Here is a 144,179-nt window from a genome sequence, read left to right as displayed (position 1 = left end):
TGTTTCTTACGTGAAAGAATGATTTTGATGCTCCATATAGATTTAGAGTTACAAAACGTTGTTTGAGGGCAAGTCAAGGCAGTTTTGCTTCGCCTCACTCAGTTACAGTGTATTACAAGTCATATATCTTCAATAATTTATATTTATCTCTGAATTAAGAAGACCTGCAGATTCCCCCATCTCTTCTGAACAAAACGGTGTCAGATCGACCATTCTAGCCCCTACGGTTAGGAAATTATGGCCATTTGTTCGAGGGGAATCCTGAATGTGAGAAATACACTGAAGAAAACTCACACCTCTCTCTGTGTCTGTGTGTGTAAGGGCTGATTACAGCAGGTGCAGCTAATTTAACTGACCTAGATATACCAAGCCCAGACTCTTAACAGCTCCTGTTCACTTTGCGCTCTGTGTATGTGTGTGTGTCTCAATATTTCTCTCATGTTAAAGTATTACTCCTCCATAATAGTATTTCTGCTAAATCAAAGTACTTCTACTACATCTTAGTACTTCTGCTCAATCATAGTATTTCTGCTAAATCATAGTATTTTTGCCAAGTCATGGTATTTGTGCCAAATCATGGTTTTGGGGCCAAATCAGAATATTTCTGATATATTATAGTATTACTACTAGGTGGAAGTATTTCTGTTATGTTATAGTATATATACTGAATATAGTATATCTGTCAAATCATAGTATTTATCCCAAATCATAGTATTTATGCCAAATTACAGTATTTCTGCCAAAAGGCAGAAATAGTACCTTTTAGCAGAAATTTCTGCCAAAAAATAGTATTTATGTTAAAACATAGTATTTCTGCTAAATCATAGTATTTGTACTGAAACATAGTATTTCTGCCCAATCATAGTATTTGTACCCAATCATAGTATTTCTGCCATATCATAGTATTTGTGCCAAATTATGGGATTTTGCAAAAACATGGTACTTGTGCCAAATTATAGTATTTGTGCCCAATTAATATTTCGGTTATGTTATAGTATTACTACTATGTCGTAGAATTTCTGTTATGTTATAGTATATCTGCTGAATAAGGTATATGTGCCAAAACATAGTATTTATACCAAATCATAGTATTGTGCAAATAGTATTTCCATTGTATTGCAAAACATAGACTGTCTGCAACATAACAGTATATCTGTTATGTTATAGTATTACTACTAAGTCACAGTATTTCTGCCAATTCGTAGTATTTGTACTAAATCATACTACTCGTGCCAAATCATAGTATTTGTTGCAAATCATAGTATTCAAACCAAAATATAGTATTTGTACCAAAGCATTGTATTTGTATGAAGTACCGTATTTCTGCCAAATCATAGAATTACTGCAATTTCATAGTATTTTGAGGAATCCCTTTTGTGATAGTATTACTTCTAAGTCATAGTATTTCTGCTTTGTCATAGTATTTGTACTAAAACGTAGTATTTCTGCCAAATCATAGTATTACTGCTATCTCATAGTATTTGAGTGAAATTACAGTGTTTCTGCAAAAACATTGTATTTCTGCTAAATCATAGTATTTCTGTTATCTTAGAGTACTTGTACTCAATTATAGTATTTGAGCCAAAGTTTAGTATTTCTGCCAAATCATATTTATGTGAATTTGTACACTGTAATATCGCTGTATTACGTAGTGGCTAAGTAGGAGGCTGACTGTTACTAAGTGCATCAGTGTACATAGGTCATCTCTTGTGTTGGAGTGCCCTCTTGTGACGCCTTTTGGGTAGTGCCTTAGTAAATGTGAACACTGCAAGAAGTGGTATCAGACTGGTTTGTAGTGGAGGAATTTGTTGCCATTTCTTTAATCTTTAATCGTATTCTGTTGTAATGTATACCCTGTTCTTAATCATAGAAACCACACCATATCACCCCTCCACATCCTCCTACTGTATGCCATATCTCCCTGTAACATCCATCTGACTGCCAATAAACTCCACCTGTGGTAATCTAATCCCTGGATGACAGCCTCTCCTTCTGACCGAGGATAGCTACTATTGCAGCACCACCCAGCATTAAACTGACGTACACCATTCTGTACAGTGCTAATCATAGTGTTTGTGCCAAACAATAGCATTCACCCAAATAATAGTATTTCTGCTATGTTATATTATTACTGCTCATAGTATTTCTGCCAATCATGGTATTTGTTCCAAAGCATAGTGTTTCTTCCAAAGCATAGTTTTTCTTCCAAATCATAGTATAACTGCAAAATACAAGTTTTTGAGCCAAAACATATTTTTTGTGCTAAACATAGTATTTGTGCCAAATCATAGTGCAGTCAAACTACACCAAGGTCCGCTGATTCACCCAGTACAAGAATTATGCTGATAGCCCTCCTAGTTTTGAGTTACACGACGTTTTGTAACTCCAAAAAACGGCGCTTTTCGCCTCTCACCGCGATCTATTTCTGATTGCTGATCTCTTTGTTTTTCAGCCACCGCCCCCTTCCAGTGGCGCAATCAGTGATGACAGGGCTCTGCAGCTCAAAGGTCGTGGTTCAATCCCCCTTGGTCGACATTTCTTTTTCACTACAAATTTATACACTATCACAGACCTGTAATTTATATTGCTATTTTTTTCACTACAAATGAGTAGTGCAAAAACATACTATGTCTGCAACATCACAGTATATCTGTTATGTTATAGTATTACTACTAAATCACAGTATTTCTGCCAATCCACGGAGGCTGACTGTTACTAAGTGCATCAGTGTACATAGGTCATCTGTTGTGTTGGAGTGCCCTCTTGTGGCGCCTTTTGGGTAGTGCTTAGTAAACGTGAACACTGCAAAGAAGTGGTATCAGACTGGTTTTGTAGTGGAGGACTTTGTTGCCAGTTTCTTTTCATCTTCATTCATGTTGTAATGTAGTAGTACCACAATATGGCAGAAACACTATGTTTTGGCACAAATACTTTGATTTGGTATACTTTAGCTTCTTCAACCCTTTTCAGCAAAATTTTCATTTTTTTCACACCCCTTTTCAGCACAAGTTTCTGCTTCTTTGCCTCTTTTCTGCAGAAATTCTGCTGATTCACCTCTTTTCTGCAAAATTTTCAGCCTTTTCACCTCTTATCAGCACAATTCTCAGCAGCTTCTGCTCATTTCAGCAGAATTGTCCGTCTCTCCACGTCTTCTTTGTAAGAATGACTTTGGCTCAGGGAAATGAATAGCCACCAGGAGGGCCAGGTTCGAATCCTGCTCAGTGGGGCATTTTTTTTTTTCACCACCATACAACTTTTGCAACTTTTCATCGTTTTTAGCTTTTCATAGTATCATAGTATTTCCACAAAATATTTGTATTTCTGCTACTTATATTATTACTGCTCATAGTATTTCTGCCAAATTTGGTATTTGCTCCAAAGCACAGTATTTCTGCCAAATCACAATATAACTGCAAAATAAAGGTTTTTGAGACAAATCATAGGTTTGTGCTAAATCCTAGTAATTCTGCTCATAGAATTTCTGCTATGCTGAGGTGCTTTCTGCTAGATTATAGTTTTCTGCTAAATCAAAGTATTTCATGTAAATCATACCAAGTCCCAGTGTTTCTGCCAAATCATAAATCATAAATAATGTGCGTGTTGGGGAACAGCTAGTCCTCTCCCATCATGCCTTGGGACATGTGCTGCTGTTTAGATGTTCTTGTTTCATTGTTTATGGTTACGTTACTTTTAACTGTTGTCTGAATGTTGTGTTTATACTATGGTACAAAGTCACTGACAGTTATTGTTTTATAGGAAGGAAGAATGCAGTACCATAAGTGAGTTCTGTTATGCTGTTATTGACCCTTGAAGACATTGTAGAACAAGCAAGTGTTTAATAAAAAGCTTCTCCTACCAGCTTGGGGTGAATTACAAGCTCAAGCTTTCCCTGTGTGCTTATTTGCAAGACTTGTATGTGCCATAATAATTTAATAAGCAAAGTTAAGATGAAAGCTTGTTCCAATTCATCTTCAGACAGTGCTGCCAGTCACGGTTGGAGCAGTTTTACTGTCATCTTACTGTTGAGCCATAAATTACGTTTGTTTTCCAACTCTTAAAATGAAGCCGTTTTTTCTTTGTCATATCTCCGCGACGGAGGTACAAAGAGCTATGAAAATCGCAGTCAAAGTTCAGCAAAGTCTGCTGATTTACCCAGTACAAGAATTGTGCTTCTATCCCACCTAGTTTTTGAGTTACACGACGTTTGTAACTCCGAAAATCGGCGTTTACGCCTCTCACCGCGATCTAATCTGACTGCTCAAGTCTCTGTGTTTTAGGCACCCGCCCCTTTGTGACCAACCTCATTTGGCTCAGAGGGTGAGAAGCTACTGTGAGACCCGGTGGCAGAGGTTCAAGTCCTACCTGTGACAGTTGCTACACATCATACCCACTTGCATGCACTCTGCTTTCTTGACACTCTTCAGTGTACCCTTACACATAAAGCCATCTCCATCAAACGCGTCTACACCTCTTTTTTAGCAGATAATTCTGCTTTTTCGCTTGTTTTCAGCAACTGCTGATGCTGATAGCCCTCCTAGTTTTGAGTTACACGACGTTTTGTAACTCCAAAAAACGGCGCTTTTCGCCTCTCACCGCGATCTATTTCTGATTGCTGATCTCTTTGTTTTTCAGCACCTGCCCTCTTGCCAGGTGGCGCAATCAGTAATGACACGGCTCTGCAGCTCAAAGGTCGTGGGTTCAATCCCACCTTGGTCAACATTTTTTTTCACTACAATTTATACACTATCACAGACCTGTAATTTATATTGCTATTTTTTTTCACTACAATGAGTAGTGCAAAAACATACTATGTCTGCAACATCACAGTTATATCTGTTATGTTATAGTATTACTACTAATCACAGTATTTCTGCCAATTCAAGGAGGCTGACTGTTACTAAGTGCATCAGTGTACATAGGTCATCTGTTGTGTTGGAGTGCCCTCTTGTGGCGCCTTTTGGGTAGGCCTTAGTAAACGTGAACACTGCAAAGAAGTGGTATCAGACTGGTTTGTAGTGGAGGAATTTGTTGCCAGTTCTTTCATCTTTAATCCGTATTCATGTTGTAATGTGTAGTACCACAATATGGCAGAAAACTATGTTTTGGCACAATACTTTGATTTGGTATACTTTAGCTTCTTCACCCTTTTCAGCAAAATTTTCATTTTTCACCCCTTTTCAGCACAAATTCCAGCTTTTTTGGCTGTTTTCAGAAAAAAAAACTCTTTTCAGCAGAAACTCTGCTGATTCATCTCTTTTCAGCGCAAGTTTCTGCTTCTTTGCCTCTTTTCTGCAGAAATTCTGCTGATCCACCTCTTTTCTGCAAACTTTCAGCCTTTTCACCTGTTATCAGCACAATTCTCAGCAGCTTCTGCTCATTTCAGCAGAATTGTCCGTCTCTCCACAACAACTTTTTGCAACTTTTCAGCTTTTTCAGCTTTTCAGCAGACAGCTTCAGCGTCAAGGCATCCACACAGCATTTTCGCAGGAAATGCAAATTTTTCTAGTTCTTTTGTGTGGATGCCCTAAAGGGCTTCCACACTATTGAGTTCCTGTTTCTCTTTATTCTTTATTATTCTAGTGCTTCCGTACGTTTTTCGCCGTGGATCTACTCCTTCAGTTTTCAGCCGATTTTCTCAGTTCAAACTCTAAACTGTTCTGCTCTTTCTGCTAATGATGGCTATGACTTTTGGTGTTTATTACTGTTATACTTTTTAAAATTACACTTTTTTCCTTTAATTTGTCCCATTGAAATGAATGGGAAACTTCCACAATTCTACTAAAACTTGCTTGTCTTTGAAACTTAACTACTTTGTCATACTTTCACCTAGAAACTCCATTCAAACTTTAAAATGTTCTCAGATTATTGGGCTATTCCTGTCTGATTCAGCTTTTCAGATCTTCTACCGTTTTAATCTTATCTCTCTTTAAGTTTTCAGTTGCAAAATTGTGATTTTTCAGAAAATACATGCGTTGCTATGGTTGCTATGCAATTAAGTCAGAGTGAGTGCTGGTCCGTTCTGAATTTTCTCTTCACGTCTGAACAACTTCTTGCTACTCGCTCAATTTCCACTCAACCCCACAAATTATACATCAAAACGTAGGTATTTTTGCTGGCTTTCAGACAATGTTACTATCTTATTGTGAGATTTACCGTTTTTTCGCAATTTGCCTCGAAGTGACACATGGTCTGGTTACTCCCCATTCAAAGTCTATGGGAGGTTTTGAAATTCAGAGCTGAAATTCTGTAACGGGAGGCATTTTCAAACCGCCATATCTCCTTAACAAAGCAAAGTTAGGACATGAGGCTTGTGCCAATATATCTTCAGACACTCCTGACACTCACAGTGGAAGCAGTTTTTACATTCATCTTACCGTTGAGCAATAAATTACGTTTGTTTGAGGGTGGAAATCTGTCCTCCTCTCAGTTTCACACTCTGAAAATGAAGCCGTTTCTTCTCTCGTCATATCTCCGCGACGGAGGTAGAAAGAGCTATGAAAATCGCTGTCAAAATACACCAAAGTCCGCTGATTCACCCAGTACAAGAATTATGCTGCTAGCCCTCCTAGTTTTTGAGTTACACGACGTTTTGTAACTCCAAAAAACGGCGCTTTTCGCCGCTCACCGCGATCTATTTCTGACTGGTCATGTCTATCTTTTTGAGCCGACCGCTCCCTTCCCAGGTGGCGCAATCAGTAATGACACGGCTCTGCAGCTCAAAGGTCATGGGTTCAATCCCACCTTGTTCAACTTTGTTTTTTTTTCACTACACATTTATACACTATCCAAGACATGTGATTTATATTGATCATTTATTACAATTCTGCAAAGTTTTATGATTTTAGCAGCTTTTCTAATATGGACCGAAATACATACAAGTACACAGCCTAATGAAGCAGACAGAGGCAGTAGCTCTGATTGGTGAATTTGAGCAGAACCAGGTTGTTCTGCCTCTTTTCAGCAGAAATTCTGCTCATTCACCTCTTTTCAGCACAATGTTCTGCTTCTTTCTGTCTTTTCTGCAGAATACTGCTCGTTCTTCACCCCTTTTCAGCAGAATTGTGAGTTTTTTCACCCCTTTTCAGCACAAATCCCATCTTTTCAGGTGTTTTCAGCAGAAAGCTCTTTTCAGCAGAAATTCTGCTGATTCACCTCTTTTCAGTGGCATCTTTCTTTCCCTCTTTTCAGCTGAAATTCTGCTGATCACCTCTTTTCTGCAAAATCTTCAGCCTTTTCTCCTCTTATAAGCAAATTTCTCAGCAGCTTCTGCTCATTTTAGCAGAATTGTCTGTCTCTCCACCTCTTCTTTTTGAGAGTGACTTTGGCTCAGTGAGATGACTAGCTTCTTTGAGACTAGGAGGGCTAGGTTCGAATCCTGCTCATGGCAACATTTTCTTTTTTTTTTTACACAAAGTACACACCCTGATGAAGCAGACAGAGGCAATACCTCTGATTGGTGGACTGAAATTGAGCAGAACCAGGTTGTTCTGCCTCTTTTCAGTAGAAAGTTTAGCGTTTTCACCTCTTATCAGCACAAATCTGCTGTTTCACCTCTACTGCAAATTTTCAGCCTTTTCACCTCTTATCAGCACAATTCTTAGCAGCTTCTGCTAATTTCAGCATAATTGTGAGTCTGTCCAACTTTTCTTTGTGAGAATGAGTTTGGCTCAGTCAGATGAGTAGATGCCTTGAGTTCAGGAGGGCCAGGTTCGAATCCTGCTCGGAGTGACATCTTCTTTTTCACCACCGTGCAACTTTTCATCTTTTTCAGCTTTTCAGCTTTCAGCAGACAGCTTCAGCGTTAAGGCATCCACACAGCATTTTCGCAGGAAATGCAAATTTTTCTAGTTATTATTATTTTCCTTTTTCCGCCTGAAATTTTGCAGCGAAACTCGTCCCACAGTTTTGAGACAAGCTTCATATATGTTACCTCATTTGTGCGGCTGGATCTGGAATGGTGTGCTATGACCTTTGGTGTTTATGACTTTATAGTTTTGTAAATATTAATATTTTAGTGAAAACTTTCCCGCGCTTCTCTGCCGAACAGTTTTGACAATAGGGTTACATATGTTAGATCATTTTGTGCGGCTGGAGATGGACTAGTATGGTATGACTTTTGGTGTTTATGACTTTTATAGTTTTTTAAATATTTGATTTTAGTTCAAATTTGGGCCAATTTCTAGGGTCCTGAGAAAGATTCTACTTTTGGCCCCATAGAAACAGACTTCATTTGTGGTGTGTTGGCTCTCTCTAGTGGTATACCGGGAGTAGTACAGCCGAAAAGGTGTATGCTTGGGCGAAAACTCCATATCCCACAATTCATAGCACGCCTCTACAGAGTAAACAATGGCGTCCACCACTTCGTTTTATATGTCTTTTATTAGTGTTTCTAGGTCACAAAATCAACTTTTAAGCTATTTCAGGCGAGAATGTAGGTGTGTAAACTTCAAATATCTGCTCGTTTTATCAAGACATCCCATATTAGCAACAGTGCTCTGACGACGTCGGTCCTGCCTGACAGCTAGCCGGCTACCTAGCTAGCTGCCACACTTGGCTGAAAATGGACAACGAGGGGACTCTCTCTCTCTCGTTTCACCTCCCGGTCTCTCGCAAATGCTCGCACAGACTCGGAGTTACAGCTGGATGTGGAAAAAATAACTGAGTTGTTTGGTGGTGCTATAACGCGGAGCTACAACCGAGGGCAGCTATCCACCGGTGTATGACAGAAAGGACATGCGGAGCTCAATCGTGGATCAGGGAAACCGAAGGCAGGAGCGTGAGGTGAACTGAATTTCAGGTAAGAAGTTATAAACTGCACTCTGTTTGGGTCAGATATAAACCGAGTTTAGGTGTAGTTTATTTTCGTTGTGCTGACCTTTTACAATCGTGCTGCGTGCTAGCTAGCATGACAGGAGTTTCTATACAGCTGTGTGCGCGCTAAGTTACTGACGTTGAACTTTATTTTATTCATAAGGGTTAGTTCGTAGAGTTGCCGTACAAACGGAATCGTCTCACATTCAGAGAAATTATTGTGATTTATTCTGTCCTTAGGAAGCCTCCCCTGTCATTCTCTCGCCTGTTGAAACTTCAATCATGAAACTGATCAATGATAGGCTTTTCGCTCTTATTTGTTTATCACGGTAAACAACAGCAGCACGTTTAAGCTTGATCAGCTGTTGTTAGAATTCATTTGCTTTTAATTTCTAGTATCAGCTGATGTTTGATGGAGCCACAGCTGTAAAAACGGCTGGTCCAAACCAGGAGATGTCCTTACTGAATCATCAGAGCTGAACAGGTGATGGAGAAACAGGTTTACCCTTTAGGTGACATGAATGAGTTGAAGGGAAGTTATGAACTGTTTCTGAGAGACAAATAAACACCAAGCTCCTTTTTTTGTGTAGCTGACAGCTGGTAACTGTGCAGGGGCGGATCTAGCAAAGCTTTTGCCAGGGGGCCAGGTAGGGCATTAACAGAGAAAGGTGGACACAAAGATATACTTTTCTTTCTTACTCTCATATAAATATTTTGCTTTTATTAAATAGTTATCTGAATCTTACAACCAAAGTTTGTATAATAATACACAAGATTGGCTGTAGACCATTGTTCATCATTCAGAACACTGTGTAAAAATAACAAAAAACAAAAAGTGAATGCAAAAGTGCATAAATATTTATTTACGTGTTTGATGTGTGTGGCGGGCGTGGTCTGCAGTGCGCTGCAGGGGAGGTGGACCCACCTGAGGGCATCGGCAATCACGCCTCTCGGGCGTAGTCTGTGCTCTCTCGGCTGTTTTTTGGGTGTGTGTTGGGCTGTGAGTTGAAAAGCTACAGCTGGCTGGGTGGGTACACCAACCATGTGTGAAAAGTGGTCCATAACGTAATGGTTCAAAGCGTGTTCATGCAAACATTGTCGGGGTCTGCCGTGATACTACGGGACTTCTGCTCATGAACCTGTGTGCACAGCGTCTTCAAATCGGGGCTGTAAAAAGTCACCTCATCTTTACCCAAAACTGTAAGCTGTCATCTGTGAGGCGCGAGCGGTGTTTGTTTTTACCATAATTCATGGTGGAGAATGGCTGCTCTTCTGAGTTTTGCTGTCTGTAGCCGTATGAATGGCAAACTACACTGATTAGCAGCGGCATAGGCACACTTAAATTTCTTCTGAATTTTCGCTTTCTAGTTGTTATTAGAGTTCCATGTTTCTGTTTACTGGTCTGGTCTGACTGGTCTGACTGGTGACTGGTCTGTCTCTCAGTGTCAGGTTCGCGTCTTGGTGTAGTGTTCTTGTTTCCTGTTTTATTGTGAAGGTCTGCGTCTCATGTGAGTGTGTTCAGTTTTACCCCTGTCTCGTCTTGTTGATTATTCCCAGCTGTGTTCCCCACCTGTGTGTAATCTCCCTGTGTTTCTGTGTGTATTTAAGTCGCGTCTTCTGTGTTTGTAGTTGCTGGTCCGTTTGTGTATCCACCCTGCTCCTTCTGTGTGTTATCCCTGCTGTCTACCGTCATCCACCTCTGCTCGCCTTCTTTCATGTTCGTGTTCTGGTTCCTCCTCCGTAGTTTAGTTGTTTCCAGTATAGTTTAGTTTGTCTCCGTTTGCCATGTTTTCCCTGTGCTGTGTATTTCAATAAACCACCTTCTCACCTTTACAAAGTGCCTGCATTTGGATTCTACTTCATTATCTCCACACGGCTCTTCTCACTCGCCGTGACAGTACGGACCAGCCAGATATGGATCCAGCGGCATTCAGCCCACCCAGGGAGCTTCAGGAGGCCGTGGTCAACTCTGCTTCTAAACTAATCAACCAGTGGTTGGAGCATGAGGGAGAAGCGCCTCTTTACGCTGTGGAAGCCAACCTACAACACCTTATTTCTGGTTATCCCTGGCTTTTGGACTCTCTGCACCCGCTCGTTCAGAATTTCGTTCTCCACGAGCTTCACCTACACCCCCCGCCTCTACCGCTTGCTTGCTCGCTTCAACGGAGGACGTGTTGTCCGAACCGCCGGACGAGGATTACCCGGCCCGTCGGAGCCATCTCCAAAAAAGAAGCGACGTTCGCGCCATCGGCGGGGCACCCCACAGCCGGCTGTCAGGACATATAAACAACCGGCAGTGGTGAGTGAGAGGGACACTGTTTCTGCTTTGTCGGATACAAGGGCTATTTATTCTGGGGCTATTTTTTGCATTTCCACCTTAGATACTAGTGTTTTTTCTGTTTCATCTATGGCTAAAGCTTCAAAGACTGTGTTTCTTGAGCCCATGTCCTGTGTTAATGACTGTGTCCACTCTGCTGCTGCCAAGCCTGGAATTACTGAGCCTGGCATTATGAATTCAGAGAATGAAAACATTTGGGACTCTTTTTCATCTGCACTGGTCTTTTCAGGGGAAGCTGTAAACCTCACTGAAACAGTTCTTCCTGATCATGTTCTCACATCCACACTTTCACCACAGTTTAACGTTGGGTCTGCAATTCAGTTAGCTTTTCAGTCAGCAGGCCAGCTGCCCTCAGTTCAGTCAGCAGGCCAGCTGCCCTCAGTTCTGTTGGCCTCTCCACCACCTATTACGCCTTCACTACAGTCGTCTCCGCTACCTGTAGGTCAATCTGTAGCCGCTCCGCTGCCTATAGCTCAGCTGCCACTTGTTCATCTGTCTGCTCACTCACCCATTCAGCCACCATCCTCACTGTCTCATTCTAAGCAGAGAACACACTTCACCACAACATCTGCTGGTTCTCTTAAGCTGGCCACCTCAGAGACAGTTACTCCCTCTAGGGCCTCCCCAGAGGCTGGGTGTCACTCACCAGCCAACTCTGGACCCCTAGAGGCCAAGACGCCAGCGCCAGCAGCTCCCCCGGAGAACTCACCAGAACAGTCTCGGCTCTCAGCACCCCCTGAGAGTTCAAGTGAGTTCACCCATCTGCCTCCGTCCTCTGAGTGCATTGGGGAACACTTTCAGCCCTCTGAGGACTGCATCCCACTGTTACTGCCTGAGTGTAGCCACTGTGCTGCTCAGTCCCAGCGAGTGTCCACACTGACAGAGGTCTGCGTACCTGCTGCTTCAGTGTCTGTCTCAGCTGGAGGGCCCGAGGAGCCCACCCAGCACCACACCTCGTTAGCTGAGGGTCCTGGAGGACCCAGACAGCACGTCCTCCCGTCTGCTGGCGGTCCAGGGAGGTCTGTTCAGCCGTCACCTGCTGAATCATCCCCTGCGACATCTACATCACCGCCTGCATCATCTCCTGCAACATCATCTCCTGCAGCATCCATATCACCGCCCGCAGCCGTCCCGCTGCTGTCAGGTTCCGCCTCTGTGTCTTCATCCACACCTGGTCCAGCTTCAGCTCCGCCTTCAGCTCCACCTTCACCTGGTCCAGCTTCTGCTCCGCCTTCGCCTGGCCCTGGCCCTGCTCCGCCTTTGCCTGGCCCTGCCTCGCCTGGCCCTGCGGTTGCCACACCGTCATGGGACCCAGCTCGTCCTGTTCTGCCTTCACTGTTGCCGTGTGCACGGTCGGCCTCCAGACCTGTTTTTCCCGTCGCCACCGTTGCCATGTGCACGGTCGGCCCCTGACCTGTTTTGGCTCCTGTGTTGACGGCGTCCGGGTCAACCCCCTGAACTGTTCGTGGACTCTTGTTGTGCTCTAGTTTCGTTTTGTTTTTGATGTGCTTTCCTGCGTTTTTGGACTCCTGTGCTCCTTGTTCTTTGTTTGTTTTCCCACAAAATGTGGGAGCCCGAATTTGTGTCTACTTCTTACAATCCGGCAACAAATAAATTGCACTGCGAACAAAGTATATCAACAAAGAAAACATTTTCGTTTCATAATTTCTTCGTTATATTCCCTTACAAAGCTAGCTTTCACGCTTCGAGGTTTTCCTTTGTTCTTCTACTAAGTGAACACTGTGATATGTCTGACCTTCAGTCCGAAGCTGAAACTCAGACCAGTCATAAAAGAAAGCACAAGTAAAACTTTTTTAATTCTCAAACATATCTTTGATTGTTAAGAATTTATAATCTTGTCTTTTATACATATCTGTGGTGCTTGCATACTGCAATATAACCACATAATATAGTCCAAAAAGTGTAAGTTTGTAAACTTTTTAAAAATGCAAAGCCATGTACACTTGTGCACTTCAAAAATTCCTTGTATACTGCACCTTCTTGCACATCTCCGTTTCCTGTGTGTGTTGTTATAAATCAAACTTTAACTTTAGGAAAAAATATGCCAAAAGAACATTTGTAATTACTTATGAACTTTTTCTACTTATTTCTTTAGACCAAATCCCCTGTACACATATAGTGACTCAGAGGATGAGCAGCCCACAAAAAAACGGTTTCCCCAGGCACCTCGAGTGAAAATACCAGGTAATAAAATAATGTCTAGTGTCTGTGTACATATCTGTGTGTGACACATGGAAACTTTTTGGACAAGTTGTCTGTATTCTTAAATACTTTATATCTTTTTTAGAAAAAATATCTTTTTCTAAACAACCCTCACCACTCCGCAGTCTTCCCCCCAGCCCACTGACAGCAGGCATCATAATGCCCCTCCCAGCTTCCGGCACCTTTCGCCACTCCGGCAGAACACTCCAAACGACACAGCTTTGCAATCTCCCCAGCATGCAGAGTCTGATGTTGAGGCCTTCCCTATAGATGGTATGCTTTTAAAATTGTTTTAAAGCTGAATCACAATGTCATTGTGCACTTATCTTCAAAACACCAGTTTATACTCCTGAATGTCATCTTGTTGTGATTTGTTTTTCTGTAGATTCCAGAGACTCTGTGAGGCCACTATTACAAGGCAAGTTCGAACATCTTGGAATTTCAGATTTTACATGGTATAAATGGTAAATGACCTATATTTGTACAGCGCTTTACACATTCAGTCATCCACCCATTCACACACACATTCACGCACTGGTGATGGCAAGCTACATATACAAATATCATATATATGTGACAGGCAAAAACTAGCAAACACTTTTAGCAGTTAAAACAACTAATACTTGAATGCAGAATGTTATCACTTATGGATATATTAGTTTTTTAATCTTTCTGGAATTGTTCTTTGAAACAGATGCGACCTCACAAAAGATGTTAACTATGCTGTCAGACCTGACGAGATCTCTGTTTTTTTTTTGTTTTTTTTTTGCCTGTCCCATTTGGTTCTTAAGCCGTCAGAATTGTTGTCTGAAGACCAACAAGGATACCAAATGGATTTATTTTGCCAAATGGATCATCATGGCATTGCCGTATTGGTCCATTTGATCAAACTTTGTTGTTGTTATTATTTATTTTATTTTCAGTTGTTACAGATGGGACAGACATGACTGGGGGATAGGAAAGGGAGAAAGAAAGAGAGGAAGGAAAAGAAAAACAGAAGGGAAAAGGGACAGTGAGAAAGGGCACTTATAAAGACAAAGAGAATGAGAAAAAAAAAAAAAAATCTCCTGGATCACCTGTTGAGAGAAAAAGAAGAGAAGACAAGCAAAAAAACCCAAACAAAAACAAAGCAACATACTAAACACAACACCATCACGTTAATCTAGCTGAGTGTGAACAGCAGTAAATACTAAATATTGAAAGTTGTTGTGCAGCACGCAGGACAGACAGCGCACAATGTGCTTTGAAGTAGCAGCTAAGAAAGGTGTAGTTTATGTCTACGAACAGTGAACACCCGTGTGCACACCTGTGTGGATCAACGCGCTTGTATACAAAAGGTTTCCCCATGTAACGGTCTGCTAGAGGGTGTGGAGGCCCATAGCCCCGTCCCCCAGGGCATGAAGCAGGCATGGAGGAGATCCAGGCTCCAGACAACCAGAGGACCCAGAGTGCGAGAGCCCAAGGAGTACCACCGGAGGGGCATCCGTGCCACCTTCCTGGGAAGGGCTGAGGAGATCCCCAGACGAGGGGGTCACCCTGTAGCCACGGAGCAGAAGCCAGAGGGGGCTGCACCGGCGTGCCCGCCGGCTCTGCCGGCAGCCAGCTGTGCCAGAGTGAACCGAGTTGCAGGCCCCGAGGCCGGAGGCCCGAGGGCCCCCTTTGCCCCGGCAGAGGCCTGACCGAGCGACAGGCATCGGGCCCCCCCCCTGACGAGATCTCTTAACGAACTCCGTGAGGAGGTCAGAGCCATCCGCAATACCAGCTCCAATGAATCGGTAGATGCTGGGGTACTCCCTTTGGATTTGCCCTTGCACAACATTGAGGAGCTAAACAATGCAGAGGCAGCTCTTCAATCGCAAGAGGCAAATAAGGCAATGGTAAGTATATAAAGCTTATGTACACTTTGTAACTATAAAGTGTAATAGCTGTCAGATGTGATTTAAATGCATAACAATGGCATACACACAAGCACTTGCATACACATTTAAGACATGAGACACGCTAATTCCATCTCTTAAAATGTGTCTATAGGTGAGACGCTTTGCCTTGATTGGAGGGACCACACTGGAGGTCCAAGTCCGCCGTGTAATGGCTTATGCCATCACAAACGAGCTGGCCTCGGTACTAAACTGGGCAGCGAAAAAAACAAAGGACCAGACGAAGCAAAAAAGGGCATTTAAAGATACTGCGCTGTGCAGATGCATATTTGGTAAGTTTTACCGTTTATTGTAGTCTTATGAGCCTAAAGTGAACAATAAAGGGATCGATTGATCTGCTGGGTGTGTTTCACATGTCTTATGTCCGGTTTTTGCTATATTACTTTGTCTTTTTTAATAACAAGACTTTCATGTCTGGTTAATCTGGAGATGGAGTCTTTGGTCTTTGGCTTGTTTAGTCCTCGGGTTGTAGTTTGTACAGCCCGAGGACCCCATGTTTATTTTGTTTTAAAGGATGCACGGCACACCATGCTAAGACCTATCACTTTTTCCGCTCATAGCTCTTTGGGAATCAAATGCGGCAGTTTGCAGATTTACGCCTGGTGACTTTCATGTTTATCAGCCTAGGAGTTTACATACTTTCTCCCTGCTGAAGACAGATGACAAGAGCGTGTGTGTGTGTGTGTGTGTGTGTGTGTGTGTGTGTGTCCCCTAGATGGCCTGACGCAGCAGTTAGGGGCAAACTCTATGTCAGAGTTTGTCTTTGCACAGGCAGTGCAGAAATGGCTCCGATACGCCCCAGACCGTTTGGGTGGCGCAGGACGCACATCATTCGTCCCCATCCCGGAGTAAAAACTACAAAGCTATGTTAAAATATAAATGTAAATAGAAAACTGTGTTTTAATAAAGTATTTAGCAAACGAAACATGTCTATTGACCTTTTTTTGTTTAGTTTTTTTTTTTCCCTGTTACATCACATGCAATGCTTTCTTATTTTAGGATATTAATATTGACATGTTACATTGTGAGACATTTGATTTTTATAAAGGGTGTCCAGTTTGAGGAATAAGTGCAATTATGTGTTTAGGTGGTTTAAGTATTGATGGAAACATGCAGTAGTTTAGTATTGGTTAAAATAACTATAAAGAAAGGTAGATTACCAGTCATGATTTAACTGTTGTTTTAATAAAGAACAACTGTGCGAAAGAGGTGGAAAATCAACACCATAGCTCAACAGTGTTTCAATATCAGAATCTGACATTGTTTCAATGTCAACAGTATTCGAAAATATAACGTCGAATCAATGTCAGGTTTCAACATTGATTCAACATCAAAACCTGACGTTGTTTCAACGTTAAAAATGGGTGCAAGAGTGACGTTGGGTCAACGTCACACTTCAACGTTGCTTCAATGACGTCGCCTGATATTGACTCAACATTGCTTCAATGTTTCCTTGCTATCTGGGTTATGGTACAGGAGTCCTGAAACCATCACAAATCGCCCCTGCGGGTCTGAAATAACAGTGGATGCATTAAATTGAGTTCTTTTATGGATTATATGGCTGTTCCACATGTTTTTGAGTTGAGGCTCGAGTGGAACGTTTTTCCTACCCATCCTTTCTTAAGTCTGATGTGATCTTTTACCAACACGTGGGTTTCCTGGAGAAATGCAATGTCACATTTTAGATACTTAAGATGATTAAATATCCTAGCTCTTTTGACAGGCCCATTCAAACCCTTCACATTCCAGCTAATGAATCGCACAGCAGCCGCCCCCACATCAATACCATTCACCATGTTTAACTAAGGCAATTACAACATAAGAGTAACCAGCAAAAAAGGTAAGCAATGAGCATATTTAAGTGCACGATTTGGAAAATTTCAACTCTTGTGTACATAAAGGTGAACAAACATTGCAAAGATCTGGTGGTGCCCCTTCCCTTACTCTTGTCCATAAACAAGGGTGAAAACAAAACTAGAACTAAACCTATACTTGTCACTCTCTCTGAGGCAAGCTGCAGGTTAAACACTATTACTAAAGTCTTCCAGGAACACATTTTTTAACACTTCTATACAGGAAGGCTCCCGGTTCCTATGATAGAATATAATTACAGAAGAAAAACAAAAAAAGAACAAAACAAAAAAAACACCGTTATGACTAAGCAGTACGAATGCTCTTAAACAGGTGCATACACATATATGAATAGAGTTCTTATACTCACAGTTGAAAGGCATCAACTTTAGAGTAAATAACTTAAGGAGATAACTCAGAATAATATTATTTAGGCCAGCAGGAACAACACTGAGTGTCTATACTTTGAGTCCGCAGAGCCGCAAGTTGACTTACATGTTGCCAAGCACAGAAGTATTTACGTTACTGGGTCACAAAGTTCAAACCGCGGGTCATTATCCTAATCCTTACCGGTCAACGAACTGCTGGGCTTCATCAGGTGAATCAAAGGTGAGCCTATCGTCTCCATGCATCACTCGCAGCCAGGCTGGGTATAGCAGGTGAAATCTGACGTTCTTCTGGTACAGCGCTTGCTTGACGCTGTTAAACGCGGCTCTCTTTTTGGCGAGCAAAACGCTGACATCCTGATAGATCCTAATAGTAGCACCTTGGTACTGGAGCTGATGGTTCCTGGCCCAGCGCAAAGCAGCTTCTTTCTGCTGGAATCTGGAGAAGCAGACCAGGAACGCGCGGGGGGATGATCTCCGGCTGGTTCTGGAAGTCGGGGTTCGGTGAGCTCTCTCCAGTTCAGGAGGTGCAGGGAAAGCTTCGGAACCCATCATTTCCATCAGGACATCTGAGATTAACTTTATGGGATCTTTACCATCTTCGCTGCCTTCAGGAATATTCAGTATACGGAGATTGGCTCTCCGTGAGCGGTTCTCCAGGTCGTCGCACCGATCTGCCAGCAACTGGTTCTGAGTCTGAAGCATCTTGATGGATGCCTCTGCTACTGTTAGCCGTTCAAAGTTATCCCCAGCAGTAGACTCCACGGAGGTAAGACGTTTCTGGAATGAGCTCAGCGTTGTTTGTAGCGAGTCCAGTGAGTTTTGAATCGGTCTGATGGCATCTCGAATCAGGCCGGAAACATCTTCCTTAAGGCTCTTTGTTTGGCAAATTCGGCAGATAGTTGGTCCATAGACACCATTACAGCTGTAGAGTTTTCGATCGATCGATTACTTGCGCAAGGGAGGCCTCATCTGTGTCCAGCACGAAAATGACCCCAAATCCGGCCTCCTCTCGCTGCCTTTTATTGAGAGACAGTTCACACAAAACACAGCAAAGCAACGCCCACATGGTTCTAAGGCATTGTATGTATATGTGTGAACCTTTATATGTAAGTAGGAATGTGTGTGTGTGTGTGTGTGTGTGTGTGTGTGTGTGTGTGTGTGAGACCTCCTGCTGACCAAAGGGTCGTAAAAGCAGGAAGCTTACAACACAAGAAACAGATCTTTCAGATAGGATGTATCTATAATAAAACCTCCCCCAACACAGAGTGCTTAGAGGTGCTCAGGATCAAAGGAATGGCTTTGATAATACTGCTTAAACTAAGACTGTACAAATTTAAGAAACACAATGGCAACATTCAACAATTAGACCTAACAGAGAGCTAAAGGAAGACAGCACTATTTTAGACTCGGCAATGCGGATGACACTTTGTGTCTCCTCAGTTTGTAAATAACCACTTCCTAAATGAAATCCTATATCCCCGTCTGCTCCAGTCTGCATGCCAAATATCCTTGGGCAAGATGCTAACCCATCCAGTATCCATCGCAGTATGAAGGTGTGAGGATGTTAGAGAGGAAGAGCACAGAGGAACGTGCTGGTGTGAATGGGTGAATGAGGCAAGTCGTGCAAAGTGCTTTAGGTGCTCAGCTAGTTAAAGTTCTGTATAAGAACCATTCACCCCATATGTGCACAACTAGCTATTGGTCCAACTAGTCAGCTGAAGCAAATTCTGCATGTTATTCATGTATGAGCTAAGCTGCTATACGCCCATCCTGCAGATGTCAGCAGCGTTCTCTCTATGTTGGAAGGAGGCGGCATGAAGACAGACGACAGTTTGGTAACCAGTGTGGTTTTTCTAGTACGTTGAGCTAGAGAGTGACTGGCTGTATGTAGATTTTGTCATAGTAAACTAACATATAACCACTTGACCAGTGCAAGGTTGAACCCTTCTGTTACAGGCATATGGGTATTAATGCTCACATTAGCCCCACTTGGTTAAACTAGTGTGATCTAGGATATGTCCACGGTTTTGCACAGCATATGATATGATCATAGAAGAATGACTCAAACCTCATGAGATTCTGTGAAATCTTGACTTTTGAGTTTTCGGTAACGTCCTGCTGCATTTAAAACATTTTAAAGTGTCTCCAAATTGCCAAAGATCTGTGAGTGCAGGTTTAAAACACACTATGTGGTCAAAGAGGCAGAGGTGTGTCTTTGGCCGTCATAGTTGATGTGCTTCACTGTCAGACACTACACACACCTCTTCACTTCCCTTTTAAGGACAAATCCTGATGGGTCGACTAACCCTGAGTCGATCACACGTCCATTTTGCATTCATGTGTGTGTGTGAGCTCCAGTGTGCTGCATTCATGCTGAGCTCTCTGGCATAGTTGCCATGGTGACTTTCTGACCAACCAATCAAAGTTTTGTCTGCAGAGTATTTCAGTGTTTTGTGCAAAAACACACATAACAAGTAACATGTTGCACCTACTGTATAAATGCTGCATAAACACACACACACACACACTGCACGTCTGCACAGAAGCGTTTAATAAAGCCCAAATCGCTCTCTCTTTCCCTCTCCTCTGTATCGAGTACCCACCCCCAGTCTATCTGCTCTCCTCTCCCTCATGGTATTACCATGGAAACTCAGCTGAGATTACAAGGTTGCACCAGCAGTGAGGAGGACAGAGACGGAGGGTGAGGAGCTACTGTAAAAGGAAGCAGGATGTAGTGTGAGATGGTTCGTTTTAAATGATTACCCAGCCATCGCCATCATCCTCACTTCCTTCTTTCATTGTGTGTGCGTGTGTGTATTCAGGTCACTGACAGTCTGACTTTCCTGCTGACTGCTCTGCCGCCTTTTTCTTCTTCATGTTCCCTAATGCTGTAACTCCACACACACTGGAGAATATCCTCAGTAAACATCCCATGCTCCCTGCTCCCACGCCACCCACCCACCCACACACACACAGTGATCAGGATATTAAATGTTCAAACTAGGCCTTATTATTGTCGCTCAATAAGCCGTTAACAGGCCGAAACACTCTTGTAAACGCTCTTTTATTCCCTTTCCTCTCCACACCACAACAACTGTGCCGCCTCATTTTGCCAGACAGTAATAACTATAACAAAACAGACTCACTTCATTATTTAACCAATAAGCAAGAAACCTGATATTTATGCAGAAATCAAGTGTTTAGAAGATTTGTGCAGCAATTTTTCTGGCTCACGTGTAGCCAGCTGCTGTTTCACAGAGTGGTAAAACTAGTTTGATCATTTAAATACTGGAAGAACAATGCTCGTTTTGTAGAATGGTATACATTATTATTATTACTAAACAACACAATGATGTATGCATATATATATATATATATATATATATATATATATATATATATATATATATATATATACACACACGTGTTTTCTTGCACGTGTTTTCTTTGCTGTAGTAGTAAAGCTGTTCAGTTTTAAAGAGGGACATGGCAAATGACAACAGGTTATTGTGAGGTGCACAAGATCAAGAGGATGAAGACGGATAACAGACGCATGAGTTAGTTTTCCGCATCACACTGAAACAGAATCCTTTTTTGGAAAACCATGCAGATGAAGGCTTTCCTTGAGATTAGTGATGGTAAATTTGATTCTTTTTACTGAATCGAGTTTTAATGAGTCACTCACCAATGTGAATCAGATTTTTTGAGTCATTTGAGTCACTGAGTCAGTTGACCAGAGAGTGCAAAAAATGTACATTTTCACTCAAACTTAATTTGTTTCTCTTTTCATGTATATCCTACTGCTAAGATGAGTGATTGTAAAAGAAAACAACTATTTTATAGAGCAAAAAAGAGCAAAAAAGATTTCTAAAGGGAACATTTATTTTGTTACATTTTTATTTTATTAGTATTTTCATTAAATTTGTCAAATATATATTTTCTCATCTAAATGTCCACTGAGCTGTGAGCCAGGGGGCGGTAATGCGCATTAACATTGGTTGCCAACCAAGAAGAAGAAGAAGCTGTGAGCCAGGAAGGGAGGGGGTGAGTGAGTGAGTGATTTGTTCGTGCTATGATTCAGCACAGGAGGGAGGAGGTGAGCGAGTCCTGAGTGATTCGTTCACACTATGGTTCAGCACAGGAGGGAGGGGGTTAGTGAGTCCTGAGTGATTCACTTACGCTACGATTCAGCACAGGAAAGCAGGGGGTGAGTAGCTCAAATGTGCTGTTAGCATGTTAGCAGAGCGATGCTACTGTGAACCGAGGAGCTATTGTCTTGATGTGAGCTTCTACTCAGGGTTTTTTCTTCCAGTTCAGAGCAGAAATGTTTTTGTTAAGATACTGGATGTTGTGTTTTTCTCCACAATTTTAATTATAAGCTAGATATATTTCTACTAATGAAATTAGTTTGCTAACAGCAACAGGGATGAGTCAGTGAGTCAGTTGGGCATGTGAATCATGATTCATGAGTCAGTAAAGTGATTCTCGAGTATTGAACGATTCGTTCATGATTCGCGCATCACTACTTGAGATTGGTTTAATGGAGTCGAAGGTAGTACTCCAAGATTCCTCACAGTGTTACTGGAACCCAGTTCTCTGCTCTGGGACTTGAACCCCTGGTAAGGTCATCCTGTTGAATATGTTGTTACACATTGTGTTTCTGAAAAGTGGGCAGCAACAATCGGCTCCTATAGATGCAGAATCAACAGGCCAGTAAAATGAAAGAAAGCCAAGCAGCGTGATATCAAAGCTTTATTTAGTTACAGAGACACCACTGCAGAACGTCATTATCAGCAAACTGCCAATGTTCCACTTTTTTACAAAGTCAGTTCATATCTGTTCATTCTGATACACTCCCCACTCATCGACTATCACTTAGGCCCTTGCCATGCAGAGACATTGACCTGCATTGCACACAGAGACAGTCCTATAGTCCAGATCAGAGCTTGTTTTCATTGTGTTGTTACAGTCACAGATGAGACAAGTGCAGTAATTATCTTTACATGGATCTCACATTTAGTCTCAGAGGCAAGTAATGGGAATGATTTGGTAATAAAACACACATGAACTGGCACTTAGCATTAACTAATGTGACACAACAAAGGAAATAAGACGTGAAAATAATACTAAAATTAAAAATGATGCCGATTATTCTTAGTAGCAGTGTTAATGTTGCTGTTGTGATTCTGAAACCTGAGCTTTGTCTTACCTTCTCTACATACTCTGACCTCATTATGTTTAATGTGAGCATCCAGACTCCAAACAGGAAACAACAAAAACACCAGCTTACCAACAATCACACCTTTAAAAAGATTGAACAAGTGGCAACTTTAAGTTGCCATTTTCCAGAAGAATACCGCACAACTATATTCAAGTTGGTCATCTTTACAGTGACAATGTCGTGTCAACTCAAGAATAGAAACTTTTTCTGATAAAAATCAGAATAGTTTAATTACATATGTGGCTCACGTAACATATGTGTTGTTGTTGTTTTATGTTTGTTTGTTTGTTTGTTTTGGCAATGCTGTAACCGTAAAAGAAAACAGAGCATGGAACATACCACCCAGCAAACATGCACACAATATACATACAGTACAATACCATATGCAGAGTACATGTAAGCATATCCACTGAATGTAGGACATGTCACCGTTTCTCTTTATGATATTAAATTCTATATCTGCTTTTTCCATCAGTCTTCTCGAAATGATGGTGCTAGCTGCAGAAAGATTTGTAGAAATGTGGATTTATTTGGTTGGTGCAGATGTCAGTGTACCCTACAGCTGTAGGAGTCACTCGAGTTTCAGGCTTTAACTTTTTTGCCTCTTATTGGCTTTAAGTGGGGTGACAAAGCAAACTGCCAAATTGTGAGTTATGAACTGAATATGCTGATTCGCATTGCTGATGCTGGAAGGCTGAGAAAAGTTAAATTGCTAACTGCGGCACTGGCCAATCAATTTGCAGTTTTCCAAATGGTCGACTGCAGCTGCTAGCCAATCTATGTTATAAAAATAACTGAAAAAGAGCAAGTGGGTAGTGATAGTGTAAGTAAGTAAGTAAGTAAACTTTATTTATTAAGCGCTTTTCGCAGATAGACAATCACAAAGCGTTGTACATAAATATTAAAATAAACAATAAAATCGATAGACAATGTACACAATATAAAAGATCAAATGTAAATAATGTAAAAAATATAAAATATGAAGAGATCAACAAAAGGCTTGTTTAAACAGAAAAGTTTTTAACTGTTTTTTAAAACAATCCACAGAGTCAAGCAAACGTAACTGTAGTGATAAACTGTTCCACAGCCTTGGTGCAACAGACTGAAAGGCTCTGTCCCCTTTTGTCTTCAGTCGTGTACGGGGAACAACTAAGAGACTCTGAGTCTGTGAGCGGAGATGACGAGCAGCAGTGTATTTTATAAGAAGCTTGGATAGATAATCTGGGGCCTGGCCATTTAGTGCTCTATATGTTAAAACAAGAATTTTAAAGCGAATTCTAAACTCTATTGGGAGCCAATGTAAAGAATATAAGATGGGAGTGATGTGAACACGTTTGGTAGAACGAGTTAATAGTCTGGCTGCTGCGTTTTGTATTGCCTGAAGGCGAGAGAGAGATGATTTATCCAAGCTAGTAAACAGGGAATTACAATAATCTAGGCGTGTACTTACTTGGCTCATCCCAACTGCTCATTGAAGCTTGGTTAGCTTGACTTACGAGAATGACAGGAGACCGGAACCACTACAGCCAACATCAAAGTTCAGGCAGGCCCACGTCTCCAGGCCGAGCTCAAAATATTTTGCAGTCTATGCTAAACTTTAGTGTTTTCACAGAGCTAAACCCAAACCTAACACTGTGGTTTGACATAGAAGATTTACTGATGAGCAAAACGATACAAATGTCTATGTACAGCAATAGAAACAGGAAATGAATGCTGTTGCCAGTCATTATATAGAGCTAGTATCTTTTATTTTCCAGTTATTATAAATCTGATAGAAAAAAACCCTAAAACTAAAACTATAACAAGAATCCATTAAGATAACTTTACAGCTTCAGTTTTGTTTTGGTATTGCTTATTTGGATCCTGCTGGGCTCGTGTAATGAACAGTAAAATAGCACTAAGTGGTCTAAACCTCGATAATAAGGGAACTCTGGAAACAGAGCATTACTTTCTCCCTATCCAAAAGAACTAACTACACAAAGTCCTTTTACATTTCTGTGAACACAGACTTTGATAGTCCACTTTATATAAGTTACAGGAATGATGATCCCTAGAAAGGTCAGCTATTTTCCTCTACTTTATAAAAAGCCTGGCTAACCACGACTTCACCGGGCTCGGAGTCTTGTGAAAAACATATTTTTCCAAATTTGGACTGATCCCTGCCTACCGGCTGGCGATTAGGACAAAGAAATCACCTTTCTGTTTGGGAAGAAGCCTGAACTAGTGTGTGACACTAGTGGAACCAGTATCTTGGAGAGGGGCTGGACTCTGTCCTAGTCTGGAATTGCCCTCGGTGAGAGGCAGTGGGCTGGGTGGGGATTTTGGTATCCCCTCAGCTTGCTTACCTGTGGATGAAAGGGTTTGGGTTGGGAAACAGATCTTGACTGTCATCTGCGCTGAACGACAGTTCAGAGTACCCCTCCTTCTTGGAGTCTCGGGGTGGGGCCCTTAAAGTGCTCCACCTAGAGACTGTTGTCCTACAGGGAGACTTTAATGCTCATGTAGGCAACAACACTGAGACCTGGAGCAGCGTGATTCGAACCCAAATGGCGTCCTGTTACTGGACTTCTGTGCAAACCACAGCATGTCCACAGTGAACACCATGTTTGAACATAAGGGTTCCATAAGTGTACGTGGCACAGGGACACTCTAGTATGCAGGTCGATGATCACTTTTTGTAATCGTATCATCAGACCTGTGGTCATATGTTCTGGACACATGGGTGAAGAGAGGGACTGAGCTGTCAACTGATCATCACCTAGTGGTGACTTGGATCAGATGGTGGGGGAGGGTTCTGGACAGACCTGCTGCACCTAAACATACGGTGAGGGTGTGAGTCGGAACACCTAGCAGAGGCCCCGGTCCACAAAATCCTCAGCTCCCATCGTTGGTAGAGCTTCAACAGCATTCCAGGGCACACTGGGGATTTTACTTCCTCCAAACCATCAACGTGTCTTTTAGACCCCATTCCTACAAAACTGCTCAAAGAAGTCCTGCCATTAATTAACTCTTCAATCTTAAATATGATCAACCTATCTCTAATAATCAGCTATGTACCACAGGCCTTCAAGCTGGCTGTAGTTAAACCTTTACTTAAAAAGCCATTTCTAGACCCAGCTGTCCTAGCTAATTATAGGCCAATCTCCAACCTTCCTTTCATATCAAACATCCTTGAAAGAGTAGTTGTCAAACAGCTAACAGATCATCTGCAGAGGAATGGCTTATCTGAAGAGTTTCAGTCAGGTTTCAGAGCTCATCACAGCACAGAAACAGCTTTAGTGAAGGTTACAAATGATCTTCTTATGGCCTCTGACAGTGGACTCATCTCTGTGCTTGTCCTGCTAGACCTCAGTGCAGCGTTCGATACTGTTGATCATAATATCCTATTAGAGCGATTAGAACATGCTGTAGGTATTACAGGTACTGCACTGCAGTGGTTTGTATCATATCTATCTAATAGACTCCAATTTGTACATGTAAATGGAGAGTCCTCTTCACACACTAAGGTCAGTTATGGTGTTCCACAGGGTTCAGTGCTAGGACCAATTCTGTTTACATTATACATGCTTCCCTTAGGCAGCATCATTAGAAGACATAGCATAAATTTTCACTGCTATGCAGATGACACGCAGCTCTATCTGTCCATGAAGCCAGGTAACACACACCAATTAGTTAAACTGCAGGAATGTCTTAAAGACATAAAGACCTGGATGGCCGCTAACTTTCTGCTTCTTAATTCAGATCAAACTGAGGTTATTGTACTCGGCCCTGAAAATCTTAGAAATATGGTATCTAAGCAGATTCTTACTCTGGATGGCATTACCTTGGTCACTATATGACATATGTGGCACACTCCTACGTTCAACTGGGGTGGGCTCTTCAAGCAGAAGTACTATTGATCAGCCTCTTGTACCCAGTTCCGCTTGACCTTTGACTTGCTTGTTTTACCTGAACCAATCATCTTTGGCATGTTTCATCTTTTTGTACAGTAGCAGCTACACATGTTGTTTTGGATTATTTTGATATTTGGTATCTTGTTAATTCAGATCAAACTGAGGTTATTTTACTCGGCCCTGAAAATCTTAGAAATATGGTATCTAACCAGATTCTTATTCTAGATGGCATTACCTTGGCCTCCAGTAACACTGTGAGGAACCTTGGAGTCATTTTTGACCAGGACATGTCCTTCAATGCACATATTAAACAAATATGTAAGACTGCTTTCTTCCATTTGTGCAACATCTCTAAAATTAGAAATATCCTGTCTCAGAGTGATGCTGAAAAACTAGTTGATGCATTTATTACTTCCAGGCTGGACTACTGTAATTCTTTATTATCAGGATGTCCTAAAAACTCCCTGAAAAGCCTTCAGCTAATCAAAATGCTGCAGCAAGAGTCCTGACAGGGACTAGAAAGAGAGAGCAGATTTCTCCTGTATTGGCTTCCCTTCATTGGCTTCCTGTTAAATCCAGAATTCAGAATCCTGCTCCTCACATACAAGGTCTTAAATAATCAGGCCCCATCTTATCTTAATGACCTTGTAGTACCATATCACCCTATTAGAGCACTTCGCTCTCACACTGCAGGCCTACTTGTTCCTAGAGTATTTAAAAGTAGAATGGGAGGCAGAGTCTTCAGTTTTCAGGCCCCTCTTCTGTTGAAACCTACAACTAACCCTAAACAAGTTGCCTGGAGCAACCTGGGATATGTGGTTAAAACTCTTTCTTTATTAAGATTTTTCAAGCAAATATTTGTAGCAACCACGAAACAATTTAGTAATACACACAACAAACTGTTGCCAGTTGTATCAGAATTTGATAAAACAAGCTCTTCATACAGCCAGAGACAATTTTGTTATATTTTTTGGGGACAGGTCATAAGATGGCCTGTTACCACAGTGTTAACATTTCTTTTTACTGTTAGGTGTCAATGGGGATTGAAGGATCACAAGATGAATTTAACTGCAACAACTGGTTTTGGGACTGACTTGTAACTCATGTTTTCAGCATCCTTAAACAAAAAAAATATATCAGATTTCCAACATGTGATAGTGTAAGACTCCTGTTTGTAGGTTATACTGACTCACAGGAGCGCACATGGTAGCAATCTGCCTCTGAAGTCTGACATCATTGGCCGTTTCCGGGTCCAAACTCAAACACTGTGGCATCACTGAGAGTTACAAACTGTCTAAATTCTATCATTTTTAATAAAATGATCACTGTGGCTGCTCTACCAGGTGTAACAATACAGTTTAACATCTAGGCATCCATGAAAAAGGATTTATGGATTAGCAGGCAGCTAGCTCACTAGCTTCCATGGAAAGATGATACACCACGTTTCGACTGAGGGATTTCTGAAACCCCCCCCCCAGCTCTGCTATTACTTCCAACATAAATGAAGACAGAAGACTAAACAACAGTGATGTTTGTAGGGTTACTGAAGTTGGGCTAGCTGGTATATAATGCTGGTGGCTAGCTACAGAGCTATGGATATGATAATATAAGTGCATTAGCACAGTGAAGCTGGAGGACAAACACCAACTTTTTTTCCCCTCAGTAAAAGTTACCGTGAGAGTCTCTGATGCGCAGAGACAAATGTAATCACATGACAGGAAAAAGATGCTGAAAACAGACCAAACTTCAGCCAGGAGACCATCTGAGATGATCCATCCCCAGCACTACTGCTGCATGGTTTGTATTACTTGCTATGAAAACGTCCTGATCCCCAGCTTCACGCACACATTCCAATCTTTGTTAGCCTACGAGTGATTCTTTTCTGAACTGTTCAAATATCTGGTGTCTGGCAAACTGTGAGCCGATGAGCTGTAGTTACATCACATGGTTTAAAAACTGCAGATGAATAAGCTAATAAAAACCGAGAGAGGCTGACAGTGATCACTGACTGATTTTAGGGTCTTGTTCAGATCAAATAGAACAAGATACAAAACATTACAACACGTTAAAACAACAATAGCCTTAATGATAATTAGCAACAAATTTTACAAGCAGATATAAAAAATTCACACACAACAATATAAAATATCTATACATTGTATCTATCAATAGAGATTGAATGAAAAAAAGAAATAACCCTACTATTATAAATATGACAGTTATTAAATAGTTTCAGTTATGGGTAATTTACATTGTATTAAAATGAACACAGTGAATGTGTTGTAACCAGCAGGCCATAAATCGTGTAACAACAGGCAGGTTAGCGTAAGAAGGTTAGCCGTGTAGCTGTTAGCTGAAAAAAACTCCAACCCTGGTGTCCTTAGCTAATAACTGTTACTAGTCCCAAACCAAAGACTGCTGTGCACTGAAAACTCTAGTTTGATAACACACTCCACACCATGGCACACAGAGGTAAGCTAAAATTAACACTGTAAGGTTGCAACTTTGAGATAAGTTGTGAGAAGCGCTTCAAATATTAGTGTCAGTGAACACGATTAGTACCAGGTCATGTGAAACCATGCCTATTGATTCATAGTACTGAGCCGTGTACCAACACTGTAGTGTATGCTGTAATTTGCACTGTGCACCTACCCAGAACATAAACTACACATTAAAGCAACACAGACCTGAAAAACCGGCTTTGGTCTGCTTGGCTGTAATATTCAGTGCAAACACAGCATATTTGAATAGCACATACCAGGACCCACTATGGCTCTGCAGAGATTTTATACTGTACTATAAATTAAGGCTGATGGTGGAAAAAAAGAAAAAAACCCTTGTTGTTATATGAAATTATTATTAGAACCAGAAATCTGTGCAGAGCATAAAGAGGAGCCTGGTAGCTGCTTCTGTGACAGTAATGATCAGGTGCAGTGACACTTGGCTTGTTCAGTTCTAATTCTTGGGCTCACCATGACACCATGTGCATGATTTGGAGGGGGATTATCCACATAATTACTATACTATTACATGTTATTTGAAACAATTCCATGTTGTTCCGAATTACACTCCAATCACATCTGAGCATAGATGCAGGTCGTTGTATGCTTCAGACTTTAAATCGAATCCCAGAGACTCAAAGTCACCCACCTTCATCAACTGACAAGATGTGCTTTTGAGTATCATCATCCAAACTCCTCCATTATCAAACTCTACATATTAACAATGATAAAATCAAGTAGAAGTGTTTAGAAATATTCACATTAGAAATATACAAATGCTTAAAAAACCAGATCAGAATCATTTATGACATCCAGTCATAAATTATGAACATTAATATGCAGAATGACTTCCCCGCCAGTGCTTAATAAAAATGAACTCCAAATTGTCCTTCAAGCACAAATCATATTCCCAAACCAGTTTCTCTGTTCCACAATCATCACAGCTTATTTTAGTCCATCAAAGCGACACACAAGTATAAAATGTTTAGAGTGCAGACATCCACTTTTTGGAGATTCAAAATGATTCTCCACCTACACGGCGGTGGAGAATCATGTCACATGTCACATTAAACTCTTGTCTTTCCAGGCCTGAACACAGGGATCAACACGTATGTAGTGATTTTCTTATACCAGTCACAGTATTCCTGTCAAACACAGCTGAACTGGAATCACCTGCAGAGCACGAACCACAAACATGTTGGAACAATTCTACACACATGTTGTGGTTATAGTTTCATACTTGTACATCCACTATTTTTTTTTTACTATTAGTACATCTGCATTCTCCCATTAACAGGACAACGTTACTTGTAAACTTGTGAAGCAGTAGAAAAAAAATGTGTACAGAAAACTAAAATGTTTTCTAAGCCTTACAAACTTCACCAAAACCTTCTGAGCTAAAAACACATGCATACACATCTACTGCTCATCAACTGCTGCTTACCCAGAAACTTAGTAAAATTCAACTGCAGAAATGAATTGCAGGGCTCAGTTAGTGGGAAATACCCACCAGATTAAATCTTTCATAGCAAAGAGACAAAACGAATACGAGAAGATCAAAGAACTGATAGTAACTGGATTTGTTGTAAAACAAAACTCCTTCTGCAGTCGAAGGCATTATCAGGAACAACTCTAACCCCAACTCTAGGGAATCAGAATATATTTGTGTTTTTACTGAAGTCTTGGCGATCCAGAGACAAGGACAATGATGTGTCCATCAGTCAGCATGCAGTCTTTTATAGCCTGATGGACGTTTCAGAGCTGTAGGAATCATTCACCATTGCGTCACTGTGTTCAGAAATATCTTTCACAAACACCATTTCACTTCTGATATTTAATTTCAATTGGCCAAAATAAGCATGCATTTGTTAACAGGTGTCTCTTTAATGTGATGACGCTAGAACCCTCCACAACTTACACACCATTTCAAATTTACACAACGTCTTTAGCTGGTCTCGAAAAAAAGAAAAACAAAAAAAAAAACAAACAGCTGAAAAGAATTCAAACAAACAACCGAAACACAAAAATGACTTCACCGGCTGGGAAACCATCCTGAATCCATCAAACTTTCTTCTTGATCAGGGTACATTCAAGTTGTCTGTTGGTTGGGTAACAACTAAAAGTATCTGGCACTTTCATATTAGTCCTCTACCTAATTTTCTGAGGTTCCCTCGTGATTTCTATCAAGCTCACTACTATCTTATACATTTACTTTTCTTCCTTAGTTTGCCTTGCACTGATTCCCATTGTGCTTATGTGGTTAGCATGTCACAGATCTTTGATTGAAAGCAATTTAGGTCAACGTTTGTTCTGAAATGTACTATATTACTAAAGCTCGCTTGACCATTTAAAACAGCTCGACAGGCCCATTCTTTCCAGTAGCATCAAACGTTATCTTAATCATTCACTGCACTGACAGCTGCAATAAGCAAAGAAATACTGGAGCAGAAGCAAACATGTACATAAACTATATAGATATCTACACAGCACAGCAGCTGTAAATCACCCGCCACACGTATTGGTGCTTTCTGAATGTTTTCACAATCCAAACATGTGACTTTGCTGTTTCTAGGCAGATTCTTATCAAGATAAACAAAGTAGAGTCCTGCACAAACACTTGGTATCTATGTGACTAGCCTACAGCTACAGGACTTTTCTTTGATGGCACTTGGGCACAAAGTTTATTGAACAATGTAAACACTGGGTTAAGAAAATGTCTATTAAATATTCTTCTAACTGCCAATCTATACATTTAAAAAGAAAACAACAACAACAAAAACATTTTTTTTTTTCCACTGAGATCAATGACTGAGTGAAAAAAAGTAAGAATAATAACACTGTCTATACTCTATGAATTTACCCACACATGCAAATATTAAAGTATTTGAGAGTATGAGATGAAAACAAAGTTTTCATTTTATATTTCCACAACTGCGAACCATTAGAAAAAAGAAATATTAAATATGTGAACAGACAGCTGGAAATGTTAAAAAAAAGATGCAAACATGTCACAATATTGAAATATAAACCTAATTTTAAAACCTGACTCTGTTTTCTATGGTATATTCCCAATGTTTTTTTTTTTAATCTTCTATAATGGGTGATTTATTTGTAAAATAATAAAGTATTATTAATGGAAATATTTTCATATTATTATCTTTTATCATTTATATGTTTTGAAAATAACATATATAGTAAAATTACATTTGATTATTTTAACAGTTTGACCTTTTCCTGAAAATGCTTTTTAAATTATGGTAATTACATTTTAATTATACTGTACACCTTTTCTCTTAAAATATTCTGATTTTCTTTGAAAATGGAACAAAGTGGCATTTCACTTATATTTACTCGTTCTTCACTTTAAAGTACAAATCCTCGCTGTTACTTCAGCGTGCGTGTATAATTATTATCTTTTTCATCATAAAACATTGTCTTATAAAACTTTATCTCATAATCGTTACAACTTTATTCTGTAATGATTCCATGTTTCTTCCTTAGAGTGGCTGTAATACCGAGTCATAAAGACGATGAGCTGGGAAATCAAAATAAAGAACAGGAAAGAAATGAACATCCTTGGTGGTGTGGTTTGTTCAGGCGATGCTGCATGTGTCAGTACAACTACCACACAGTAAGAATCATTTATACACTGCGCACCAATAAAACACAGCATGAAAAAAGTGCTTGTTTTAGTATATCTAAACACCATATATGCCCCTTGATATTGTTCTTATTCAACACAAACACAATACCACCATCAAATAAGATATACTGTTATTACCCAGAAGGGACTCTTTGTAGTCCAGACATAATTAAGACCATGGATTTAATTTCCCCCGTGGCCGCCCACACTCTTATGTACAAACACAATCACAGTTATAGGCTTTGAATACAAAATTCCATCTAAGGGCATGTGGTTACGATGTTCGATGTTACCTGTGTGTGACAAAAACGTGGATGTGTAGAAATGTCACCCCAGTTTTAGCTGACCTTTGCAGCCAGAGAAAAGTGAGTCATTAGTGTGAATCTGTCCTTACTGGCAGGGTAATAATACCAGCGTAGACCAGCGTCAAAGGGCCAGCAGTTTATTTAAGCCCCTTTCTGCCTACGAAGCAAGTGCACTCAATTTATCAGATTTACAAAAGGAATATCTGGCTTGTGCAGCGATACATGATAAAAATATGTAAATATGTAATCAAATTAGAAGAAATGTTGACTCAAACTCAGTCCAACCTACTCCTTGTATGTTGGCCAGGAGGAAATTGGGAGCAGGCATGACTCGACGTCTATGGCCTGTGAACCAAAGTCGATCTCTAACCTACTGCTAACAGAATTTAATAAGCTGGACACAAGTGGCCATCTATAGTAGCCTGACTGGTCATTTGAGAACGTGTGAATGTTTTTTACCATCTCCTGTTGGCTGCAGGTGGTAAGCAGATTGTGGAGTTGTTCACATCATCTCCAGAAATTTCCCGTTGGTCTAGAATGGTTTACTTGTTTTTATAATTGTAGTTATAGATGGATAACTCACACTGAACTTGTTATTCTTTGTAGGCCAGCCCAAATGTAGGCGGGGGAGTGTGAGTCAGGATCGGGCGGGGTAAAGTAGGGGGAGGGGTGGGGCTTGGACGCCCAAACACTCCCTGCAGCTGCCTGTTGGGGTGGTTGGGGTGAATGGGGTTTTCTTGAAAGCTTCGCAGGTTTTCGTGAAAGCGGTTGCTGCTTTCATTGTCAAGGCGGTTGCTGTCATCACAAAGGCGGTGGTTGTTGTGGAACTCAGGGGTAGGCCCTCGATCCTGGACGTGGACCACGTTGCTGCTGCTCTTCCTTCTCAAGGTGGATTCACGGCTGGATGAGGCAACCGACTGGCAGTCCGAGCCGCCATCACTGCTGGCAGCTGTCGCCTCCACTGGTGTAACCCTGATAGTGGTGACTGCTTGAGGGTGGGGGTGGAAGGGAGGAGCAAAGGTGGCAGTGGGTGTGAACGGCATGTTCGAGTTGTTAGAAGGAGGGTTAAAGTTAGGGTGAGCGTTGTTAAAACTGGGATTATTGGAATTGTTAGGATTAAAACTGGAGTGCTGGTAGTTGTTGGGATTATTTGGATGTAAGGGATGTAACGGGTGCACAACATGTGGATGGCTGGTGTAGACACCTCCTCCTCCTCCCATTCCACTGCCCCCTGCGTCCCCACCCCCATCGCTCTCTGTTTCTGTCCCCGTGACACTTCTCCTCCCATCCACCGATCCACCGTCCTTCAGTGAATCGCAGCTGTCCGTGTGTCTGTTCAGGTCATTGAGGTTGAAAGCCGACTGCCGAAGGGAAGCTCTTTGTTCTGGTGGTTTCCATCGCCAGGAGCCACTTCCATCAGTGCTCGGAGGTTTCACTATTGGTTTGTTTGATCTGGACTCTGGGTGGGCTTCAACACGCACTATACTCCCAGTTCTCTCCAAACCTCCCCCTAGAAGAGCAAGTAAGTATTCAGCAAACTGAATCATCAACAAGCAGGTAAGTACAAGCTACAAAAGTATGAACAGCAAAATATGTTACTGTAGGTGCTTACAGGGATGCACCAGCCCAATGTAGTGATCGCATGTGTCAAAGTCTCCTTTTGTTAGACAGAGAAATAAGAAACAGTTCTGAGAACTATACATTTGTTCCAGGCCCAGCTCCAGTTACTAACAATAGGGCTGGGTATGGTCACTGATTTCTGGGGGTGGGTTTAAAAACAAAACCATTTCCCGATTCAAATTGATTTTAGTTTGAATAAAGCGATATCGATTCATTAAATCCTGAATCAATTTTTAAATCATGTAAAAATCCAATATAAATATATGATACAATATGAATGTATTTTGCCAGAAACACCAGATTTTCAGTGTAAAGCTCACAAAATTATGTCAACAACCACCAAAGAGCTAAAACACCAAACGATTAACGAGCAGGTAAACGGAGTCTGCAGAAAGATGTGAACACAAAGAGCGACGGCCCGTACACGGACACGCTGTCGGCGCTGAAAGCCGACAGCTCACAGATTCTGATGCTGCAGGTTTTGTCACTGACCAAAATTCACTGAATCAGCAGCAAAAGAAGATCCAAACTACGCTCCACGTTTGATAAACATCGTCATGAATTTTTAAATTCAATTTAATTTTTAAACCCACCCCTAACTAAGAAAGTGAGTCACAAACCAGCCAACCGAGAAAGTCTTGTACTCATGGATTCAGATCTTAAAGTCATGCCATTACACAATTAGGGTCAGAGCCAGGGTACTACACACACTTTTAGTCTGCTTTATCTATATTATACTGTACTTAATTCTGTGTTATTCTTTTTGTAGCTTGTTTATTTTCTTTTATCTTATAAATATCACCTTCTCTTCCTTTACTTTTTAACCCATCTAGCATGAGGATTTGGTTAATCAGCACTCTAAACATATCCTGTTTTAAAGTTTCTTTTAAATTTGGTTAGACCCAAATGGAAACTCTTTTAGCAAAACAACTCAAATCCCAAAATGCATTGTGGGATTTCATTTGGAGGATTTTAAGAGCCAAACACTTTAAATACGTCGTCTTTTCCTTAGTACGAAGAATAACAACTGTTATCCTAAAACCTTTAACATGATACGAGTAGAGCTGCAGTCATCATGCTGCTGTGGAAATGATGACAGTCATTTATTCTGTTTCCTCCACTCGATCTCATTGCAGTCAAATCCAGAAGCAATATTTTGGGTTGTAAAGCAGTGTGTTTAAAGGGAGTGTTCACAGCACAATGACCAGTGCAGGGCTGCTAACACAATCACATTCAAATAGGAATAGGAAAGCAATGATGAACAGTAAATAGTACAAATGACTAAATAAATATAGATGTACTATGATATACTGAATTTGATGCCAGCAACAAGCTTTAAACAGGCAGAAGATGAAATCATCATCATCATCATCATCATCATTTATATTCATGAAGACTCCTGAAAAATCACAGAGGCATTGCTGCCGTCTGTGGGCCTGGGCACTTTTTTAAATGGACAGGGGAAAGATGGAAAACTGGTCTGACCAATCAACATGAACATGGACACCTTTCAACTACGAGTCTGGCTTGTTAACAGCACCCAGTTCAAAGGTCAGCACCTGTGATGGTGGCTGCAGTGATTCAACACATACGTGTGTGTGGATAACACATGTGGCCGTACAACACAGTGCCTTTGGGCAGAGCACATTCTGCATGTGTACAACAGACTGGCTCAAGATTAAACCGGCACAGAGCCGTCAACCATCAAAAACTGTCCAAACTACACACAGCGTCTCCAAACTAGGAGCTCAGTTTCATATGTTGCCTTGTACTGTTTTCAATTAAAAGTAGGCTTTGGATGATTTATGAGTTATCCTGTTCCAGTGATGAGCAGTCAGCTAAATCTACAGACCTCCTCCTCCCATGGCTCCAGTGGTGGAAGCGGGTGGAGATGGATCCTGGTCTGTCAGGGCTCGGTACCGAATGGATCCGGTGCAACTGACAGTGCTGCCACCGTCCTCTGACCGAGGAGAGTGAAGCAGACCCTGTTGTTTAGATAAGGCTATGACCTGGAAAATAAGAGACAGGCAGGATAATGTGAACCATTCCACAACTGGAAAACAGATGACTGTTTTTGGGTCTAAGAAGCACGACTGTGTCAGCTTCTCAGCAGGCTATAACCTCAGCTCTCGTGATGTAACACTCCAGGACTGTAATAAAGCACTGTTACAGTTACTTTTTTATTTTTACAACATGGGCATTTAAACCAATGAGGAATCCATGTGACAACTTTACAAACTGAAGCTTTTTATTTTCCTGCAACACAACAATAATCACTATTAACATTCAACAGTCCCAGTTATCTGCTTTTAATCAGATATGTTTATAAAACAACTCAAGACTGTGTGTGCATGCTGAGTGTGAATATGTGGAGTGTGAATACCTTTTGTTTAATTTTGTATTTGTTGTTTGATTGAGTGACAGATAAATACGGTTATAGTAGAAAAAGAAGCCAGTTCCTAGTTGTTTCCCTCCTCACTATTTGGGTTTTTATTTATTTAAATCAAATGTTTTTGTTTTTTCTGAACACGGGCTGCTGCCGTTCTTTCTGTTCAAAGTTTGAGTAACTCAATCGCTGCATTTGGGCACGCTCTGAGGAGGGCGCCGTTAAAACAGCACTATTATATTTTCTGTTGACTGCTTCTCTTGGCTTGTACCAACATTATTAGCAAACTTACTCACAGACAAATAAATAAATAAATCGCTCTTGTAAAACCGATCGGTGAAAGGCTCAGCCTGTCGTCGATATATTCGTCCAGTCGCCCAACCTGAGTAAAGACCTTACAGTACAGAGAAAAACACGATTCCCCTTGGAGCAAGCACACGGTGAAAAGGTGACTGACTCTCTGTCCTCTCTACAGAGAAGCTCTGTGTGCGTCTAGACAGAGCACTCTGAGTAACTGACATGGGAAAAATAAGTGTGTCAATAATGCAGGACTGGGGGCTGGTCCAGGGAACCCCGGACATCTTCTGCAGAAGACTGTAACAGACAAACGTTCCCCTGTCACTGTTCTGCTTGTGGTCTGAGGAGGAAGCACACACTATATCCTGCCAGGCAACATCAACTGAAGCCTGGATAGACGTATATTACAAGGAAAGGACGCATTAAGAGCTGTCAGTCAACAGCAACCATACTGCTGTTCAAATGAGTCCCTGTGGATTCCTGTCTTCAGTAGGAAGGCATCTGTGGTGCTTGTGATCTCCTGCCTGGACTAATGCAGCTCTACCCTGTAGGCTACCCTGCTACACGTCACTGTCCTGGGTCAGATTCATGACTGACGTTTAAAGAAAGAAGTCAAAGAAGTTACAAACCTGCATGAGACGTGGCTGTCCTCCAGCACTGAGAGGCCTGCAAGGGATGGTGGTCTTCTCCGTCACTCTCAGCCACTTTTCTCTCACTGACCCACCCCCGTCCATGATGCTGTCCTCGGATTCACTCTCCTGATCCTTGCTGGTGGGATTTTCCTCTTCGGGGATATGAACTAGCTGAGAGGATCCAGGTCGGGACTGGATAGATACTCTGGCCCGCCCGCCACTGCAGTGCTCCCATTATGGGACAGATGATTATGATTGGCCATAGGAACAGAGCTAGCTGCTAGTTTCATGTACTGAACTGGGATGTGCGCCCCAGCACGTAGCTCAGCTTCCTGGCCTGTGGCTATAGGCAGGTGGGCTCCACCGCGGAGCTCCACCTCCAGACCCATGGCAGACGGTTCAGAGGAGCAGCGCAGCTCCATGTTCCTCTGAGGAGACGAAGAGGAGGCTGGCCTTATACCGTCCATCACCTGCAGAGACAGCTTCCTGTTGTCATTCTTGTTCTTCCATTGGCTGAGCAGCTGTTTGGACCGGGTTGAGTCCATCGAGGCGTGGATGGAAGCGTGACGCCGTGGAATACGACCTTCCTCCAGCGAGGAACCTCCGTGGGATCTGAAAAGAAAGATAAAGACACTATGAGAAGAAAGAAAAGAGTGACAGCACTGAGCTCATGATCTTCTTTGCTTGATCTTCACAAATGTCTAATTGATTTTGGTAAATATAATTCTTCTGTCAAATTCATAAACTGAAAGCACAAATGACCAGTTAGTGTTCTGGTAGAGCAGCCTTCTGTTATCTTTGTCCCCATAAACATATCTAAACATGTTATAGCGTTGTTTAAAGTCTGGTCATTTCTATTATAACACAGCATCATAATTTAATTTGAACTTGAAAAACAACCCCTCCCCAAAATTCAGTACTGTTTGGACACTCAGAGGACAGAAACCTGGGGACTGGCATTCATGTCCAACCGCAGCCCCAGTCTCCCCAGTAGGGCAATGTACTGGATGCTGAGGTTACTGGTTCCACTGTATCTGACAGAACATCCAGAGAGGAGAACACCAGTGTGAGCCACATAACAGGGAACAGAGGTCCGTGCCCTGCATGCAGCTGTTCTTCATGTTGTATATGTGGCCCTTGTGTTTTTGTGGAGCTCTGTAACTCTTACTAGCTCTGTTTCTGTGACTCAGTATTTCTCAGTACTGCGTTTTGACTGACTTTTTGCTGTTCTGAGGTCGGTAGGAAAAAAATAGCAGTCATGAAGAATCAAATGATTTTTTGTTGTGCAGCAAGCTGTCTTAAAGTTTTACCATCAAAAAAAGAGCAGAGCACAAAATTGTTCTGTGACTGCTTTTTGCCCAGAGTACAGAATGGCAGCTGAAGTATACACAACACACAACAAGCCTGTGTAGAAATGTAAGGAAAGTTCAGATTTTTGTCTAAATATAGGGAGTAAAAGTAATGTTTTCAGAAAAATAAATACTCGAGTACATATACCTGACAATTCTACTTAAGTACGGCAACAAAGTATATGTACTTTGTTATTTTCCACCTGTACTCAGGTGCTGCTGTGGACTGTTCTGCTAACACTGTTGGGTTTGAGTCTGTCTCCCTCTCTCTCCCCGTCCATCTACACTGTCTCTGTCCAATAAAGGCTAAAAGGCCAAAACAAACAGTCTGGTTGAGGGTTCTTGTGTTTAGGTTTTCTTTTTGTGTTTTTTTCCTGGCCTGTAAGATGCTTCACATTGTTTGAGCCGTCTTAAAACATCCTGTGCCTCAGGGGATCCTTGTTTTTACAAACACAAACATTAGATTCTATTTTTTGTTTGTTCTTGTTACTTTGGGGACGTCATCTATTAGTAAGTTACTCAAATACTTGTTTGTACATCTAGAGAAATAAAGTGAAACAGCTACACCGCTCCATCAGAGAGTCTTTTGTATCATCGTCCCTGCTCCACAGTGGTTATGTCCAAGTAGTTTCCAAACGAGTTGTTCTCAGTTGCACCCACACAAACTGTCAGGCTCCTTCTTCACATCAACAGACAATTTTGTCACCTCTTAAATCACTTTGCTGTTTCTCTCTTTGCTGACTGGCTGTGGTAACAAAGGCACTCAAGGCCAACTGTGGAAATTAAAGAAAAAATAATATACAAATGTATTTCCAAACTTCCAATAATATTCCAACTACATGCATTCACACAATAACAAACAAAAACAATAAGTGTACACACACACACACACGTATATATGTGTACTGCATACTGTATTTTAAGTCTCAGTGTGTATTCAGTGGTGGCGGACTCTGTGAGCTAAGACTGCTTAATAAAGACATCGGCTGAAAGAACTGTTCAATCATCTGCACATAAAACACATAAAACTTTGTCCTCCTCTTCTCTTATAAACACAACAAGAACTTGCTGTTTTACTCCTACAAACATAATCCAGTCTGTTCATATGCTCAGTGAATGCCAATGACTGCACTGCAGCAGTTCTGTTATTCTACGGCCAACGGCGTCCCTGCAGAGGTCCCGCTCCATCACAGCTAACCTGTTAACAGCCACCGCCAACGCTAAATCCAGAACAGGCAAAGAGTAATGCCAGCATTAAACTCGCATTAAATTTTTTACTTACATTTTCCATTCTGTTCACCTATTTCTAGATTCAGTGTTAACCGGATGAACCACTTGATATTTGGGTTTTTCACATCTACAGACCAGACAGATCTCTCTGAACACATCTCTAGCTGCAGTGCATGAACTGAAAAACAGTTCACAGAAAAACAGGTTATTAATTACTGATATACGAGGGCTGAATACAAAGAACTGATACCACAGTGCTCCCATGTAGTTCTTCCCAAAATCTCCCACTGTTTGGTTGGGAAAAACGATGATCTTCCAGGTGGCCTACCGAGATCATTAAACATTATATGATACTCTATCTTCAAAATGTAAAGCAGCATTAAACATGTGCAGAATTTATTAGAAAGTTAATATAAATCCTGTTGCCAGAATAAATGGCCTACATTAAGTCATGAAAGCTTTACACTCTCCATTTTTCCTCTGAAGATTCAGGACCTGGAAAAATGTTGCCATTCTCTGAGTATCAGAGTCGTTGAACTTTAAATGGATCCAAACACAAGTATTAAAAACCTCCAACTGGCACATTATTGTATTAAGGAGGGAAGATTCAAAAATACTGGTGACCACCGGTGCTTCCCTCAGCCTTCTAGTCAACATGGTATCGATTTGAAAATGATACGTTTCCTTGTTTTCAAGTTATCACGTTCACAAGAATTCCAGGAAATGTGACCTGTGACGTTGAAGTCAATGCCGCTGAGATTCAAACTTGACTCGATTCTTAGTAAATACACCAATGGTTTCCATTTGAAGCTCCTATGTTGCCTCATTCTCAAGTTATCGCGTTCACAAACGTAGGTGTCCATGACACCCACAACCCCGAACATTGCCGAGGTGGTGACAATGACCCATCAGCCTCACATATTGCCCATCAACACTTCCTCAACATGAAACTACATCAGGTTTCCCAATCATTGCCATTATTCCACGGTTCATAAAGATCCAAAGATCATGGCTTGAGAACTTGCAGAGAGCTTGTCCTGGTCTGCAACTCCTTACTTTCCAGAATCTCTAAAACAGAGGCAGACAATTTTACTTGCTGGAAAAAATTAAAGAAAAAAAATGGTTAAAATAAACATGATAACTTTAAACTAAAAAAATAAAACATTTGATATTCCAAAGTGCAACTATGATTATGGACTCATTAAAAACAGCTACCTTGGCAGTGTGCTGCTGCTGAAGGTCATCATGTTGTCACGGTTGCCTAATGGACTGGACGGAGTTATTACCTCCACTTCAGCACTGGCTCTCTTCAAATTGGTCATAGACGGCTCTCGACAAGAGGCGCTACGCGTTAGGATGGGTCCTGTTTGCTCTGGGACCAAGGGGTGGGAAGACGTCCTTGTAATAATAGGTTCTGGTTGGCTGGGACCCAGTGTGTGGTGGCCTATCAGAAGACAACAAAGCCAAGGCAAACATTAATAACAGGTTAGAATCACACACTAGAAAAGAGTCTCTAAGGTGAAGCCACAGAAGTGTCAGTGTGTAATAGCCAGCAGGAGGAAGCTCCTCTGTTTCAGAAACACCTCTATGGGAAACAAACACCGGCTCTCAGGGTTTGTGACCACATTAAACACTTTCATGTCGAAGTTGTGGTCTCATTCGCCGGTTTCAGGTCATGCTGAAAACAACATGATGTTCTGTGTGTGAGATACGATTCCCTTTAGAGCAGGTGAAACCAGTCTATGCTTATTGGGTCTCTGACTTTTCATTCACAAATCACGAGCCAATGATTGTTGAGTGTCTCACATTCTCAAAGTTCGATACGACATCTGGTTTAAAAATAGCTAAGATCATGAAAATGTTCTTAGCTTCACAAGCGCACCTAACCAACCAACAGGTGACATGACAGTGTTCAGGTAAGTATTTTATAGACAGTGAATGAAGTTGAGCTCAAGTGCAATCATAACAGATCAGCTGATCTCAATGCCAGCCCACATCAGCTGATAGTGGGCTGGGCGTGGCCACAGTTGCTGCACATTTCCCAATCCACCTCCACCCACAGTGCTTTATTTCATATTTGTAATAGACCAAGGCTGCTGGGGGCTTCCCATGATGCGCTGAGTATTTCTTCTTCACTCACTATCTGCTTTTACATAACTCTGCATTTCATCCTTACTTATTCATCTCTGGCTCTCTTCCAAAGTGTGTATTTAATCCTGTCTTCCTCCCATCACACCCAGCAGGCCGCCCCTCCCTGAAACTGGTTCTATTGGAGGTTTCTTCCTGTTAAAAGGGAGTTTTTCCTTCCCACTGTCGCCAACTGCTTGCTCAAAAGTGGTAATTTAATTGTCTTGTTGTAGGGTCTACCTTACAATGTAAAGCGTCCTGAGGCGACTGTTGTTGTGACTTGAACTGAATTGAAATGATACCACTAAATATGAATTAGTGCAATCGGTAACTACAGCAGTCCTTTCTGATTAGGAGCTCACTTACATTAGCCAGTCTTCATTATAAATGGCAGCACTCCAGATTCATATTTCATGAATTATAAAAAAAAAAGATGAATATTTAAATTTGGAGGAGTCGACTGACTACAGTGGTCTTAAGAATACTACTTGACAAGAACAGTTGTATCAAGAGACCTTTCAGCTGATCAACTTTATGAATACTGTGACATTTAAACATCATATTACCCACTTAATAAAATCTGACATTTAAGATTTTGACAAAGAGCAGTACTTTCATGCTCGCTGGATATACAGAACTCTTTTGCCTATAATTATTAATCACAGCAAAATAACGAAGAAAATTTATCTCAATCAAGCAAAAATGCCAAAGATTTTCAACTTCTAGCTTCTTGAAAGTCATACTGTGAGCTTTTCCATGAGTTATGAGTATTTTCACACTGAGTTAAGGCCCAGGATCACACTTGTTAGGACTGGGCTGAACCCCGAGAACTCCTCAGATCAAAAACAGTTGTTAAGAACATTCTTTCTGGAAACAATGTTACTAATCGACATGTCAGGATGATGTAACCTGTAATTTACAGGTGGCTTTACCTTGATGGCTGTTGCCAATTGCTGACTGGCTGACATTGGGCAAGGAGGAGAGGGGTGGCTCTCTCAGTATGGGGGCAGGTTGTCTACTCCTGGAGCAATCTTCACTAGGCTGGAAATTCCCCACGGCGTACACACCCTGCATCCAAACACACTGACAGTAATGAGAAGCATGTAGCTAACACAGAACCTTTTCAATATTGAACCAACGAGATTTTCAGTCTGTATGTTTTAGACTAGAAAATAGCAACATCAAAAACAAGATTAAGGTAAAAGTGCTGTTTCTGTTACTAAGTTATTGCTGGAAGATAACGTGTATTTTTACTATTTTGGGGAATGCACTGACATCTGAATATTATCACCTGTTACTGACATGTATTTATCTTTTGTGTCACATCAATTTTGTAGCAAAACTCTTTAGACTGAGGAAAAGATTCTTCTCGCTGATGCCATCAATAGGTTTAAATACCAAGGGCTCTGTGATCATCTCAAGTTCAAAGACACTTTGATGCCATTACACACCGAACTTGTGAAATATTTTGTGTGTTAAAAATATTCTTCTGATTCACTTAATCTTAATGCAGCTGTTCAGACTGAAAAATCTGTGGGACGGATTTGCGGCATTTTATTTTTCAAACACTGGTTATGATAAAGGCTGACCAGAGTTTGTTTTTGACTTTCCTCAGTCTCTTTAGTAATATGTGGATGGACAGGCATCCAGGGTTTCTCTGGCTCATCTGGTGGTTGTTTGGCATGTTTATGGAGCTGTTTTTTTCTCAGAGGCAACAAGTCTGTTCCAAGAGCCTTCTGACTAAATCCTCTGACATCCTTTGTTACCTTCATTCTGTGAAGGTTGCATGGCTGTTTCTGCCAAGAGCTCCGAGAAGAACAACGCTGGATTCCTGCCACTTTCACCAGTCCGACGCACCAGCGTTCCCCTCTATGCAGAGCAACTTACCTGGATGTCTCAGTGTCACCAGCCTGCCTCAGTTTGCCTACTTACCAGCCTACTAACCTGTTCACTTGCTCAGCCAGCTGTCTGCTGTAAAAAAATGTGACAGGTAGGATTTATTGATTCACTCGATAACTCCACTTGTTAACTTGACAATTTAAAATGCTGTCAAATTTTCCCTCTCCCCTCTGATCCCTCATGTGCTACCAGCCTAGAAGTACTTTCCTGTCTTCAAAGTGCACTGTAAATAAACTTCATCACTGCATTGTGATGAAGTTTATTTACACCAATACTGAATATACAAATAGTAAAATAATACCATTTTACATCAGACCCATAACTGGACTCTGGTCAGGATCAATTGGCTCTCTGAAATGATTTCTCTGGCTCTTCAAATGTGGTCACAACTCTGCCAACAACAGTTCAAAATCCCCCAAATGCTCACAGAGAAGTTCAAAGCGTATGACTCTTACTCTGGCAAAACACAAAATGTATCAGATCAGTGTGTACATTTTAGACAGCTGAGCAAAGAGCAGAACACTACAAAAATCACTGCTGGTGATGTGGACTGCACCACCAGGCTGACCAGTGCCAGTGAAAAGTCTTGTGTAAAATGTAAAATGGGCTTGGTGTAGCCAAACACTCTTAAACTGTGTAGGCACTTCAGTGCACTTGAAACCATTTATGAATGCTCAGCCACTCCTTCTGATAGGCTGATATGTCCTGACAACAGCTATCGGACTTACCCGTCTCAGCCAACCTAGGGGGCCAGCAGCAGTGAAAACCATGCTTGGCTACACATTGCGAGTCAAGTCATGTTAACAGTGCAGCCACAAACAGCAGTGACCACCATCTCCTCAGCAGCAGTGCTTTGGTAATTAAACAATCTGTCATATCAAAACAAGAAGCTAGTGACTAGGCCATGGAAGGATCATTAACCTGCTGGAGGCAAACAGCTAGAGTGGAAGTAGCATCAGTATGCAGATTTGCCACTTAACTACTACGTGCAAGTAACACGCCCACACTCATTTCACTGCCTGAAGCAGTCCTTCCCAGCTTGTGCGGTATAGAGCCTCGGCAGAGATCTAGAAAAGACTCAGGCTTACCAAGCTGAGACTGAGAAGCTAGGGAAGGCAGGCGATTTCATTAGAGTGAGTAAAGGTTAGACCCTCCAGTCTTGATTCATTCTTCATCATATGGTGATTCATAATTAGACAACTCAAGATGTGTTCAGCTGTTCATTCACATACAAAGGCTAAAACCTGGATGAACTGCCAGACCCAACCTCAGTGCATCTCTCCTGGGTTCCTCCTGACGTTCAGGCAGCATTTTGTTGCTGTGAGGAATATTGGGAATATCCCACCAGGTGAGATTGCTACCTGAAGACCAGCCACTATTATACTTTCTCTGGTGTGATATGAGAAGAATTCCTAACCTATGGTGTACGAGTGGCTGTTTGTCACTAAGTGTTCCCCATGTTATGCCACAGATGCTCTTCCGAGGAATGGGCTAGGAATGAGCCATCAGGGAGATGATGATTGTGAGTCCTTCAAGAAGTACTTTGAATGTGAATATAGAGGCCAATGATGTCATCAACAAACTTAGGGAACTATTAATGGAGGGAGACTCTGAGCTATGTCAGTAGGACCCCAACGATTGGTTGACATAATCAAAGATGTCAGCTAGAAAAAGTGTGGAATGTGGAATTTTGATGTGTCATATTCTAAAACCACATGGTGAGGCTTTTTGGAGCCTCCTTTAATCAAGCTGTTAAGACTGCTGACAGTCTTTGGTTCCATGGCCAATCTGTAGCTGCCACCGAGCCATTGGACGGTTTACTCTATTATACAAAATGAGGGCATCACGGATGAGCAAAGAAGGTCCACATCCTGGCTAGTTGCAGCAGTAACTGCCCCTTTATATACCCTACCTGATGCTCAGCAGATTAACACCTTCAATGAACTAGCGAAGGCAACCACGTGGTACCTTCACGGGGTGGCTCCGAACACTGAAGAGACCTCAACAGTGGACGAATTCTGGGAATCAGAGGTGAGCATCTTGCAGTCTGCTCAATGAGACAGTTTTCCTGAAGAAATTGAGTGCAGGTGGGAGAACAGGTGGGAATCGGGTCCCTTAATCGAACTGCTTGATGGCCTTGGACCCACAGTATGATGAATCACTTCAGCTGATACGGGTGGGTGGTTGCCTATGGCACTGTCAAAGTCTGGAGGATGATGTGATTTCCCCTGTAATCCTAGACCCGAGATGTGGTGGCAAAGCTGTTAATCAGACACGTAGACTTTAACGTGAAACACCCTGGTGCAGAGGGCCTCTTTGCTGAACTGAGGACAAAGCTTTGGATCATTTGTGGCTGTGAGGCTGCTAGAAGAGAACAGCACCGGGGTGGCTGTAGCTCAGGTGGTAGAGCAGGTCACCTACTGATTGGAAGGTTGGTGGTTCGATTCCTGGCTTCCCCTAGTCTGCATGCCGAATATCCTTGGGCAAGATACTAACCCCAAATTGCTCTCCGATGCATCCATCGGAGTATGAATGTGTGTGAATGTTAGCTAAAAGAAGCACTTAGACAAATGTGCTTGTGTGAATGGGTGAATGCATAAGTTATGTAAAGCGCTTTGAGTGCTCAGAAGAGTAGAAAAGCGCTATATAAGAACCAGTCCATTTACCACTCTTGTTCTGATTGCCAAAGATGGAGAGCCCAGCCAATCAGCCCCAAGACCCTGTATCCTGCTCAGCTCAGACTTCATAAACCAGCCTTTATATCTCAGCAGAAATGTATTGTTTTGGACACTACAGGTTAAAGTTGGCGTGAAAAACATTGAGGTCTGCTATTCAAATTTAGGAGGTGGTGACAGGAAGTTACAAGAAACTTTCAAAGCCCTCAATCCTTCCCCACAGACTTAGCTGGCGGAGCAGCAAATACAATTCCACTGCAACTCACCAGAGCTCCTCAGTTTGGAGGCCCCTCCAAAATCAGTACTTTGAGCACTGCCCTGACTGCAACCCTGGGCTCAGAAGCCATCGGCCAAGAAGTGTTAATATTCCTGGTTGAGATTGAGGGCATTCCTAACATTAAGCTCATTTGACAGACCCAGATCCGGTCACACCCAGTTTGTGGCTGATGGGGCAGTCAGACCCTTCAGACCCTTCGTAGGCAGTATATCATGATTCAGGGCGGTGTAGACATAAACACTGACGGGTCTGTCAAGTGCTGTCTGACCGCTTCTGGACAGGGTTTCTGCATCACAATCTGGCGGCCCTGCAAACTTGGTTTAAGTGGCAGTGAGATACAGCTTCTCTTCAACTGGATAATGTCATGATTGTTGATTCTCAATTAACCAGAGCTTCATGGCCTGTTGGAAAGATAAGCAAGGTGTTTCCTGAAGCCTTTTTCGCACTGCAGTGGTTAAAGTGGGGGACTGTACCTATGTTGGATGAGTGTCATCCAGACTTGGTACTGCAGCAGGTTTTTTGGCAGCTGCTCTGAAGATGTAGCAGGACATGCTATTTGCAGGCCAGGCCACAATAGACAGCGGCAGACTGCACCAAATGCAATTCAATCAGTTATAATTATGGTGTTCCACAGGGTTCAGTGCTAGGACCAATTCTATTTACATTATACATGCTTCCCTTAGGCAGCATCATTAGAAGACATAGCATAAATTTTCACTGCTATGCAGATGACACGCAGCTCTATCTATCCATGAAGCCAGGTAACACACACCAATTAGTTAAACTGCAGGAATGTCTTAAAGACATAAAGACCTGGATGGCCGCTAACTTTCTGCTTCTTAATTCGGATCAAACTGAGGTTATTGTACTCGGCCCTGAAACTCTTAGAAATATGGTATCTAAGCAGATTCTTACTCTAGATGGCATTACCTTGGCCTCCAGTAACACTGTGAGGAACCTTGGAGTCATTTTTGACCAGGACATGTCCTTCAATGCACATATTAAACAAATATGTAAGACTGCTTTCTTCCATTTGCGCAACATCTCTAAAGTTAGAAATATCTTGTCTCAGAGTGATGCTGAAAAACTAGTTCATGCATTTATTACTTCCAGGCTGGACTACTGTAATTCATTATTATCAGGATGTCCTAAAAACTCGCTGAAAAGCCTTCAGCTCATCCAAAATGCTGCAGCAAGAGTCCTGACAGGGACTAGAAAGAGAGAGCAGATTTCTCCTGTTTTGGCTTCCCTTCATTGGCTTCCTGTTAAATCCAGAATTGAATTCAAAATCCTGCTCCTCACATACAAGGTCTTAAATAATCAGGCCCCATCTTATCTTAATGACCTTGTAGTACCATATCACCCTATTAGAGCACTTCGCTCTCACACTGCAGGCCTACTTGTTGTCCCTAGAGTATTTAAAAGTAGAATGGGAGGCAGAGCCTTCAGTTTTCAGGCCCCTCTTCTGTGGAACCAGCTTCCAGTTTGGATTCAGGAGACAGACACTATCTCTACTTTCAAGATTAGGCTTCAAACTTTCCTTTTTGCTAAAGCATACAGTTAGGGCTGGACCAGGTGACCCTGAATCCTCCCTTAGTTATGCTGCAATAGACGTAGGCTGCCGGGGATTCCCATGATGCATTGAGTTTTTCCTTTCCAGTCACCTTTCTCACTCACTATGTGTTAATAGACCTCTCTGCATCGAATCATATCTGTTATTAATCTCTGTCTCTCTTCCACAGCATGTCTTTATCCTGTTTTCCTTCTCTCACCCCAACCGGTCGCAACAGATGGCCCCGCCCCTCCCTGAGCTTGGTTCTGCCGGAGGTTTCTTCCTGTTAAAAGGGAGTTTTTCCTTCCCACTGTCGCCAAAGTGCTTGCTCATAGGGGGTCATATGATTGTTGGGTTTTTCTCTGTATTTATTATTGTGCGATCTATTGTACAATATAAAGCGCCTTGAGGCGACTTTTGTTGTGATTTGGCGCTATATAAATAAAATTGAATTGAATTGAATTGAATTATAAGCAATAAAGCAATATGCTGCCAGTCTATCCTGTTTTGTGTTTGATCCGATTCCCAGTTGATTTACTCACTGTGTCCATGTATTATATCATTTAACCCTGGTTTTTCCATAAAGACAATACTCGCTATTGCTCCACACTGGCCAACTGACTGCAACTGGTCACAGACCTGGTTCTTGTCATTGAAGCAACCATTTCAAAGGCAATGATATCGCAGGTTCACTGCACATGGTTGTAATCATTTTGGCCATGCCAAAGTCCCCACCCACTGTTTTCCCTGGTGTGACTGTAGCAGATTTAAAAAAAAGCTAAAGATGCTAGTTGTGGACATGTGAACAATTGGTGGAGCTTAGTTTCAGAAGCTGTCCTTTGCACATATATGGTACAGGAAGAACTTGTATGGGAGGGGGTTTCACAATAAAAGCTACCAGGTTGTGCTTTTGGCATCTTGGTCATGTGTCCACTTGACCAGTTATTTCTACTCATCCCATTAATTGTTGAAGTATGTAGCTATGCAATGCATTCTGGAAACTTCTGTCCCTGTGCTTCTGTTACAGTTTTATAATTTGGTGGTGTGAATGATTTATACCTGTAACTGCCACAGGAGTCTGCTGACAAGAGAAAAAATAAATAAAAACCGGCAGTCTGGATGATGGAATTTCTACTGTGGCACGTCTACTTTTATTTAAGAGCAGAATATGAATTTGCTTTATAATCAGTGCCAATTTCCAGTACATCACATATCTCTCCACACCGATCTCTTATCACAGCAAAGAAAGCGCCCAGCCAACACTGTGATACACAGCTTTACATGTTGTTGAAAACATTCTGCTAGAGTGGAACACCTGGAATAAAAAACATTGCTGGAAAAGTATTTATTTGTGTGCTATCAACTCATCCCCACCCTTTCCTGCTAACCAGAACCAGTGCAGCAGCCAAACAACCGGATGCTTCAGCCTCAATTAGTTTTTTCTTTTTATTCTGCTCTAAAGATTTCTAAAACAGCCCAGAGTCCAGACTGCAGCGAGCCTACAAAGAGAACAAACAAGTGACAAGTAAAAAATAAAAAGTTAATCACAGTGATGCTTTTCCCATAAAACACTGAACCTCGGCAAACTAAATACGTTTACTTAAAATGGAGAATCTGTATCATCTGATGGTGGAGAGTTGATCTGCAGCAAAAGCTCAAAGATTCTTCTTGCACAAAAGTGTAGGCAGTGTGTGTGTGTGTGTGTGTGTGTGTGTGTGTGTGTGTGTGTGTGTGTGTGTGTGTGTCTGAGTGTTGTGTGTCTGAGTGTTTGCGGGCTGCAGGATGATGGTGTGTGGGTGCAAGCATCCAACAGTTTCTGCACTGCAGTTGAGCAGAAAGATTTCTTTTCAGCCCCTGAAGCTGTTTGGAGCCACATGTCCTAAAGCAGCTATATTACCTTGAAATGATCTTCATCAACCCTAAAACTAAAAATCTAGAAAGAAAAACAATCTGACTCTATATGGTTTATATCACTGTAACTGCTGGCAGCCTTGGCAATTAAACTCACAAGCAAAATGTTATTTTTTCAGTCAGGTAATGTTTTTATTTTTGCCCTCTGAAGCTGGTGTGAGACGACTACTATAACATACTGTTATTTCATATGTTACGCTTTCAAACATTGCTTTCATGTTTCATCATGATGTATGTAACTGTAACTTTTACCAGGTAAACAGCAATGGCAGCTCCCAGCACCCACCCACAGTATACATCAACGGGGTGGTTTCTAAACTGGATGATCCTGGTTAACCCAGCCAGGATGGCCAGCATGACGAAGGAGAACACCAGGAGAGGCTTCAGCAGCTTGGCTGAGTCAGTCAACACCGTGTTGAAGTACATCTGAAATACACAATTTCACGTTAACAAATGTTTGTTTAACAGGCCTCACTCAAACCTGCTATTAATGTGTATTAAGTACACGTGTGACTGCAACAAGCCATAACTGTTAGAACAGGACTGCGGTCAGACTGTTGTTCTTCATATGTGTAAACGCAGTAACCACTTACTGAGATGTAGACAGCAGCAAAGGCAGCCAGAGTAGCATGCTGGGAGGGGAAAGATTTCCTATAAAGCAGAGTGGCAGAGTGTTCTTGATGTTAATTATCATGTTCAGACAGCTGAGAACAATGCTGAATATTCATGTGCAACAGAAAAATGACTTTCAAAGAAACTTGGATGTGTGACGTGTGCATGCTGACAAATCTGCCCGAGCAGGTGTTCAATAAGGAGGAAGGATAACCAGAAGGGCAACGGCTCAACCTGGCTTTTAATATCTGCTCTTGGTAAAATGCAGCTTCTTAGCTAAAGCTTGATCTGTTGTCCTTAATATACCAAGTATGACACAGTATTATCCAGAGTATTGTTCAGTAAAATTATTAAATGGGTCGCACTTAGTAGGTCTGTTTAATCTGTTTACAGATTTGCATAAAGGTTGCCTTTAATAATTATATTTTCACAACAGAAAGAACATTTTAATAATCTGAAGGAAATGGTGTTTGGAAAAAGATGCTCGAGATGACTGACGATGGCTTCTACACTCCAGATAAGTTTCAGTGACGTTGCTCAGCAGTTTGACGTGTATGGGTGCAGACAACAGTCTGTTACGTTTAACGTAAAACATACAGCTGAAGCGTCCACAGAGTCTGCATTGTGGCTCTTGTTCAGTGCTTTATTATTAATGAAATCAAAACATTTCTCTCATTCTATAGCTTCTGCTGGCCAATGTGTGTGCTCTTTACAACTTGAGGCCGTACTAGTGTTTTGTGCAAAAACACACCCAAATGCAGCCACTCTCCCACACACAGTATATCAAAGCCTCACCTGCCAGCATTGATGAGCCCTATGTCCTGTCCAGAGCAGATATCCTCTAGGATAAACGCTTCATCACAGGTAGACATGTTAAGGTGAGTCAGGTTAGGTTTGCACACATCCAGCCAATAGGGAGTATGCTGGCCAGTGGATAGCTGAAGAATGTCTGTTATCAGTGCTGTCACACACAGGCCAAAGATATGGACACCTGTAAAAAAAAAAAAAAAAAAGCTTTTACAACAGAGAACACTATACGCATTCATATGATACACCAACATAAAAGTAATAGTCGTATTACATAGCATCGTTATTCAGTGGCTCCTATTAAGTGTTTATCTGCTCCAGACATGACAAGAGAAATTCTGTCCTCGTTCAGAAACTTTATTTACGTGTTGGAGAATTAAAAATGAGCACGTACATGGATCAGAAAACCGTAGTCTGCAAGCACTTATCTGCACCCAACTTCGCAAAAGAGAAGAACCTAACTTAGCTGCTACACAAAGTCTGATTAGTTGAAAAATGACAAAGGGGAAGAGCCGTCGGTTAGACTCGGCGCTCCCTGATTTGTTCTCCTCAAGGTCCTTCCACATGGCAGTGGTCATTAACCTCCGGTCAGGGATCCTGTCCTGTGTGAGAAAACTCCTCCCTTCCTTAGGTGTTACCAGGAATGTTTTATTTTCATGCTGATATTGGCTTTAACTGGCACAATACAGTCTGTGATTCTTGTTGCATAGAACATGTTATCACAGCCAAGGCCAAGGAAGCTTCTCTAGTCTGAAATATATATATATATATATATATATATATATATATATATATATATATATATACACATACATACATATATATACATATATATATGTACATATACATATGTACATATATATATGTATATATATATGTACATATATATATATATATATATATGTACATATATATATATATATATATATATATATATATATATATATATATATATATATATATATATATATATATATATACACACACACACACACATATACACATATACACACATATATACATATATATATATGTGTATATATGTATATATATATATATATACATATATACATACACATATATACACACATATATACATATATATATACATATATATATATATACACATATATATATATACATATATATATATACACATATACATATATATATATATATATATATATATATATATATATATATATATATATATATATACACACACACACACACACACACACACACACACACACACACACATATACATACATACATATAGCTTGAGGGTCCTGCGCAGTATCTTAGCTGTTCCCAGGACTGCGCTCTTCTGGACAGAGATCTCCGAAGTTGTTCCCGGGATCTGCTGGAGCCACTCGCCTAGCTTGGGAGTCACCGCACCTAGTGCTCCGATTACCACGGGGACCACCGTTACCTTCACTCTCCACATCCTCTCGAGCTCTTCTCTGAGTCCTTGGTATTTCTCCAGCTTCTCGTGTTCCTTCTTCCTGATATTGCTGTCATTCGGAACCGCTACATCGATCACTACGGCCGTCTTCTTCTGCTTGTCTACCACCACTATGTCCGGTTGGTTAGCCACCACCATTTTGTCCGTCTGTATCTGGAAGTCCCACAGGATCTTGGCTCGATCATTCTCCACCACCCTTGGGGGCATCTCCCATTTTGACCTCGGAACGTCCAGGCCAAATTCGGCACAGATGTTTCTGTACACTATGCCGGCCACTTGGTTATGGCGTTCCATGTATGCCAGCTGCATACATGCTGCCTGCCTGCTAGCATCTTGCACCCTGCTGTTATGTGCTGGATTGTCTCTGGGGCATCTTTACACAGCCTGCACCTGGGGTCTTGCCTGGTGTGATAGACCCCAGCCTCTATGGATCTTGTGCTCAGAGCTTGTTCTTGTGCTGCCATGATTAGTGCCTCTGTGCTGTCTTTCAGTCCAGCTTTGTCCAGCCACTGGTAGGATTTCTGGATATCAGCCACCTCCTCTATCTGCCGGTGGTACATGCCATGCAGGGGCCTGTCCTTCCATGATGGTTCCTCGTCTCCCTCCTCTTTCTTGGGTTTCTGCTGCCTGAGGTATTCACTGAGCACTCGGTCAGTTGGGGCCATCTTCCCAATGTATTCTTGGATGTTCGTTGTCTCATCCTTGACTGTGGTGCTGACACTCACCAGTCCCCGGCCCCCATCCTTCCGCTTAGCGTACAGCCTCAGGGTGCTGGGCTTGGGGTGAAACCCTCCATGCATGGTAAGGAGCTTTCTTGTCTTGATTTCAGTGGCTTCTATCTCCTCCTTTGGCCAACTTATTATACCATCTGGGTACCTGATCACGGGCAGGGCGTAGGTGTTGATAGCCCGGATCTTGTTCTTACCGTTCAGCTGACTCCTCAGGACTTGCCTGACCCTCTGCAGGTACTTGGTGGTAGCAGCTTTCCTAGCAGCCTCTTCATGGTTCCCATTCACCTGCGGGATCCCCAGGTACTTGTAACTGTCCTCTATGTCTGCAATGTTGCCTTCTGGTAGCTCGATCCCCTCAGTTCTGACTACCTTCCCTCTCTTTGTTATCATCCGACTACATTTCTCCAGCCCGAATGACATCCCGATGTCATTGCTGTATATCCTGGTAGTGTGGATCAGTGAATCGATGTCTCGTTCACTCTTGGCATACAGCTTGATGTCATCCATGTACAGGAGGTGGCTGACAACTGCTCCGTTCCATAGTCGGTATCCGTAGCCAGTCTTGTTAATGAGCTCACTGAGGGGGTTCAGGCCTATGCAGAACAGCAGTGGGGACAGAGCATCTCCTTGGTAGATCCCGCACTTGATGGTGACTTGTGCTATGGGCTTGGAGTTGGCCTCTAGTGTTGTACGCCACATCCCCATTGAGTTCCTGATGAAGGCTCTTAGGGTCCTGTTGATCTTGTACAGTTCTAGGCATTCCAGTATCCAGCTGTGGGGCATTGAGTCATAGGCCTTCTTGTAATCAATCCAGGCAGTGCACAGGTTAGTCAGTCTGGTCTTGCAGTCTCGGCTGACTGTTCTGTCTACCAGTAGCTGGTGTTTTGCGCCTCTGGTATTCTTGCCAATCCCTTTCTGTGCCCCGCTCATGTATTGACCCATGTGCCTGTTCATCTCAGCCGATATGATGCCTGACAGGAGCTTCCACGTGGTGCTGAGGCAGGTTATTGATCGGTAGTTGGATGGGACCGGTCCCTTCTTGGGGTCCTTGGGGATCAGGACCGTCCGACCTTCGGTTAGCCATTCCGGGTGTCTCTCGTCAACTAGCAGCTGGTTCATTTGTGCTGCCAGACGCTTCTTCAGCCAGTAGGCGTGAACCATGTCAGGGCCTGGTGCTGTCCAACTCTTCATACTAGAGGCCCTTGCTTGGATGTCTGCCACCGCGATGGTTACTGGAACCTGTTCAGGGAGGTTGCTATGATCTGCCCTCAGATCCACTAGCCACTGAGCATTGCCATTATGGGTTGCGTCCTTCTCCCATATGCTCTTCCAGTATTGCTCCGTCTCCAGCCTTGGTGGTGCTGTTCTCTTATTGTTCCCTTGCCACTGAGAGTACACCCTTGCTGGTTCTGTGGAGAACAGCTGGTTTATTCTCCTGCCTTCTATCTCTCTGGTGTACCTCCTCAAGTGGCTGGCCAAGGCTGTGAGTCTTTGCTTGGCAGTTTCCAAGGCCTCAGGTATGGACAGCTTGCTGTACTTCTTAGGCACCTTCTTCATTGTACCTTTCTGCAACTCCGATAGTTGGCTGACCTCCCTCCGTGCTACCTTGATTTTAGCCTCTAGCCTCCTTTTCTATGGAGGGTACTGCCCCTTGTGGCTGTTCAACTTATAGCCAAGCATCGCACTGATCACTGCTGCCGTATTGTAGATAAGCTTGTTAGTGTCACTAATCGTGGCTGTAGGTATCGTCCGTAGTGCTGCATTAAAATCATCTAGCAGACCTTCTGAGGGTACTTCACGTAATCTTGGTAACCGGCTACAGGGTGTCCAGGTTTCAAGCTTGGCCATGATCCTATCTTTCAGGTCTCACACTCAACGATCCTTCTCCTATCGCACTTGGGGCTTGGTACCCAATCTCGGGTGGGGGTGATGATATCTCCCCCCTGAACTGGCATCCTGGCTCCCCCTTGCCGTAGCATTTATGTTGTACCTCGTCAATCTCTAGCTGTGAGAGCAGTCCCTTCTTCCGAATGTTGGAACACTGAGCTACTAGTTGTTTCGCAGTCATTGTGGATGTTGGGTATCGAAGAATCCACAGTTCCCTCATCCTATTCATGTAACTTGCGTAGTAGCATTCCAACAACGCCCTGTTTTCGTCTCTTGCCCACCGATGCCTTCTTGTTCCAGTAGCCCACTTCTCGTCAGGGTGCCCTGGTTCCTCAACACATGACGCGGACCTTGTTGATCCGGGTGACGTCCGAGCCGGCATGCCTTCATATTTATCTGTCTCGCTCATATCTGCGGTAGGCTCGCTTAGCATAGGGGGTCTAGCCTTAGGACCCTTACTGGATACAGACGCCCCAGGCAGGAAAGGCGTGTAGTCTAACCACAACGCTATCCAGCTGCTTATAGCATAGCGTATATACATATACACACACACACACACACACATACACATATATATTATATATATATATATACACACACACACACACACACACACATGGATATCAGCCATATATACATGTATATGTGGCTGATATCCAGAAATCCTACCAGTGGCTGGACAAAGCTGGACTGAAAGACAGCACAGAGGCACTAATCATGGCAGCACAAGAACAAGCTCTGAGTACAAGATCCATAGAGGCTGGGGTCTATCACACCAGGCAAGACCCCAGGTGCAGGCTGTGTAAAGATGCCCCAGAGACAATCCAGCACATAACAGCAGGGTGCAAGATGCTAGCAGGCAAGGCATACATGGAACGCCATAACCAAGTGGCCGGCATAGTGTACAGGAACATCTGTGCCGAGTATAACCTGGAAGTCCCGAGGTCAAAATGGGAGATGCCCCCAAGGGTGGTGGAGAATGACCGAGCTAAGATCCTGTGGGACTTCCAGATGCAGATGGACAAAATGGTGGTGGCTAACCAACCGGACATAGTGGTGGTAGACAAACAGAAGAAGACGGCCGTAGTGATCGATGTAGCGGTTCCCAATGACAGCAATATCAGGAAGAAGGAACACGAGAAGCTGGAGAAATACCAAGGACTCAGAGAAGAGCTCGAGAGGATGTGGAGGGTGAAGGTAACGGTGGTCCCCGTGGTAATCGGAGCACTAGGTGCGGTGACTCCCAAGCTAGGCGAGTGGCTCCAGCAGATCCCGCGAACAACATCGGACATCTCTATCCAGAAGAGCGCAGTCATGGGAACAGCTAAGATACTGCGCAGGACCCTCAAGCTCCCAGGCCTCTGGTAGAGGACCCAAACTTGAAGGATAAACCGCCCGCAGGGGCGTGCTGGGTGTTTTTATACATATACATATATATATATATACACACACACCTATATCTATATACATATACACACACACACACACACACACTATATATATATATATATATATATATATATATATATATATATATATATATATATATATATATACATACATACACACACACACACACACACACACACACATACATACATATATGTGTGTGTGTGTGTGTGTGTGTGTGTGTGTGTGTGCACGCATGTGTGCGTGTAAATATATATATATGTACATATACATACATACATATATATCAGGGGTGCAACAATACTCGTATCGATATTGAACCGTTCGATACAGCGCTTTCGGTTTGGTACACATATGTATCGAACAATACAAAATTTTTAATTTGTTTTATAAACTTTTCTTCTGACGATGCTGTCTGTGTTGAGCGCTCAGTGGATCTGCGTTCGACTACTCCGCCTTGGCTGCACTGTCGAGTGCAGATCCACTGAGCGCAGCGCAAGCTAGCAAGACATAAGTTAAGCTCGTTGCAACATGGCAACTGCCTCAACGCTACCCGAAATTGAACCTCCCCCACCCTCATTCAGATCCGACGTTTGGAACTATTTTGGTTTACATGTGAAGTATGACCCTGATGGTAAGCGCGTCATGGACAAAAGTAAAACAGTATGTCGGATGTGCCACGCAATGCTCAGTTACATGGGTGGGAACTAGTGCGTTAGCGCAGTTAGCTCGTTAAGGTGTTGACGCCGTCCAGCCTCATGCACGGGGCGATCCGCTGTAACTCGTTAACGGAGATTTGCCGCGTTATGGCGTTAACGTCATTTTAACGAGATTAACGCTGACAGCACTAGTGGGAACACAACGAATATGACTGCACATTTACGCCGACATCATCCTAGTGCAAAGACAAGTGGAAGCAGACAAAAACAACAAGCACTCATGCTACAAACTTTACCCGAGTCATTTAGACAGCCGTTAGCACATGATTCTCCTTATGGGGACCTGATATGTTTAATATGCTGCTGAGAATATACCCCAGAAGAAGGGTATAGTATAGCTTTTATTTTGGAAAGAGCCATTTCTCTGTAATAAACTCTCTTTTCCAAAGATGAGTGATTTCTCGATCTGATAGATTTATTTCTTTTTTTTATTATTTTGTTGTTTCAGCAACATTAAATTTAAAAACTGTACTTTTGAGTTAAAATATATATTTATAATTTTAATAAATGAAAAATTAAGAAGGCATGAACATTTTTTTGTATCGAAAAAATACCGAACCGTGACACCAAAGTATCGAACCGAACCTTGAATTTTGTGTATTGTTGCACCCCTAATATATATACATACACATACACATACACACATTAGTGCTGTCAGCGTTAACCACTTTAAAATGATGTTAACGCCGCATTAACGTGGTAAATCTCCGTTAGTGGGTTAATCCGGATCACCCCGTGCATGGGGCTGCACGGTGTCAATGCATTCGAGCGGTTACCTGGTTAACGCGATCCGCGTTAACTTGCGGCACTAAAATATATATATATATATGCCCCTGAAGTTTGGCAACAACACATTACGGAATGCACACCAACGTCAAATACGTCAATGGCTTTCAAGTAACCATGCAGTATAAAAATATAAACTATAAGAGGTCATTTTAACCATATATAAAAATATTCCTCCTTAACACAGATCCATTTTCGGTTAAGGAAGTGTATCTTGCATAAAATTTAGCTAAACTAAAAACTGTGGAGTGGTCTGCTGTGATGACTCCATTGATATTAAGGAGCAGCCGAGGGAACCTCCTTCCTGTTCCACATAGCAAAGTTAGTGGTTCTTTTTGCAGTTGCTTTTCAATCTATTAGTGTTTCTGTTCTTGTTGGAGCAACTAAATGACAAGTATAATCAGTGAATGTGTCCTCCTACCTATGAAGCGTACAGCCCTGCGAATGTAGGAGTTGAAATTGCAGCCTGCAGCATTGATGTTGGCCTCAGTCTGACTGGCTGATGACTTCCTGGACAGATAGCAGTACAGGATTGCCTCTCCTATCAGAATCTATACACAAAGAAATCAAAGAGTGTTGGCAAAGCAGATTTTTTTGTGATCTGAAAGTTTCTCTAATCTGCTGAGGGCATTTACATATCATTTACTTACAAGTGAAAAATATGGAGAATAAATGAAGAAGAACATAAAATTTGGTTAAATCTTAGCCAAACTTGAAAGTGGACTTAAAGCGGAACTAGGTCGCACACACAATAACACATTGCTTCTTTGATAAATGAGAACTACATATTAATAACAACTGTTTGGCTGACACTGTCACATTGGCTGTGTTGGTCGACAAAATAATCCTGACAAGACCGAAACTAGGAAGTCTGACCTCAAATGAGGCAACAGGGATCACGCGTGGATCACAAGCACATGGGAAGAGGGACACAGCCTAGAGTGAGAACCCAACAAAGGGAACACTGAGACAATATGAACACACAGAGGATAACAAGAGAAGAGCTCACAGTTGACACTAATCATGGACTAATGAGAAAAAGGAAGCAAAGAAAGAACACAATGCAAACAGGATAAGAGATTATCAAAGTAAAACAGGAAATGACTAACACTGAGACCTCGACTGAGACATGTGAACTTGACACAGGGAGATAAACAGGAAAATATGACTGAATGGAAAGGCAAAAGGAAACGAAAACAGGAAGGCTAGACGGACTACAACAGGAGATGCTAATGACAAAACACAGAGACGAGACTAGGAACAAATTGGAAAGGGAACCATACGGAAGGGAACTAATGTAACAAAACAAGCACCAAGGATTTAGAAATAAACTCTGATTCACTAGAGAAATACAAAACACAGGATTAACGAATACAAAAAAATTAGTGTGAAATCCAAAAGAACAAATCATAATAACCCCAGTCCATAACAACCTAAATAACTTGGTCCACAACCCAAGACCACAACAGATGCACCAAGTAGGTCTGACATGCCCAAAAGGTTGTTTCTGTTCAGGACGTGGCGTTTTCAGTGAGAGAAACGTTTTGTCACTCATCCAAGTGACGAAACGTTTCTCCCACTACGTCCTGATGAACAGAATCAACCTTTTGGGATTTTCTTACCTGGATGAGCGTGCATCAAGGTGTGACATGGTCCTGAATCCATAACTTGGAATGCTAGCTAATCTTTTACTTGACATTTTGAACTTTTATTTTCAAGCTTTTCAAGCTTGAAGCTTAAAGCTTTTAAAGAACTGAGAACTGATTCTCTATAAAAACTGGTTCCATGTAGGGCTGCCACGATTAGTCAACTAGTCACGATTACGTCGACTATCAAAATCGTCGACGACTAATTTAATAGTCAACTCGTCATTTGAAGCTTTGCAAGATCCTGAAAGACGCAAGAATAAGTCGTAGGATTTAAGATTGTAATAACGGACTGAAACGGCTGCATCCTCCTGAGGCCGCATTTGTAGGCCGATTACATCACAGACGCGACGAAGGCTGTCCAAATTCGTAGACTCCTCCAAATGCGTCCTCCTTTTCCCCAGATTTGAAGGATGGGCTGGGTGTATCCTTCATGACCCACCATATCCCAGAATCCATAGCGCGGCTCAGCCAATTCCGGTTTCCAACAATGTCGGCAGCTATTTAGTTTTAATAATACTCTTGTTAATCTTTCTGGGCCACAAAATAAACTTTTAACATATTTTCAGGCGAGAATGTAGCTGTGTCAACTTCAAATATCTGCTCGGTTTAATTCAATTCAATTCAATTCAATTTTATTTATATAGCGCCAAATCACAACAGAAGTCGCCTCAAGGCGCTTTATATTGTACAGTAGATCGCACAATAATACATACAGAGTTTATCAAGACATCACATATTTGCAAAAGTGCTCCAACGTTTTCGGAGACGTCACCAGCTTGATAGCTGACCTGGAGGTCAAGGCTCACTAGAGCCGGCGAGAACAGCAAACTCCCGGCAAATCGCTTTCAAACCCCCGCGGTCTTCCGCTACTCAGGTTAAACATGATATATAAGTCACTTAGATAACTTACAAATGTTATTGTTTGGCTTTTTTCAGTGTTTTATTTGTTCCTGAGTAAATCGGTTTGGCTGAGATTAAAGTTATAGTTTTCACAAACGTCACACAAGAAACTGGTTAAACAGAAGTGTGAGATGGTTGAGAGTTTACTCCAGTGTCCTGTTATATTTTAGATAGCAAGGAGCAGACAGCCGAGTTTATTAAACTCCACCGAGACAATCTGCAAATTTTATTAAAAGTTTAATAAACTATCATCTTGTCTTTATTTTTAGTAACACATACCTGAAACACTTCAAGCTGTAAGCTAATGATAGTTATATAAGAGCAGATGCATGCTGGTGGAATAAGCTGTACGTTATATGTCCAGTGGACGCATGATCTGATTAGTCGACTAATCGCAAAAATAATCTGTGACTAGTCAACTATCAGAATAATCGCTTGTGGCAGCCCTAGCTCCAAGTATTGTTCGATGTTAGTCTGCCTGCCTATCCACCCTCCTTATCAGTTTCACTTGCACTACAGTCAGCTGATTTCAGTTGTGGTGCTGGAGGAGGGAAACAGTCTACAGTGTGGACATGGGATTGCTTCATTTTAAAGTGGATGGTAAAGTGGATACTGCATCCAGGAGAGAAACAACCGTATTATACTGCTAACTTAACTTCTACTCTTTGCAAGCATATGCATGGACAGCATGCTAACACTAAGCTAGCAAGAACTCAGCGTGACGAGAAAGACTGTAGCCTATAGGTTTATAATGATGCCATATATAACGATAAATGGCAATTATGAGACAATGGATTTCATGTCATTTTATGGAGAAATGTAGTAGTAATGTAGTAATGTAGTATAATGAATTACTTTCTCCTGGGAGTAATTTAGCAATGTACTGCATTACTTTTAATAAAAGTGTTCTCTGTGTGTGTAATACAAGACTTTTTATGAGTGATGACCCCAACAGTGGTTACAACAGAGAGGGGAAAAACCTCCAACACGCACAAATATTTAACCACACAGCATGATATTAATTTGTACAAATGTATTAATGTTATAATGACACAAATGATATGCTGCTTAGCCAGTGAGAGCCATATAAGAACTCAAACATATATCGATAATTTTTATGTTACCTATAAAAAAGATCAACGTTAAGTTCAATGAGGAGAGATGATTAGAAAGAATGAACATGATTTATTGGTGAACAGAATATAGATGGCAGTTAGACTCCGGTAGCCCGTCTCAACAGAACGGGTGAAAGGGATTAGAGCAGGACCCCCGAGATGCTGGTGGTGGAGAACAAGGTGGCTTGAATGGAGCTTGAGTGATGAGAGGTGGAGATGGGGAGGAGGTGGGTTGCACAAAGCCGTCTGCAAAGGAGAATGATAGATGCCGATGAGATTTAAAGTATACAGCATGAATGCTGATTGGCCTGGAGAAGATCAGAAGAATGTGATTGGACTAGACCAGTGATGACGAGTGATGATGGGTGTCGACAGATGTGAGGTTAGAGCTGGGCGATATGACCCAAAATTCATATCTCGATATTTTTTAGCTGGATGGCGATATAAGATATATATCTCGATATTTTTTTAAAGCCATAAAGTAAGAACAAAAAGAGAGTTCTTAGTCAAAGCTGTGTCCCAGATGTCACACAGGCACTTTTATTAACATACAGCATAGATGTACATGAAAAAAACTACTCAAAAATGAATTGAGCATTTATTAAATAATGATGCTCCATAAATAAAAGAAAACAATGTTGTTTTTGTGCATAACAAAGAGCTCACAATTGTGCAGTCAAAATGTAAACTAACAGACGCTGAGCATAATAACAAAGACAGATTTCACAGCTGCTCTGTTCCCAACTTCTACTGCGTGACTGACAGCCTGGAGTTTGAAATCCGCTTCGTAACCATGTCTCTGAACAGGAGCCATTTATGGTCCTTATACACACACAATGGTAATATTACGTTGAAGCACAGTACGTATCACTCCGCGAGGCTCCTCGGTAGCCATAATGCTCCGACAATCCATCAAGCGGTGCAGCTCCGTAGCTTAGCAAAGTCGAACTAAAACAGTTTTTGACAGATTGCTGAGCGCCGTGTATCACATAAAATCGGTTCGCGGTCATCAAGCACAACCAGAATTCATACAAAAGGCGAGCAGTCAACTTTTGAGAAAATGAAAGGATTTCAGGCCGTGCATGGCGTTAGCGTGGCTGGCTCGTTAGCGTGGTTAGCTCGTTAACACATTGACGCCGTCCAGCCCCACGCACGGGGCGATGCGCAGTAACTCGTTAACGGAGATTTGCCGTGTCCATCTTGTCGCTGCCTGCAGGTGAAGCGATGGGGGAGGAGGGGGAGTTGTGTTCAGTGAAGGAGAGGCGAGGTCGAGTAACGTTGCGTAAAGACAAAAGTGGACGAAAGAGAGGCAAACTTGCAGCTCCACAACTATAATTATAACATAACATAGACTATATCGATATAAAGGATATTGTCACATCTTATATCTCGTATAAAAATATATCGATATTTTTAAAAAACTCGATATATCACCCAGCTCTATGTGAGGTCATAGATCTTCTTTATTGAACTTATGCATATACTTCATTTGTATTAAAAAAGTTAAAGTTAGTTAAAATAATTAATGTCAACAGAGAAAATGGCTGGATTATTTCTGTTAATGTTAGAACAGCATAGAAACAGTGTAGAGCTGCTTTCAGCTTGGTCAGACTCCCACAGCATTAGGAGCAGATCTACAAATCAGCAATGAGTGGGAGTGCAGATCTGCTGTGGGAAGATTGCTTTCCCAGTCAAACACAATTTACTACATTTGTCTCCATTTGATGTAAAAAAAAAAAAAAAAAAAAAAAAAAAAAGAAAAGGAAAAGAAGAAAAAGAAGGAGACTTAACAGCTCTATTAGTCAGACAAGGAATATATTTACCTAGTTTAGTTATGTTTTATTCGTGGAAACTACAACCCTCTTTTCAAAGATGTCTAGACACTATATCAAACGTAAATAAAAACACAACATAATAACCTGCAATTTGCTGAAAGCCTATACTGCGGACGATCCACCCAAAGTGGCTAGGGAATGATACAGATGAAAACAAAAGAGGGAGCATAAGGAACAAAAAGAGATGAAGAGAGTAAACAGCAGGCCTAACGCTTGCTGCTGGTACTACTGTTGATGGTGCAGAAGCAGCAGCCCCGACAGCAAACGTGGGGAAATTTGAAACATTTTGCTGCATCCATTTCTTGTATTCTTTTTCTTTCTTAGCGTTTCAGCTGCAACTTTTCACCACTTCTTCCACACTAAACTCTATCCTACAAGTTGCGTGACCCCACAGCGACGATAGAGGAAGTGCCCGACTTCATTAAGGGATTTGACTGGGCGGTGTCGGTAATGAAAATGAATGAACAGGCTGCGGTCAGTGCTTGAAGGTCCAGTGCACAGTGATCAGCCAAAAAGTGCGTTGGCCCACCGGGCAAATGCCTGGTATGCCAGATTACCATTCCAGCCCTGGAGTATTAGTGTCAAGTAGTATCAAGTTTGAAAGTCTAGTATTATGACTAGCCTAATTCCAACCTACACATGTAATCACAGTCCCTGAAAGCAAGTGTTTTAGCTACTGATGTTACTGTGCTAGCCAATGTTAAAGCTGGACACGTGGAGACGTACTTACAGTGACAGTAGGTGCAGCGAAGGCCAGGCTGAAGAGCAAAGGCAATGGACAGACTTCCTGTCTTGGGAGGATGTATGGTAGAGATAGACTGCGATCATTACAACTGTACCCAGAATGCACCGGCTGGAAAATATCCGTCAGCTCCAGGAAGTAAAGACTGACAATAGAGGAGGCCAGAATAGGGAGCTGCAGAACAGAACACAGAACGATGCAAAACAAATGAACAAAGTGTGTGGAGATGAAGTTAGGAAAAGTACATCAATACAAAAATTCACACGCTTGTTTAAAAACAATAAACTGCATGAATATAGGAAATTGAGCTGTCTCATTGTGTTCTATTGAAGACTGGTCCTCATTGTTATAGATTAAGGCCAGAGTAACTCAACTAACTTAAAGTACTCATTAAGGCATTTGTCACATAGATATAACTCCATATGAAGCAATGTCCAAACATAACTCCGTTTACTGCCCTCCCCCCAGCTCAGAGATTTAGTGGGGTGTTGTATATGAGTGTAGACTTGTATATAGTTAAACATGTATGGATTATAAAATGGCAAATTCTGAATATTGATTTGTAAATAATGGAATTTGAAAAAAGGGGGTTGAAATAGAAAAAGTCTAAATGTCATCCTACTCCTTTTTGAGCACTGTGTAGACATAAATATTCATGAAAACTTGATGTTTTTATGTTTCTCTCTTGTTACTTTAGTTATATTTACATGTTTGAAATAAACTATTCTGCCCATTTACATTTTTATGTTCATTCATTGGCCACTTAGGTTAGGTGCTCCTGTTTAAGTGCTTGTCAATGCAAATATCTAGTCAGCCAGTCACAATGTCACAACACAATGCATTAAGGCATGTAGCCATGATCAAGGCTACCTGATTCAGTTCAAACCAAGTGTCACTTTAGGGAAGAAAGGTGATTTAAATGAAGATGAAAGTAGCGTGGTTGTTGAACTACCCAGATTTCACAACCTGCTTCCAGCAGGATAACACACCTTGTCACAAAAGTGAAATAATCTTAAACTGGTTTCTTTGAACATGGCAATTAGCTCACTGCACTCAAATATACTCTATAGCAGGGGTCCCCAACCCCTGGGCTCCGGTCCAAATCTGGACCTCAAGCGGGTTTACTCCGGACCTCAAAGCATCTTCCCATTTAGTTAGATATTTTATTCCTGCTGGCTGCAGTGGCGCGACGGGCAGCTATGTGGGTCAGCTACGTTCTAGTCCACACTCCAAAGCCAGCTGGTGGAGGTATTGCACCACCAACTGCCAGAAAAACGACAAAGAAGAACAACCCATGCAGGCCCTTCAATGCGGGTTGCTAAGTTACTATCTTGGAAGCTCACACTTGCTGACAGTACAATGATGACTTGGTGGTGCACAGAAGAGTGGGTAAAAGAAGATGGCTCTGTCAAAAATATGTAAAGTGGACTATGAAAGATCAATGGCCATTCCCCAAATATCTGTGAATGGTACTCATGACCATTGTGATCAATGGTCATGACAATTTGCATATTAATGACGAAGGAACTGTCCTCACAGCCCATTGTTCATTCAGTGCTGCTGGTTTCAGTCATTATGCAAATGTACTGTTTATAAGGTTGGAAACCTGCAGTCAGCTGAGACTGAAGAAGTCACCTGATGATGACGAAACATTTCTCCCACTGAAAACGTCCACATGAACAGAATCAAATTTTTGGAATTTACTTACCTGGATGATTGAGCATGCATCAAGACACCTTAATGTTGGTTTATGTGCAATAGATGTGGTAAAGATTATTGCATAATTTCATTGTTAAATTGCTTTTTGTTTAATATCAGTACTTGAACTGGATTGCACTCTTCTGTTCAGCAGATGATGTAATGAGCACATGAATAATTGATCAGTAGTTACAAGACAAAAATCTATATTGTTAATTAAATGTTTAATAAACATGAAAGAAAATGTTTTTGTTGGTTCATTTAAAATGTTCGGACCCCAGATTGATTGGATGATGGAGTGGACCTCCTGCTATTGTAGTTGGAGACCGCTGCTCTGTAGTCACCAGATCTCAGTCCAACAGAGCATCTTTGGGATGTGTTGGAATGACCTAACAGGAAGGTTTCTATGGAGCACGTCTGATTTTGGTTGGCACTGAATGATAAAAAAAAAGAAGCCGAAAAAGAAAATATAATTGAAAATATTTTTGAATTTACATATAATTTGCATCCTGCATAAATTATTATTATTTTTTTTTTACAGAGTTTGACTTGTCTTGGTAAACCAGCCAGAACAACTCAAAGTCCATTTTAATTCCTTCCTATGTTTTTGATGTATTACATTCAACTGTTTCATAAAATGTAAATAGAATAGAAAAATTTATTATATTATCCTTTCACAACACTTTTAGGTTTTAACTGATTTAAAGAAGAAACAAAAGACAAAGTGCTACATTTTAGATCGGCACAACTTTCTAAAGCTTTTCTCTTTAACCTGTCAGTCAAATGTTCAACAGAAAGAAGCATCATATTGCATATTTTTGGCTTATTTAATGATACAATTATCTGTGCTGCACATATGTGAAACTTAAAGTGGGCCAGAATCTGCAACAGCGCTCAATACTAATTTCAAATGGCTGAATCAAAATCCCCAAACACGCAAACTGTTCCCAAGCAGTTTATCAGAAAACATATCTGTGAGCTAAATGTGCAGAAAGCATGCATGTGCAGCACTGATAGCTGCAGGAAAATGTAAGAGGAAGAGGAGGTGAGGAGTGCTCAGCAAGCTCACATGTAACGTCCTAAAATCACTGTAGGTATTTAAAATCAGATAATTTAAAATCAAGTCTTTTGCTTGTTTATCTGAAACATCTTGCAAAACAAGCTGACGTATGCAAATGTTGGGTTATTCACAGGTTGCATGAAAATACCAGGCAGCTTAGCGCACCGGAAACTGGTGTGTTAGCAGTACTGTGATAACGTTTACAGTGATGTAACATGTTGGACTGGCTAAATCTCGATTACATCAAAGGTAACAGACATTAGTTAATAACACTGATGATGCCAGTCAGATTCACTCACTGAATTCCACCTGTTATACCAGCTATCAGCCGTAGAACTCGCATAACATTTGCTTTCATCTTTTTGAAATTTGGCTGGTTAAATCCACACAGAGAAGCTAATACTTAAGCAGCACAACTGATCACAGCCTGCACACAAAAAATCTACTGGAGCAGCAGGACCGCTGGCCTCTAACTCCTACGGGGTAAGAGCATCACAAGAACACAAGCTAGCTAACATGGCTTAGCTTCTCAACAGTGTATGCAACTAATAAGCTGTGTTGGTTCTCAGTCATCTAGGTCATGGCAGTCCAAGGAGAAAGGAACATTTCTTGAAGATATTTCACCTCTCATCTGAGAAGCTTCTTCAGTTCTAAAAGCCAACGGTGGAGAGTCCCAGGTATTTAACTTTGGTTGGAGCTGACCCACTCACCATCACATAGTAAAGTCTCACAACCATGACCTCTGCTTATCTCAGAGGCCTCCTCCTTCTGTTGTTTACTGCTGAGCAACCAAAAAACATTAATTTGTCTATTTAGGGTCCTGAGCTCCAGCATCATGACAGGTATGGCTTAACAGCTTGGACATATCAAACATATGACTCCAGCAGACAATCTATATCGCACTTAAAACATGTTTCTCCTTGTTTGCTCTGATGACTGTCAGACAGTATTGGGAATACATGTTGTGTTTCAGTGTCAGCAACAAATAAAGTTTCTTGTTTCTAAGCTGGCAAACCCTGATGTCTCTGCTCCTGAGCCGGCTGAGCATCTGTGACGGTTTCTGTATTCAGCAGCCCAAGAAATTACATAATGAATGTTGTTTTTCTCAGCCTGTGAAGACACCGCCTGAATTTTGTGTTGCCAAGCTGCCATGGCAGAGTCTTTCTGTGGTGCTTCACTTGAGACTATGTTAGTAGCACAACTAAAGCCACCAAGGACTGTTGCTCCATCTGGAGCCTGGGTAAGCACTGTTTCTGTTGTTGCTACTCCTAAAGACTGTTGTGCTCTCTTGTCTGTGCCAATAATGATTATAGCTCCACCAGTGATTGTCCCTGAGCCTTCTCCTCCACCTGTGTCTGCTACCAGGGTGGCACGGACCCAGCACTCTCCTGCACCCGTTCCAGTTCTTAGTCTGCTGATTAAATTTTGGCTGTGGTTCAGGGGGTTGGATATGGGCAGAAATCTGTGCCATCAGAAACTGAATTTGAATAAGTTAAATTTGAATTTGAATTGCTCGGATTGAATCTGAATTGTAACTTGAATAAATGCTTTTACAAACTGAATATGAATTAGTCTAATTTGAAATTCAATTTATTAGTTTGAAAATGATCTATAAATTGAATTTCAAATTAGGCTAATTCATATTCAGTTTGTAAAAGCATTTATTCAAGTTACAATTCAGATTCAATCCGAGCAATTCAAATTCAAATTTAACTTATTCAAATTCAGTTTCTGATGGCACAGATTTCTGCCCATAGTTGGAAGCTCATCTTGTAACTGGAAGGTTGCCGGTTCGATCCCCAGCTCTGTCTGTCCTAACGGATGGTCGTTGTGTCCTTGGGCAAGACACTTCACCTACCGCCTACTGGTGATAGCCAGAAAGGCCGATGACACGATATGGCAGCCTCACTTCTGTCAGTCTGCCCCAGGGCAGCTGTGGCTGCAACTGTAGCTGCCTCCACCAGTGTGTGAATGTGAGAGTGAATGAATAGTGGAATTGTAAAGCGCTTTGAGGGTCTCGAAAAGCGCTATATAAATGCAATCCATTATTATTATTAATTATGTCCACAATGAAGATTCAAATTTTAAGGATTGACTCCTGGATTTGTGAGTGAACAACCTGCGAGTAGTAAACTTATCAGAGAGGGAAAACAGACCAAACTCATGTCATACACAAACAAACAAATTAGGTTCCTTTGCTGGCTGCAGGGCGTCAGCAGCAGGGTTTGCTTGAGGTGTTAAGGAAGACTGTAAAAACATCTGGTAGCTCAGCAGATTAACTAAAAATTTAACAAGCAAATATACAGCTTGAACTTTCAGGTGGAACCACATCATTTTATGGAAAAGATCAAGAACGAACACGGAGACACAGAAACCCATCATGTTGTTAAACTGACACAAGCTCATAGCAGGGTTCACATAAAATATCACCACTTAGGTCAATCTATCTATTTTAAGACATTGTTTTAATAATGACAGAAATTATAAGAAAGAGTTAAACATTTCTAAAAACTGTTGTTTTTTTTACTATTATTAGTATTATTATTATTTTTCTGTATCGCTCCAATCAGCTTTTATCTGTCTGTCTTTCCACATAAACAGGTAGCGATTTTAGCATTAGCATCTTGGATAATCCAATCAGAAGGCGACAGACAACATGTCATAGTGTCTGTCTCCCGAATCCAAACTGGAAGCTGGTTCCACAGAAGAGGGGCCTGAAAACTGAAGGCTCTGCCTCCCATTGTACTTTTAAATACTCTAGGAACAACAAGTAGGCCTGCAGTGTGAGAGCGAAGTGCTCTAATAGGGTGATATGGTACTACAAGGTCATTAAGATGGGGCCTGATTATTTAAGACCTTGTATGTGAGGAGCAGGATTTTGAATTCAATTCTGGATTTAACAGGAAGCCAATGAAGGGAAGCCAAAACAGGAGAAATCTGCTCTCTCTTTCTAGTCCCTGTCAGGACTCTTGCTGCAGCATTTTGGATTAACTGAAGGCTTTTCAGCGAGTTTTTAGGACATCCTGATAATAAAGAATTACAGTAGTCCAGCCTGGAAGTAATAAATGCATGAACTAGTTTTTCAGCATCACTCTGAGACAGGATATTTCTAATTTTAGAGATGTTGCACAAATGGAAGAAAGCAGTCTTACATATTTGTTTAATATGTGCATTGAAGGACATGTCCTGGTCAAAAATGACTCCAAGGTTCCTCACAGTGTTACTGGAGGCCAAGGTAATGCCATCTAGAATAAGAATCTGGTTAGATACCATATTTCTAAGATTTTCAGGGCCGAGTAAAATAACCTCAGTTTGATCTGAATTAACAAGATACCAAATATCAAAATAATCCAAAACAACATGTGTAGCTGCTACTGTACAAAAAGATGAAACATGCCAAAGATGATTGGTTCAGGTAAAACAAGCAAGTCAAAGGTCAAGCGGAACTGGGTACAAGAGGCTGATCAATAGTACTTCTGCTTGAAGAGCCCACCCCAGTTGAACGTAGGAGTGTGCCACATATGTCATATAGTGATTTCATTGCTATAGCAATGCCATTTTCTTGTTCCTTAGTGCAATGAGCAAGCCCACGCATGTCTGAGAGCAAGAGCTGCTTTTATGATCATAAGTATCTGCGTCAACAACCTATAAAGCACAGTTCTTTGAAGATATGCAAGAAAACTGATATGCAAGAAACAAACTTGTTTCACTACTTGGGGCAAAAGAACAGCACTGAGTACAACCCGGCTACAGACGAGGGAACACCAGCAGCTGGTCATGTTCAACCCAGATGACTCCACTAAACATCAATGGAGCGCTCGTAACTGTACCCGGAGCAGCAAACAATGGATGGAAATGATAAAATATTTTATTATGTCAAAATATTGTGTAGGGTTCTGATGAGTTACACGGTTTAATGACTGATAAACTAAAGCGTAAAGCAGTTATTTACAGTAAAGACCCTACATATTAATCAGTAATTTTCATTTTATCATGTCATTGGAAAAAGTCATTGGTTACACTGGATCCAACAACTGAAAGCAGTTAAGCAGCTGACACTGTAACAAAGACACGCAAAAAGGTAGGGTTGCCACGATTAGTCAACTAGTCACGATTACGTCGACTATCAAAATCTTTGACTAATTTAATAGTCAACTCGTCATTTGAAGCTTTGTAAGATCCTGAAAAACGCAGGAATAAGTTGTAGGATTTAAAAGTGTAATAATGGACTGAAACAGAAGATGACAGCACTGCATCTACAAGGATGCCAGCTGCCGTTAGAAGAAGAAAGAAGAAGAAGAAAGAAGGAGAAAGACGAAGAAGAAGAAGTAGAAGGAAGAAGAAGAAAGAAGAAGAAGAAGAAAGAAGAAAGAAAGAAGAAGAAAGAAAGAAGAAGAAGAAAGAAAGAAGAAAGAAAGAAGAAAGAAAGAAGAAGAAAGAAAGAAAGAAGAAGAAAGAAAGAAGAAAGAAAGAAAGAAGAAGAAAGAAAGAAGAAAGAAAGAAAGAAGAAAGAAAGAAAGAAGAAGAAAGAAAGAAAGAAGAAAGAAAGAAGAAAGAAAGAAAGAAGAAAGAAAGAAGAAGAAAGAAAGAAGAAGAAAGAAAGAAGAAAGAAAGAAGAAAGAAAGAAAGAAAGAAAAAAGAAGAAGAAGAAAGAAAGAAGAAGAAGAAAGAAGAAAAAGAAGAAGAAGAAAGAAAGAAAGAAAGAAAGAAAGAAAGAAAGAAAGAAAGAAAGAAAGAAAGAAGAAGAAGAAGAAGAGAAGAAGAAGAAGAAGAAGAAGAAGAAAGAAGAAGAAGAAGAAGAAAGAAGAAGAAGAAAGAAAGAAGAAGAAAGAAGAAAGAAAGAAGAAGAAAGAAGAAAGAAGAAAAGAAGAAGAAGAAAGAAGAAAAGAAGAAAAAGAAGAAGAAGAAAGAAGAAGAAGAAAGAAGAAAGAAGAAAGAAGAAAGAAAGAAGAAAGAAGAAGAAAGAAGAAGAAGAAAGAAGAAGAAAGAAGAAGAAGAAAGAAGAAAGAAGAAGAAGAAGAAGAAAGAAGAAAGAAGAAGAAGAAGAAAGAAGAAAGAAGAAGAAGAAGAAAGAAGAAAGAAGAAGGAAGAAGAAGAAGAAAGAAGAAAGAAGAAGAAGAAGAAGGAAGAAGAAAGAAGAAGAAGAGAAAGACGAAAGAAGGAGAAAGACGAAAGAAGGAGAAAGACGAAGAAGAAGAAGAAGTAGAAGGAAGAAGAAGAAAGAAGAAGAAGTAAGAAGGAGGAAGAAGGAGGAAGAAGGAATCTGCTTGGTTTATCAAGACATCACATATTTGTAAAAGTGCTCCAACGTTTTCGGAGACATGTGTTACCCACCAGCTCGATAGCTGACTGGGAGGTCGAGGGTCACTAGAGCCAGCAACAACAGCTCCCGGCACATCGTTTTCAGACCCCCGTGGTCTTTCGCTACTCAGGTTAAACATGATATATAAGTCACTTAGATAACGTAAAAATGTTATTGTTTGTCTTTTTCAGTGTTTTATTTGTTCCTGAATAAATTGGTTTGGCTGAGATTAAAGTTATAGTTTTCACACAGCTGAATAAACGTCAAACAGAAAACCGATTAAACAAAAGTGAGATGGTCGAGAGTTTACTCCAGTGTCCTGTTATATTTTAGATAGCAAGGAGCAGACGGCCGAGTTTATTAAACTCCACCGAGACAATCTGCAAATTTTATTAAAAGTTTAATAAACTATCAAGGACTTCCAGTGGGGCACGTGGTCACCCCACATTGAGCTCCGTCTGTACTCTCCCTTCCTAGGCACTTATAGTGAAGGTAGTGTATCCTTTTTTACTAAGGTTTTTGCAAGAAGCTCTCTCGGACATGCTGAACAAAAATCCAGTGAGTTCTCCGCAGAAGCACCACAACGTGGTTAACAAACGCTTCAGGGTTAGAGAGGAGCCAAACGAGGTAATGGAGCTAATAAAGCGAGCAGCCGAAGCCAAAAGAGAAACATTGCAGACTGTGATGAAAAACATGCGGGCAGAGGCCTTGGACCAAGCTTTATTGCCTCTCAGTGCAAGTATTTCTCTAAATGGAACCTTGCTGCGGACGGTCCAAGACAACTTAAACATGCAGGCAGCAAAAGTGGATATGCTATTGGTCAAGGTCGATAACCTACAGGGCTCAGTCCGCCAAGTCAAAAAAGATGCTAACAACTGTATAACTGAAATGGGCAAGCTCACACTCAAGATTAATGAGTTGGAAGATCGGGAACGGAGAAACAACATCAGAATCATTAACCTACCTGTGGGAATCAAAGGGGATGATGCTCGCAGATTCTTGATCGACATGCTACCCAAATTGATCCCGGATCTGAAGCAATCAGCCGTGCTTCCGCTGGAGATAGAAAGGACACACCGCATCTACTCTCCTAGATCCTCCAAAGCCAGCACAATGATCCTCCGACTTCTCAAGTATACAGATCGACAGGCTATTCTACAAGGAGCCAGGAAGGCTAAACCATCCCTTGCTGATGGCACTCGGCTGGAATTTTATGCCAACTACGGCGTAGGTACCACGCAACGGACGAGCGCCTACAAAGAGGTGAGAACCCGCTTCCGACAGAAAGGAATCGTCAACTTCTTGATTAACCCTGTTATGTTGAGAGTTAGGGTGGCAGGTGAGCAAAAGACTTTTGAGACTGTCAAGGAGGCCGAACGCTTTCTGAACGACCTGGATGCGGATAGTATTGCAGGCACCAAGGAGACTGAGAGCTTCTGGCGGCTGCTTGTATTATGGAAACCTGAAGGTGCCTCAGACGACTGAGGGACGGGTAAGTGTTATTTGATGTTTTTCCTCGTTACCTAAATGCAGAATAATGTAATTCGATATTTTGTTCAAGTTTGCCAAAGGTTAAACAAATTGCTCTTTTTTTTTTCTTTTTTTTTTAAATGTTATGATGGGTTAGTGCAGGGGTCGGGAACCTTTTTGGCTGAGAGAGCCATGAATGCCACATATTTTAAAATGTAATTCCGTGAGAGCCATACAAAATGCTTAAAACTAAATACAAGTAAATGAGTGTATTTTATGCAAGACCAACACTTTTAAAGTACAATAAGTCTCTGAATTCTTTTTAATAGCTTTGTTATGCTGTTGTTAACCAAAGACGAATAAAGTACTTCTTATCATTAAGGCGACTTCTGGCGCTGCATGGTCTTGCTGATGGCTTTGTAGTCTTTTGATACGTGGTGAGGTTAAGCTTCATGTAGGCGTTGAGACTTCCATCCGTTAAACGCGATCATAGGTTGGTCTTAATGTTCTTTAGATGTGAGAACGACTGCTCACATGCATATGTAGAGCCAAACATTGTCAAAACTTGGAACGCGCTTCCCGCCACATACCACACACTCACCGCGTTCCAAGTTTTGACAATCAGCTGGTCCGCAGGTTGAAGTTTTTTCATTTCTCCCCACTTGTGTTTGCTCGCCAACTCTGCTTGCTGTTGTGCAAGTCTTTCCAAATCTTCATTCAGTGACTTGAACTTATTCACCCATATGTCTGAGGCCTTCAGGTCAGCAGCTTGTAGCTCAAAATCTCTGACAGAGACATCGGGGATGTAACTCAGGTCGGCGCTGTCCACTGCACACTCGTGTGGATGGGTGATGAACTTGAAAGGATGATTGCGCTCACGAAATTCTCCAAAGCGCGCTTTGAGTGACTGCAGAGGATTAGATGTGAAGCCCGCTAGCTGCTGAACGCAAACAGTGCTTGTTGAAGGGATAAGACTGTATTTCCAACGCCTTGCATTCTCACATTGAGCTGGTTCAGATGTTCAGTCATGTCCACAAGATAGTAGAACTTCAGGAGCCACTCTGTGTTAGCTAACTCAGGATGCTCAACATTTTTCATTTCAAGAAAAGTCCGGAATTCGCTCAGACAAGCTGCAAAACGGCCGAGCACCTTCCCTCTTGACAACCAATGCACATTGCTGTGCAGAAGAAGACCAGGATAATTATTCCCAACTTCATCCAGCAGTGTTTTAAACTGGCGAACATTTAAAGCTCGGGCAACAATAAAGTTGACGACCTGAATGACCAGCGACATCACCTCACCAAGCTGCTCGCCACACATCTGAGCAGAAAGCGCCTCGTGATGTAGGATGCAGTGAAAACTTGGATGGGTCCCTTTTCATGTTCACGAAGAAGCGCTACAAATCCTCTGTTTTTCCCCACCATGCACAGAGCACCATCGGTACACACCGAAATAAGTTTATCCATCGATAGATTTTTTTCTTTGACGAACTCCGTGAAAGACTTGAATAAATCTTCCCCTCTTGTTGTCCCTTTCATAGGCAAAACAGCAAGACTTTCCTCACGCAGTGTGTCACCGACAACATACCTTGCAATCACGCTGAACTGGGATAAATGGCTTATGTCTGTTGACTCATCCAAAGCGAGAGAAAAGAATGGTGCTGCATTTATGTCCTTCACTTGTGTTGCCTCAATTTGATATCATGATGGTACGATCGTGAACAATTCTTGCCGACAGAGGCATGTCTTTTATTCGTTTGATTATCTTGTCTTTATTCGAAAAGTCATCAAAAAGTTCATTGGCAATATCAAGCATGAATGTTTTGGCATACTCCCCATCTGTGAATGGCTTTCCGTTTCTCACAATTGCTAAAGCACCAGCAAAGCTAGCCGAATTCCAGTCATCTTGTTGGGTCCAAACACGGAGTTGCCGCTGACTAGCTTGCACTTTGCACAGTAGCTCTTGACATGCTTTCTTCATGCTGTCCCCCGCAGGATATTTCGATGCAAAAGTAGTATGGCGTGTGTCGAAGTGCCGCTTTAAATTTGACCGTTTCATTGATTCAATTTTATCATTGCATATTAGACACACTGCAGAACCTGCTCTCTCCACAAAGGAGAATTCCTCTGTCCACCAACCAACACATAAACTATGCCATAATCATTTTGAGTGAAGTCATAACCGCAGAGACGAATAACAACGACACTCAGTACTCGTTCTCTTATACATCAGAGTTGGGTTTGCGTGATTGGCTAAAAACATATGGCTAAGTTAACAGTGGTATCTCTAAATGTTAAAGGGCTGAATTCTGCCTTTAAATGTCTAGCATCCTTGATTTCTTACGTAGGCATAAAGTGGATATAGCGCTATTGCAGGAGACCCACCTTATATCAGTGGATGTGAGAAAAATGCAAAATAAATACTATATAGCTATTGCAGCTTCAAGTGATGGTTCTAAAACTAAAGGGGTTATGATATTGATGAAGCGTAACACTAATATACAAGTTGAGAAATTATGTCTTGCTTATCGGGGAAGTGGGCGTATGTCTGTGAAGGTTCTCAGTCATCCAGGTCATCGTAGTCAAAGGAGTTTGCAAAGAAAAGCGTCTGGACTTCTTTGAGTTGCTTGAAGACGTTTCACCTCTCATCCGAGAAGCTTCTTCAGTTCTAAGGTCAAATGGCCGAGAGTCCCAGATTTAAACCCAGTGGGAGTATCCCCCCAAAGAGGGACAAAGGACCCCCTGGTGATCCTCTAATCACATGCGCCAAGGTGTGAAAGCGGGTGGGTACCTAATCAGCCAGGGTTTTGGGTGAGCTCATTGTGAAACCTGGCCGCACCTTGTCATGTGAATTCCTGAGGTCAGATGGCCCAGGATGTGAGTGGGCGTTAAGGCGTCTGGGGAGGGAACTCAAAACTGGATTATAGATGGCAGACAGTTGGTGTCGTAAACCACCGCCTCTGTTCAAAGATGGTCGCTCACAGTGGACATAGATGGCCTCTTTCACTCCTCTTTCAAACCATCTGTCCTCTCTGTCCAAAATGTGAACATTGGCATCCTCGAAAGAGTGACCTTTATCCTTAAGATGCAGATGGACTGCTGAGTCTTGTCCTGTGGAGGTGGCTCTTCTATGTTGTGCCATGCACTTGTGGAGTGGCTGTTTGGTCTCTCCAATGTAGAGGTCTGGGCATTCCTCACTGCACTGTACAGCATACACCACGTTGTTAAGTCTGTGTTTAGGAGTTTTGTTTTTCGGGTGAACCAGTTTCTGTGGGCGTACTGCTGCGTTACTTCACGGGGGAAAAAAATTGCATTTGTATCCATATATGGTCCAACCATTGATGAAGTAAATTTCTTTGCATTGCTGACTAAAGAACTGCTCAGTTTGAATGGTTACGCTCTGATTATCGGAGCTGACATGAATACCTTCTCGGCCCGTCGCATGGATAGGTCTCACCATACCATATCAGAAACTCAAGCGATGTTGTCTGAGGCCTTAGGTGCCTTTATCAAAGTCTTGAATTTGAACGGCGTTTGGAGAGTATTGAACCCAACTGCTATAGATTTTACCTTTTACTCTGCACCCCATAAAATGTCTTCAAGAATAGACTATATTTTCACTTCTGCTAAGCTGGTCCAGTGTGTTCAATCAGTTAATGTCGTCCCAAGAAGTTTATCGGACCACAACCCAGTAATTGGTCGGTTTAATCTTTTCCCTGCTCGATGCAAACCAAACAGATGGAGATTTCATTTCAATTCAATTCAATTTTATTTATACAGCGCCAAATCACAACAACAGTCGCCTCAAGGCGGTTCATATAGTACAGTAGATCATACAATAATAGATAGAGAAAAACCCAACAATCATATGACCCCCTATGAGCAAGCACTTTGGCGACAGTGGGAAGGAAAAACTCCCTTTTAACAGGAAGAAACCTCCGGCAGAACCAGGCTCAGGGAGGGGCGGGGCCATCTGCTGCGACCGGTTGGGGTGAGAGAAGGAAAAGATTTAATGTCATGTTTTTGCAGAACAAAGAATTTATCAATCAGTTAAGACCCAAACTGGAAGAATTTATCAGGATTAATGCTGGTAGCATCCCTAACCCTATGTACACTTGGGCTGCCGTCAAGGTTTTTTTGAGAAACAATTCTATTTGGTTTTCCTCATATAGCAAAACACAAAGAGGTGACATAAAACGCCTAGAATTAGAATGCCAACTATTAGAAAATGAGCTGAACCTCAGTTACTCCGAAGGGAAGGATCTTGAATTGAAACTTAATCTGAATTAAAAGACCTGCTTAAACAGAGAGTGGAATATTTAATGCATATAACTAAACACAAATATTACTCAGAAGGTAGTAAACCAAGCAGACTTCTAGCTATGACAATTAAACAGCAAGAAAAGAATAGAAACATCCCTGCTATTTTTGGAGCACATAGGAAATTACTGACCTCACCCACAGAAATCACTGATACCTTCAGGACCTTTTTTTCCTGATTATATTCATCTGAATGCTCACTGTCTGAGGAAGAATTGGGAGATTTCTTTGATTCCATTCACCTACCATTTCTTTTTCCAGAGGACGTAAAAACCCTAGATACACTCATCACCATGCAAGACCTACATGACACCCTACATGACACCCTCAAACTTACTAACAAAGGTCGCTCACCAGGTATTGACAGTATAACCTCTGAGTTATATTTGGCATTTTGGGAATTACTGGGGCCACTATGGTTAGAGGCAGTGAACTATGCTATTGATAAGGATGCATTTTTAAAAACCCTTAATACAGCCTTAATAACAGTCTTGCCAAAGCCTGGTAAGGATCCTCTGGAGTGCAGTAACTATCGACCTATTTCCTTAATAAATACAGATATTAAATTATATGCTAAGGTATTAGCTGTACGCCTTGAGAAAGTGTTGGGTAAGCTGATTCACAGTGATCAAACTGGCTTCATGAAAGGCAGGTTAGCCTCTGACAACATAAGGCGGCTCCTCCATATCACTGATGAATCTAGTAGGTCCCGATCTCTGATTGGTCTTTTCTTTATGGACGCCCAGAATGCATTTGACCGAGTGGAGGTGAGGTTATTATGGAAAGTACTAGAAAAATTTAACTTTGGCCCCAAATTAATTAAGATGATAAAAATTTTATACACCAAGCCTTCAGCCAGTGTCTGTATTGGTGGAATTCTCTCATCTACATTTAGTATATTTTGCTGGACAAGACAGGGATGTCCACTCTCCCCACTCCTTTTTAAGCTTTTTATAGAACCCTTAGCACAGTCAATACGTCAAAACAACACCTTTATCCCCGACGATGCCTTGGTATACATGTCAGATATCCAGTCGACCTTATCCACACTATTGAACATAACAGATACTTTTGGTAAGCTGTCAGGTTTTAAGATTAACCTCAGGAAATCGGCTCTTATGTTACTCAATTTAGACAGGAACACTCTCCCACCGGATATACACATTGTAGAACAGGTTAATTATTTAGGTATTCAGATATTGCTGTCCGTAGCCTCTATTGTTAAGAGCAACTATTGTGGTATTTTTAAAAAGATAGAAAAAGATGTTAATAGATGGACGCCCCTGCATGTGGCAGTGCCAGCTCGGATCGCTGTAGTTAAAATGAATGTATTACCAAGAATTAACTTTATATGTTCAATGCTTCTTTTAGCCCCCCCGGTCGACTACTGGAAAAAAGTGGACTCTCTGCTCAAGTCATTCATATGGAATAACAGGCGTTCACGTATAAAGTGGGATATATTACAAAAATGCAGACGAGAGGGAGGATGGGCAGTCCCGAATTTCAAACTACACCATTTGGCATTCACATTGAAACATCACATTGAAACATATCAGGCAATGGTTGGATCCGAATGCAATGGCCCCATGGTTGAACATTGAAAAACACCTTGTAACCCCGATCAGACTACAAGACTTTTTCTCTGGGATTTCACTTAAACAGTGCCCATTGCGACAGGGGCCTATAATTTCATATTTATTGAAATCTTTTAGACTTGCGGAAAAGTTCTTAGGTGGAGTAACAAAGTGGCACAAGCACACCCCTGTATGGCAAAATATCACTTGCTAACTGGGTCCAAAACCTTCACTAAAAGCCCTATCCAGGTGTTAGAGGATTTAAATGGTACAAATTCAATCCTCAGTGTTAGAGTGAATTGTTAAATGTTTGTCATTTTTATTCTTACCATTTGTACTTTAACTGTGTGTTGAAAGGAATTCTTTTGTTCTCCCCTCCCCAGATTCTCGAGGTTCTGAGTGGGGGGCTGTAGTGTTTTATCACAGGCAAACATCCTTGTGAAGGTCTGATGTGGTAAAACTTCCTGCCCTTTGTATGGCTTCACTGTGTTATCTAGGGTGAACCATAGATTGGGTGTGGGGAGGTTACCCTCTTTATGACCTAGGATGTTGTTCCTGCTTTATGACCCTTTTGGTCAGCAGCTCACACACACACACAAGGTATTCCTTGTTCACATGTATACCTATAAGATGTCATATGTTAATGAACCTATGCATATTCATGTAACCACAATAAAAGAGCAGTGTTACGGGGGAACGGACGAGAGCAACTGGGGTCAAGCGAAGGAACGGCGCCTGTCCAGTTCTCTCCCGTGCACGTGAAACATAAAGAATGTTGCCTACTCGTGTCTTGCTTGCTGTGTAATCACATTGCCTTCAACGTTCCAGCGAATAGGTTCAAGCTACAAACCTATCACTCAGTTTCCAGGAGCTGGTTACTCGCTATAGAGTCCCAGAGCAGTCATTATTTCACTATTTTAGATTATGCTCAGCCCTCAAATCACATAATATCCAGTGGGGAGACAATTTAAAGTTACACTCAATTGTAGAGCTGGTGCAAAACTCACCTAAAAGAATAGTTTCATTTATCTACTTGAATTAATTAAAGCGGTTAAAATCCCAAGATTTTTCTATTTAAGAATGGCAAAAAGACCTGGCAGACCAACAAGAGAAGATAGCCTGGACCACAACCTGGGCCAATGTTGCCAGTTCATCAAAGAATCCCAGCCACCAATTTATCCATTATAAGATATGCTGTCGAACGTACTTAACTCCTCAGAAAAGATTCCAGATGAAAATAACCTCTCATCCTTACTGGACATTCTGCTCGAGTGCTACTGGTAGAGCCTTAATACATTCTCTATGGGAATGTCCTGATGTGTTCTTATTCTGGAGCAAGGTAATAAAGTTACTGTCATCACTGACAAATAGTCTCCCTGTTGACCCACTACTACATCTTCTACTTGATGACTCTAGGCTTCAATGACAATGAAAACACGCAAAATATGGCTGGCAGGCAGAACTGCAGCCAAAAAGCTAGCGGTTCAGAGGTGGCTACCACCACATGATCTCTCGGTGAAACACTGGTTACATGGTTTCTTAGATATCTTGTACTTAGAACTATCCTCAGCTAGATTTAATCATGCAAACCCCTCAACAATCCAAAACTGGCTAAAGGGAATGAGAGAGACCAAAAGTTACTCAGGAATGTGCAAAAGGCAAGTTAATACATGTAATTTTCTTCTTTTTGTTTTAAATCACTGACCTATTGTACCTATTGTACCTTAACTCCTTAACCTGTGGTGTCATTGGAATGTTATGGCTATGCTGCAAAGGTGATATGTGCTGGTAGGGAGGGCGGGGGTGGGGTGGGGAGGGGGAGGAAAGGGACTTGTAGGGTTTGGGTTTGGGGTAATGTTCTCGGGAAACTGTATGTTTGTGGTGTGCTGTATAAGACAGTTTCCCTTTTAAAAACAAATAAATATTGCATTATAAAAAAAAAAAAAAGTTGTTAAAAATGTTAAACTATCATCTTGTCTTTATTTTTAGTTAGCACATACCTTAAACACTTCACGCTGTAATCTGATGACGTTTTACGTCCAGTGGATGCATGATCTGATTAGTCGACTATCAAAATAATTGCTTGTGGCAGCCCTACTATTAGCTTGACTTTACTTGTATTTTTTTCACATACCAAAAAACGAAATAGACTAGCTTTGCTTGATCTTCATAATAATCTGTGTTTTTAATAGTGTTCCACATCACAAATGTAAAACAGCAATGATAACCCTTGAGCCCACTGGTGCCTTATAAATACAACTGAATTGAATGCAGCATTCTCAGGACTAGTGTAATATTTAGTAATAATATTACTAAATTTACTGTGTTTCATAGTTATTAGCCTATTGAGTTGATTTACTGGCCTACAGACACCTGCTTCAGTGATAGAAAATGATACTTTACACAGACACAACGCTACATCATTTTCTCAGCTGTCGTCAATGACTTTCCTTTAATCCTCATGGATGTTCTATTAAGTACATACAGGAAGAGAAATTTGAAGATGTGCCAAACAAAGCAAAGCCTTTGTGGATACTGTGCACAGAGGGAAGCAGGCTACAGTAAGGATGTTTTCCTCGTCTTAATGTCTGTAGCTCTGAGTGCAGAGATATAAAAATACACCCCATTCAGTGGGCCATGTTGCCTAGCAGCCAGTTAGTGGGTAGGATGGTGTGACAGTGTGTGAGATAGGCAATGTACCAGACACAGAGCAACTCTGTCATGGAAAGAAAGAAACTGTGATCGACTGGGAATGTTTTTAACCTAAACTCAGTGCCACAGGCAAACAATTCATGAAGCTGTGGATTCTGGAAATGAGCTGAATCGATCTGTAATCATGCACGCTCCTCACAGTTAACATCGCACAACAATATTTTATGTAAAGCACAGAATCAGCAAACCCTACATGCAAGCAGGCTTTCTCTTCATTGCACATTCATATAAAATTCACACATTTTAGGTGAATATACAACTCCTGCTGAAACTTGGTCGTCACATTTTGAAAAGACTGGCTAGGGAATCTGCCCTGGGTCAGTAGATGGCATGGATCATCTGCGTTACTGTGTATCATAGAGCAGAAATATATCAACAGGCCTAAAAGCTGGGTGTGTGAGTGAATATAGAGAATTGTGGAGAGGTTGTCTGTGCGATGGACTGTCAGAATTGTCCTGGCACGCCTTCTTACTAATGCCTTTAGATTTAGCTGTGCCTGACACTGGAACTATTATGTCTCAGGGCCAGAAATATCCATGTATCCAGCATCCAACTTCAAACATGACAGTAAGTGAAAGGACCATAAAGAGAAAATTAGAGCGTTCAAAGACTCACTGTGCTGTCAAACAGACACTCGACCAAGCAGCCAGGTGTTTCTGCCACACATTCTAAGGAACATCACCCACTGGTTTGGATGACACATTGGTGCCTGCTATGTAGGGCAGGGCAATATGGCCAAAAATATTTATCACGATATATATTTGAAAATTTGCGATAACGATATAACTGACGATATAACTGACGCGAGACAAAATACTTTACAACTCCACAACTTTATTGGTGCAAAAAAACCCATCAATGTATTTTCACTTAAACAAGCAGCTGTTTTTTTATGTGCATTAAAGCCATATAAAAATTTAACAAGCAAATGCAAATTCCTTGCTGACAGTTTAACCAAAAGGCATTTCCAGTGAAAATTGGCCGACATATCCTGAGCATAACCATGTATAATATCCACAAACCTTAAAAAGAGGTTATACACACACACAATACGGTAATATTATGTTGACGCACAGTACGTATCACTCCGCGAGGCTCCTGCCTACGATAGCCGTAATGCTCCGACAATCCATCAAGCGGTGCGGCTTCGTAGCTTAGCAAAGTGGGCTAAAAGATTACTAAAACATTTGACAGATTTTTGAGCGCCGATTGGTTCGAGGTCAGTAAGCACAACCAGAATTCATACATAAGGCGCACCAGATTATAAGGGGCACTGTCGATTTTTCAGAAAATCCGAGGACTTTAAGTTCGACTTATTTTCCGAAAAACACGGTAATAACGACGGCCCGCTTGCATGCTCTACCAAAGTTGTACTTTGTTGTGTATCTGACAGACGAAAGCCAAACCTGTTCCACACCACTGAAGTTGCAGCATTTTTACAAACCAATTCTGGTTCATCCGTTTCATTCAACGATCCGCTTTCACCCTTCTCATTCTCTGTCACCGCCATGCTTTTTCCACCATGTGTGTATGAAAACAAAGGCATTGCGCATTTTACACATATTCTATCATGATATCTCATTTTCTTATCATTGCCTATTTGTATCACCGTGAACGGTATGATATGCCCAGCCCTACTGCCATGTTGTTGTTTTGGTTTGTCTGGAGCCAGACGTTAACATTTATGGAGGAAATAGGGTTGTCTGCTAATGCTAGCAAGCTTGCACACACACGTGCACATGCGTGTACTCCACATGCCCCTGGTACTGCCAAAAGGTCTTACTCTGTGCCACATCATGTTACAACCTATAACATGTGGTACAAGAACAAGTGGCCTACAGGAGGTGATGGCAGAGTCAGCCAGTTCACTGTCAGAGGTTTTCTGAACAGCAACCATTCATTAATCAAAGTCACAGAAATGCTTTTACAGACTCACACATGTTCTTTTCTTGGCTCTTTATCTACTTGTCATTAATTAATCAGTCAGTAATTAGTAAAAACAGAGATTTTACTTCCAGTGGCAAACGCCTTTGCACAGTACACAACAGGACACAGTGTACACTCCTGGGCTGTCCTGAAGATTGATTTTTTGACCTTTGGAGGTTTTGGAGTAATCAGCAACAAATAATCAAAGCTTCCCCCGGCAAGTGGAGGGTTGGGGTATTGAACAATGACACGTCTAATTTGATTAAGACAGCAAAATCACCATTAACGTGAGTTAAAGACAATGTTGACATTTCAGCTAGTTAAAAGTAGATCACTCAGATAAAAATTCACTAGCAGCAGAAAGACTCTTACTGTGTCCTTTCACACTGCTGCCCTCTGTCACTGTCTGAAGCCTTGTTTTTCACACAACCAATAAACACAACAGGAAAAGACATTCATCACTGTTGCAAAGCCGTAGGATCCTGTCAGCAGATTTCTGCTAAAGGGAACTTGAAAAATGTCTAAATCTAGCAACAAATTGGTGAAATTAGCAGCAGTGAGAAGAAATGTGCAAACAGGAAATCAGCTGACATGATGAAGTATGTTAGGCCTTTTCTGTGCTTTAATTTACTTCAGGTTCTTCTATGTTTGGCTACTTTAATATATATCAATATATTCTAGTTGCTACTTATTAGCAGATTTTAAGAAATAATTCTACTCATATTTGACGCTGTGTTGATAAATACATCAGCGATCTTCAGCAGCAGTTTGCAGAAGGTTTGTCAAAAATTCTCTTGGAACATTTGTCGCTTTGTCGTTCATTTTCAGTCCAGTCCTTGTACCTGAACATTATCAGAGGAATGATTTTTGTTTGTTAAGTCATGTAACTATGACTAGGGCTGCCACAAACGATTATTTTGATAGTCGACTAGTCACTGATTATTTTTGCGATTAGTCGACTAATCAGATCATGCATCCATTGGACGTAAAACGTACAGCTTATTGCACCAGCATGCGTCTGCTCTTGTATAACTATCATTAGCTTACAGCTTGAAGTGTGTAAGGTATGTGCTAACTAAAAATAAAGACAAGATGATAGTTTATTAAATTTTAATGAAATTTGCAGATTGTCTCGGTGGAGTTTAATAAACTCAGCCGTCTGCTCCTTGACACCGGAGTATATTCTCGAGCATCTCACACTTCTGATATTCAGTCGTCTGCTTGACGTTTATTCAGCTGTGTAAAACTATAACTTAAATCTCAGCCAAACCGATTTACTCAGGAACAAATAAAATATTAAAAAAAGCCAAACAATAACATTTTTAAGTTATCTAAGTGACTTATATATCATGTTTAACCTGAGTAGCGAAAGACGGCGGTGGGTTTGAAAATGATGTGCCGGGAGTCCGGTGTTCTCACCGGCTCTAGTGAGCCTTGAACCCCGGCTCGCTATCGAGCTGGTGGGTAACAGACGTCTCCGAAAACGTCGGAGCGCTTTTGAAAATATGTGGTGTCTTGATAAACTGAGCAGATATTTGAGGTTTACACAGCTACATTCTCGCCTGAAAATATGTTAAACATTTATTTTATGACCCAGAAAGATTAACAAGAGTGATATTAAAACTAACTAGCTGCCGCCATTGTTGAAAACTGAGCAGGGCCGCGCTATTAATTCTGGGACACAGCTTCTTCTTCTTCGGGGTTTAACGGCAGCTGGTGTCCTTGTACATGCAGTGCTGCCATCTTCTGTTTCAGTCTGTCATTACACTCTTAAATCCTACTACTTATTCCTGCGTCTTTCGGGATCTTACAAAGCTTCAAACGACGCGTCGACTATTAAATTAGTTGTCGACGATTTTAATAGTCGACGTAATCGTGACTAGTCGACTAATCGTGGCAGCCCTAACTATGACATAACTATTATTCATGCATAAACATCAAGCATATGCACCAAATTCACAGGATGAACCAGTGTTGTGTCTACACATAACAGACAACCAAATATAAATTATCTTTGTTATTTGCAGGCATGTCTCAAAAACACATGAGAAAACACAATTTGACCGACATTGTTGGTGGAATATTTCTGCACCAACAGTATGCTGGTTCTGCTCGCCGTTTCACCTTCCCTTGTGTCTGAAAACTTGACATATTGCCATATGGTGTGCACGGTGTCCTTAAAAAAGTGAAGGAAAAAAGCACAAGTGGAAATCTGTCGACAGGAGATGAACGGTATCCAAAATTCACAACATTAAGAAATGGGGGGAAAAATCCAGCAAAGACCTAAATCATGACCTGAGAGATGCACCTGGGCCAAACCATCCTTTACAAAGGGAAACGGAGAGAAAAGACACAAGAACTGGACTGACAGTCAGCAGGAAGGGATCTTATAGAGAGATGCATCCTAAACTTTGGGTCAAACCATCAATATGTACAGAGGAGGTCAGGAGCAAGGCACTACAGTTAGTGTCAACAGCCATCTGTAAAACACAGTAAAGGCTCTGTCAGGGTTTGGGGCTGCACCTCAGTCCATCAGATTCTGATTCATCATGGAAAGCATCTTATTGTGTACAGTCAGATGGTTTCTTAGCTGTCTACAGTCTCAGTAGGTTGTTAAAGTAAAATCGAAACTCCATTCCTGGTGTGTACGTAGAGTCTGAGCAGCAACACAGCCCAGTCTACGCCCGACATGTTCACATTGTTGTCCAAATCTTGAGGAAAATGTCATTTTCCTGGTGCAGCACAATTGTGACTGGGGAACAAAAGCACTGCTGGCACAGATTTAAGATGTAAACACCTTAGACTGTGGCTCAGGGGGTTGGGAAGCGTATCTGCAACCGGAAGGTTGCCGGTTCGATCCCCGGGCTCACCACTTTACCCTACCGCCTACTGGTGTTGACTCTGCCAGTCTGCCCCAGGGCAGCTGTGGCTACAACAGTAGCTTGCCTCCACCAGTGTGTGAATGTGAGAGTGAATGAATAGTGGCATTGTAAAGCACTTTGGGTGCCTTGAAAAGCGCTATATGAAATCCAATCCATTATTAGACATGGTGACAAGCAGGCAGAAGTTAGGCTGATGTTTAATTTAGTGTAAAGTTAGGCTAATAAATCATCTTTGTATGCACTAACCTGACAGTATGAAGCAACAGAGGAAATATTATCACCATGTTCTTGATCTGTATTTCTAATACTGACTATAAACAAAGACAGCCTTAATCGGCCAAAACCAACATTACTGCTATTATTATTAAAAACAGAGATGTCTTCTTTTTAATGCTGCTAGAAGAACGCCGCAGATTGTGGAGCCTACGGGAAGAAGGCTGCTTCACAGTCTGTGGGCGTATAAACTAAATGCAGCATGATGGCAGTAGGTTTTAGCCCAGGAGAGGAGAGAAATGACTGTGCAAGTCCAAGCCTCGCACTGATCTGTCGGGAACAGACTAAAGCCCTAACCTGTGGCTGCTAATGTGCTAATCCTGATTATTCAAAACACAATGAAAGTAAGCTGCAGTAGTGCAGCATTAAAATCTGGACTCTCCTCACTCTCCACACTGGCTCTGATCAACGTGTGAGCCATGAACGATATCTGCACACTGACGACATTTGATCTCAAATCTTTGTCCCCAACAAATCTGCTGTATGCAAAGGGAATTGTAACAGAGGATGCAGAGTCACTGGCCTCAGAAACATCAGGTAAACATCACTGCTATACCATTACAGCCTGCCTGGCCAACCAAGAGCAAAAAGCATCCTCAGTACGTATCCAGAACAATTTCACAGGTGATTTGTCTGTCATAATGAGTGTGTTTGCTTGCTCCCAGGAGGGCATCTGTGAGGCGCACCTGCACCAGCTGCCCCCCCCCGTACCGTCCCCACTTCAGCAGCACAGACCCAGGCACTGAGAGCAGAACCTTTTACATCGTAACAGACGGACAGATGTTCACCTCTACGAAATAGAAGCAGGGCAGCAGGGTGACGCTGTCCTTGGTCTCCTTCCCGCCTTTCAGTCGCTCCTTGGCACGAGACATCACGAGCGGCCGCTGGTCTCTCCCGTTGCCGGGAGACAGGGAGCTGTACCGGATTCCCGTCGTAATTTTGGCGAAACTGCGGCCGACCCCCCCTCCCCCTCCCCCTCTACCCTCCCCCCTAGCTCCCAAGCCTCCAACGGCGGACCTCCATCGCCGGGCAAGGTGAGCTGGAAGTGTCGGTGCTTCCTGATGGGGTCCGTCGCCCCTGAAAATATGGTGGCTGGTAGGCTTTAAAAAGCCGTGCCAGCGCACGATTCCAGACACCGTCTCCTCCAGAAGTGTTGGACCGCTGTGGCGACACTCAGACCATTCATCGTGGAAACGTGTGTGATACTGAGAGGAGACGAGCCCTTCGGTCACGCTGGTCCTCCGCAGGTACCTCCGAGACGCTCACCCACTCGCTGACCCAAAGCTCTGCTGCAGCAGGTGAGCCTGGTTATGTTCGCCGAAATAAGCATCGATGGTTCCTGTCAGGCTTTTCAAAATAATCTCAAAGTACAGTTTTTATTTGTTTCGGGTTTTTTAATTCAGTAAATGCAGCACAGTTGCTAAAATATACATTTATATGTCTTTTCCCGAAGTATTTCTTTTTTATTTTGATTGTAGATTAAGATGACAACATTTTGTTTTCCAGACACATATCTGCAGCTTCCCGGAAGAGCACCGGAAAACTGTTAAGATGTCCCACTATGCACCCAGTTAGCCAGGAAAATGTACTGTAGTTTCCATTTTATGTGACTATTTCAGAGTCACAGACCCACTTGTGAATAGTTTTCTCCTGAAGTTGAGTACACGTCAACTATTGATCTGTGAAACATGTGACGTCACAGCGGACTTTAGCTGCCACTTTGTTTCTAGACAGAACTGACTACATTTCATGAATTGCTAAGTTATCAGCTAAACAGCAGAAATGTTTCCAAAAATTATGTATGTATCACAAATACACACTTATCTTCTAACTACTATACTTTCACTCACCAAGACTGAAGCACCAACATCTTGCAGTTAAACAGTTCGATGCTCTAAAGCAGGGAACTCCAGGCCTCGAAGGTCGGTGTCCTGCACGTTTTAGATCTCACCCTGGGTCAACACACCTGAATCAAATGATTAGTTCATTACCAGGCCTCTGGAGAACTTCAAGACATGTCGAGGAGGTAATTTAGCCATTTGAATCAGCTGTGTTGGATCAAGGACACATCTAAAACAAGCAGGACACCGGCCCTCAAGGCCTGGAGTTCGATACCTGTGCTCTAAAGGGTGACAACATTGCAAAAGCGGTCATCCCATACTGTAAACATGCTTTTTGGGAGGACACACTGACTTTTTGAGCCAGTCACAAGTGTTAGAGGAGGGATGTGAAATTTATTTTACATCATATGTGAGCCAATTCACTGGCCAGACTAGCCTGTAATCATAAATATAAAGTTTTCATTAATTCACAGAATATGTCTTTTTTTTTAAAAATGTTTTTCTTATAACTGGGGACTCGCTGTACAAGAAAAATAAAAAAAGTAGTAGATAAAAACAGAAAAACAGGAATTCTTCTGTCATTTATCTCTTAGTTAATTATTTTTGTGTGATATAAACTGGAATAGGAGAGGTGTTTATCAATATGAAAAGTTGTAAAACAGTTAAAAGCTCACATTTTCTGAAGCTGTCCAGTTGGCCATACTGGGGTCTTTGACAGGCTGATTCTGGGCCCCAGGCCTGCAGTGTTTGTGACTTCAGCTCTGCAGGTTAATTGACACTTCTTCTGTAATAACTACACATATTTTGACATATTAAGAAAAAATACCTTAAGAAGATCAGGTAGTGCCATTTTGCTCAGCAACTGATCTTTTTTTTACTTCCAAAATATGTTTTGTTGTTGTTGTTGTTGTTTTTGTTTGTTTGTTTTTTTAAATATAGCAGTGTGCATCTTCTCCTCCGGTATGTGCCCAGAAAGTCTGACAAACTGTTTTTCTTCCAAATGTAGAAGTTGTAGCTAGAATGGCTGGAATTAGCCTAAAGAAAATGTTACATTTCCTTCAAATTTTCCGCTTTAGATCTCAGTTAAAATGAATACAGTGGCCTATTATTAAAAATAAAGTAGCTGAAAAGACAGATGTGTTGTATTTTGAAACTGCAGAATGTTTTGAACATGGGGAGGAAACTTGCTAAGCACATGCCTAGCAGGATCTACGCATTTGCTTCTGCTGTATCAACACTAACCTTTGAGTCACATGTGGAAATCCATCTTCTCAACACACGATCTTCGGAAAAAAATCAACCCTGATCGAGGCACGTGACGTCACATGTTCTAAAAACCTATTTTCCGCAGGGGCAGCGTGCTTGAATGAATATGAAGGATCCTTTCTCTCAGCACTGGGCCGTAATGTTGTGTAATATGTGGGACACGCAGCCCTCGGGCCGTGCTATGGCTGTGGGACACAGCCTGCAATATGCTGTCAGTTACAGGTGATTGATCCCATCAGCCACGCTTAGCTTTTCATGAGGAGAGAGAGCTGGAGTGCAGAGAAGTCACTGATCAGGAAAATAAATCATTTAAGAATATGATAAATAAACTAATCTAAATACATTTTCTGCACTGCATTTTAAGCACGTAGTGAAATCGATAATGGAAACGGACTGGCATTTTATAGCACCTTTTATCCATGTATTCATACTGTGCATTACAACCCGGCATCCACAGGCAGCTCAGAATCACCACTTAACCCACAGGCGCGTCTTTGGACAGTTGGACAAAGATGAGTGTGAGTGTTAATCCACAAAGGCAGGAATGGCCCAGTGGACAGTTCTGGGTGAAAATTACTGAGAAGTCATAAATAATTCCTGATCATTTTCCTGGCATGAGGAACAGCTGGAGCAAAGATGATTACAAATAACTTCTATAGACGGTAATATTGCTGGCTCCATAGTTATTGATAAAAAAAAGTGTGTGGGTCGGGTAAGGGTAGCAGGAGGCACATTTACAATTATGTTTAATTACTCATTAAAGATGGATAAGTACACCAGCTGGAAGATATGAACCAGGGCAACTCTTCCATCCCAACTTGCAGAAATAACAATTCACCACATTTGCTGTAAACTTTGATTTGGATTATATATTTTCTTTTTTCTTTATTGTGATAGATTTTCATAATAAGCAGATTAAACACACTGAGACAGAAACTCAGTCCCACTTCTGCCATAGAATACAGATTCATCTGCTAGTTCCCAAACTTCACAGTTTAAACTTCTTAAAAATAAGTTAACTGTAAAAATATTGGCCTAATTTTAAGCAATGATTGAATAGTTATCAGCCATTAAAACAACATTTTATTTATATTTTCATTCACCTAAACAAGGATAAGCACTAAAATCAAAATGTACAAGTTGTGTAATGACTACAGTGTTAAAGTTATGCTTATACATTGACAGTGTCAGTACACCAGAATATGTTATGTATCAGCCATATTTATAGTGCTGGGGGTTACGTCTGGGTGGCTTTGTTTGTAATAACTACAACAGCATCTCTCCTGATAACCGAACAGTATAGGAAGAACAACTCTTTGCAGTCTTTTCCTGCTGCCCTACAGTAATTAGCATCCCAAGGCTCTGATACTTTTGCAACCATCCCGTGATAGAGCATACCTGCTATATGTCATGTCAGTGATCTGTGAACCTAAGCATTACTAGTGCTAAAGCTCACTAAAACATGTAAAAGAGGATTAAAAAAAAAGACAGAAACTGACCTGTGGTCTGACCCTCATCATGTCCTCGTGGCAAGCATGCTTGGTTGTGTACTATACTCTGATGGGCTCGCACTATTTTCCTCATTCTGCTATTCTCAGCTCTGTTGGCACCTAAAGATTCTAGGCCAGCAAAACCATGCCAGTCCAATGGGGGATAACTCTCACTATCTGTCTCTCTTTCTCTCAGTGCAGTGCAATTCAGTGGGGATTTTTTTTAAAATGTTTTGCCCTCCCCCCAAATTCAATTCAATTCAATTCAATTTTATTTATATAGCGCCAAATCACAACAAAAGTTGCCTCAAGGCGCTTTATATTGTACAGTATACTCTATAATAACAGATACAGAGAAAACCCCAACAATCATATGACCCCCTATGAGCAAGCACTTTGGCGACAGTGGGAAGGAAAAACTCCCTTTTAACAGGAAGAAACCTCCGGCAGAACCAGGCTCAGGGAGGGGCGGGGCCATCTGCTGTGATTGGTTGGGGTGAAAGAAGGAAAACAGGATAAAGACATGCTGTGGAAGAGAGACAGAGATTAATAACAGATATGATTCGATGCAGAGAGGTCTATTAACACATAGTGAGTGAGAAAGGTGACTGGAAAGGAAAAACTCAATGCATCATGGGAATCCCCGGCAGCCTACGTCTATTGCAGCATAACTAAGGGAGGATTCAGGGTCACCTGGTCCAGCCCTAACTATATGCTTTAGCAAAAAGGAAAGTTTGAAGCCTAATCTTGGAAGTAGAGATAGTGTCTGTCTCCTGAATCCAAACTGGAAGCTGGTTCCACAGAAGAGGGGCCTGAAAACTGAAGGCTCTGCCTCCCATTCTACTTTTAAATACTCTAGGAACAGCAAGTAGGCCTGCAGTGTGAGAGCGAAGTGCTCTAATAGGGTGATATGGTACTACAAGGTCATTAAGATAAGATGGGGCCTGATTATTTAAGACCTTGTATGTGAGGAGCAGGATATTGAATTCAATTCTGGATTTAACAGGAAGCCAATGAAGGGAAGCCAAAACAGGAGAAATCTGCTCTCTCTTTCTAGTCCCTGTCAGGACTCTTGCTGCAGCATTTTGGATCAGCTGAAGGCTTTTCAGGGAGTTTTTAGGACATCCTGATAATAATGAATTACAGTAGTCCAGCCTGGAAGTAATAAATGCATGAACTAGTTTTTCAGCATCACTCTGAGACAGGATATTTCTAACTTTAGAGATGTTGCGCAAATGGAAGAAAGCAGTCTTACATATTTGTTTAATATGTGCATTGAAGGACATGTCCTGGTCAAAAATGACTCCAAGGTTCCTCACAGCGTTACTGGAGGCCAAGGTAATGCCATCCAGAGTAAGAATCTGGTTAGATACCATGTTTCTAAGGCTACGTTCACACTGCAGGCGAAAGCGCATCAAATCCGATTTTTTCGCCCCTATGCGACCCGTATCCGATCTTGGTATGACAGTGTGAACGGCACAAATCCGATATTTTCAAATCCGATCTGGGTCACTTTCGTATGTGGTACTGAATCCGATACGTATCCGATGTTTTAGAAAGCAACTGCTGTGTGAACGGTCAAGTCGCATTAAATCCGTCTTTTACATCACTGACACAGGACAGACGCCAATTATCAGCGCCGGAGAAGCGCCCAATAGGACATCGCGAACGATTTCCTACCATCCGGTGAAACTGTTGGGAAGACAACGTTGGAGAAATGTGAACATTTTATTTTTACTGTATTTTCTGCAGATTCTGACAGAAATCTGCAGCTATCCTTAGAAGCACCGCTCCTCTAAAACAGCAAAAAGGATCATTATTAGGTTATTTACATTATTATGTAAATAACAAAATAACTTAAAGCAAAAATCTGGAAACATAAAGTCCGAAGTCTTTATATTAAGGGCCATCAGTCAAACAATATTGTTTGCTCTGGGTCTAAACAGAGCGCGTTGTGTGTGACATCTTCTTTTGCGCATGCGGGCCGCTTTGAGCGTTCACACTGGAGAGCGTTTGATGTCGCATTTTATGTGTAGTGTGAACAAGCAGACAAAAAAATCGGATTTGATCAAAAAATCGGAATTGAGCATTAAGACCTGCAGTGTGAACGTAGCCTAAGATTTTCAGGGCCAAGTACAATAACCTCAGATTGATCTGAATTAAGAAGCAGAAAGTTAGCGGCCATCCAGGTCTTTATGTCTTTAAGACATTCCTGCAGTTTAACTAATTGGTGTGTGTTACCTGGTTTCATGGACAGATAGAGCTGGGTGTCATCTGCATAGCAGTGAAAATGTATGCTATGTCTTCTAATGATGCTGCCTAAGGGAAGCATGTATAATGTAAACAGAATTGGTCCTAGCACTGAACCCTGTGGAACTCCATAATTGACCTTAGTGTGTGAAGAGGACTCTCCATTTACATGTACAAACTGGAGTCTATTAGATAGATATGATACAAACCACTGCAGCGCAGTACCTGTAATACCTACAGCACACTGTAAAAACGATAACTAGTAATTGTTGATTTGAGTAAAGTTTTCAAATTAAACTGACTTAGAAATAAAACTTTCCATTTACAACCTAAAATAGCTTGTCTGCCCAACAAATTTCTTCCATTGTTGTCCTAACTAAGATTTTCTAGCGAGCATAACAAAGATTATCAACTTTTGAGTAGATTTTTTGAGTCGAGTTGGGAACCGGTGGGAAACCCCGTAGGTGACTGGCACACGTCGTGGTCTGAATAAGTTTGAACTAGACCAAACGAGTCTGAGCAGACTGTGTGATAGTGGTTTGTCGATGTGTTCTGAACTGAAAACCTGCTAAGAAACTTTGAACAAACGTGGCCAAAGTTGGATGAAAATTACAATTTTTCGACCATTACGGATTTGACCTGGTCTGAAGTTGGAGTGTATTATTTGACCATTTTTTGGACAGGTGCGGGAGCTGCCGGCCATTTGCCCTAGCAGGTAAGCTAACGACATCTGTTATTAGGATTTTCTACAAGCGCTAGGCTGCATCCTCCTGAGGACCCAGGAGGGTGGAACGAGTAAAGCACTGAAAAAAAGCCAAACAATAACATATTTAAGTCATCTAAGGGACTTATATATCATGTTTAAGCTAGCGAAGGACCGCGCGGGGGGTTGAAAATGATATGCCAGGAGTTCGCTGTTCTCGCTGCTCTAGCGAGCCTTGAATCCCCAGCTAGCTATCGAAGCTGGTGGTAACAGACGTCTCCGAAAACGTAGAAGCATTTTTGCAAAAATGTGTTGTCTTGATAAACTGAGCAGATATTTGAAATTTACACAGCTACATTCTCGCCTGAAAATACCTTAAAAGTTTACTTTGTGACCCAGAAAGAGTAATAAGAGTAATATTAAAACTAAGTGGCTGCCGCCATTGTTTGAAACTAGAATCGGCTGGGCCGCGCTATGAATTCTGGCATAGGGTGGGCCACGAAGGATACACCTGACCCATCCTTCAAAGCTGTGGAAAGTATTGTATTGTTTTGAGAGCCTTTTTGTTGGTGGAGTATTGATTTTATGTACAATTCCACTGGTAGACGCGATCTGTATGGTCCGAGTTTGCACATGCGCAGTAAGGATCGGGGAGTCCAATCCGTAACTTTTTTTTCTCATTTTTTTTCTACATTATATTGAAATGTTTCATTATTGCAAACATTTTCTCTCAGGCGGAGAGAGGTCGTGGAGTGTCAGCCTATGGTATCTGAGGTCCAGGAGAGATGACCTGCGCTGTTTTCCTCTGAGGAGGTAAGACTGTCCTAATTTATTTATAATTTAATTATTATTCAAATTGGGCATGATTTATACTTATATTGAAGCAGTACGGTATTTGCTGGGGTAATGCATTGGCCAACTTTATTATCTTGTGCTACCACTCCAGTCAAGGCCCTTGCCAGTGTTATATTGAAATCCTTACCCTGAACATTTCTCCCAGTACAAGAAAAGAGTCCCCATGCTAAATCGAAATTGTGAAACAGAAAGGCAATCTCATAATTTTGACTTAGCATGTATTTTTTTTCTTTTTGTGCTAGAAATAGGACTTCTATAGTCTGAGATTGTTAGGGAAAGAATACTAAGGCAGGTCACAGAATCTGATTGGTCACAGATTTTGGTGCAACTTAGAACATAATATGTATTTTCATATTGATACTGGGTTTTGTGGGGGGGTGTTTCTATTCCTGTGTAAAAGACGTATTCATGAGAGATTTTTGAAGTAGGTTTTGCTGTTGATAACACAGTCAGGCATATAACATGGTGCAGACTGTCCAAGACGGCTACCCAGGAATTTTCTGTGCTGAATAAATGACAATATTTTGGTGAATGTATTGTTTAGATATCTGAACATTTCATCGGATCACAAGCAAAGACCTCCTGGGGACCTTCAATGCATCCCTTGACAAAGTTGTGCCTGGCCTGCTGAAACTGTACTGGTCTAAGAAGGGAGCTCTTGGTGAGGAGATGGAAGACCTCCTGGATAAACTTGATGAACAGGTGAGTGAAGTGCTCCTTTATCTGACATTTTTAGAAGAGAGTATACTTTTCTCTTAACAGAAACTGAAAAAGATGTTGGCTTCAAACAAAACACATCAGTGGATATGTCAGTAAAAATGAATGTCATGAGTCATTGCTTTGTTCTTATTTGGCAGTATTTTATTTAATTTGTAAAACGAAAGTAAAATTGTTAACATGGTGTTGTTGGGGGGGGTTGTACGTTTTGCGTGTTGCTGGGTCTGACCTGTGCTTTACTTTCATTACTATGAGAGTTCTGATTTTGCATTGTGTATAGTACACCATGTTACTTCACTAATTGAAATTCTTGTTTTCCACTGAATACTCTTTAGACATCCAACACTGTGTCCAACGGGCACTGAGAGGCCTGCCCATTTTCCTCAAGAGAAGATGCAACAGAGGTTTTCCTGAAGTGCTTAGTAAGTACAAAAAAGTAATGCAAGTAAAACTAATTGCTATGAGATGTTTTTAAAGGATGAGTTTATCCAAAATGGAAATGTACACTTTCTCAGTGCAGTCCAGATAATTTTATAGTGGGGATTGCAGTTGTCATAACTCTCACTCCTTTTTTTCTGCTGAGCAGCTGCTGGGCATTGTTAGTGGTTGTTCCATAGCAGAAAATATTTTTGTACAAAACTCACAAGGTGGCATTAATTAAAAGAAAATAAGCTTTTTCTTCTTAAAACCTCCATGGGTCAAACGACCAGCATGGTATAGAGGTTAAAGTTAAAATCTTTAGAAATTTGTTTTGTCTTTAGTTTTTCTTAGCTTTCAATAACTCATATTTTACTTTTCTTCAGGACACTGACATTTTGGAACCAGTGTTGAACGGTGCATCAGTTGCCATCCTCACCATCCTACAAGATGACGATGCCGATACGTCTGTGCGAGAACATGCAGTTGTGTTGGAAGGGGACATTGTGCTACATAACATTCCAGATCTCTCTACTGCCCTGGCACACCTCTTTGGCCTTCTGTATGCCCTCAACATTGATTATCCAAAGCAGATGAGTTTTACCTTTGAAGCAATTCAGGCCATCTTATTTTGGCCTGGTCGGACAATATGAAGGTGAAGTGGATAAATCATTATTCGAAATGTAAATTTTAGTCAGATGAATCTGTATTGTTGAGAATATATGGTGAAAATTTGTCTTGTAGTATTTTAAAAGATTTGTTATAGTGTTAGTTTCCTCTTCATTGATGGTAACATTTCTAATAACTTTTAACTTCCATAGTTCATCATAGTAAGCCTGTGTAAAATGTCAATGTCTGGGTGCATAGGCAATCGTTTGTGGCACTACCCTATTTAATGTGCAATAGTTATGTTCAGCTTTTACAAGACGGTCAGGGTGTGTGTGCATGAATTATTAAGTTGCTGGACACTTTTCTTTTTTGGTTCTGGACTCTGGAATTTTAACGTCTCTGCTGGGGTGCTCAAAGCACCCAAAAGAAACTGGCAACACGTTTTTGTTTGTTTGTCATTTCATTTCTTTTCTTTCTTTTTGTTTTTTTTAACAGAAATTCACCCTACTACCCATGACATTCTGAAATGTACTGAAAAGACTGTTGAACAAAATAAATAAGCTTTTAGATAACATTGAATTGTGCTTTGTTTTATTCTATATCTATTAAGTGTTTTTTCAAGTATAATAACAACATACATTTTCCTTTGTTTATATAGGTAAATTTTCAACTCACTGGAGTAAGAATTGTATGATTACTCAACAAGAATATCTGTGTTTGGTGAAGGCAGAAATACATGGCATTGAAACCAGAATTTCTTCGTTAGACTTCCAGGATTATCCTAATTAGGTGAACAAGAAGATCCAAGTTGGCAGAACTTGTAAATCTTAGTTGAGTCAACAACAGTTGGCAAAAGTTGAGAAAACTCAAAAATCTCTTGCATCATGTTGCCTTGAAATTTTACGTTTTCTCAACATTTTCTTTTTTACAGTGCATGCTCTAATCGCTCTAATAGGATATTATGGTCAACAGTATCGAACGCAGCACTGAGGTCTAGCAGGACAAGCACAGAGATGAGTCCACTGTCAGAGGCCATAAGAAGATCATTTGTAACCTTCACTAAAGCTGTTTCTGTGCTGTGATGAGCTCTGAAACCTGACTGAAACTCTTCAGATAAGCCATTCCTCTGCAGATGATCTGTTAGCTGTTTGACAACTACTCTTTCAAGGATGTTTGATATGAAAGGAAGGTTGGAGATTGGCCTATAATTAGCTAAGACAGCTGGGTCTAGAGATGGCTTTTTAAGTAAAGGTTTAACTACAGCCAGCTTGAAGGCCTGTGGTACATAGCCGATTATTAGAGATAGGTTGATCATATTTAAGATTGAAGAATTAATTAATGGCAGGACTTCTTTGAGCAGTTTTGTAGGAATGGGGTCTAAAAGACACGTTGATGGTTTGGAGGAAGTAATTATTGAAGTTAACTCAGAAAGATCAATTGGAGAAAAAGAGTCTAACTTAACATCGATGGTACTAAAAGTAGCTGTAGATAATATTACATCTGTGAGATGATTATTGGTAATTTTTTCTCTAATGATTAAAATTTTATTTGTGAAGAAGTTCATGAAGTCATTACTAGTTAACGTTAAAGGGATGGTTGGCTCAGTAGAGCTCTGACTGTTTGTCAGCCTGGCTACAGTGCTGAAGAGAAACCTGGGGTTGTTCTTATTTTCTTCAATCAGTGACGAATAGTAAGATGTTCTGGCTTTGCGGAGGGCTTTCTTATAAAGCAACAAACTATTTCTCCAGGCTAAATGATGATCCTCTAAATTTGTGACACGCCATTTCCTCTCCAGCTTACGAGTTATCTGCTTTAGGCTACGTGTTTGAGAATTATACCACGGAGTCAGGTACTTCTGATTTGAGGCCTTAGTTTTCACAGGAGCTACAGTATCCAGAGTCGTACGTAGTGAGGAGGTAAAATTATTTACAAGATAATCGACCTCTGTTGGAGTAGCGTTCAGGTAGCTGCTCTGCTCTATGTTGGTACAGGGCATTGAAGATGATAACAGTGGGTGGATTATATTCTTAAACTTAGTTACAGCACTTTCAGAAAGACATCTACTGTGATAAAGTCTACTCTCCACTGCTGTGTAATCAATTATTGTAAATGTAAATGTTATCAGGAAATGATCAGACAGCAGAGGGTTTTCAGGAAACACTGTTAAATGTTCAGTTTCTATGTCATATGTTAAAACAAGATCTAGAGTGTGATTAAAGTGGTGGGTGGGTTCTTTTACAGTTTGAGAGAAGCCAATTGAGTCCAATAACAGATTAAATGCCATGTTGAGGCTGTCATTTTTAGCATCTACATGGATGTTAAAATCACCCACAATAATTATTTTATCTGAGCTGAGCACTAAATCAGATAAAAAGTCTGAGAAATCAGACAGAAACTCTGTGTAAGGCCCAGGTGGACGATAGATGATAACAAGTAAGACTGGTTTCTGAGTTTTACAGCTGGGGTGGACGAGGCTAAGCATCAGGCTTTCAAATTCTCAAATTTCAAAATCTTTTCTGGCATCGTTGTATTTTTACTCAGTTGTATAAAGCATTTGTATTCTATTTTTATCTTATTGTATATTTTATTCTATTTTATTCTACTGTATATAGTATTTTATTTTATTCTATTCTGTACAGTTGTATACTGTATTTATTCTTATTTTATTTTATTCTAATTTTTGCTTCATAACTTTTGCACTGTCCACTTCCTGCTGTGACAAAACAAATTTCCCACGTGTGGGACTAATAAAGGTTATCTTATCTTATCTTATCTTAAATGAATTAAAAGTCTGTCTTGGTCTTTTGTTAATTAATAGGCTGGTGTGAAAAATTGCTGCCACACCGCCCCCTCGGCCTGTGCTTCGAGGTTTCTGGTAGTTAGAATGACTCGGGGGTGTTGATTCATTTAAACTAGCATAATCATCCTGCTGCAACCAGGTTTCTGTAAGGCAGAGTAAATCGATTTGTTGATCAATTATTAAATCATGTACTAACAGAGACTTGGAGGAGAGAGACCTAATATTTAATAATCCACATTTCACTGTTTTACTCTTTGGTTCAGATGTGGATACTGTATTGTTCTTTCTTTGTGATTTTTTATGTTTAAGTTGTTTGTTGCTGGTTTTTAGTTTGTTTTTTGTCTGTTTGGGAGCTGACACAGTCTCTATGGAGATGGGTTTTTGGGGGGGTAGCAGGAGGAGAGAAGCTGCAGAGAGGCGTGTAAGACTGCAACTCTGCTTCCTGGTCCCAACTCTGGATAGTCATATTTTGGGGGGTTTAATAAATTGGTCCATATTTCTAGAAATGAGAGCTGCTCCATCCAAAGTGGGATGGATGCCGTCTCTCCTAACAAGACCAGGTTTGGCAATTATCTATGAAGCCCACATCGTTTTTTGGACACCACTCAGACAGCCAGCAATTTAAGGAGAACATGCGGCTAAACATGTCACTCCTGGTCTGATTGGGGTCCTTCCCCATCCTTCCCTCCCCATCACACATGCAGGGTCTTAAGGTACAGGTGTGTCACTGAGGTGCAGGTGAGGCAGTCCTCCTGTGTCTCCCTCTGGCCACCTGTGCCTTAGTTTTATTCCACAAATTAGTCACTCACATTACTCACACTCTCATAACACATACATATAGGGCCTTGGGGGTGGGCACATTAAACGGCGTTCAGAGGACAGTCTGTTCATTCAGCCTCACTTCTGGCGCCGGTGCCCACCTCTCAATATTAAACACATGTAGACATTGAGGGTTCTCGGGAGGGGCCGTGCTAACACCAGCTGCTATCTGGCAGAGGGTCGCTGGCACCATGCCCCTGCCATGTTTTAAATGCACTTTAGAGCAGCACACAGCAACACCCCATATGAGCAGGCGGCGTGAGGTATGGGGTCTTCACACCCTCGTCACCATCCGGGACGGGGGCCGGGAGGAGGAGCTGGCCATCTGGTCTGGGTCCGAGCTGGTGGGCATCCCCTATGGGGGTGCTGGTGCCTGGACCCATTTGGGGAGTGTGAGTGTGTACTGCATTCAGTTCTGTGTGTCTCCATGTTGTGCGAGTGCTGAGTATTTGTATATGTGTGTACGAGGGTGGGAATGCCTGTTTGTGTCTGTGTGGGCCTGTTTGTCTATGTCCATGTGTCATGACCCATCATAGACCCCACCTCTCTGGGAACATCTCAAGCCCCTCCAGGTGTGGGGGCCTATTTCCCCCGACCACACTCCCCGCTGGTGGCTGATGCCCCCACCCGTTGGTGCATTGGTGGTTCTTGGTGTCCAGGGCTAGGTGCTCAGGTATGTAGTGGCTCACTCCCGGCGGATCCTTGGCAGGGCCTGGAGCCCGTGGCTCGGTCGGGCCCCATCTGGGGTGTGGAGAGCCCTTGGCTCTGAGGTCTCTGGGCCCGGTGATCGTTCTGACATTACCAGTTCTCAGCAAAGCCTGCGGGGGTTGTCACCATGGCCCCCTGTGGCTTCTGCACCGTGGCTACTGGTGGCGCAACTGCCCCTCTGGTGGTCCTCCATGGGCTCTCGTGCTCTGGGGGGCCTCTAGATTTCTGGGGCCTGGATCTCCTCCATGCCTGATTCATGTCCTGGGAGGCAGGGCTACGTCACCGGCGGCACAGGAATAAACCTAAAAGCAGACACTGAACTCGGGATGGTTCGATGCAAAAATGAATTTATTTACAAGTGAAACGTGAAAGTGCACAGGAAAGTTTTACAGAGAGGTGGGTATGAAATCAGAGAGAGAGAGGAGTTAGTGATATGCGCTGCCAGGGATGGGACGTGACTGTACTGGGGAATGTGTGGGTGGCTTACTTGAGACAAGGGTGAGCAGCACTGCGGGGCAAGCCAGAGATGGTCCAGGGTGTCGGTGAGCCGAGAGGGAAGCGTCCTTCCGAGCGGAGCAGGTCAGGATAGTGAACAGGTGGGCAGCAGGTGAGAGTAATCTTCTGATTGTGCAGATTGACAGCAGCTGATGTCCTAAACTGGCAGAGATGCGATTGAAGTGACTAATGTTGCTGTGAGCATCCCTAATGCTCATAGAAACTTGTTTTACTACAATGAAAACATTTTAAAAAACTGAACCATACTACTGTCATAGTCCCTCTATATATCGGCACCTTGTCATGGTGGAGGGGTTTGTGTGTCCTAGTGATCCAAGGGACTATGTTGTTCAGGGACTTTTGTTGCCCCGTGGTAGAGTCTCCAAAAGCAAATTGGTCCTGTGTGAGGGGACCAGACGAAGAGCAACAAAATCAATCCCTTTGAAAGAATTAAATCTCTAAAGCCTAAGCTGTCGCTGGCGTCAGACGGGTGTTTTTTCAGCTTTTTTTAAAAAATTTTTACATTTGTAACTCCCACAACTCCTGAAGCATTTGTTCAATTAAAAGAATTCCAAAGCGCCCTGAAAGCAGCGATCTGTGCTTTGCAGTACCATTAGGGTCATTACGGTAATCCCAGGCACAGTTGAATATGAAGGTTGGAAAAGAGAAGAGAGAGAGAGTGAGTGTGATGGAGCTCTTTCTTTTTTTTTTTAATTTGTTTATCAAGAGATTATACAAACTTATATACATTGTATGCATCTTACATGACATATTTTCTCAAACATTTTAACTTTTCTTGTTAAACAAAAGACAAATTAAAATACAAAAAACATCATACCAACACAATAACAGAAAATTGAGAAAGAAAAAAAAATGAAGAAAAAAACTGAGTAAATTAGAAAAAATATTAAATAAATAAATAAAATAAAGTAAAATAAAATAAAAAAACAAAAATTAAAATTAAACAATAAATACATTTAAAAACAAATAGAAGGGGGGGGGGGGGCGGGGGGGTGCTTAAATCCTATGTCTACCTTAAAAAGAGTAACTTTCAAATTCTTTTCAATCTAGTCGCAGGTTGGGTAAATTGCATTGTTCTAAATACTAAGGAAAAGATTTGAGATATTCCACAAAGGGTGTCCACTTGTGGATACATTTTGCAGAACTACCTTTCACTGTGAGTGAGATCTTCTCCACCCTCAAAAATGTCCGGACAGTATTAAGCCATTGCGATGCAGATGGAGGAGATTTCCAAAGAAGTAAAATACAGCATCTAGCAAGAAGGGAACAAAAAGCCAAGATCTGAGTTTGCTGGGGAGATATATTAAGAGGGGTCATTGGAACTACAAATATGGCAATTAGAGGATCTTCTCGGATCTGAATTCCAAAAAACCCTGAAAGTACGGAAAAGAAATCACTCCAAAATTTGTTCAAACTTGGTCAGAAGAAAAACATATGGCTTAGATTGCAAGGGGAGGTCGCATTGGTTTATAATTGAAGGAAAATTTTTAGATAAACGGGATTTTGAGAAATGGACTCTGTTTATTACTTTAAACTGTATAAGCTGTAGCCTAGCACATGGTGTACTTGAACGTATGATGAGATTCACCTTATCCCACCATGATTCAAACAGTTCAACACCTAATTCACGCTCCCAGGCGATTCTGATTTTACCTGATGAATCAGATTCGGTCGCCATAAGCATACAATATATATTTAAAAGAGGTGATTTTTGATTAAGGCCTAACAACCAGAAGGTCAACCCATGGTGGATCAGCAGGGAGAATTGGGAAATTTGGAAACAGTGATGAGACACAGTGTCTAATTTGCAAATAGAGAAACAAGTGAGAAGGAGGTAGGTTAAATTTTGAGGACAGCGCTGAGAAACTAAGAAGAACATCATGTTTGTAAAGGACTCTCATGGTTTTTATGCCTCTTTCATGCCAAATCAAATAGGCGGTGTTGGTAGTGGCAGGGGAAAACAGATGATTCCTTAACAATAGTAATCTGGTAGAGGGGGATATGGTTTCAGTTCAGGTCACATTTTAAATTCATATCTTAAGTGTAGAGAGCACTACAGGATTTGAAGCAACAGAAGATGTTTTAATAGGCAGTGATGAATAGATAAGGGAGGCAGGTGAAAAATATGGAGAAATTAATTGAATTTCAAGTTTACACCAAATCAGGTTAGGTGAATTTAGCCAGTAGGTCAGCTTATGAATATGCAAAGACCAGTAGTACATTAAAAAATTTGGTAGGGAAAGACCCCCATTAGAGGTAAACTGTTGTAATAAAGAGAGCCTAACGGTGCGCACACACCGAACGCGAAAGAGGCGGCCAGAGCGTCAGGTTCACATGTAAAGTCAATGGAAAGAGCACGATGACACGCGATTGCGCGTCCGGCGAAAATGCGGAGGCAGATTTGCGTTGGGAAAACGCCAAAACCCGTGAAATGCGCGTCAGTGTACCGCGTGGGGCGCGTGTGACTCGCGAAAGAAAACCACGCGCGTCAGGTTGTGTGTTGCATTTTGTGCACACGCTGAGTTGGAAAATATGAACTCCGGTGTCAAATCACGCCCCGACAACCAATCAGGAGCCTGGTGACGTGGCTGTAACTAGGTCAAAGGGGCAGATCCAGTCACTCCGTATGGAGGAAAAGCTCATCTGTGCCGTGGCTAATCATCCAGAGCTAAATGATGCATGTTGCTACTTCTACCAAGACAGGAATAAAACGGACCTAGCTTGGAGGCACATTAGTGAGGAGATTGGGCAACCTGGTAAGTTCATTCATTCTGCTTTTTAATTTCCAGACTGACCCAATGAAACCGTGCAAAAGCTAGCAAGCCCACCTACTGTCCTGATATTTTCCCACTGATGTCCAAATACCTTTCCGCTAACAAGTTAATGTGTTTATTCAGAGGACATCTGCAGCACAACACATCTGGCACAACTTCCTCCCACATTTCCGGTTCACGCGCGTGGAAACATGCAATTTTGAGGCGCGGTGGATTTTCCCTGGACACGCGTTGAGGTGCAAATGTGCATGCGTGACATTAGGGGCGTTTGGGCGTTTTCGCTCGCCTCTTTCGCGTCCGGTGTGAACGCACCGTAAGTCTAGGGGCCCTTCCATTCCACAAAAAAGAAGAAACCATCTGGTCCAGGGACTTAAAAAACTGTTTGGGCAGAAATAGGGGGATACACTGACATAGAAAGAGAAATCTGGGTAGCACATTCATTTTGATAATATTAATCCTGCCAATTAGTGGCAGTGGGAGGGAATTCCACCTCTGGAAATCTAATGCAAATTGTGAGACCAGGGGGGCAAAATTCTCAGAAAACAGTAAAGGCAAAGTTCGTGTAATATTAATTCCCAAGTACCTAAACCCCGAGGGGCTGAGCTTAAAAGGAATGTCAGACTGCTCAAGTGTTAATGCTAAAGAGTTCACAGGGTAACATTCACTCTTGAGCAAATTAATTTTATAGCCAGAAAAAGAGCTGAATTTTTCCAAGACAGATAAAATTGGAGGAAGACTACATATGGGGTCAGCTACATACAAAAGAAGGTCATCTGCGTACAGGGATACCTTAACTTCAACACCTGCACGGATAATTCCATGAAAGGAAGAGAGAGACTTCAGAGCAACAGAAAGAGGTTCTACGGCTAAAGCAAAGAGAAGGGGAGAAAGAGGACACCCCTGTCGAGTGCCACAGCGTAGTGGAAAATAATCAGATCGAACAGAGTTGGTGATGACACAAGCCTGAGGGGATGTATAAAGAAGTTTGATCCAACACAAACACACAAACATTTCTCCAAACCCAAACCTATTCAGTACAGCAAAAAGGTAATCCCATTCAACCCGATCAAAAGCCTTCTCTGCATCTAGAGAAATGATCACCTCAGGAGATGTGGGACAATGAGCAGAAAAAATTGTACTTAGCACTGTACGTGTGTTAAAGAACAACTGACGGTCTTTGATAAATCCATTCTGTTCCTGTGAGATAATCTGTGGAAGAACGGCCTCGAGCCGAATTGCAAGTAGTTTTGCCAAAATCTTAAAATCTACATTTAGGAGAGACAGGGGCTTGTGGGACTCACAGGCCGTAGGGTCTTTGCCTTTCTTCAGTAAAACTGAAATAGATGCCTGCGTTAAAGTGGGGGGCAGCCAGCCATTTCTCAGTGATTCATTATATACATCAAGAAGGAGAGGGGCCAGCTTGTCTTTAAATTTTTTTAAAACCCTCAGCCGGAAATCCGTCTGAGCCTGGGGCCTTACGGCTCTGCATACATTTGATTGAGGCAAAAATTTCCTCTATTTTAATAGGAGCATCAAGCTTATCAGAAACTGATTTATTTACTGTGGAAAGGTCAGAATTCCAGAGGAAGGCAAGCATCTCATCTGAAACTGACTGTGATTCAGAGCTGTAGAGATTACAGTAAAATCTCTAAAAAATCCCACTAATAGAGACAGGGTCAGAAACCAGATTGTCAGACTGGTCTTTAGCTTGTGGCATTTTGTTTGTCAACATCCTGAATTTTTGCTGAAATTTCTGCTACCTTGGCCCTGAAATTTTTGTTAAGATTAGCTGAATAAGAGATAATCTGGCCACGCAGATATGCTTTCAGTGTTTCCCATAATAATGAGGAGGAGACTGAATTGCTTTTATTAAAGGCAAGAAAGTCATCGATTGCTGATAGAATGAATCATTAGATAGTAGGAGAGTACTGAACCTCCAAGAAGGGCAGGAACCAACGAAGTTTATATCAAGGCTTAGCGGAGCATGGTCTGATATAACGATTGGAGTGTGATGGAGCTCTGCTGAAAACAGATGTTTTACCCTGCATTTGGGTTCTTTTTATCGTGTTTTTTTATTGTTTTATTTTTTTTGCTGGCTGTCTTGTTTTCTGTGCTCTTTGCCAAGATTTGGATATGGTGCCTTGCTTAGGATTACAGTAATGACCCTAATATCGGTAAAAAGCACAGAATTGCTGCTTTCAGGAACTGTCGGAATTTTGCAATTGCACCAGTGGTTCAAGAGTTACAGTAGTTTGACCTAAAATCAAACTACTCGCACTCCCATTGGTGTTAATGGGTTAAACCAGGGGACTAGTCTCCCCTGCCGGGGAAAGGATTACCAAGGCCCTACCCTGGAGCCAGGCCTCGGGAGGGGTTCAAAGGAGGCTTAGCCAATGGGGCCCAGCTGGCCAACCACCCACAGGAGGCGCTGTTGGGGTTGGATGCAACGTGTGTCAGGTGGTGTCACGGGTGGAAGCCCCATTGGTCCAATCCCCAGCTATCGGGGTTGGCTATTAGGACATGGCACATCACCTCTCTGGTGGGGAAGAAGCCTGAAGTAGCCATGAGTGTCAGAAATACCTGCTAAATATAGTCTGGGTGACCTAAATGCATGGCTTGGGCTCTGGAACCAGTCTCCTGGAGAGGGGATGGACTCTGTTCCAGTCTGGACTTGCCCTCAGTGAGAGGCGGCGGGTAGGCGGGGGTATTCTGTATCCCCTCAGCTTGCTGCCAGTACATTGGGGTTTTCCCTAGTGGAGGAGAGGGTTTGTTCCCTGTGCCTTCGGGTCGGGGAACGGGTCCTGACTGTCATCTGCGCTTATGCTCTGAGTGGCGGTTCAGAGTACCCAGCCTTCTTGGAGTCCCTGAGTGGGATGCTGGAGAGTGCTCCATCTGGGGACTCTGTTGTCCTACTGGGAGACTTCAATGCTCACGTGGGCAACAACAGTTAGACCTGGAGGGATACGATTGGGAGGAAAGGCCTCACGGATCTGAGCTCGAGTGGTGTTTTGTTGTTGTGCAAACCACAGTTTGGCCATAACGAACACTATGTTCAATTCAATTCAATTCAATTCAATTTTATTTATATAGCGCCAAATCACAACAAAAGTCGCCTCAAGGCGCTTTATATTGTACAGTAGATAGCACAATAATAAATACAGAGAAAAACCCAACAATCATATGACCCCCTATGAGCAAGCACTTTGGCGACAGTGGGAAGGAAAAACTCCCTTTTAACAGGAAGAAACCTCCGGCAGAACCAGGCTCAGGGAGGGGCGGCCATCTGCTGCGACCGGTTGGGGTGAAAGAAGGAAAACAGGATGAAAGACATGCTGTGGAAGAGAGACAGAGATTAATAACAGATATGATTCGATGCAGAGAGGTCTATTAGCACATAGTGAGTGAGAAAGGTGACTGGAAGGGAAAAACTCAATGCATCATGGGAATCCCCGGCAGCCTACGTCTATTGCAGCATAACTAAGGGAGGATTCAGGGTCACCTGGTCCAGCCCTAACTATATGCTTTAGCAAAAAGGAAAGTTTTAAGCCTAATCTTGAAAGTAGAGATAGTGTCTGTCTCCCGAATCCAAACTGGAAGTTGGTTCCACAGAAGAGGGGCCTGAAAACTGAAGGCTCTGCCTCCCATTCTACTTTTAAATACTCTAGGAACAACAAGTAGGCCTGCAGTGCAAGAGCGAAGTGCTCTAATAGGGTGATATGGTACTACAAGGTCATTAAGATAAGATGGGGCCTGATTATTTAAGACCTTGTATGTGAGGAGCAGGATTTTGAATTCAATTCTGGATTTAACAGGAAGCCAATGAAGGGAAGCCAAAACAGGAGAAATATGCTCTCTCTTTCTAGTCCCTGTCAGTACTCTTGCTGCAGCATTTTGGATTAGCTGAAGGCTTTTCAGCGAGTTTTTAGGACATCCTGATAATAAAGAATTACAGTAGTCCAGCCTGGAAGTAATAAATGCATGAACTAGTTTTTCAGCATCACTCTGAGACAGGATATTTCTAATTTTAGAGATGTTGCGCAAATGGAAGAAAGCAGTCTTACATATTTGTTTAATATGTGCGTTGAAGGACATGTCCTGGTCAAAAATGACTCCAAGGTTTCTCACAGCATTACTGGAGGCCAAGGTAATGCCATCCAGAGTAAGAATCTGCTTAGATACCATATTTCTAAGATTTTCAGGGCCGAGTACAATAACCTCAGTTTTATCTGAATTAAGAAGCAGAAAGTTAGCGGCCATCCAGGTCTTTATGTCTTTAAGACATTCCTGCAGTTCGAACATAAGAGTGTCCATAAGTGCACGGGGCACAAGGACACCCTAGGCCACAGGTCGATGATCTTCTCTGCGCCATGAGGTTGGGGAACGGGTCCTGACTGTCATTCACAATTATGCGGCAAGTGACAGTTAAGAGTAGCCAGCATTCTTAGAGTCACTCATGGGGTGCTCATGGGGGCTCCACCTGGTGACGCCGCCATTGTACTGGGAGACTTTAACACTCACTTGGGCATCGACAGAGAGACCTGGAGTGGCATGATTGGGAGGAACGGCCTGTCTGATCTGAAACCGTGTGGTGTCTTGTTATTGAATTTCTGTGCAGTTTGTCCATAATGAACACCGTGTTCAAACATAAGGATGCTCATAAGTGCACAATGCACCAGGACATCCTAAGTAGCACTCAGGTGAAGAGAAGAGCAGAGCTGTTAACTGATCAGCACCTGGTGGTGAGTTGGATCAGGTGGTGGGGAAAGACGTCGGACAGACCTGGCACACCCAAATTTGCCAGGTGCACTGGGAATGCCTGGCAGAGGCCCCAGTCTAGGAGATCTTCAACTCCCACCCCCAGCAGAGCTTCAAAAGCATTTTGATGGGAAGCTGGGGACACTGAGTCTGAATGGAACATGTTCTACACCTCCATTGCTGAGGCTCCTGCAAGGAGCTGCAACTGCAAGGTGTTGCTTTTCAGGCTTGTTTAGCCTGTAGGACTTCTGACACAGCTGATGGGTACTGGCAGTCCAAATGGTTTGTGGCTCGGGTTGTAGCTGAAGCAAAAATGCTGGTGTGGGAGATATTTGGTGAGGCCATGGATCAAGACTTTCAGTCTGCCTTGAAGCAATTCTGGCAAATTTGCATGCAACTGAGGAGGGGAGCAGTGCTCTACTCACACTCAGTGGGGGTGGGGTGCTGATGTGCTCAGCTGAGGATGTAGTTGGGAATTGGAAGGAATACTCCGAGGGCCTCCTTAATACCACTGACACACCTTCTGTAGAAGAAGCTGAGTTTGGGGACAAGGGGGACGATGCGCCCACTCCTGAGGCCAGGTCACTGAGGTAGTTAAACAACAACTCCAACTTCTTTGTGGCCCCTGGGGTGGACAGAGTTCTTGAATGCTCTGGATGTTGTAGGGCTGTTTTGGTTGACACACCTCTATACCATATCACATGGACATCTGGGTGGTATCTCTGGAATGACAGACTGGGGTGGTGGATCCCATCTTTAATAAGGTGGTGGGTGTTCTCAAACTTCAGGGGATCACACTACTCAACCCCACTGGAAAGGTCTATGCCAGGGTACTGGAAATGTGAGTCTTTCCATCAGTTCAACCTTGCATACAGGAGGAACAATGCAATTTACAACCTGGTCGCGGAACACTAGACTAGTTCTTTATCCTTTCAAAAATATTTTAGGGTCTGTGGGAGTTTTCCAAACCAGTCTACATGTCTTTTGTGGACGGAGAGAAGGCATTTCCTGGGTACACTGTAATGATAAAGAGATTGACATGGTCAGCAACAATGATCAGGTAGCCTGTAGCATTTAAACAATGCTCAGTGGGGGTCAAGGAGGGCAAAGTGTGCCAAGCAAATAATGTCACTGTCATATTATCATCTGTCTTTGTTGTTTTTAATTTATTTGCAAAGAAAAAAACAACAACAAGAAAATATCCCCCATGCCATTATACCCCCAGCAGCCTGAACTGTTGATACAAGGCTGGATGGACACTTTCAAGTTGTTTATGGCAAATTCTGACCCTACCATCTGAATGTCGCAACAGGAATCAAGACTTATCATACCTGGCAATGTTTTTTCCAGTTTTTCAGTTTTCAGTTTTATTTGTCATATGCAAGTTAGCACAGGGTCAACATTGCAATGAAATGTATTTGACGAGCAGAAGACAGTAGAAAAAATAGTAAAGAGCAAAATATTAATAAAATATAGTAAAAGAAAAAAGAATAACAGTTAACAGACTAAATATAAATATGTATATATAAATATATGTATTATCTTCTGAACTGTGTACTGTCTTCTATTGTCCAGTTTCAGTGAGTCTTTGTGAATTCTAGCCTCAGTATACTGGTCTTAGTTGACAGGAGTGGCAATTTCTGTGGCAACTTTAGCCCATCTGTTTAGTTTCAGCATTGAACCTGCTGTGCACTGAGAGATGCTTTACTGCATACCTTGGTTTTAACAAGTGGCCTTACTGAGTTACTGTTGCCCTCCTGTAGACTTGGGACAGTCTGGCCTTTCTCCTCTGACCTTTGGCATCAACAGTGCATTTTCACCCAGAGAACTGCCACTCTATGGATATTTTCTCTTTTTCATCCTATTCTCTGTAAACTGTAGAAATGACTGTGAACATCCCAGTAGATCAGCAGTTTCTGACGTACTCAAACCAGCCCGTTGGTCACCAAGAACCATACCTTAGTGGTTGCATTTTGCATTTTGTTAACTTTGGACTGTTTTTGTTTTATACCTTGTGAAGCACTTTGTGATCTTTTATCTAGAAATGTGCTATATAAATAAAATTTTACTTACTTACTTACTTACTTAGTAGTGTATGCTTCAACTTCAGCAGTAACACTAATGACCCCAAAGACACTGTTATTATAAAAGAGAGACACACAAAGAATGTCATATTATTGCATCGAGGCGTTTTTGGCTACCGAGGTGAGAGACTTGCTTCTAAAAGGGGGGATTCTAGGAAGATGGCGGAGTGAGCGTTTCAACTTGAGTGGGCTCCGAGGCTTTTCTTGAAAAGAACCTCCTTTATGTCTTGACCGCAATCAAGTAAACCGGAATTAGAAGCAGACTAGTTATACTTCATCTCTACAACTCAAAAACTTCTTCCCTGTGTTTCTCTCCGTCATTTTCAGCCGCCTTCTCCAAAGCGGCGAAATGGCTAACATTAACAAAGACCATGGCTACCACCTAGCGGCTCTTCGGCAGGCGTGCGACGAAGAAGGTATTGAATGGATGGAACAGCAGCACGACTTATCACAAGACAAACCGCAAGCTGATCGTCACCACACACCGGTTAAAAGTCCAAATCCTAAAAAAATGAAGGCTAACGAATCGCAGACACAAAACGAAGTTTCGAACACAATTCTCCTCAATGCTATCCAAAAACTCGTATGTAAATTCGACACCCAAAGTGAACATTTAAAGAGTTATGAATTCCAGCTGCAAGAAAATACCGACGCTGTAAGAAAAGTAAAGGAGTCCGTGGATGCTAATACGCAAGCTGTTAAATCTGTGGTGGAAGATGTGAAATGTATTAAAACGCAGATGGCGACGCTGAAAAAAGAAAACGAGGCTCTTCGTGAAATGTGTCTGGAGCATGCTAGATACAAACGGAGATGGTCTTTGCTGCTAACTGGCGTTCCCGAGAGGGAGGGGGAGAATACAAGAGAAGAAATAATCAGAATTCTGACCAAGATCATTCCTGCGAACGCCGAGCAGCTGTACAACACAGTGGATACAGTGCATCGGCTGGGGCAGAAGGGACGAGTGGGTGACAAACCCAGGCTGATCGTCATACAGTTTGCCATGAGAACTGTTCGAGACCTAGTGTGGAAGATGTCCAAGGAGGCGAAGTTCTGCAAGGAGATGAAGATTCGGTTTAGAGAGGACTTTTGTAAGGAAGACAGAGAAGCCCGCAAACGTCTGTGGCCAAGGGTGGAGGAGGCAAGGAGCAGAGGGCTCAAAGCTTTCCTGAAGGAAGGATATGCTGTCATCGATGGTCGTCAAATCAAAGAATGAAAGAACTTTATAACGACCTAGATATGAAGGTATAACTGTTCAACTAAATTTAAGCCGGTAACTTGCTCAATGGTCCTTAAATTTGACTGGGTTTATTAGTTAATAGGAGGTAAAATGTTCCATTGCCCTACTCTAGTTATTAAAGCACTCTCAAACTATATTCAATGGTTCTTTCAATATTTTCTTTAAACGTTCGAGGTTTAAGAAATAACATAAAGCGTAAAGTTTTTCTTTTTTGTAAGGAACAGCCTAACACCAATTGTTTTTTATTTCAAGAGACACACAGTAGTAAAGATGATCATATATTTTGGAGAAAGCAGTGGGGAAGCGGTGATATTTATTTATCTCATGGTACCTCTCATTCAGCAGGAGTGGCTATTTTTCTACATCGTTTTAATGGAAGAGTTATTGATCATAAAGGTGATAAGGAAGGTCATTGGTTAATGGTTAACATAGAGTTGGATGATATTAGTTGGATGATATTAGTAACATTTTAGTAAATGTTTATGGGTTCAACAATAGAGCCAAAAATCGGAAATTAATTTCTGATTTGGAAAAAATGATAGAAGAAAGGAAGATCATTTATTCAATTGTTCATGTTGCAGGTGACTTTAATATGGTACCAGATGAAAAACAGGATCGATTTCCAACTAAATATGACTCTTCTCATTTTAACCAAATAATAATGGATTTCTCCTGCACGCTCAACCTAATCGATATCTGGCGTAAGTTAAACCCAGAAAAACTGCATTACACCAGTAGTAATTCTGAGCGCTCTCAACGCTCAAGACTAGATTATTGCTTAATAACTGGTAGTCTTTTCCCCCATCATCCAACTGTAAGATTCTCCACTCCCCTCTTACTGACCATTGTGCCATAACACTTTCAATCTCCCCGGATAATAGATCACTGGAAGTTTAACAGTAACCTCTTAAGAAGCTCATCTTTTTGTATAAAAATTAAATCCTTAATAGGAGAGGTAAAAGCAATGGAGGATTTTTCTTCTACTAGTAAATGGGAATGGTTGAAGTTTAATGTCAGAAAAATTGCCAGTGAAGAAGGAAAATTAATGGCTATTAAAAGGAGACAGAAACAGGCTGAAATTACCGCGAAAATAAGTTCATTGTGCAATTTATCACATCTGACAGAGGAAAACGCTACAGAACTAAACCAGTTGCAGTACAAACTAGATGAACTTTTTATAGACAAAGCAAAACGTGCCTTCATTCGTTCAAGGGCTACATGCATTGAGGAGGGGGACAAGAATTCTACTTATTTCTTTAATCTGGAGAAAACTAGACAAACAAAAAAAAACTATAATGAAGTTACAAATTAATAATACCCTGACTGAGGACCAACAGACTATAAACAACTATATTACAGAGTTCTATTCAGCCCTCTACACTACAAATTATTCCAGTTCGGAGACTAATTCTTTTTTAGCTCTATCCATGAAAATATTCCTCAAATTGACACACACTTTAAAAATCTCAATGAGTCTGAAATTACTTTAGCTGAATTGGATACTGTTGTTTCCCAAATGGCGAGTGGTAAATCACCAGGTCCTGACGGAATCACAATTGAATTTTACAGGTATTTCTGGAGTGACATTAAAGATTTATTACTAGAGGTATTTAATGAATGTATAAATAATCAAATGTTATCTCCAACTATGAAACGAGGAATAATTTCTTTACTTCCTAAACCAAACAAGGACTCTGTCCTTTTAGATAATTGGAGGCCTATCACACTTCTTTGCTGTGATTACAAATTGTTAGCTCATGTCTCTGCCAACAGACTAAAAACAGGAATAACTCAAATAATAGATGCGACACAGTCCGCCTTTATAAAAGGACGTCATATCCATCATCATACCCGTTTAGTATTAGATATGTTGGATTACAATCATTTAATTCCTCATGATAGCCTTATTTTATTTCTTGATTTCTTTAAAGCTTTTGATTCTTTGCAGCATAATTTTTTATTTAAAGCTCTGGAGGCTGTGGGTTTGTTAGTGTAGTGAAAATGTTGTACAGAGATATAACAAGTAGTATTGCACTCAATCAAGGGTTTTCTAATAGTTTTAAAATTAATCGTGGCATTCGGCAGGGATGCCCTATTAGCCCGTTATTGTTTATTGTTGCAGCAGAAATGCCATTTATATCAAACTCTGTTCAGATCTGGAAGGCATAAACATTCTTGATAAAGAATTTAAAATTAGTCAATTTGCTGATGACACTGCCTTATTTCTAAGGAATGTAAATATGGTCTCTATTCCAATTAATAAAGTCCTTTCATTCTCAAAAGCATCCGGCTTAACACTAAACCTTAAAAAATGTGAAATCTTAGCTGTACATAGCTGTAATCAAAGTACTATTAACAATATTCCAGTAAAAGAGGAGGTAAAGGACCTTGGTTTAATAATCAGTAAAAATACGAATGATCGAGAGAATAATAACATAACTCCTAGATTAAATGTAGTTAAAAAAATATTTAATCATTGGCTAACACGTAATTTATCCATATTAGGTCGTATCTTACTGTCTAAAGTAGGACTTTCAAGACTCATATACCCCTGTTATTCAATTTTTACGTCTCCTAAAATGATTAAACTGTCCAATTCTATTATATTCAGCTTTATCTGGAAGAATAAAACACATTATATACGCAAATCACAATTAGTTAAAGACTATGAAAATGGGGGCTTGAAAGCTTTAGACTTTGAATCCATTATTGCTGCGTTCAGGCTCAGATGGTTAAAAGACTGCATTTCCTCCTCAATCTATGTGGTACCATATTCCAAACAAACTCTTTAATAAGCTCGGGGGTTAGATTTTTTGCTCAGATGTGATTATGAAATATCTAAGATTCCTCTTAAGTTGTCTAGTTTCTATAAGCAAGCTTTGGATTTTGGGAAACTAATTTTCACCCACAACTTTTCACCTCACAATTCTGTGTTGTGGAATAACAGGGTTGTAGTCATCAATAAGAAGTCCTTAATTAAATCAGACTGGTATGATAGAGGTGTATGTTTTGTTGTTGATCTGCTTGATAAAAACGGAAACTTGCTATCTTATGAAGAATTTATTGATAAGTATAAAATAGACGTTTCATTTAATAATTATAATAAGGTTTGTAAAGCGATACCCACACCGTTGTTAAATCTTATCATAAATACTTTAAAGTATTCACTAATAAGAACATGCTTACCTTCACTGACGATAGGTAATACCTCAATAAAGGACAAACAATTTAATAATAAGTTAATCTCTAATACCTTTAAGCAAATAGTATTCTGCAACTATAATGTCAATGTCAGACATGACCTTGATAGCATGTTGACAGAAAAGTCATTTTCTTTTTACTTAAAATACCCACCTGTGCCTAAAATGAAAGAAACACACTTCAGAATCATATCTGGCATCTATCCAGTTGGAGAATTCCTGTATAAAAGGTTTAATTTTGAGGCCGACTCTTGTGCTTTCTGTTCTTCGGATCCAGAAACATTAGAGCATCTATTTTTCACTTGTCAATATGTTCATGCCTTTTGGTTTGAAATACACTGTTGGGTTTCACTCAGAATTTCCAATATACCTTCCTTCACATCTGAGGATGTTGTTTACTTTATGGACAATCTGGATTCTGAAATCTCAGATGTTGTCAATTCTGTAATAGTGCTATGTAAGTTTTTTATTCATTTATGTAAGTGGAAGAATGCCTCTCCTGTGGGGCAGGGATAGCTCAGTAGGTAGAGTGTCTGCCCCATGATCGGAAGGTCAGGGGTTCGACTCCACTGAACGGCTACCCTGAGGTACCCCTGAGCAAGGTACCGTTCCTACACACTGCTCCCCGGGCGCTGCATTGGTGGCTGCCCACTGCTTCACTGGGTGAATGGGTTAAATGCAGAGGAGTAATTTCCCTTCGGGGACTAACACAACACACACTTGTGTTTACCGTCTTCTTGAATTACTTTTGTCAATATTTTAAGTCACTTAAGCTTATTTCTAATATGAATAAAAAAAAACTGCTGTACTATACTGTAAAATCACAAAATACTTGCTATTCTAATTTTCCTGCTTGTGTCAAAAGGTCTATGTTCCTTATTACTTTACCCTAGAAACTTTTATTTTCTCCCTGTAAAGCTATAATGACTTGCTTCACCATCTTTATACTGTAAATTGTTACAATTCTGGTCTGTTTCCTTGACTTGTTTTGTATATGAAAATTTCTTTCAATAAAGCTAAAAAGAAAAAAAAGAAAAAAAAAGACTTGCATCTAAAAGGGCCCTCACCCAAAAAAAGGTCTTCCCAGCTACACTTCCACTTACCTACAGCAGATGGCAGTGTCGCTGTTGACTGCCCTTCATCGGTTCCAGTCCTACTGAAGAAGAAGAACCAGCCCTCCGTGAAGCTAACAGCTAACATCCATGAAGTATTAAAGAATGAAAGCTTATGAACGCCCGCTCATGCGACAGACAAACCAGGTTAAAGTAGCGGCTAGGCGTAAGGAGCTATGGAGAAAAGCTTCGCTCAGTGGAAAAAGCAGTGCCTGAACAAAGTGGACCTGAGTAAGAAGGGCGCTGTGGACGAGGCCATCGAGCACGTCGTGTCTCTGCTCAACAGCCGGGAGGAGTTCTTCACTACCAGCTCCTGCTCGGGGAGAGTCATCCTCATCGACGGGGTGAGTCTCACTCTGCCTCACACAGCACACACTTTGTATTATAGAGGGATGTTTATGACAAATACCTGAAAGAAAACTAATACCTTCACATTTTATTTCTATAATACTTCTGAACTGAAATAAGCTGAAACATGAAGCTGCATAGTAGAGCATCGTGCTGTCAGCGATCAGAGAAGATGAGGAATTCTTGGAATCATTTAAACGCTCCAGTTTATTTTTCCCTGATCTGGCTGCCATAGTTTGCAGACTGTGTGACTTTTGACTGAACTCCACATCGTCATATCAGCTGTAGAGGGCTGCTTAAAGTTTCTGACCTGATTACTGTTTCCTGCTGCAGACTGTTTCAAGATGCAACAGGAAAACTCTGGGAGTTATTATTGTTGGTTTTCTATCTCCACTGTGAAGTATTCAACTTCCCTTTTGTGTTGTTGTCTTGGTTTTATGTTCTCTGGTGTTTTCTTAAACTGCAGTTTGTTTGACATCTCAGGGCTACCGTAGGATCCTCCACACACCAGGACATCACATTCTGACTGCTGTCGGAGCAAACAAACAACAACCATGGAAATCTGTACTGAAACAATGACAGTTGTCTCTCCCTCTCTAGGCTCCAGAAAGCAGTGCTGTCCAGAAACAGAACTGTGCCTGGCTATTTGTCTCACATCACAAGTGTACCTCAGAGGACCTGGTGAGACTCATGGTGTCCTTATGATTAATAAGCATCATGGCTGAATGTACTGTTTTATCACATGCCTGTGTGTGTTTTCTAGTTGTCTGCTCTGGCCGGGTGCTCCGGTGATGCTGTGTTGAAGTTTGAGCCCTTTGTACTCCATGTTCAGTGCAGACGTCTGGAAGACGCACAGCTAATGGTGAGTCTTTATTAGGAGAAACAAATCATTCGGCACATTTTCTGGTTAGTTTTCTCTCAAAGGTTGCTCTACTTATCTCTTGGGCTTGAATGTGACCTTTGTTTATTCTTAGTGACATGTTTCTGCCATTCATATATGTCACTGACTCTGCAAACATTTAAAAAGCACAACACTGACAGGAGTCATCATCAGTATCTTTACTGACATGAAAAACACACGTTTCATTCCCTAAATCTTTCCTCACTGTGCTCAGTACACCAGTGTTTCTGTGTAATCTGTGTATATGCTCATGCCTGCACGTGTGTTGGGCTTTTGCCAACTTTACTACATGCTGTGCAGTCTTGGACCACATGCTGTAGGTCCTTCAGCTCTGCAGCGGTGGGGCTTTTGGGCTCATACTGAGTCCTTAAAGGTTTTTTAAACCCATGATGCTGCAGTGCATATCTGGAGTTTTTGAGCAGGTCAGTGCTACTATGGCCGTAGCTCCTACTGAAGGTGAAACACTAACTGTGGGTCAGAAACTCACACAGCCTTGCTTCAAAGGAGCTAAACTACATTTCCCTCAGTGAACCCAGTTTATGTGGTGATGAGCTCATTAAGCTGAAACCTTACTGAGATGTTGTTGAAGTATGACCTCAGACATTTGTAATGTTTTACAGTTTTCCTTCTTTGGATATCACATGAAAATCGTTCCCAGTTGTGGCCATTCGACACGCATGTAGCACAGATCATGTACCTGCCCACTGTAGAGGAACTGCTCACACAGATGCTCTAACACACTGTGTTCAGTTAGCATTGCAGGGAAAACTGTGACTCCTATAAATTCTGCTTTGTTTTTCCTTTTTACACTTGCACTTTATATGAAGGTAATTTACAAAGAAAGACCCTTTTTGACACACTTTAATTTGAATGCTTAAAGCTTTTATGCAGGGCTGCTGTCACTGCTGAATGTGAAACATGCTGCTTCACTGACAAATCCTCTGTCAGCTGTTATGTAAAGCAGCTAGCTCATGCCTTAGTGTCACTATTGTCAACACACAACAAAGTATTAGGATCACCTTTAACACCAGAGAGAGGATTGTTTAGGATTGAACCTCAATAATTTATCCAGGTAAACTGTGTGCGCGCGCGTGTGTGTGCGTGTGAGTGTGTCTAACATGTCGTCTCACCTGCAGCATTCAGTGGCCATCGACTCCGGTTTCAGGAACTCCGGCCTCACTGTTGGCAAGACGGGAAAAATCATCACGGTATGCTTAAAAATGAGTTTGAATTGTTTTGGCCGGGGTCGTTACTGACACAATCCTTCCATGTCTTTGTTATTATTTTTCCTCTGAGTATTCTCAACGATTACCATGTTTATATTCACATGTATGTAACCTGCTGTGCATGTCTGTTGTAAGAGGGCTTGCACAGGAGGAAGAGTGGGAGTGGGCTCGCAGCGATGTTTGGGGGGAGGTTGTCGGCTGTTTTTGGTTGAAGGCCGTCAAAGTATGAATTCCAGTGTCAGTGATTATTGGACTAGCAGTTTATAGACAGTGTTCTTATTTATCAACGTTAGATGCTGTGTAACTGCAGATCTATAACTCCAGAGTTTGACAGTAATGGTAAAAGCACAGAAACGGCAAACATTTAAGTCAGCTAACCTGTGGGGACACTGACCTGGTCAGCAAGGGGGGTTGTTAATCAGTCATTGTTGTCCCCTGCACATGTGCAGGGGGCAACAATGAGACACAGCCCAGAACCAAACTGGTGTCACTGCTGGTGACATCCAGCGATTCCTGGACCCTGCAGGTTGCACAGGTAGTCGTACTCAAACGCGATGACTGACCGCCTTGATGCGACTAGGGATGGGTATCGTTTAGGTTTTATCCGATACCAGTACCAAACCGGTACTTTTGAAACGGTGCCGGTGCTTAAAGAATGAAGAACACACACTTTGTCCAAAAACCTCTCATGTTCAGCTGTTTTTTTTGTAAAAAGATAACAATGTTAGCCTTTTCTGCAGCTATAGGGCATATATGGTATCACTCTTGGCTGGAAGCAGTGCTTAAAGAATGGAAAAAACACAAACTTTGTCCAAAAACCTCTCATGTTTAACTGTTTCCCACTTTTTCTTTGGTCATTTTAGCCTTTTTGGCCAGGGTGAAGGGAGTATCTGTCATCAAACAAGAAGACAGCCGCATGTAACTACCACGGTGTTTGCTAGTTCACCTTACATGCATTAATGTAATAATGTGGTTAGCATACTCAACGTAAATTACACACGAACAACATGAAGCTGCTCACGCAGAGAAGAACGGCTGCTGCTGCCATCATCATCCTCATCATTTCTGCTACACTGGCAGGGCTAGGGGCCCTTTAAAAAAACGCTATGCGTCGCCAGGTGTTTCATCAGATTTGAGGTGTTACCTCCTTTGACAGTATCAGCTTAAAGCACTTGTTGCGGGCTGCTGAGTTTGCAGCTTTTGCTGTGAAGTACAGCCAGACTTTGATCGCTTCGCCTTGGGCATTTTTAATCTGTAGCTCTGCTCTAAAAGAACGTACGTACCTGGGCCCGCCTACTATCCTTGGAAAGGTAAAATGATTGGCTAGAATCCAAAGTGTATGACATCTTAGGAAAAAAAAGCACCGAAATGTGCGCTGCTTTTCGGTCTGGTTACTACTGTTTATTTCAGAACCGGTGCCATAATGGCACTGAGCGTACCCATCCCTAGATGCGACTGTTGAGTTGAATGAAGTAGACTTCATGCGAGTGGCCTGGCAGCCTGCCCTGTGCTCACTGCTAACACTGTGTGGTGTTAGCAGTGAGCACAGACCTCTATAGAGCAGCAGCCTGACTGCCATTAGGTATTGGATGAAATCGTATATAAGAGTAGTACTGAGACGTTATGATTGATGCCACCAGGCTACATCTCAGTGAGAACCCCAGGACATGGCGTGTTGTCTCATTGGAACAATGCTGTGATGACAGCAGGGCTACAGCCGCTGCAACGCTCCGTTGGATAAGTGATGGAGAACCGACGGGTTCTTTTTTGGGGCTTTTCTACACTAACACTCAGAGTTTACCACAAACGTTCACCCAGTCCCACACATGTTCATGTAATTGCTTTTTTCAGTTTTCATTTTAGTTCAATTCAGTTTCTGTCATATAAGGCCAACTCACAGCAGCATTCAGCTGAAGACATTTTCCATCCCAGCTGCTCTCTACAGAAGTACCTTGTCTGGCATTCACACACACACGCGCACACACACACACACACACACACACACACACACACACACAGGGCACCTCAGGGTTCAGGATTTGTGGCCTAGGATATTTGAATACATGACACATGCAGGCTGGAGTAGGTAACGATTGAACCTCTGATTGATAGTCGACACTCTCTGCATCCTGAGCCACAGCTGCCCACATGTTTAATACAGTTAGAATAATTCCGTGTAATTAGCTGTAGCTGTAGGTATTTCTTTCATTAACTTTAGCATAGTAATAAAAATGTCTTTACTACATTTGTCCCTGTAGGCAATCCGTAGCACCCACGGCCTGGAGGTTCCTCTGAGCCATGATGGAACGCTCCTAATTCCACAGGAATACGTCACCTATCTAACACAGGTAGCCAATCAGAAGATGGAGGAGAACCATAGAAGGATATCCAGGTCAGTGTGTTGGTTGGCTGTAAAGTCACCAAAGTCAGAGACATACTGGAGTCTCACTGGATTTCTTGTCAAACACTTGATTTTCTCTCTCTCTCTGCTGCCAGCAGGTTCTACCAGAACCTCCAGTCAGCCCTGCTAACAGAGAAACGCCAAAGATTCCAGATCCAAGATCCTCGTGATGCTCGGGAGACAGAAAAAGGGACAGACGAAGAGGAGGAAAAGGAGGAGAGGAAAAAAACAAGTGTATATAAACGGAGGCGAAAGAGGGAGCAGCATGAGACAGACAGTTGCCATGGTGATGGGGACAGTAGTGTGCCAGGGCTAGAAGACTGTCTGGATCTGTTCACATGAACTAATGGCTCAGTTTCACAGACTGGTTTCACTGGATTATAGTTTCCCAGTTTTCAGATGTTTTAGAGATTGTTAGTTTTGCAGTGATGATGGGCTTTCATCACTATGATCACCATGGTAACAACGGCATTAAAGTAAATACCAAAACAGAAAAGACTGAAGGGATCAGTTATTTTTTGAGTTCTTATTTGTGTATAAAATGGAAAAAAAAGAATCATTCAAAGCATAATATGTAAACTTAAAGTTTATTTACATGATGTGACCACTAGAGTGCAGCAGTGCTCAGAAAAATCTTCATTTGGAGGACATCAATGGGCTTACTGAGCGTATCACAGACAGGGCTGGGCAAGTTACTTTGAAAAAGTAATTCAATTATAGTTACTAGTTACTTCTTCAAAAAAGTAACTGAGTTAGTAACTGAGTTACAATATTCTAAAAGTAATTAATTACTTGGAAAAGTAACTATTGTGTTACTTAAAAAAAAAACAAAGAACGTTTAACCCCCTGGGGTTCTCATTTTGTCATACTGTATAACCAGAATTGATATAAAATCAGACAAAAAACATAAAATCACAGTAGAAAAAGTTATATTTTTACTGTAACAACCACAAACATGTTTAATGAATCATATTTCATAACTTCAAATGCAAATATAAATTGTCAATTTTAAAATCCTATGCACAAGTTTTGCAAACAAAGTTATTTGCATCCATTTACCTTTTACCTTGATTTTTTAAATAACCATTTCAAACTATTTACAGAACAATCAGCTGTTCTTCAATAAGATGCCACACAAATTATTTGTGCCACTCCAAAAAAATATTTTGTGTCCACTACAAAGGAGAACATCACAGCCTGATACCTGCAGGTCTGACAGCAGCAGGTGTATCACTCCTGTTCCTGTTTGGAACAGCCTGGATCCAATCCGAGTGCTGCTGGCCTTGCTTCTTTCCACCTGGTCTCATGCACACGTGATATTTCTACCTTCTTTACCTCCATCCTATCAACCAGCATTCGTCCTTTTACCAAAGTTCCTACATTTAGAGTCCCTACTCTCACCACAATTCACACTCCTTCTTTAATTCCCTCTTCCTGCCTCCTAACATGCATTCTCTTTCTCCTCTTCCTTTGCCTTTAGGCAACAGTAGCACAGTTTTCACTGGCACGCTGTAGGTGGTCGTTGTTAACCCCATTCTTTATGATCCGCATGTTTGATTTGGCCAAGAATTTACATTGGATGTCCTTCCTGATGGAAACCTCCCCATTTATCTGGGCATAGGACTGACACTGGGACTTCACTGGCTTGTGGCTCCCCCATGGCTGGGTTACCAGATGGGCTTCCCATTATTTTCAGTAACTTGACCTGTTGCTATGCTGGTCAGAGCACAAAGACTGCTCAGGAGTGCTCGTGGATCCTGCAGTCAAAGATGAAGAATTATTTAGCTTTGGCTGCAGTGTCTACACGGCCAATACAAAGGAGACATCTGGCCAGCAGCAGGTTAAGAAGACAAGATGAAGCAAAGTTGGTACTGCTCTAATTTACAGAATTCTACAAAACCAGATGGAGTTTGTATTGAGACCACTGAAAGAAAAGGTTTTCTTGGAAACAGTTTTTGATTTAAGTACATGTCAGGCATAAATTTTAACAACCATGTAGCTCTTTGTACTGAGGTAGAATGATTAAACAAAGCTTAGATTTATTTGATCTTTCTCCAAATAGGAGTAAAGATTTCCTGAAGGTGTTACAGAAATGACCAAAACCCCAAAATGAAACAGAATTTTTACAATTTTCAAAAGCTGTCTTCTTTTGTTTGGTTTTCTGTGGCTCTCAGCACAGTCATCTAAAAAAAAGAAACAAAAAAATCACATTTAGAAACTTTAAAATGTCAGATGACACGTGATTACATTCATCTTTTATTTACAGTCTATTGACCTAACCTGTGACATGTATTGAAAAACTTTGCTCTCTCCTATTCACTCGACCTGCTCTTTAGAGCTGTGAGTTTGTGTTCAGCAGACTGTAAGTGACTCTTTAGAGATTGTTCACTGAAACAGAATGAACTCGCCGGTCCACTCAGATGATTCAGTAAAGTCACAGGAGTGGAAAGACAAGGTTTCCCACTCACAGAGTCACTGTGGCTTTCCTCTAACAGCCTGGTCACCAGTAGAATCATCATCACTGTCGGCATTTTGATTTTTGCACCTAACCTTTGTACTGCTCGACATTTATTGTTTCAAAACTGGATTATAGACCGTGAAGGCTGCATTTCCAATTATAGTGACAAAAACCAGGAATCTTGAAACTGGATTTGGAAAAAACATGGTGACTGAAATTTGAAAGGCTACTTTTTCTTCATTACATCAGCAGTAAAGACCTCATGAAGCTGGATTTTCCTGATCAACTGGACTGATGTGGTAACAGTCTCCAGCCTTGTTCAATGCTGACTCCATCATGCTGTACTTCCAGGTGGTGATCCTCGCTGCTACAGTGATGCTGGTTTACTACTGTGAGTTCACTGACACTTTCAGTCCAGCAGAGCAGGGCTTCATTTGCAGAGATCCCACTTTGACCAAACCTGATCCTGGACCTGAACAGAACAGCCGCATACCACCGATAATACTGTACTCTGTGGTGAGCGGACTACCTGTTGTACTGGTAAGTCAATAGAGCTACAGAAAGCTATGCATGTTAAAGGACTGTTAGTATCTGTCAGTGAGTAGATATCTGCAGTGGATGGAGCCATACATTACTGTGCATTTCACAGCAGGTAAGATAAGTATTGAACATGAAGTATTGCAGCAGGTCTCTGCAGGTGATTTCAGCAGTGCTGGAATAAAGTTCCACAGAAGCTTCTCAAAGTCATCAATATCTCTGAGCCCCCCACGTTCAGGGCAGGGTGAGGGTGAGGCAGAAGGAAAAAGCTGCTGTTGGAGTAGATATGTGCAAACTTTGTGCAACTCCATGTGTTGGTGTTGTTTCACCTGTATTCTTTGTCTGGAAGCTCTGTCCTCCTTCCACACTATACTGATATTCATGGGGAAACTGAGTCTGAACATCAGCTGATGTTCAGCGGGGAAATTGTCTTTCTGGGTGTTTTGGGACACCCTGCTATACCTGCACAGGCTCAGTCTCTAATATTCACCCTCTGTAAACACTTTGCTGATGAGCTTATGGTCAGTTTTGTAAATTCTGGTTATTTTAAGTGTCAGAGAGGATGATTATCCAGTGTATGTTTCCTGATTGTGTGATTGACGGGTTGTTAGCCGACGTTAATGGAATTGCAGTCAGAACCACACCCATCGCATATAATTTTAAAATACTAAAATGGTGAAGATGAAACGTGCATTAAGGCTTCATAATGGGATTTCACAAACTGGAGGGTAACATCATGGTAGCTGTATTTGTCTTTTCTGCTGTTTGTGGTTGCTGTACGTGGCTGTTTGGTAGGCCCCGCCCACCTCTGCATTAGCTCTGCTGATGTTTTCTCTTCAATGGGTCAAAGTTAGTGTGTGGCCAAAATAGCAGAGGATGAACCTTCAATATTTTTTTCTCCACAAAACATCAAATGCTAATACTGACTCATGATATGGGTTTTATTGCATGTCATTAACATATCACATAAAAACACGTGAACAAATTAAAATTTGATTTAATAGTAAGTTTTAAAATCAAAGCTACTCTATGCTCACATCATATTGCAGCAAATTACTGGAATGACAACGCCTGCCATCATTACTGCACTGTACTGTATACTACAGCAGTTTAGATAACTTTTCGTCCAATTTATTCTTATTTAATTCATTTTCTTTTTCAATCTGTTTTTTCTTCTTTTTTCAGATTTCAGGGGTGGAAGTAGTCATCTTCCTCTTTTACTACAACTCAAACAACTTTTATGAGCAGGAGAAGGTTGTTGTCGTGGGAGACTGCTGCTATGTTAACCCCATGGTGCGCAGGACCGTCCGTTTCCTTGGTAATGTAAGACCAGCCCAAAATATTCCCACCATTGATTAACCCAGTTGCCATGTCCGTGACATTTTCAAAATGTCCTTTATAATAATGTTCTGGGCTACTGTAGACACTAAACACAATTATGGTGTCTCTTCTAACGTTTTAGGATCAGCTATGTTTAATGTTTAAAATGACCATTTTCACTGAATTTAAATGAACCGTCTATAATGTAGCCTATGTGAGTTTTGCAATAGTTATGTTGGTTTAAGTTGTATACAAATATCACCTGTGTGTCTTTCTGTAGGTGTCTTTGTCTTTGGTTTGTTTACAACAGACATTTTTGTTAGTACTGGTCAGATGGTCACAGGAAGTCTGGCTCCCTACTTCCTGTCTGTGTGCCAGCCCAATTACACTGCTCTCGGCTGCCAGGATACTGCGTTCTTTGTGAGCCAGTCAGATGGCTGTACTGGTGACCCTGATGACATCATCAGAGCCAGGAAGACATTTCCCTGCAAAGAGGCTGCACTCAGTGTCTACTTAGCTGTTTACTTGGCAGTGAGTAGATCTGTCTTTAAATAATCCAACAGTCTTCACCAATGTCAATAAAGTAATATTTGGTTAAAGTGTCAGAGAAATAATCTTCCTTTTCAGATGTACATCATGTCCTGTGTTGGATCCACAGTGGGGCGTCTGGCTGGGCCCTTTGTCAGCCTCTCATTGGTCAGTCTGGCTTTGCTAACAGGCATCAACAGAGTAGCTGAGTATCGTAACCACTGGAGTGATGTTATAGCAGGACAAGCCACTGGTGCTGCCGTCGCTGTCTTTCTGGTCAGTTCCTATTATTATTAGACTTATTCATATCAGCATAGACTTCATTAGTGGGCCATTATGAAAAACAGATATGCCAATAAACACAGCATTTTATGCTAGCTCAAATCTGGAGTTAAATGACTGCTTATTTATAAACTCATAGAAAACCTCAACCTTCAGTACTCTGTGGAGGTGTTAGGTCTGCTGTAGTGAACATGTAATGAACACATCATAAATCCTTTAAATAGGAAAGCTGCTACTTCATTTCAATTTTAGAGTGTGATCAGAATCAGAATCGCGTTTATTGGCCAAGTATATGCGCAAACACATAAAAGGAATTTGTTTCCGGTAGATGGTGACTCTCAAGCACAGCAACGTAAATCACAACAATATGTAAACGACACAATACACACACACACACACACACACACACACACACACACACACACACATATATATATATATATATATATATATATATATATATATATATATATATATATATATATATATATATTCATATGTGCATGTATATGTATATACGTACACATGCATAAAGGCACACATACATACATACACAAAGGTGTATAAACCAACCACAAATAATAAATAACCAATCTAAATCTTATATACATAAAATGGAGGATGACAGAAATGAAGTGAAGTGAAATGAATACCACAGAATGTACATAAGGTGCAGTTGCAGTCTGGCAGTGGGAGCAGTGTGACAGGTCAACTGTTTAGGAGGGAGATGGCGAGGGGAAAGAAACTGTTCCTGTGTCAGGTGGTCCTGGTCTGCAGGCTTCTGTACCGTCTGCCAGAGGGCAGTGGGTCAATGAGTCTGTGTCCAGGGTGTGACGGGTTTGTGATGATTTTCCCCACCTGTTTCCTGGTTCTTGAGAGGTACAGGTCCTGGATGGAGGGCAGGGGGGCGATGATCCTTTCTGCTGCCCGTACAGTCCGCTGCAGTCTGCTCCTGTCCTGTTTAGTGGCTGCACCTTAACAGACTGTGATGGAGGAGCACAGGACAGACTCAATGACCGCAGTGTAGAACTGGATCAGCAGCTCCTGTGGAAGACTGTACTTCCCCAGTTGTCTCAGGAAGTACATCCTCTGCTCTGATACCAACACATTAAAGTTTAAATGAAACTGAATGAGATTCAACTGAAAAGCACTGCTCTTAAAGTATGTTTTGGTCCATCTGTATTGCCATATACTGGCTAATCAACTTGTTTCATTTGTGAGAATGGATTTTTCTACATTATGGAAAGGATCCTGTGATCTTTCATTCTGTGGATGTCCAGGGGTTTGTTTGTTTTTTTACTGTTGTAGAGCGATTGTGTTCTTTTTTTTTTTAGAATTTAAAAAGTGTTGATTTGGACTCCAAGCTCCGTACGACCATGCTGATGACATAGTTTCATCCTAGGTATGGCTTGTTTCATGTGCATTAGGAGCCCTTTAGCTGCCTGTTGTGGCATAACAGTACCAGCTTCTGAATTCAAATGTCACACTCAGAATTGACTCCTTTCCCTGTTTAATTAATGCAGCTCACACTTGTCCATGAAACTGTTTTTAAGTGAGTTTTTCAATTACATTTGTGTCCCTGAAACTAGGGAACTGTATAAAAATGGCTAAAAACCTTAATGGTTAATGAAGAATTTTTCTTAGCCAATTGAATTAAAGGAGAGACGTACCGTTATCGGGTTACTGTCCAAAAGTTTTCTGAAATTTATGTGAAAATAAAAATAAATAGAGGCTCATACTTCTGACATTACAAAACACATGTTGAACACTTTATCTCAACAGGACATCTTACTGATCATCTTCATCTTTTATTTGGCAAAGATTTTACTGAAATTTTAGTCATTTATTCAGTCAGAAAAAACTGTATCATTTAAAGCACACTTTCAAGCAGCTTTTCAAAATAATTCATCTTTCCGAGAGTAAGTTCAGCACCTTTCTTCTGCACATCATTGTGTAACTTGGTCAAACTTATTTAGACTCTTTCCTTAATAGGAAACTGCTCTAATGGACTAAACTGCTTCAGGACACTCTCACACACACAAGCTGTGCTTGCATGGATGGACATGAATAAATTTTTTCCACTTCGTGAACAACAGTCTTAGTGGGGACAAAGATTTTGGTCACAGAAACAATCTAAACAAAAATGACAGAGCTCTATTTCCCTGCAGTAACAGTGAAGTACTTCCCATCCAAATGGTTGATTTGTGTGAAAGGAATAATTTTGAGTGATCAAATGCATTCAACTCTTCCTCTCTGTCTCTTTCTAGGTTGTTTTTGTGGTTCAGTATTTCAAAAAGAGATCTGTGATTCCCCAGAGTCCCTCAGACTCAGGCACGGCTAATACTGATGAGGTTTCCCCTGAAGTCAATCACAATATGGAGACCAGTGATAAGGTAAGGTATAAAGGACTGCACCTAATACCATGCTGTTAGGGCTAGTGGGTGAAAACATGGATAGATAGCAACAGTGGCATTACCTGTTACCTTCGATACTCCTATATTTGCCCATCAGAGGGCAATTTCAGAGCTAATTTCTGCCGCTTGTATCCGCAATCTCATTCTTTCGGTCACTACTCACAGCTCGTGACCATAGATGAGAGTAGGGACGTAGATCGACCAGTAAATTGAGAGCTTCGCTTTTACACTCAGCTCTCTTTTTACCACGACGGACCAGTAAAGCATCCACATCATTGCAGCTGCAGAACCAATCCGTCTGTCGATCTCCCGCTCCCTTTTCCCATCACTCGTGAACAAGATCCCGAGATACTTAAACTCCTCCACTTGGGGCAGGAAGTCGTCCCTGACCCAGAGTGGGCACTCCACCCTTTTCCGGCTGAGGACCATGGCCTCAGATTTGGAGGTGCTGATTCTCATTCTCACCGCTTCACACTCGGCTGCGAACCGTTCCAGTGCAAGCTGGAGTCCATCACCCGATGAAGCCAACAGAACCACATCATCTGCGAAAAGCAGCGATGAGATTCTGAGACTACCCAGGTGAAATCCTTCCACCACTTGGCTGCGCCTAGAAATTCTGTCCATAAAAATTACGAACAGAATCTGTGACAAAGGGCAGCCCTGGCGGAGCCCATCACCCACCGGGAATGAGTGCGACTTATTGCCGGCTACGCGGACCAAGCTCTTGCAACAGTTGTATAAGGACTGAATGGCCCGTAGCAATGGGCCAAACACCCCATACTCCCAGAGCACCTTCCACAGGACACTCCGAGGGACACGGTCAAATGCCTTCTCCAAGTCCACAAAACACATGTAGACTGGTTGGGCAAACTCTCATGCACCCTCAAGTATCCTTGAGAGGATAAAGAGCTGGTACAGTATTCCATGACCAGGACAAAAACTGCATAGTTCCTCCTGTATCCGAGGTTCGACTAACGGACGGACTCTCCTTTCCAGCACCCTGGTATAGACTTTCCCAGGGAGGTTGAGGAGTGTGATCCCCCTATAGTTGGAACACACCCTCCGGTCACCTTTCTTAAAGATGGGAACCACCACCCCAGTCTGCCAGTCCAGAGGTACCACCCCTGATCTCCACACAACACTGTAGAGGCGTGCCAACCACAACATCCCTACAACATCCAGAGCCTTCAGGAACTCAGGGCAGACCTCATTGACCCCAGGGGCTCTGCCACCAAGGAGTTGTTTAACTGCCTCAGTGACCTTGCGCCCGGAGATTGGCGGGTCATCCCCCTCCTCCCCAGACTCTGCTTCCTCCATGGAAGGTGTGCCAGTGGGATTAAGGAGGTCCTCGAAGTATTCCTTCCACCATCTGACAATTTTCTCCCCTCCGCGAATTGCTACCTTATTGGGGTGGAGGGTTTGTGTTTGTGTGTCCCAAGGATCCCAGGGGATATGTTGTCCGGGGGCTTCTGCCCCCTGGTAGGGCCTCAGAGGTCTCCCATGGCGAACCAATCCCCGGCTACCAAGACTAGCAATCGGGACATGGAATGTCACCTCTCTGGTGGGAAAGGAGCCTGATTTAGTGTGTGAGGTTGAGAGGTACCGCTTAGATATAGTCGGGCTCACCTCAGCGCACGGCTTGGGTTCTGGAACCAGTCTCCTGAAGAGGCGCTGGACTCAGTTTCAAACTGTCTCAGTTTGGAGTTGCCCCTGGTGAGAGGCGGCGGGCTAGGGTGGGTATCCTAGTATCCCCTCGGCTTGATTCCTGTGTGTCTGGGTTTCTCCCAATGGACGAGAGGGTTTGTTCCCTGTGCCTTCAGGTTGGGGAACGGGTCCTGACTGTCATCTGCGCTTATGCGCCGAGTGGCGGTTCAGAGTACCCAGCCTTCTTGGAGTCCCTGGGTGGGGTGCTGGAGAGTGCTCCACCTGGGGACTCCAGTGCTCATGTGGGCAATGACAGTGAGACCTGGAGGGGTATGATTGGGAGGAATGGTCTCCCGGATCTGAACCCGAGCAATGTTTTGTTGTTGGACTTCTGTGCAAACCACAGTTTGGCCATAACGAACACTATGTTTGAACATAAGAGTGTCCATAAGTGCATGTAGCATCAGGACACCCTAGGCCACAGGTTGATGATTGATTTTGTAATCATATCACCAGACCTGCGGCCATATGTTCTTGACAAGCGGGTAAAGAGAGGGGCTGAGCTGGTGGTGAGTTGGATCAGGTGATGGGGCAGGATGCTGGAAAGACCTGGTGCGCCAAAACGTATAGTGAGGGTGCACTGGGAACGCCTGGCAGAGGCCCCAGTCCGCGAGATCTTCAACTCACACCTCTAGCAGAGCTTTAACAGCATTCCGAGGGAGACTGGGGACATTCAGTCCGAATGGACCATGCATCTCCAATGCCAAAGCTGCACTGAGCGGCTGCCGCAAGGTGGTTGGTGCCTGTAGTGGTGGTAACCCGAAAACCAAATGGTGGACATCAGAGCTTAAGGGAGCCACCAGGCTGAAGAAGGAGTCATATCAGGCTTGGTTAGCCTGTGGCACTTCGGAGGTAGCTGATAGGTACCGACAGGTCAAGCAGAAGGCGGCATGGGCAGTGGCTGAAGCAAAAACTCGGGTGTGGGAGGAGGCCATGGAAAAAGATTTTCGGACTGCCTCGAAGAGATTCTGGCAAACCATCAGGCAACTCAGGAGGGGAAAGCGGTGCTCTACCTGCACTTTGTATAGTGTAGGTGGAGTGCTGCTGACTTCGACTGAGAAAATTGTCGGGCAAAGCACAAAAATCTTGGATGGAAAGTACCACCCAGGAGGATATATTACTTATGACATAATTCTATTAAAAAGACTCTAACAAAGGAACCAACGTCACAAACAAGATGGAGAGGTCCAGTTCAGTGACTTGAATAAGTGGAAGTGGAGTCAGTAAGGACCAAACCTTTTGCACCAGACTACAGATGCTGAAGTTAACATACAACTCTATGTTGGCTGCATTGCTTTTAGAGCCAGCAATAAAAACACAGTGAAAAGAAATGGACACTTACCCGGAATCATTAGGGCAAGATTTACTGTCAGACTTGTTAAAGGTACAGATAAAGGCAGGTAGGAAGGGAAACAAATGTGAATATTCAAACAAATGTTGGCTTGTGTCATGCACTAGAAAACATGCGCTAGGAGCACAGAGATAAAAGTTTGAGTTTACTGTAGACAGAATAAAAAATAGGCTTTTCCACAGGTGTGGGCATAGCAGGGCAGGAGGCAAGTTAAACCACACAACTTGTTTCTTTTTTGAGTGGCTTGGATCCAACCTTTGTCCACATAAGCTACCATCTGCGTAAAAGAGACAAGTGTAAGCATATAGAATAGAATAGAATAGAATGCCTTTATTGTCACTATACAGTTGTACAATGAGATACAGAGCATCTCCTACTCAGTGTGAACATGCTGGGGGGGGGTACAGTTCTGCAGCGCTATATACATATGAACAGTATTAACATATGGAAGAAGATGTGTATATATATATATAAAATGTACAATTTACAAGCTGTAAGTAATATGTAATAAATAGTGTTATGTATGTACAGTTGAGTTATTGCACATGGAATTGGTATAAATAGTGTTATGTATATACAGTTATTGCACATAGAATTGGTATAAATAGTGGTGGTCCATAGAGGAAGTGGGAAGTGGGGGGCTGTGTTATCGGTGCATGTGTGAGTTCAGGGTGGTTATCGCTTTGGGGAAGAAACTGTTTTTGAGTCTGTGGGTTTTTGTGTTGATGCACCTATCACAAGCAAATATCACAAGCAAATCACAGGCACTGCACTTTGATATCAAATACAGTCCAATGAGCTGATGTTGACTGTGGGAAATAATCAGTTTTAACCCTGTAAGACCCAACCTATCAAAAAATAGCCAGAAAATTCTGATTTTTTGGAACTGAGATGTTTATTAAGCCTCATAACAAAATCCACAATTTTTTTTTGCTATATTATTTTGTATATGATATATTTTTATTATATATTTATTATATATATATTGTGTTGCATTTGATACATTGGGCGTTTTTGGCAACTTTTTGGAGATTACATTTTTCACCCTTAACAGTTTGTTTTCCTTTGTAGTACCTGGTGAACATGCTGCTGGTAATCAGCAGGGGTCTTTGGGACAGTCAGTATATCATCTAGGGATACAAAAACAAAACTGTGGGAAGTCGCAGAAAACGTTGTTCACCAGAGCTTGGAAAAAGGCCAGTGTAATCCAGTGTGTGTAGTACATCTCTGAACTGCTTTTGTGTGTTAGTGTTATCTCCCTTTAAGGACCTAAGAGTCTGTTCAGGTCTCTGTTGAGCCATTTGGGCTGGGTTTGACATGTCAGCTGCTAACTGGTCCTCATCGTCCTCTAGCCATTTCAAAATCCCTCCAGTTGCTCCCTGGCAGCAACTGGGAGCAGCAGCATTTGCGAGTCCTGTTTTTGGCCTCCAAACCTTTGCTAATTCTGTGTGTGTGTGTTTTCCTGAGAGAAACCTGGTTTTGGTGTTCTTGTAAAGGGACATAACAATGAAACTTATGTCAGTGTCTGACTTGAAAACTGACTAAAACTGAGTAAGTAAGTAAAAATTGTAAGATTTAACAGCTTTATGCAACTTCTCCTTAAATACGTTTTTAGTTGACTCCAGATAGTATTAGTATAGCATTAGCCTACCTGCTTGTCGTTCCAGCCCCCAAGCCAAATTCTGTTTTCCTCAGTGGTTTTGCTAACTTACAAACCCACATTTCATCTCTCTCCCCAAATGTTATTTTGATGGGAGATTTCAGCATTCATATAGATAATAAAAACCTTCTGCTCACCAGAGACTTTTCCTCCTGTTTCGAGGACTTCGAATTCAAACAGTTTATCGACTTTCCCACTCACTCCAAAGGACACACCTTGGACTTGATCTGCTGTTCTGGTCTTATTCCCTCTAATCTTTCTGGCTCCCATAACTGACCACTTCCTCCTTTCATTTAACCTCACTCTCTGCTGCTCTTTAACCAAGCCAACCCATCTCATCTCATTCCACAACATCAAGAACATTGATATGCACATTCTCACATGCACATTCCCTTATGGTTATGCCAGTTTGGATAATATTCAGATTCCAGACTTCTATTCTACTCCTGATGATTTGGTGTTGTATTATAATAATTGTTTAGTCAATGTCCTGTGCCTCTCTGTGTCAGTGTCGTGTCGTCCCTCATTGCTGTGTGTTACTCTCTCCCTGTGTTTCCTTGAACTTAGATTTCCCAGTGTAGTTTTGTTTTGTATGCATCTTCCTTGCCAGCCAATAAAGCTGTGATTTTGAGTTCACCCCTCGAGTCTGAGAGCCTGCATTTTGGGTCCAACTCCTGCCTGCCACACAGCAATTCCTGACATCATCCCTAAAATACTTGAAAAAATAGTCGGCGCTCAACTTAATTCATAACATCTACAAGAGATTTCAATCTGGCTTTCGCTCACGTCACAGTACAGAAACTGCTTTACTTAAAGTTACTCATTCCACTCTATTCCCAGTCACTTCTGGTGTACCCCACGGTTCAGTCTTAGGCCTTCTTCTCTTCATAATATACATCCTCCCTCTTGGTACCATTTTCCGTAAATCTGATCTTCACTTTCACTGTTTTGCTGATGACACTGAGTTATATCTCTCCTGCAGGCCTGATTCCTTCCTCCCACCTTCTTCTCTTACAGAATGCTTATCCCAATTAAAATCCTGGTTCAACTTAAGCTCAATGAGAATAAAACCGAAATCCTTCTTATTGGCACTAAATCCAACCTACTGAAGGCAAATCATTTCGCTCTCACTATTGATAACTCCACAGTTTTCCCTTCTCCTCAGGTTAAGAGCCTTGATGTCATCCTAGACCAGGGGTCCCCAATCCCAGTCCACGAGGGCCGGTGTCCCTTCAGGTTTTAGATGTGTCCTTGATCCATCACAGCTGATTTAAATGGATAAATGACCTCCTCAACATGTCTTGCAGTTCTCCAGAGGCCTGGTAATGAACTAATCATGTGATTCAGGTGTGTTGACCCAGGGTGAGATCTAAAACCTGCAGGGACACCGGCCCTCGTGGACTGGGATTGGGGACCCCTGTCCTAGACAGTTCACTATCCTTTAAATCTCACGTCACTGATCTCACCCGTTCTGCCTATTTCCATCTACGCAGCATTAACCTATTTTGTCCTTCTCTTTCCACCCAGTCTGCATCCATTCTTGTTCATAGTCTCATTATCTCCCGCCTTGACTACTGTAATCTCTTACGTAGTTTCCCCCAAAAATCCATCCAAGCTTCAACTGGTTCAAAACTCCACTGCCCGCATTATTACCAGAACCCCTCCTACCAGCACATCACCCTGTTCTCCAGGAACTTCACAGGCTCCTTGCGAAGTTCCAAATAGTGTACAAGCTTCTTCTGCTCACCTTCAAGGCCCTTCATAACCTTGCTCCTCCTTACCTTTCTGACCTGTTAAGTACTACCTCTTCTGCCCACTCACTTCGATCTTCTTCTATCCCCAGGTTTAAATCTCTTCAAGTCTGCATATATTCACTGTGAACTTATTGTCTATTTGATCTTGTTTTGTACTGTTCTTTGTTTTGTCATTGTTCTACTATGTGTTTTATTTTATTGTTAAGTGTCCTTGGGTGTCTTGAAAGGTGCTTTTAAATAAAATGTATCATCACTATTGTTAGTAGTATTAGTTGAGGCAGGCCACAAAGTCAAGATCAGCTGCTATCCAATTGGTCACAATGGTTGACTTTACAACCCACATGAGTATCAAAACACAATCTTCTTGTTGCTATAGTAGCCCTTACTGAATTGTTGCTTTTCTTTACTGTTTCTGTAGAGCCCAGGATCCATCACAGAAGTCACATGACTATGATGGACCACCCCCTCACCCAACCACATCAAGGGGGAGATTGACGTCACCAATTCTGTGTAGTTCATGGACCTTTGTTTTTTACATCAGTCTCATTTGTTTTAAGCAACACTTTCTTTCATTTAACAATTAATCTATCATTGCCACTTTTATTTTGCACTGTAGTGTTGTTCTCCCAGGGTCAAATGTGGCAGGTACAGTTAAAAAATGTTTACTGTAAATGTACTGTCAACTTCAGAAATGTCACTGTGGATATTGTTGCAGCCATTTTAATTAATATATGATTTGTTTTCTATATGGGTAAAAGTATTTGATATGTGTGTTCAATGTAAATTTAATGTGAATACATGTAGCACATGTTAATGTCAAATATAAGTCAGTAATATTGCATGATATCATAGGTTATAAGGAGGGATAAAGGGATAAATAATAACTAGTTTAAGACAGGATCATTGGTTGTCACCCCTAACATGTCTGTGTTATGTAGGAATCTTTGGTAGTCTGAATTCAGTTCATTTCAGTTTTCCATTTTATTTATTTCCATTTTATTTATATAGCACCAAATCACAACAGTTGCCACAATAATAGAGAGAAATCCCAACAATCAAATGACCGCCCTTGACCAAACACTTGGCATCAGTGGGAAGGAAAAACTCCCTTTTAACAGGAAGAAACTTCCAGCAGATCCAGGCTCAGGGAGGGGCGGGGCCATCTTCTGCGACCAGTTGGCTGTGATGGAAGGAAGACAGGATAAAAGACACACTGTGGAAGAGAGACAGAGATTAATAATAACTAATGATTAAATCCAGGTTGGTGTACAAATTCATAGTGAGTGAAAAAGGTGAGTGAAGAAGAAATACTTCCAGGCTCCCAGCAGCCTACACCTATTGCAGCATAACTAAGGGAGGATTCATGGTCACCTGATCAAGCTTTATTGAAAAGGAACGTTTGAAGCCTAATCTTAACAGCACAGAAAGTATCTCAAACCTAATCTGGGAGCTGGTTCCAAAGAAGAGGGGTTGTCTGATTATTTAAGACCTTGTATGTGAGGAGCAGGATTTTGAATTCTGGATTTAACAGGAAGCCAATGAAGGGAAGCCAATACAGGAGAAATCTGCTCTCTCTTTCTAGTCCCTGTCAGGACTCTGAACTAGTTTTACTCTGAGACAGGATATTTCTAATTTTAGTAATATTGCATGAATGCATACAAGCAGTCCTACATATTTGTTTAATATGCACACTGAAGGACATGTCTTGGTCAAAAATGACTCCAAGGTTCCTCACAGTGTTACTGGAGCCCAAGGTAATGCCATCCAGAGTAAGAATCTGCTTAGATACCATGTTTAAAAGATTTGGGGGTACAATAGCCTTACTAGGCTTCCTAGCCTGTTTGTTTTGAATTTAGAAGCAGGATATTAGAGGTCAACCAGTTCTCTAAGGCATTTCTAAAGTTTAATTAATTGGTGTGTGTCATCTGGCTTAATTGACTTTAGAGCTGGATATAGCACTCTGTCACTTTTCTCACTTTGCTTTGAGTTTTGTTTTTAGCTAAAAAAACAAAAAAAACAAAACTATAGTTTTCTTTCCACCCATGCTCCCTGTGAAACCAGACAGAAGAAAGTAAGGCATGTCTCAGGCAAAATAGATCTATTCAAAAACAAAGAGCACGAGAACCTGAACTACACTGAACTATGTAGAAAGTGCAACAATCTGGTGTTGACTGTGAGATTTCCTCAACCTTAAGTATTAAGGCATTACCAAGGAAGGTGAAAAAATGTGGAAGGCCATGCCTCTGGAACATACAAGTTGCCAGAGACACCAACACAGAAGAAAGACGGAGAGAGCGCCAAAGGTGGAGAAACATGGGAAAGGTAGGTCAACAGAGGAGGATGAGGACGCTATGACACGATGTCACAGCTTTTGGGAAGAAGCTGTGTTTGAGCCCGTTTGTGTGTAGATGGCTTTAACGTGTGTGGCTGATGGAAGGAGTTTAAACAAATGGTGTCTTGGGAGTCTTGTGGGTTTGCCTGGTACTTCTAACACACTGAGTGGTGTAGAAATTATCCAGAGATGATAGTTCTGTTGCGACAATCATTTGTGTGACCTGACAGTCACACAAGTTGTGTGGATGCTCTTTGTTGTCCACCTGTAGAGGTTTTGGGGGGATTTTTGCCTTCCTTAGCCTCCTTGTGAAGTAAGGGCACTGTTGTGCCTTCCCCACAACTGCTGAGATGTTGTCATCCCAGGTAACGTGCTCTGTGATTACTCTTTCCACCATCTATTAATGTGTAATGGTGTGTGTTGTTTTCTTTGTAGTCCTACAGTCTATAATGATCTGTTGGTCTTTATGATGTTTAAGACCAGGTTATTATTTGGACACCATAATAATAAATTGTGAACCTACCTACTCACAGTTTGTCACATGTCACGTGTCGAGAAAGGTCGGATTGAAAGAGATTGAAGTCGTCCTGCCTTACCTGTCATTACATCAGGGCCAAAATCACACCTGAGCAATGCATGTGACTAGTTTCTCCATACAGGAGGCGTGAAGCTGTCATCACCATCAAAGGCTTCTGTACTCATTTTTTTTTTTTTATTAAATTAATTTCAGTTAGCGTGTTCAATATCCCCCCCGTGCCATTTCTCATTATTACACGTGATTTATGGACGTCTATACTTTGATTTCTATGCAGCCAGTTTGATCTCACTGGAAGAAATGCTTTGAGTTCATTAACTAACTGTCATGTTTGAAAGTACAATCTCATGAATTACTTCAAATTCACAGGACAGCAAAGAGATGACTGATTTATGAGTCACTGTCTTTTCTCCTCTACGCTTGTCTTCTTCTGGTGGTTTTCCTGATCATTAATGTAACGTTCGTCTACATGTTGAAAGTCTTTTAGATTTAGAAAAAACACCTCAGATACTAAAACAAAGTATATAACAAATGCATACATTTGATTTAATTATATATCCATGCTGTAATACTGCAAATTTAATATTACTTGTGAATGTTATTTGTATCAAAACTATAATAAAAAGAATAAATATGTATGTTGCTTTCACGTTTCAGTTACCGGTGATGTACACAGCTGTCAGTAATCTGACTACTTTTTCTTTATCTAAGTTTGAGCTGATCTACTCAGTGAAACAAAGATAACAGGCGACAGTAGAGCAGATTTATGTTTATCCACCCAATTTATCATCATCAAGGTATTCTCTGATATCTTAGCTTAGATGATATATGACTCCCATCTGCTGCACACTGAAGTAACTACAGAGGACCGGTAGAGGCTTTAGGAACTCGAAAACAAACCTTTGACCTGTGATTTTCTTCTCACAGTAACGCCTCAGCAGCTTCTGTGTCTGTGTGTATCCCTTTTAGTTCATATTACCAGAGGGTGGGCTGATCAGACGTCCCTCTGAGTTGGTTCAGGATTTTTGCCTGATCCTGAGACCTTCTGATCTGTCCTAGTTTAGAAAAATGTCTGTTCTGGAGTGGCTTTTGTAAAGTCCTGTTTTTACCCAGTGGCTGTAAGCAGCAAAACCTATTATGGTGAAATGTTCTTAGATTGTGCATGAGGGAAAAATGATGCATCTGAGGCTATGTCCACACGTACCCGGGTATTTTTGAAAACGCAGATTTTTCTATGCGTTTGCACCTTTCGTCCACACGTAAACGCCGTTTTTGGTCACTGAAAACGGAGATTTCTAAAAACTCCGGCTAGGGTGGATATTTTCTAAAACTCCGTTTTTGCATTTACGTGTGGACGAGAAAAACGGAGAAAACGCAGCGTCAAAGGTGTGCGCCTTTTTTGACGTCACAGTGTGCGCCACGTTGTTGTTTCGGTGAAATGAATTTCTACAATACTGTTACTGTTAATTGTACTCTCTGCAGTGTTTAAATGCTTACATATACACACACAGTTACTGTCCCTCCACACATACCACTCGGTTCTGCTTCTATGACCCATCTTTGTTTACTATTTCCCACCGAGGCTTCTAGACTTCTGATTGGCCAACATTTCTACACGGTTAGGAATATAGCGCCACCTGCTGCTTTGGCATGTTCCTAGCAGCGTTTTCCTTCATTTCTGCCTTTACGTGTGGACGGGATTATTTTTTAAAACGAAAACGGAAAATCTCCGTTTTCAAAAATACCCGTGTACGTGTGGACATAGCCTGAGTCTGACACCTGCCTCAAAAAGTTTACAAATGTCAGATGCAGATATCGATGCTGCAACCCAGAGATGATCACCAGACAGAACAGCAGTTGTTTTACAAATAACTGGGATGGGCCATTAAAAGAACAAACTTTAGCATCCTCCCACGCTTGTTGCACTTACTTAGAAATTAGGGAGGGTGTATGTGGCAGGGTGCGGTCGGCTGTGCCGCTGCAGGGTAGGCAAACGCACCTGCAGGGCATCTGCAATCACACCTCGCCAGGTTGAAACACTGAATGGGGTCCTATCATGTCGTTGATATGTTGAGCTGGCAGTGGGAGAGCTGCAGCTGTGTCTTTGTAACAGCAACCGTGTGTAAAAGTGTGTGTAAATAAAAGTATGCTGAAAAGCAGTAAAATGTCATCAGGTCTGCCGTGGTTGTTTACAGTGTATACAAATATATTTGTACATGTCCAAAAGTTGAATCTGTTCATCTGGACGTAGCATTTTGTGGGAGAAATGTTTCGTCACTCATCCAAGTGACTTCTTCAGTCTCTGCTGACTGCAGGTTTCCCCAAACCTTATAAACAGTACATTTGCATAATGACTGAAACCAGCCCACTGAACCTCACAGCCCATTGTTCCTTCAGTGGGCTGGTTTCAGTCATTATGCAAATGTACTGTTTATAAGGTTTGGGGAAACCTGCAGTCAGCTGAGACTGAAGAAGTCACTTGGATGAGTGACGAAACATTTCTCCCACAAAACGCTACGTCCAGATGAACAGATTCAACTTTTGGAGATTTACTTTCCTGGATGATTGAGAATGCATCAAGACATATTTGTACATGATTGCAAAATGTCAAACCTGTAACCTGCAATGCTGTCATGTGTGTTTGAAAACTGAAAAATAATTGGAGGTTAAGTATCGGAATTTCAGGAGCAGGACCACGCCTCCAAACACACTCCTCCTGGTTCTCATCTATATATGTTCCCCCAGTTCTACAAGCTGTTCGTTCTTGTTCCTCCCCCCCCCTTTTCAGTTCTTTAACTTCTTCACTTCTATTTAGTACATGGGGATCTGCCAGGCCCAGGAGCCACCGCTAGTCCCCTTCGAGGTCTTCCCCAATCCGCAGCTCAATTCATGTCCAAGACATTCACCTTTACCTACTAAAACACTGTCAAACCTCAAATGAGGACGTGGGCCCAGCTAGTGAATAGCAATTATATCGTGGAGGGGTTGGTGGTGCAGGGTGGAGCAGTGGGGTCAGGGTGTGGTGTCAGGGGAAGCCAGCAAGCATCATCTAATCATGCCTTCCCTATTTCAGTAGAGGCTGGGGAGGAAAGAGGAGTTCTGACCGAAGCTGGCAGCAGAGAGCAGAGCAATGCAAAGTGCAAAGGTGAGAAAGCGAAATGACACAAAAGAAAAGTCCTGATAAGCATCTCAGTCGTGCCGCATCCTTCGTATCTACAGACGTACATATTATGATTTCAAACTGCCTCTCAGAATGACTATGCCCCTATTTTCCCTTCCCACTTGTTCAAAATAGCTTATCCCACATAACCTCTCCACTTTGCTATTTTAAATT

The 144,179-nt window shown here is 41.7% G+C and overlaps 3 protein-coding genes and 2 long non-coding RNA genes across 7 annotated transcripts; 3 read left to right on the top strand and 2 right to left on the bottom strand.

The window, feature by feature from the left end:
- Nucleotides 1–31,032: 31,032 nt before the first annotated feature.
- plppr4a (phospholipid phosphatase related 4a) lies at nucleotides 31,033–90,253 on the bottom strand. The gene is made up of 12 exons (XM_019348312.2): nucleotides 89,730–90,253; nucleotides 65,714–65,899; nucleotides 59,906–60,035; nucleotides 52,475–52,670; nucleotides 51,661–51,718; nucleotides 51,320–51,493; nucleotides 43,686–43,821; nucleotides 41,842–42,070; nucleotides 38,347–38,659; nucleotides 38,045–38,275; nucleotides 36,585–36,741; nucleotides 31,033–34,622 (listed from the first exon to the last, which is right to left on the bottom strand). The coding sequence occupies exons 1-12, from the start codon at nucleotides 89,811–89,813 to the stop codon at nucleotides 33,706–33,708; spliced, it is 2,811 nt and encodes a 936-aa protein (XP_019203857.1). The 5' UTR covers nucleotides 89,814–90,253; the 3' UTR covers nucleotides 31,033–33,705.
- On the top strand, nucleotides 90,205–99,236 carry LOC109195356 (uncharacterized). Of its 2 annotated transcripts, none has more exons than XR_003214809.1 (5): nucleotides 90,205–90,239; nucleotides 97,226–97,304; nucleotides 97,891–98,048; nucleotides 98,399–98,485; nucleotides 98,867–99,236. It is a non-coding gene; the product is annotated as an uncharacterized LOC109195356 (long non-coding RNA). The 2 variants fall into 2 exon arrangements; XR_002056985.2 differs by lacking the exon at nucleotides 90,205–90,239 and adding an exon at nucleotides 96,056–96,503 and having other exon boundaries at nucleotides 98,867–99,226.
- A 3,227-nt stretch (nucleotides 99,237–102,463) lies between these two features.
- Nucleotides 102,464–119,210, bottom strand: LOC112842924 (uncharacterized). Its single transcript, XR_003214980.1, has 3 exons — nucleotides 119,086–119,210; nucleotides 105,081–105,184; nucleotides 102,464–104,310 (listed from the first exon to the last, which is right to left on the bottom strand). It is a non-coding gene; the product is annotated as an uncharacterized LOC112842924 (long non-coding RNA).
- tyw3 (tRNA-yW synthesizing protein 3 homolog (S. cerevisiae)) lies at nucleotides 119,128–124,466 on the top strand. Of its 2 annotated transcripts, none has more exons than XM_003459965.5 (6): nucleotides 119,128–119,438; nucleotides 120,043–120,123; nucleotides 120,206–120,304; nucleotides 121,480–121,551; nucleotides 123,828–123,961; nucleotides 124,069–124,466. In XM_003459965.5, the coding sequence occupies exons 1-6, from the start codon at nucleotides 119,271–119,273 to the stop codon at nucleotides 124,310–124,312; spliced, it is 798 nt and encodes a 265-aa protein (XP_003460013.1). In that variant the 5' UTR covers nucleotides 119,128–119,270; the 3' UTR covers nucleotides 124,313–124,466. The 2 variants fall into 2 exon arrangements, with proteins under 2 accessions (XP_003460013.1, XP_005465856.1); XM_005465799.4 differs by having other exon boundaries at nucleotides 124,066–124,466.
- Nucleotides 124,467–126,185: 1,719 nt separating this feature from the next.
- Nucleotides 126,186–141,729, top strand: LOC100698647 (phospholipid phosphatase-related protein type 5). Its single transcript, XM_005465798.4, has 6 exons — nucleotides 126,186–126,968; nucleotides 128,151–128,283; nucleotides 128,566–128,816; nucleotides 128,913–129,089; nucleotides 131,363–131,488; nucleotides 138,397–141,729. The coding sequence occupies exons 1-6, from the start codon at nucleotides 126,765–126,767 to the stop codon at nucleotides 138,424–138,426; spliced, it is 921 nt and encodes a 306-aa protein (XP_005465855.1). The 5' UTR covers nucleotides 126,186–126,764; the 3' UTR covers nucleotides 138,427–141,729.
- The last annotated feature ends 2,450 nt before the right edge of the window (nucleotides 141,730–144,179 follow it).

Source organism: Oreochromis niloticus, linkage group LG18, assembly GCF_001858045.2.
Source record: "Oreochromis niloticus isolate F11D_XX linkage group LG18, O_niloticus_UMD_NMBU, whole genome shotgun sequence".
Taxonomy (NCBI): Eukaryota; Metazoa; Chordata; class Actinopteri; order Cichliformes; family Cichlidae; genus Oreochromis; species Oreochromis niloticus.
Note: the sequence above shows the minus strand (reverse complement) of the source record. Positions and strands in the feature narration are given on the sequence as shown.

Coding starts and splice junctions, on each gene's coding strand:
- plppr4a (XM_019348312.2), bottom strand. CDS start 89,813: ATGTCTCGTGCCAAGGAGCGACTGAAAGGCGGGAAGGAGACCAAGGAC. Junction 65,900..89,729: donor CCTGCTTCTATTTCGTAGAG/GTGAACATCTGT, acceptor TCTGTTCTGCAG/CTCCCTATTCTGGCCTCCTC. Junction 38,660..41,841: donor AGCAGCAGCACACTGCCAAG/GTAGCTGTTTTT, acceptor CTTTCTTTTCAG/ATCCCACGGAGGTTCCTCGC.
- tyw3 (XM_005465799.4), top strand. CDS start 119,271: ATGGAGAAAAGCTTCGCTCAGTGGAAAAAGCAGTGCCTGAACAAAGTG. Junction 119,439..120,042: donor GAGTCATCCTCATCGACGGG/GTGAGTCTCACT, acceptor CTCCCTCTCTAG/GCTCCAGAAAGCAGTGCTGT. Junction 120,305..121,479: donor TGGAAGACGCACAGCTAATG/GTGAGTCTTTAT, acceptor TCTCACCTGCAG/CATTCAGTGGCCATCGACTC.
- LOC100698647 (XM_005465798.4), top strand. CDS start 126,765: ATGCTGTACTTCCAGGTGGTGATCCTCGCTGCTACAGTGATGCTGGTT. Junction 126,969..128,150: donor GCGGACTACCTGTTGTACTG/GTAAGTCAATAG, acceptor TTCTTTTTTCAG/ATTTCAGGGGTGGAAGTAGT. Junction 131,489..138,396: donor ATATGGAGACCAGTGATAAG/GTAAGGTATAAA, acceptor CTGTTTCTGTAG/AGCCCAGGATCCATCACAGA.